Source organism: Xenopus laevis, chromosome 3L (genome assembly GCF_017654675.1).
Source record: "Xenopus laevis strain J_2021 chromosome 3L, Xenopus_laevis_v10.1, whole genome shotgun sequence".
Taxonomy (NCBI): Eukaryota; Metazoa; Chordata; class Amphibia; order Anura; family Pipidae; genus Xenopus; species Xenopus laevis.
The window spans coordinates 32,807,064-32,951,242 of NC_054375.1; the positions used below are offsets into that span (position 1 = coordinate 32,807,064).

At 40.6% G+C, this 144,179-nt stretch overlaps 4 protein-coding genes across 4 annotated transcripts; 3 read left to right on the forward strand and 1 right to left on the reverse strand.

The window, feature by feature from the left end:
• The first annotated feature begins 3,202 nt into the window (after positions 1-3,202).
• On the forward strand, positions 3,203-31,890 carry hars2.L (histidyl-tRNA synthetase 2 L homeolog). The gene is made up of 13 exons (XM_018252047.2): positions 3,203-3,360; positions 7,847-7,936; positions 8,295-8,414; positions 8,975-9,070; positions 11,303-11,428; positions 13,217-13,324; positions 17,518-17,616; positions 18,228-18,321; positions 20,774-20,901; positions 26,400-26,660; positions 27,410-27,526; positions 28,372-28,518; positions 29,739-31,890. The coding sequence occupies exons 1-13, from the start codon at positions 3,214-3,216 to the stop codon at positions 29,796-29,798; spliced, it is 1,593 nt and encodes a 530-aa protein (XP_018107536.1). The 5' UTR covers positions 3,203-3,213; the 3' UTR covers positions 29,799-31,890.
• Positions 31,891-37,119: 5,229 nt separating this feature from the next.
• Positions 37,120-53,200, forward strand: dnd1.L (DND microRNA-mediated repression inhibitor 1 L homeolog). Its single transcript, XM_018252049.2, has 5 exons — positions 37,120-37,308; positions 43,606-43,723; positions 44,104-44,565; positions 46,533-46,934; positions 52,949-53,200. The coding sequence occupies exons 1-5, from the start codon at positions 37,159-37,161 to the stop codon at positions 52,999-53,001; spliced, it is 1,185 nt and encodes a 394-aa protein (XP_018107538.1). The 5' UTR covers positions 37,120-37,158; the 3' UTR covers positions 53,002-53,200.
• A 5,898-nt stretch (positions 53,201-59,098) lies between these two features.
• Positions 59,099-87,156, reverse strand: hars1.L (histidyl-tRNA synthetase 1 L homeolog). The gene is made up of 14 exons (XM_018252050.2): positions 87,029-87,156; positions 85,146-85,375; positions 83,969-84,043; positions 83,754-83,873; positions 79,475-79,570; positions 74,919-75,038; positions 73,478-73,585; positions 71,810-71,908; positions 69,179-69,272; positions 67,953-68,080; positions 64,768-65,022; positions 62,409-62,525; positions 60,173-60,319; positions 59,099-59,251 (listed from the first exon to the last, which is right to left on the reverse strand). The coding sequence occupies exons 2-14, from the start codon at positions 85,254-85,256 to the stop codon at positions 59,192-59,194; spliced, it is 1,530 nt and encodes a 509-aa protein (XP_018107539.1). The 5' UTR covers positions 85,257-85,375; positions 87,029-87,156; the 3' UTR covers positions 59,099-59,191.
• An 82-nt stretch (positions 87,157-87,238) lies between these two features.
• Positions 87,239-106,633, forward strand: zmat2.L (zinc finger matrin-type 2 L homeolog). The gene is given in 6 exon segments (NM_001095182.1): positions 87,239-87,278; positions 91,489-91,582; positions 94,738-94,861; positions 100,894-100,967; positions 104,255-104,400; positions 105,079-106,633. Coding segments are annotated over 6 exon segments (600 nt in total). The 5' UTR covers positions 87,239-87,260; the 3' UTR covers positions 105,223-106,633.
• Positions 106,634-144,179: the final 37,546 nt, after the last annotated feature.

The window sequence follows — 144,179 nt, forward strand, 5'->3', positions numbered from 1 at the left end:
TGACCCCATCTAAAAAACAAATGCCCTGTAAGGCTACAAATGTATTGTTATCGGTCATCTTTATATTGTGGCCCTCTCCTATTCATATTCCATTCTCTTATGAAAATCAATGCATGGTTGCTTGGGTACTTTGGACCCTAGCAACCAGATTGCTGAAATTGCAAACTGGAGAGCTGCTGAATAAAAAGCTAAAAAACTTACCACAAATAATAAAAAATTAAAACCAATGGCAAATTGTCTCGGAATATCCCTCTATACGCCGTACTAAAAGTTAACTCAAAGGTGAAAAACCCCATTAAACATCCACATAAAGAATATCACAAACACGTGTTTGGGAAACACCACCGTCGTGGAGGAAAGTGCATTGAAAAGAGTGCATTTAAGCTGCATGATAGGGGTTGCAGAGGGATACCCAACACAGGTAGGGTTATTATTCCCTTTCAGACAAGTAATCAAGTGGCAGCCAAGAGAGTAGCTACCTAGGAAAGGTAAAAGGACTGTTTTACTACACTTTAGAGCTCTCAGGACAACTCATAGAGTGGGGGGAAGTGGGTGCTGCTCAGAGAGACAGAAGGGGTCTTACTGCCAGCAAGAGTGTTGCAGAGGCTGGTGAGCCTAAATCCCTGGTAGGGAAGGAAAGTTTAAGAGATTAGGGAGTCTGATATCCCTGGAGGGGAGAGTTAAAGGGGCCTGAATATTCCAGAGTGTGGAAGCCAACCTGTATGGTGAGAACCCCAGTGTGGGGAAAAGTCTTGAATGTGTGCTGTTAAAACGCCAATGAACTGTGTTCCTGTATGGCAGTGACTTTATGTAGGAAGAGTTTTCATAAATAAACCAATGTTTTGGCCTGAAGACGCTGTGTCCCTGTCTTTATGCTCCTGATCCTCTGCTTACCTGCCTACCATAGCTAATTTCCCCCAAAAAATTATATGTACAGGCAGCCAGCTTGTCACAATATATCGACCTTACCTTCCCGTCCACACACATCTATGGGCAGATTTATCAAGGGTCAAATTGAAAATTTGAATTTTCAAGGTTTTTTTATGGCCAAAACTTTCAAATTCGACTAGGGAATTGTTAAAACTTCGATTTGATTTTTTTATTTATCATACTCTGGCCCTTTAAGAAGTCGTCTTTGATTATTCGCCACCTAAAACCTGAATTGCTGTTTTAGTCAATGTGAGACGTCCTGGGATCAATTTTTTGGTTTTTTTCAGCCTTCCTGACATTCTAGTTTTTGTCGTAGAAAAAACTCGAATCGAGTTATTAAAACTCAAATCGAATTTGATTCGAGTTTTCGGGTCGATCCTATTGACCCGATTTCAGACAATTTGATTTTTTAAATGAATTTCGATTGGTTGAATTTTGAGTTCATGGGAGTTTATGGGAGTCTTTAAAAAAACTCCCATAAATAAGAAATTCGACCCTTGCTAAATCTGCTCTCTAATGTCACTATAAAATTGGGTGCTGTGTCAAAGTTGAAAAAGAAAAAGGTACCAAACACGAAGGCAAGTGTAGCAGGGAGATCCCCCCCCCCCGAAACGTTGCATTCCGTACAATAAACAAGCAGGTATATCCTGCAACCTGAATGCCTGTGTGCGCCGATCTTTTTCTGTTCCATAGCATATGTGAGGCTGTGCACCAGGCTGATCTGCATAAGGGTGTACCTATTCTGGTTGCTACTAATTTACAGCCCAGGCGCGTTTTGAAAACAACAAACTAGCCAAGGTACGGATTTGGGCTACTTTTTTTTTTTCTTGCCCTAAGGTGCCAAGCCTGTCTCCCAATGCATGTTGGCAGGGCCGGATTTACTTAGTGGGCACACCTAGGCCCACTGCTGTTCGTCGCCCCTGTATCTCCAGCGCATCCCCAGTTTTTTTAAACCAATGTGGGTGTGGTTGGGCAGCATGCCGCCCCCCTAAAATCCTGCCACCCTAGGCCCGGGCCTAGGTGGCCTTTCCACAAATCCGGGCCTGCATGTTGGGTGATGTAGTTTTTGTTTAACAATTTGCCGATTGCCAAGGTTTAATTTAAAACTACAATACCCAGCATGCAATGGGACTGACTTGTGGAGAAGTTGGGAATTCCCCCTCACTCTTAATCATTCTTGAATTTTTCTGTGGCTTTCCTCAGTTTCAGACAATTTTGGGGCGAAATCTACTGTCCACAAAAATGTCTACAGGTTGACCTGTTTTACTAAGTTTCTCTGATTTTATATATATATATTAGGGCCTTTTGGGGCCCCTATACCTCCGAGGCCCCCTCTGCAGTTACGACCCTGGTGACGACGAATCTATCCCATTATGCTTCATGGAAACATGAAAAAGGCGTATTTTCACATATAGTCTTTATTTTTTAGACTTTTTTTCACTGCACATATTCTGCTATATTTGGGCTACTTTTCAAGTGCCTCTTGACTAGTTTTGGGCTGGTTTTCTAGCTGACTTTTGGCTGGTTTGGAAAATTAGACCCGGCAACCCTGAGTCAGACAGATCAGCAGGAGAGCAGGGGGCTAGGCTTAGGGAACTCTTCCAAACCAGGAAAAATCATGAAAAGTCTGCATATTTTTTAATTGATGTATATTGCAAAGTTGCTTGGAATTAGGTTTACTTTTCAAAAAGCTTAAGTAATGTTTTTTTGTGGAGTTCTCCAAGAAGACACTGGCACACAGAGGCTAGTAACAGCAGGGTTATACCCTTGCGTGTTTATTCTGCAAACGTGCAACGTTTCGGGGTCAGACCCCTTTGTCAAGCATCACAAAGGGGTCTGACCCCGAAACGTTGCACGGGTCTGACCCCGAAACGTTGCACGTTTGCAGAATAAACACGCAAGGGTATAACCCTGCTGTTACTAGCCTCTGTGTGCCAGTGTCTTCTTGGACAATTTGCTGAGGGGGGTGCCGATCCCTCCGACACCGTGCACCAGGCGTCGAATTGCTGAAGGCCAGGGTTGTGCGAGCGGGCTACACTACATTGCTTTTTGTGGAGTTCCCCTTTAAGGGTTTATTGAAAACTTTACCAGAGAATATTACAGTACTATCAACATGAAAACTGAAAAAGCCCCATCCTTCTGCAGACATATACGCTACGTTAAGGTCAAAACGGGTATAGCATCAAGAAAATATACTCCGCTGTCATTTGAAATCGTTCTTTTGCAACAAACACACCACTTTAGTGCGCATGCGCACACAGAACTGGGAAACATTTTCGCGTCATGCTGGCCGCTGCGCATGCGCATTGTCTTTCTGCCGGCTTTCCCTTGTCACCCAAGATGGCGGACCGAGCTGAACTGGAGAAGGCTCTAACACTGCAGGGAGAGAAAGTGAGGAAGCTAAAGCAGGAGAAGGCTTCCTCTGAGGCGGTGGGTGTCGGGGAATTGTCTTGAAGCATGGGGTGGGGGGGTGATCTGAATTCTGGGGAACAATGGGGCTGCCCGAGCTGGAGAAAGAGTGGGACTGGGGGAAGACATGTGCCAGGGGACTGATTGCTGAGCTCCATAGCTACTGGGTCGTACTACTGGGAACCCGGAAGTCAAAACCCCTTTCCATATATGAATACATATTTAAACATTTAATTATCACAGAGGAAACCTGTCAGTTCTGTTGCAGCCTTGAGTTGTCGCGCTAGTGACGTTTGTATAATTGCATGAAGCCAGCTGTCAGACGCAGTGTCAGGGCTGTTGCAGATCTATTCTCCTTCAATCTGGCTGCAAATTCACACTCTTTCAGTCCTGAAACCAGCGATCAAATACATTGGAGGCCTGTCTGTATCTAGCATCTCTAATGAATTAATTCTGTGCCAGAATTTAGCATGTGGGGAATTAAAGGAGAAGTAAAGCTCCACTTTAATCATAGGTTCCCTGCTCAGTTTACCCTGCTCTTGTCCTGTGCCATATTCATTAATCATACACAAACCATCAATATCCTGTAACATGTAGCCCTGTAAATAGTGCTTCGTTTCGCCACCAGCTCTAATCAATGCTTAGTGAGGTTCACTGTGTCCCATGACCTGTATAAAAGCACTTGCAAGGGGCTTTGTGACTTAATTGGAATTTTCAAATACAATAAAGTTTTTTTTTTATAAACAAAATAGTTTGATGTATCGATGATTTGTTTTTTTTCAGAGAGCTGCTGTACTTAGAGAGCTGCTTATACTGCAGCTTATATGTTCACTCGTCATTTTAAATTTATGTAACTTATTTCTGAACAACCGTTTCAGAAACGTATTTAGATTTAGTTACGATGTGGGCATCTTTATTGCTGAGCCCTGCTTGCTGTCGAGTAGCAAAGCAAATAAGGGGGTGAAACGTCATAGTAGTTTATTGCAGTTCAGGGCTGCTATCAGGGAGGTACATGGGAACTTCAGACAAGTGCAGGTCAGTGATAGTGAAGAGGGCAGGGCTTGATGGAGTGTGGTTTGGCATGACTGGGGTGCATTGGGGCCTGGTCATGTGTGCATTGCACTTTTTTTTTTCCAGTTTCTACTTAATGGCAGGGACCACCACCTTTGGGTCCCACATAGGGTTGCTGGTTTCTGGAAAAAAAATACCGGCCTTCCTATATATTTATAATTTTTCCTATTATTAACATTGGAAACAGCTATCATTTTTACCAGCCAGGCCGGTAAAAGTACCAGCCAGGTGGCAAACCTAGTCCCAAAGGACCAGTGAGGAAAGGGCCCTGCAACCTTAGCAATGTATGGACCCATTATTGCTTATGACATTCCTGATATTGTCACTGTAGCTCATTATAACTGCGCTTGTTGCAGAGTGCCATCTAGTGTCCTGTCATCTTTACTGCGCTGCATAGTTCTGCAATAAAGAGTCTCTATTTCATCACCCTATTCATTCTGTGCAAGCCTAACCTTTAATAAATGTTATCTTGTTTGCACAGTTTCAATGACATGTAAACCCTCTCCACAAAATTTTTATCAGGGAACGGTCTCTTGAAATCTTGAGTTAACTGCCACTCTGGTTGTTAAAAGGTTAACAGGCTGCAACATCCCCTTAATCACTTAGAAAGCCTTCTACTCCTCTAACCCACTCGGCCCCTCCCTCAGAAATTTGCTTTGACTCTTGACTTGTTCTTCTCAGCTTACATCACTAAACACACCCTCCAGTCTAACAGCCAATTAAGAGTTAGCATTACTGGTTCCCATAGAAACTCTATGCTCTGTCTCTCTGATCCTATTTTTTTTTCTCCTAATCACCTCTCCTGAGCTCAGCTTAACCACTGCAGTGCTCAGCCCCAGCAGAACTTATCAAAGTATGCTGTGCCTGTGTAAACCTGCATTGCATGAACTTTACAGCACACATTACCTGTTTGTAGATGTGAATGTTACGGATTATGTGTCAGAGGGAAAATGGTCACCAGGTGAAAGCTGCTATTTGTTTTAGGAAAATGTAATGGTGATGGGGTAAATGCAGTACAAGGAAGATATACCTAACTCATATACATGGTAGGAAAATGTAGCCTTTCAATGTCCTTTAATAATTTAAGCTTGGGTGTCATACTTTATGTATGTATAACTTTGTTTCTAAAGCGCTACTAAGATACACGGCATATTTATGTGTTCTCTTTTCCATCCTGGCATGGAGCTTTGTTGCTGTGGCCACTATATATAATAAAAAAAAAAAAAAAAATCACTTATGAAAAAATCTTTTTAACCTGATTATATAAAGTAAAACTGGATAAATTAAGTATATATTTGCACAGTAATGTAACTGGCTATATTGAAAGTTTCACATTTGTTGGTTAATTGATTAATTAACCCACCCTGGGAAGGGGAGGGGTTTCACCAATATAGGGACTGTTCGCATTTGTATTCTTATCCTGATGAAGGGAGGTTTATCCCCCCGAAACGTTGATCACGAGGTGATATAATAAAGAGGGGTGTCCCCCCAACTGCTGATCATAGCGTGTGTGCGGATCCGTTTCTTGTTTGCTGTCACTATAATAATATGTTATAAAACAATTTAAAGGGCAACAAACACATGTAAACATACAAATGTACACCCTTGGAGGGGGTATGCAATTGTATAAGCATAGGCGGGTCCCATAGTAGAGAATATGAAAGTGATAGTATTATTATGCATGTATGTATGTGGCATTTGTTCATGGTTATCTGTATATTACCTGTACACTAATGTTTGCTTAATGGTATTGAGAAACTGTAGACAGTGTGTTTGATTGGGCAGTTAGATCCAGGTTGGATGAGCAGCTTTCTTAAAGGGATCCTGTCATCGGAAAACATGTTTTTTTCAAAACGCATCAGTTAATAGTGCTACTCCAGCAGAATTCTGCACTGAAATCCATTTCTCAAAAGAGCAAACAGATTTTTTTATATTCAATTTTGAAATCTGACATGGGGCTAGACATTTTGTGAATTTCCCAGCTGCCCCCAGTCATGTGACTTGTGCCTGCACTTTAGGAGAGAAATGCTTTCTGGCAGGCTGCTGTTTTTCCTTCTCAATGTAACTGAATGTGTCTCAGTGAGACATGGGTTTTTACTATTGAGTGTTGTTTTTAGATCCACCAGGCAGCTGTTATCTTGTGTTAGGGAGCTGCTATCTGGTTACCTTCCCATTGTTCTTTTGTTTGGCTGCTGGGGGTGAAGAAGGGAGGGGGTGATATCACTCCAACTTGCAGTACAGCAGTAAAGAGTGATTGAAGTTTATCAGAGCACAAGTTACATGACTTGGGACAGCTGGGAAATTGACAAAATGTCTAGCCCCATGTCAGATTTCAAAATTGAATATAAAAAAATCTGTTCGCTCTTTTGAGAAATGGATTTCAGTACAGAATTCTGCTGGAGCAGCACTATTAACTGATTCATTTTGGAAAATTTTTTTTTTCCCATGACAGTATCCCTTTAAGAATTGAATTGCTACTGAAACACACTGTTTTTTGTTAGTGTTTCCCTAGTATGAAAGCTCCTTCCTCTCCAGCTATATCCCCCTGCACAACCAGCCAAGGCTCGTTTTTTCCCTTTAGGTCTATATGTTAGAAAGTATAGACCATGTCTTAGACTGGCCTGCATCAAGAAAATATCTTCGGTCCAGGAATAGCAGCAGATAGGAGTGTATCGACTTTCTCCCTGTAGAAAAAGCAGGTGGAGAAAATCTAAAGTACAGCCCTGTGTGCAGTAGCTTACCTTTCACTATTTGTAAATGAGTGGGTTCTCTGCTGACGTTTAGGCTACATTTTGAGCTTAAATAACAATGAATATAATTGTTCATTCTCAGCACTTCTCATCATGTGACTATTCTACCTAATGCCCTTTGACATTTGTTTGCCCATTGCTCTGCCAAGGCTCAGCTTTTTGTACACCTCGTTACTGCAATTTAAGCAGTGTCTGCTATACACAGCAGTGGGTGATCATGCACTGTTCATATACAGGAATGGGATCCATTATCCAGAAACCCGTTGTCCAGAAAGCTCAGAACTACGGTGAAGCCATCTCCCATAGACTGGGATTATTTTATTCAAATAATCCAAATTTTTAAAACTGATTTCCTTTTTCCTCTGTAATAAAACAGTACCTTGTTCTTGATCCAAACTAAGATATAATGCATCCTTAATGGAAGAAAAACCAGCCTATTGGGTTTATTTAATGTTTAAATGATTTTATAGCAGATGCAAGGTATGAATATTCAAATTACGGCAAGATCCGTTATCCAGAAAACCCCAGGTCCTGAGCATTCTGGATAACAGGTTCCATACCTGTAGTAACAGGTCAGGAAGATATGATGTTATTTTGGGATATTCTTAACATTTTACCCTATCAACTTTTACAGGCATGGATTTGTTCTCAATCAAGCATAATGTTTGTTTCACTTATATTTTTAGATTGCTGAAGAAGTTGCAAAGTTACTGGAGCTAAAGGCACAGTTGGGAACAGATGATGGAAAACACAAGTTTGTACTTAAGACGCCAAAGGTAAAGCCACATACAGATTTTATCACAGCTCATTGATCCCTAAGCGTATGTACACCGAAACGTTGTTCACAAGACTAGGAATATAAACACAGCTGCCAATGATGAGGACAAAAGGAGGTGTCTGCTAAAAACATCTGCTAGGTGTATTTCTGTTATTTAACTTTCTTAATGAAACATTTCCCTCTTGACATTGAAACTATTATTTTACATATAAGATCTGTAGTCATCATCAATAGATTCCATCTTTTACTTTGGAGATTCGTGATCTATTCAGCTTGGTACATCTAATCGGGCCTACTGAACTATGCATCTTCAAAAAAAAGTATTTGTACAATTAAAATGTTTCTCCTTATTTCAGGGCACCAGGGATTATAACCCTAAACAGATGGCCATTCGAGAGAAGGTTTTCAACACAATTATCAAGTGCTTCAAGCGTCACGGTGCTGAGACTATCGATACTCCTGTGTTTGAGCTGAAGGTCAGAATCTTTTCTGTGCTGCAGGTTTCTCTTAAAAGAATTGTTCAGTGTAATAATAAAAACTGGGGAAATAGGTAGGCAGTGCAAAATAAGAAGTGTTACCAATGTAGTTAGTAAGCCAAAAATGTAATGTGTAAAGACTGGAGTGACTGGATGTCTAACATAACAGGACTCTACTTCCTGCTTTTCAGCTCTCTTGGTTTCCACTGATTGGTTACCAGGCAGTAACCAATCAGTGACTTTAGGGGGGCCACATGGGTCATAACTGTTTGCTTCTGAGCTGAATGCTGAAGATCAGTTGCAAACTCAGTGAATAGTTATGTCCCATGTGGCCCTCCTTCAATTCGCTGACTAACTCTGTTATGTTAAAAAAATCTCACTCCAGCCTTTTTATAGATTACATTTTTGCCCAACTAACTATATTAGAAACTATTTTTTATTTAGCACATTTAGTACTATCTATTTACCCAGTTTTTATTTTTACACTTTAAATGTGCTTCTGGTGAGCAGTTGTATTTCCTTATCTGTACACTAAATGCTAATAAATATTTTGTACACAGGAAACGCTTACAGGCAAATATGGAGAAGACTCCAAGCTTATTTATGACCTCAAAGATCAAGGAGGAGAGCTGCTCTCGTTGCGCTATGATCTTACTGTATCCTTAACTCTTGGACATTGTTAACTCTAAGCCTTTGACTCTTGCACACACACACACAAAAAGAGACCAGGATATGCAACCAAACTCATAAACTCCATTACTTTCCGGGAATAATCTCAACTTGGAAGTAACCTGTTTTACATGGCTTTGCCATTGGGAGAATACTAATAAATATGAACAACACACACTGCACAACTCTGTACACACATATTCTGCTCCTCACACTTTAAAGGAGAAGGAAAGGCATATTTACTTGGGGGGGTGCCAAAAGTTAGGCACCTCCAAACGATTAAATATACTTACCTGACATCCTGGGACAGTGAACCAGTCCGGTGGTTCTTCCAGCGAGCATCATGGAGCGATCGGCTAATATATTCTTTCTTCAAATTTCCTGGGCTAGACGCATGTACAGTGGAATGAAATAGCTGACTTCTTTCAAAGTTCAGCTTTTCGCTCTACTGCGCATGCACACCAGCGAAAGAAAAAAGAATCAGGAAGAGGATCGCTCCATGGTGCTCGCTAGGAAAACCCCTGGATCAGTGCAGTTTTCTGCTGATAGGAGCACCAGCAAGGGGGTGTCAGGTAAGTACTTTTTTAAAGAACTTTTGGCACCCCCAAGAAACCAATAGAATTCTTCCATCTTAAATTGTTTCTTTCCAACAGGTCAACAGAAGCAGTCTTTGTAGGAACTGAACAGAAAGGCTAAAGTTTGTGACATGATACAGAATAACAATGAAAAGGGAGAGTATATCAACATGAATTCGACTTCTACTGAACATACTTTTTGCCTATTATTTTAATTTGGAACAATCTGTTTGTTTTTTTTAACAGGGTGATTGATGCTACTTCATTTGTGTCCAAAGTAGGTAATTAGATTAACAGTGTGCAAATAAACAAAAGTGTGTTATGCAAGGGATGAGCACTGGTAATCTAATTATCTACCTTGCAAGGACCAAATATGGAGTAGCTTCATTTGCCCTGTTTAGCTCAAGAATAATAATAAAACAGATCTCTTTGTGATTAAAACACTAGGGAAAAGGTATGTTCAGTACAAACCCTATTCATTGGACTTCTGTTGAAATAGGGGTATACTGTACCTGTAAAGTTTGCAAGAAAGATTTGCTTCAAAAGTAACTTTTTTTGTATTAAAAATAAAAAAAAGAGATCAAAATAGTGAGAAATATTGTTTACCAGAACCTAGTTAATTTCCTCACTTAGCATCTATTGTTTCTGTAGCTAAAGGCTTATTTTTGCACTCCTGTAAATATTTTTTGGTGTTTTTTTTTTAAAAAAGAAGCACACTAAGAGGCATGACCAGTGCCATTTTGCACTCTCCATCATTTGTGGATCCCTGAGCAGCATACTCGTACCAAAAACCAGATGAACTGTCTATCAATACATATATAATTTTCAGGGAAACTATCACGCAAAAGAGCATTGGGATGATTTGCTATACACAGCAACTTTCAATTATTGGTAGACCCTATAACTCCCAGAAGCTAGTTGTTACCCTGATTAAAGGGGTGGTTCACTTTTAAGTTAAGTTATTACTGGTTTTTCTATTCAGGTCCTTTCCTATTCATATTCCAGTCTCTTATTCAAATCAATGCATGGTTGCTAGAGTAGTTTGGTCGAATTGAAAATTCTAATTTTCGAATTTTTTTTATGACCAAAGCTATCAAATTCCACTAGAGAATTGTTTAAATTCTATTGGATGTATGATGTTACATATGATAAATGCTCAATAAAAATTTCAGTTAAGAAAAAAAAAAAATTTGATTTGCGTTTTTTTGAAAAATTTGAATTCTATTTTAGAGATTTATCATACTCCCTTTAAGAACTCAAATTCAACTATTTGCCTCCTCAAACCTGCGAAATTGCTGTTTTAGTCAATGGGAGAAATCCTGGGATCAATTTGGAGTTGTTTGCCCCCTTCCTGACATTCAAGCTTTTTTTTGGGGGAAAAACTTGAATTGAGTTTTAAAAAAATTTGATTTGAGTTTTTGGGTCGATCCTATTCACCTGAGTTTTACAAATCCGATGCATTGTCTGTGCTTTTGAAGGATAGAACTACTTTGGCAATTTCTTTACTGCTCATGTGCCTAGTTTCAGTAAGTGAAGATGGTGATGGTGAGAGGAAAAGTGTGCCAGAAATGTGTATTTTTTTAAGACAGTGAAGGTGCAATGCTGTATATTTGTTTAAGCTAAAGACCTTAATTAAACTTAAAGGTGCCTTTTGCCCGGTACTTGGCTATGAATAAAATTACCAACATTAAGCGTTACCACATTGCTAAGGTTTACCGAAGAGACAACCCAGCCATGACCAGAGGGCGCTACCGAGAGTTCTACCAATGTGTAAGTTTTGCTGGAACTGCTGTTTTTTTGATGTGCTCGAGACTCTGAGCTGCCATAATTATTTTCCTGATTGTTTTCCAAGCTTGAACGTTTCTGGGAAAAAGCAGGCTAGATTACATTTAAATACATAAGAACTGTAAATGTATAGGGAATAATTTCCTCATAATTGTCACCGCAATTCAGCACACACATAAGAACAGTAACAGCAAGTGAACATTATAAGCCCAATCCCCAAGTAAAAGCTAATACAATAATGTGAAAAAAGGTTATCCCCACAATAAATTTAGATCCACAATGCCATTCCATTTGCATTGCCACAAAGGTCAGCAAGTTTTAACATTTCATATGTCTGCTGTTTTCTTAACTATGTTAGTGGGAACATGTTTCTCCTTCTGGTGGTGCCAGCTAATAGAGCCTGAACTCTGGCACAGGAAAACAATACTATTTACACCATAAATAAATAAGAATAATGAATAACATGTATTTTGTAACAACAGAGCCACCTGCTGGACATTTTGACCAGTAAGGAAAAAGGAAAGGAACACTAACATCAAAAAATTTAATTAATAAGAATATAATGCAGTGTTGCCTATACTGGTAAAACTGTTGTTTGCTTCAGAAACACTGCTATTGTTTATATAAATAAGCTGCTGTGTAGCAATGGGGGTTTAAGGCCCCAATACACCGGCCGATAAAAGCTGCCGACAGACAGAGTCGGCAGCTTATTGGCCCATGTGTGAAGCCATCGGCCAGGCTTTCCCGATTAAGATCGTGGCCGTATCTGCGTGTATGCGGTCCCGTGATTCAATCGCCCGTATCGGAAGCACTATGATAGGGCTATGATAGCCTTTTTCCAATTTCTGCCATTGCTTTTCAACAGCTTGTTTATATAAACTATAGTAGTGTTTCTGAAGCAAACACATCAGTTTTACCAGTGCAGGGCAACAGTACATGATATTTTTATTACATTTATTTTCATACATTTTTTGGTGTTACTGGTTTAAAAGTTACAAGAGTTATCTGATGTGTTTCAATTTAGTATTAAGCAGAGTAAAATCAGAATACCTTTATTTTATCAGAGGTAATAGTTTTTTCCAGACTGTAGACTGGCAAAATGACTGCAATTTTCATTAACTTGTTTTTGAAGTGAATGGGGATTGGCTCAGAAGATTTCAAACTTCATTTTATACGAAGAAGAGAGTTGGGGGGGGGCAGTGCTCCCTTTGTAAGGATATATAAATATGTAGACACATGAAATTAGCAATAAAATATAACCTCCAGTTCCATAGAGAGGCAATACTGTGTATCCCAACTTGAGTACAGGTCTGGGATCCATTATCTGGAAACACATTATCCAGAAAGCTCTGAATTAAGGAATGGTCATCTCCCATAGGTTCCATTTTATCCAAATAATCCACATTTTTGAAAATGATTGAATTTTTCTCTGTAATAATTAAACAGTACTTTGTACTTGATCTAAACAAAAATATAATTGATTCTTATTGGAGGCAAAACCAGCCAATTGGGTTTATTTAATGTTTATATGATTTTCTAGTAGACTTAAGGTATGAAGATTCATATTACGGAAAGATCTGTTATCTGTTAAACCCCAGGTCCTTAGCATTCTGGATAACAGGTCCCTTGAGTTTGTTACTGTGAAAAGACCTAAGTGTCATGCAACAAGCTTTCTCATGTAAGAATGATTTGTATTGGAGTTGACCCAGAGACACTGAGCAACTTAAATTTGCATTTGGCATACTGTCTGTTTAACTTTCCTTTTCACATCAGGATTTTGACATTGCCGGCCAGTTTGACCCCATGATTCCTGATGCAGAGTGTCTGAAGATTGTACATGAGATACTCAGTGAGCTGGATTTGGGGGAGTTTCTTATCAAGGTATGTCTTAACCTTTCTCATTCTCTTGAATGATTTCTACTAGTGTACTAGAGTTTCCATGCTACAGTTTTACCACCCACCAAGGAATTTGGGTCACCAGGGCTCCATTCCCAATAAGTCACAAAAGGCGATTTGGTAGCTGTGCCTTAAAGGGAAAAAATATACCTGTTTTGACATGAACTCCTTGAGTAGCATTTATGTAGAAAGGTGCACAAATCTGAACTTCCATTACAAATATGTATTTTTGTTACACAGATTGAATCTAAACTATGGTCATATAAGAACCATTTCTCAGCCCCTCTTAGGTCCACATTTTAATTCTCACCTCGTTCCATTGTGAAATGATGATTCTGGCACTTAAAGTCCCTTTGTTTTCCATAGTGGGTGGTATAAGGAAAGACCTCAAGGTCTTTCAAATGCATCACTTAATAATAAAACAAGGTGAGGGTGGTATGAGCCTAAATTAGGGGTATGGAACGGTGTGAGAAAATAGTCCCTGCCTCACTGGGTGGGATTATAATGATTTCCTTTTAATCTGTGGAATCAGATATGTCTTCCTAGAAAAAAAAAAAAATATAAATTTATTTTTCGAAGTTCAGTGTTTAAAAGCCTTGTCTACATAAGTCCGACTGAAAGACATAAACCAAGTTATATTTTTGATTTAAGGTAGTACTGCTTTAGTTTTGTGAATAAATGAGCCTATGGAACACATGAGCCAGATTTATTGAATCAACCACTCACACGAAAGGCCTGCCAGAAAAGAGATGTATAGTGACATATGGTGAAAAGTGGTTTAGAGGATCAGAAGAACCTATATGTGCTTGCCAGATTCTGGTCCAATAATATGTTTCAGACCAGTATTATGTTAGAACTACACGGGCGATTTGTGGTGCGTGTCCGACGAGAGGAAGAGCAGGTGTCACGTTGGATGCGCCAAATCTAATGTAGGTAATACAAATGTCGCACATAAAAGCTGATTGCGTACACGACTGTCGGATGAAGACGAAACATGCAGCATTCGACAGTCGTGTCGGATGCAATCAGCTTGTATGTCCGATATTTGTATAAATGACATTAGATTTGGCGCCTGCGCTTCCTCACTTCGGAACGGATGGACACGCAAGTTGAAGTAAATTTATTTTAACGCTTTTTAAAATGTATTTCTATAGCCTTCAAAATTCACAACATGGTTTCTATGCAGTGCAAACTTGCAAAAAATAGTGGGAGCACTTACCAGGTACTAGGATTCACCTGTGCATGTCACAAAACCGAAGATCCCAACGGTTGCTTCCAATGAGAAAAAATGAATTTGTAGGTGCAGCACCAAGGAATCCAGGAAGTAGAAAAATTAAAAATATAAACCTTTATTCAAACATTTTAAAATAATAGTGGGAAAAAGCATACCCCACACTGAATATTGGGCTGTTCACTCAACGCGTTTCATGGCTCTCGCCACTTCCTCAGGAGCTCCTGAGGAAGTGGCGAGAGCCATGAAACGCGTTGATGCTGCACCTACAAACTCATTTTTTCTATGCAGTGCACATTACTATTCAATCGTGTAATATTTGTAATTTATAGGTTTTGAATTTAAGTATAGTGTCAAATTTTATGAAATGCATGTTTTTAATTGGATTGGTTAGCAAACATAAAAACCGGACCCTGGTATAATGTAGTTTATGCATAGACAAATGCCTAACCGTGGCGGCATCTGTAAAATGACATTGACTAATGGGCCTATAGGGGACTGTCTGTAAAGAGACTAGAGATGCACCGAATCCACTATTTTGGATTTGGCCAAACCCCCGAATCCTTTGCGAAAGATTCAGCCGAATACCTAACCGAATCCTAATTTGCATATGCAAATTAGGGGTTGAAAGGGAATAATATTACAAAAAGGTCACACATTTTCCCTCCCCACCCCTAATTTGCATATGCAAATTAGGGTTCGGCTGGGCAGAAGGATTCGGGCGAATCCGAATCCTGCTGAAAAAGGGTGAATCCTGAACCGGTGCATCCCTAATTGAGACATTATAAAGACAGCATGTGAGCTGTTCTGGTACAGCCCATAATATACTAGGGTGAATTACTTTGTAGATGAACCTGAACTACCTTTTTGGAAGCAATCTTTATTGTACTGAGGAGGAGGCTTGCATGTCATATATCACTATAATTTATTGATAAATGCTTCCCAAAAATGAACATGCTAAAGCAGATAAGATCAGACTTTTAGACTGGCACACTTGCAAAAAAAATATATCTTTCAGGGTAGCAATAAAAAGGGTTAGCTTAATTTATAGGAGTCAGGGTTTAAAGTTCTGATCTGGCAAATATTACTTAGACCTGTTCAAGAAAGCTGGGCTGTAGTCTGATATAGGCATAATGATAAATTGTTGTAATGTTAGGGATGGACCAAATTAAGGATTTGGTTTGGGATTTCAGCAGGATTTGTATTCTGACAAATCCAAGTGCCAGGCGGAACTGAATATGATTTTAAAAAAAAGCAAAGCATGTCCACATTTTTTTTTTACCATGTACAGTTTAGAATGCAACAAGACTACATCACAGAATTATAGGGAATCTGTAAAATCCTGCTTACAAGGAAACCCTAAAAAAATCAAAGCCTCCCCTCCCAAACCATACTAACCAATACTGGTTTGGTGGCTTAGAGCTTTCTGGCTAGGCAAAGTGCTTATGGTATTGATTGAAAATATGCTTCTTTTTGTATTTAAAAAGCCTGTGTGAACACAAATGTCTTCAGTCTACTTTTATAAACATGCCTGTCAAACTGTATATGGTTTCCATACTGTGGGTGCTGTGTGACAGAAAGCACGAGATCCAAAACATTTTAGTGCTAGTCACCCCTAAGCACCTTGAGTATTGCTGAGCCTGAAGAATGAAGAGGGTTTGTTTTCTTCCAGAAAACAGGGCTTTACTTATTTAGGCGAGAAGGACGGTTGTTAAGAGAATCCTCCATTTAAATTAGGGATGCACCGAATCCACTATTTTGGATTCGGCCGAACCCCCACATCCTTTGAGAAAGATTCGGCCGAATACCGAACCGAATCCTAATTTGCATATGCAAATTAGGGGTGGTGTTTTGTGACAAAAAGTCACGTGATTTCCCTCCACACCCCTAATTTGCATATGCAAATTCGGATTCGGTTCGGCCAGGCACACGGATTCGGCCGAATCTGGATCCTGCTGAAAAAGGCCGAATCCCGAACCGAATTCTGGATTTGGTGCATCCCTAATTTAAATGGAAGCCAGTGTAGGATACACAAACATGAATTAACTTTTACATGTCCTCCGCTGGAATCAGGTGGTTTATTCATACTTGTGATGTTTTTGAGAACCTTCCCTTCACTTCCCATATGCCAGTGCTTAATTCTTGATAAAACCATTTTATTGAAGATTTCTGACATTCTTATTTAACCGGTAAAAGCTATAGTGTAGATTTGAGGGAAAAAATATGCATTTAAAGGGGGAATATACCCCTTTTTTAACATGTAGTGGATTTGTGCTGAACACATACTTTCCGATGACCTTTTTTTAAATAAGTAAGCACCACATGGACACTCATGAATATAAATGGTCAACAATACAAAAAGCTATGTGTAACTTGTATTGATGCCATGAAAGTAAAAATGAGTAAATGCAATAAGAAACCTAACTTTTATATCAATAGCACAAATGATACATAAAAGTAATGGTATTTATTTAACTCTTCATGTTTGTTCTTCATCCCCAGGGTGGTTAACCTCTTTCAAATGTGCCATCACCTTTATGAATGGTATTCGTGCCTTAGTGATCACAAAGACTAGTTTTATGGCACAGATTGTGATAAAAGAGCCCCAGCTCCAGTCCTTATCTCTTTTATTGTCTATAGAGAACATCAAGGCATTCTAATGATTTCATTAATCTTGTACAACATGTGCTGTCTGTCAGATATCCAATACATTATGGTCATGCTTTTGTACCTGATGAGACATTTATATATTACACAAAACAATTTTTTATTTCCATTATAAAGTAGGCTTTTAAACCTAATATAGACTAGTTGATAGAGCTTCTGCTAAAAAAAAAAAGGTGGTAATTTCCCTTTAAGGACATTGTATACAGCACAGTCTGTCTGCTGTACCTTTGGTGAGCTGTGTAGAGTATTTATATTTATTTATTCCACATGATATTTACAGGTGAATGACAGAAGGATATTGGATGGCATGTTTGCAGTTTGTGGTGTACCAGATAGTAAATTCCGTACAATTTGCTCTTCGGTGGACAAGCTTGACAAGGTAAAAATATCTAATAGTTTTTATGCCTTTAAAAAAAACAAAAACATATTTAGGAGTGTACTGAGGTACAGTGTGGATATACAGTATGTACATATGGTTGAAGACATGGATATAACAGAGTGTGAGAAACACAAATATGACCTTGAAGGACAACTAGGGGCAGGTTTAGCTAAATGTGAGTTTAGATTTTTATAAATACATGACCTTGAAGGACAACTAGGGGCAGGTTTAGCAAAATGTGAGTTTAGATTTTTATAAATACAAACTCACCCATGTTCTATTCATTCCTGTAGGATTTTGGGAAGCATATTTATCAGTGGGTGAAAGTTAGAACTCACCATTTGATAAATATGGTTGTAAAAATAGAACATGGGTGAGTTTTTATTTATTAATATCTAAACCTCACATTTTGCTAAATCTGCCCCCTAGTGTCCAAAATTACTTGAATTGTTTCCACAAACACATGTATATGAAGTATTTAAAGGTCAAATGATTTTTGATCAGTACTAAAGCATCAGACAGAAAAGTCTGGGCAGTAACAGCCAAAGTGTTTTACTGGGACATACAGGAAAACACGGAGACCTATTAATTATCATTTGTCTTCTTTCTAGTCTCCATGGGAGGAAGTAAAAAATGAAATGGTGGGAGAGAAGGGGCTTGCCCCTGAAGCTGCTGACCAGATTGGAGGCTACGTTCAGCGTAATGGTAAGTGGCAGCTGTAACCTACTAGGGGTGGTAAATGGGAGACATCTGTAGTGCTTGTGGAATTACTGAGACTAATTTCCTGTAGAGCAGGAACCCCCCAACCTTTTTTTACTCGTGAGCCACATTCAAATATAAGATAGTTAGAGAGCAACACAAACATGCAAAAACTTCCTGGGGCTGCCAGTTTTGGCCTATGATTGATTATTAACAGCCCCTATGTGGACTGGCAGCTTACAGGGGACTCTGTATGACAGTAAACCTGATGTTAATGCCACCAAAACTTGCCTCCAAGCCTGGAATCCATATATAAGCTTTGGAGGCCACTGGGAGCAACATCCAAGGGGTTGGTGAGCAATGTGTTGCTTGTTTGCCACTGGTTAAGGATCACTGCTTTAGAGCTTAGGTCTATACCACATGTAAATTGCCACACAATACGCTCTCTGTGTTGGTAAAATACTAAGCCAATAGATTTGTCAGATGGGGTGTAACAAACTGTATTTATATTATTTACCTTGAGTTTACTTTCCTACAGTTATTTAGTGAAACATGGGCATAGGCTGTTTGGCAAAGAGTACCACATATACAGGTGTTAAACTGCTGCCAACAGTGTTAACTCTATCTTTGAATATTTCTTAAATTGCTGTTCAGTGTTTCCTGTCCACCATATCTAAAATTAACTAAGACCAAGGCTATTTAGCAGGAGGCCATTGTCCCCTTACAGTAGAATTTTAGGGAGTACTGCCCTGGCTGAATCCCTAGACAGTTCATATTATCAGTCAGCCTTTTGGGTAGGAAACCCAAAGCATTCCTTTAGGAGCCAACAATAGTGTCTGCTTTATACTTTGAGACAGTCTCCTGTCTCCGGCATGCAGTTTATCTGGAGTCCTTGGACTCCATAAATAATCCTCAAATAGCACAGAAGCAAACCCTTTTTATGTTCAGATTATTTTTTATAATTCACTGTGTCCCCTTTAGTCTTTGAATTAAGTACTCTTCCCAGTAATTCAGTGTTCAACCCGTTCCACTTTCTGGCCTAATATCCTGACTTAAACTGTTCTGTGCAGAATTACATTACAACGGTGGCCATACAAAGTTCTCTGTAAGCTTTATATTGGTTTGATATTTTGCATTAACAGAAACTATACCGCCAAAATGAACATGTAAGCAAGAGATAGTTTATATCAAATTAAGTGGCAATAAAAAGAATCTTCTCAAACTGGTATATATATATTTATGTAAATTTTGCCCTTTTACATCTCTTGCCTTGAACCACCATTTCATGATGGTCTCTGTGCTGCCTCAGAGATCACCTGACCAGAAATACTACAACTCAACTGTAACAGGAAGAAGTGTGGAAGCAAAAGACAGAACTTTGTCTGTTAATTGGCTCATGTGACTTAACATGTATGGTTTGTTTGTGTGCACCGTGAATCCTAGGATCCCAGGGCCTTTTTTTTTTTAATATGGCAATTTTCGATTTCTGATTACCCAATGGCACATACTACTAAAAAAAAGTATATTATTATGAAAATGGTTTATTTACATGAAGCAGGGTTTTAAATATGAGCTGTTTTATGCAACATATTTTTATAGAGACAAATCTCTCACCAGTGTGGGGGATCTCCGATAGGTTCGACATCACGTGTCTATCATCTGGGTCCCTGGCAGTGGAACCTCTTCCAATATCACTTATATGGATCTCTTTGACACGTTTTTCAAAATGAATAAAATTATAACTTTATTGAATACAGATCATATTTTGTCAGCTATGGTACAGTGCATAATGCTCACCACTGACGCGTTTCGTGTCCTATGGCACTTCCTCAGAGTGTAATATTTTTTTTTTTTCCAAAACAACTATATAGCAAATTGTAATTACAGACAATACACACTTTTCTGTTTCTTAGAAAAAGAAACAGATAGGTTTGAATAAAGATTGGGAAATTAAATACTATATTAATTAGGGGATAATTAGGATGTCTATACCAGAGAACGTGGAGACAAAATTTTGGCAATAGCACTATGAAAACATCAATAATACGATATAAACTACCCCTGGATTAAAATAGCATATGTGGAAGATACTTGTTTATAGCTTGTGTTGTTTTTAAGATTTTAAAGAATATAGGTATGGAAATAAAAAGACTAGGTAAATATGGATCATATAGTGTTTATTGTCTGTAATTACAATTTGCTATAAAGTTGTGCTTTGTAAAAAAATATATTACACTCTGAGGAAGTGCCATGGGGCACGAAACGCTTTAGTGGTGAACATTATGTACTGTACTATAGCTGACACTATAGCTGACAAAATCTGTATTCAATAAAGTAATTTTATTCATTTTTCAAAAACTTCCGTATAAGTGATATTTTTATAGAGACCTACATTGTTCAGTGGATATGGTTTTCCTTTAAAATGTATAGCCTTTCTCCTGTGCTATTGCTTTTGCAGGGGGATTGGATCTCATAGAGCAGCTGATAAAGGATCCCAAACTGTCCCAAAATAAGCTGGCCATTGAAGGATTGAACGATATGAAGACCCTTTTTGAGTTCCTGGAACTATTTGGAGTTACTGATAAGGTGTGTGAAGTAAAAACACTAAAACTTAAAGGATTGATGACAGTAGCAGGTTTATAAATACAACTACTGAATCGGATATAGGGGTGTATAATATCAGTTATGGTGGTCAGTTCTTGTGTTGCAGTGTAAACATTGGTGCATGATAGATCAACCAGAAAAGGAGATTTTGTGTACTCATCGTTAAATCTCTTTCTCTTCTGTCGCTTGGGGGACACAGGGACAGTGGGGGTATAGCTGGAACCACTAGGAGGCAGGACACAATAAAAAAAATAAAATAGAAACTTGACCCCTCCTCCTCCTGCTATACCCCTCCTCTGTAGGCAGAGACACTCAGTTCGTACCAAAGGAGAAACAGGAGGTTATTAATAATCAACAGAAAATCTGCAGGTAAAACTTGAGGGCCCTAACGGGGTCGAGGGTGTGCAGTGCTGCTTCCTTTGCATTGGAAAGGGATGGGCAGAAGGTAGGAATCGTAATTTCCTGGTTGAGGTGGAAAGTGGAAACCACCTTGGCAAGAAAAGAGGGAGAAGTATGAAGTACTGCCCTGTCGTTGTGGAAGGTCAACAGAGGAGACCTACAGGAGAGGGCAGAGATCTCAGATACTCTCCATGCTGAGGCAATAGCCAGCAGAAAAAAAAAAAATGTGAGCCACTGAAGTGGAATAGAATCCATGGGTTTAAAGGGAGCGTGTTGCAGGGAACATAGGACTAGGGTTAAGTCCCAATTTGGCACCGGTGAAAGTACCAGGCGCTTTATGTGGGCCATTCCCTGAAGAAAAATCCTAACATCTGGGAACAAGGCAAGAGGTCTTTGGAACAGGATGGAAGTGCCGAAAACTGAGATTTCAGCGATCCTGTATAAGGCCAGAAGGAGTGGAGTGGAAAACCATTACATTGGCACCACCAATGGTAAGTGAACCAGACCCAATGGTAGGTCTTGGCGGAGACCGGTTTGCGGGCTGCACGCATGGTAGAATGACAGTGTCAGAGAACCCCTTCCGTCTCAGGATCGCGGTTTCAGTAGCCACGCCATCAAATTGAGGTTGGCAGGACAGTGGTGAAGGATTGGACCCTGAGAGAGAAGGTCCAGGATGAGAGGCCAAGGTTCCTCTACTGAGATATGTACTAGATCCGAGACCCAGGATCGACGGGGCCATGTTGGAGCTATGAGGATGAGAGTAAAGAGTTCTCTCTGAAGCTTCTTGATCTTTCTTGGAATGAACGCAAGATGGAAGTCCCAGGGAGAAGTGAGGGCGTCTGCCGCCAGAGGGTCCCTGGACCTTGCAAAGAAGAGAGGAACCTTACGATTGTGATGTGATCGACCTCTGGCGTCCCCCATCTTTGAGTGATCTTGTGGAAGATGTTGTCCTTTACAGGCCACACGCAGGGATCTAGGGATTGTCTACTGAGATAATCTGCTTCCCAGTTTAAGAGACCTGGAATGAAGATGGCCGACAGGCGAGACGGATTGCCCGTATCTCAAGAAGGTTGATGTGAAGACATTGTTCTGATAGAGACCAGCGACCCTGCGCTGACCGACCCTGATGCATACTGATGCACTGCTCCCCAACCGGAGAGGCTTGCATCTGTGGTGAGCAGTCACCATTGTGGATCCCCTAGGGGTCTGCCCCTGGTCAGGTGACTGGTTTGCAACAACCAGAGAAGAGAGACTCGAGTCCTGCGGGATAAACGAAATTCCAGGAGAAGGGATTTGTGCCTCCAGGCCACAAGAATATTCCACTGAAGCTCCCTGAGGTGATGCTGGGTGAAGGGAACTGATTCTATCATCAAAACCATGACTCCCAACACCTTCATGTAGAATCTCGCGGAGTGGGACTTCGGGAGGAGAGACCGCACAAGGGTCCGTAGATGCTGGACCTTGTCACTGGGACAGTTTGTGTCTGGGTGTTGAACTGCATCCAGAGGAAGACCATGGATTGGCTTGGGGTTAACGAGGACTTGTCCAGGTTGATGAACCAACCAAACTCCTGTAATCGAACCATGGTGAAGTGCAACGCCTGCTGGGCCACTGCAAATGAAGGTGCCTTGATCAGGAGATCGTCCAGATAAGGAGTTATGGAGATCCCCCTTGTGCGGATTAGAGCAGTGGCCACCGACATGATCTTGGTAAAGACACGACGGGCCGAATTCAGGCCAAGGGGAAGGTCCGTGAGTTGGAAGTGGCGATTTTGGAAGGCAAATCGCAAGAATCTCTGATGGGGACAGAAAATTGGGGCCGCGATGACAGACCTGAGGGATTCCAACTTGAACCTTCGCGATCGAATGAAAGTATGGAGTTCCTTGAGGTCCAGGATTGGCCGAACAGATCCATCCTTCTTGGGAACTACAAACAAGTTTGAGTAATAGCCTCGGAATCTCTCCTCAGTCGGAAAAGGGATGATGACCTCTGAACGGATAAGCTTGCCGCGTCGTGCAGCGCCTGAGCCTTTTGATGCCCAAGAGGATATCTGGACATGAAGAACCGGCGGGCCGGGAGAGAAACCTGCAAAGTCTCCCCCCCCCCTACGGCTGAGTCGCTGAAGGGAAGAAGGGGTGAGTAATGCAGATGTGGGCTTGCGGGACTGCCAGGATGGCCTGGACCTTCCAGTGAAGCGTCCTCTACAGGTCGTGGATTGTCGTGAGAGACTTTTTTTGAAGACAAGTCCGCAGTTTCATCCAGAGAGATCTGCGAACCAATACCGACAAGTCAAGTCGGCTGAAGTTCTGCTAATCACCTGTAGCGCATTGAGGGAGGCTTCATATAGGTAGTCAGCCTCCTTGACTTGCGAGGCCAATTGAGCGAGTTCTTCACGGGGGACCCTTGTGGCAATCGCTCAGCATAAGGTGTCTGACCAAGTTTGGACGGCTCTACTTACCAAAGCCGAGTCTAGAACCGGCCGAAGGGAGGTACCTGAAGCAGAGAAGAGGGAACTTAGAATGCCCTCAAGCTTCTTGTCCATGGAGTCCTTGAAGGAGGCTAAATCAGGAACTGGTAAAGCAGTGTCCTTAGATAGTCGAGAGACAGGCGCGTCTACTGAAGGTGGGGAGGTCCACTTTTCCATTAGATCCTGTGGAAAAGGATATTGTTTGAGAAAACGGCGGTTAGCCTGGAAACATCCCTCTGGCTTGTACCATTCCAGTTGGATAATTTGCTCGAGTTGAGCATGAGAGGGGAAAGGAAGGTGAGGACCTGCTGCGGCGCTTAAACAAGGAGGTACAGCAACTAGTTTTAGGCTCCTTTAAGTGAAGGGTCTCTAATACTGAAATGAGGGAATCAATGGCCTCAGAGGAGAGTTTGGGGGGGATTCCCCTTCCTCTGGGTCGGAACTGTGAGATAGTTCACCATCAGACAGAGCCGGATCCTCCTCGGAGTCAGGCAGCAGGGATGAAGTAGTGATGGACTCCGCCTCACACTCATCCTCGGAAGGAGAGGGGGCTCTACATTTTGGAGGCTTAGGCCGAGGCTCATCTAGCCACGCTAACAGTTTATCAAGGGAGAGAGCCAATTTAGGAATGCTGGCGGCAAGCTCAGATGCCCATTCTGGGGGAGGCTGGGGGGTCCAGGGGGGTGGAGTCCTGGGGCTGGCCTGATGGGTCCCCATGGGAGGCTTGGCTTACCTGAGGACGGAGTTCTGAAGTTTCCGAAACTGCCTCAGGTGGCTTGCACGTGGAACACAGAGGGTCCTTGTGACCAGATGCGGCATTTGGCACAAGCTAAATACTTAACCTTTTTTCCAGGCCAGCAACTACTTCATCGGTTATCACCTGTACCTTCAGACATGGTGTACACAAGCTGTTCCTGTAAGAGAGGAATTAAGTTAACAATATATATAATGTAGGTTATATATATAACTGAAAATGCCTCCCCAAGGTACTGCTGGGAGGAAAGCCTTGGAGGAGAGTAAAGCCTGATAAGGCATTAATTACAAAGCCTGCTGCCCTGTGGCAATAGCTTAAAAACCCCACTGTGTCAGTAGTAGTGCCCTGTTGTGTTCTTAGAAAAAAACAGGGGGGGGGGGGGCTACGCTGCAGAGAAGCTGGGAAAGAGCTCTGCCCAGCGTGGTGAGTCTGCTAGTAATGGAACCTCCTCCAGAATCAATGGGAAGTAGCTGCCTGGGCGCACAATGGAGAGTGCGAAGAATGGCCCCTCCCCTAGCAGTGACATATGGTGCAGACACACACCTTAGAAAAATGGTGCATAAGGCACTGGCGCGCACTTTTTGGGTTGCACACAGGGTGAGCGTACACTAAGTGCAAAATCTGCCCCAGCCGTTGCCTCCCCAGGTAGAGTGAAAGACAGCCCCAGTGAAGTCTCTTGTAAAACTGGTGTTAAGTCCACAATAACTCTCTTGCGCTGCTGACAGTGAGGACAGTAGGAAACATAAGTACCATTCCCATTCTGGACAATTTGTAGAGATGATTTGGCAGCTGTGCTCTCAATCTCAGTAAGGCACACCCGCTCCAGGTGTAGGAAATTAACCAATTAGTTAGAGTACTGAGAGAAAGCAAGTGAAAAGGCAGAACTTGCTGCTAGGTGCTCTTTATTGCACACAACATGTTTCGGCCAGAAGCCCTTTATCAAGTGCCTGTGTGTTTGGTGGAGGCTGATTAATATACTGCCTGGGTCTGAACTAGTGACCTGCAGGTTGCAACAAAGTCTCCTATACTGCTGTGCAAGGCAGATGGTTTGTGCAGAGGGGGAGGCTGCTCAGAGAGTGAATAGGCTGCTATTAAGGATATATGCTTACCTTAAATGAGCCACGGCAGGAGTTCCCAGACTGTAGTGTAGGGATCCTTGGGGCATATAAGGAGGATTGAGCAACAGGATGAACCTGGCTATACCTCAGCCCTGTGTCCCGGCCAGCGCATCCTCTCTCTGTATGTCAGAGGGAGGGAATCAATGCTGGATGGTCAGTGCAGAGCACAAGAGACCCCGGTGACATCCTCAAGTAATGGATCAGACTACTCAGTGTAGCTGTCCAGCTCCATATGATGTGAAGAATTGTAATGAAATAAAAATAAAAGAGCAAAATAAATAGTAAAATACTCCTGAATGCAGGAGACAGTCCTAACCTCCTGAGGACACAACGAAACTGGGTGTCTCTGCCTACAGAGGAGGGGTATAGCAGGAGGAGGAGGGGTCAAGTTTCTATTTTTTTTTTATTGTGTCCTGCCTCCTAGTGGTTCCAGCTATACCCCCACTGTCCCTGTGTCCCCCAAGCAGACCTAGAGAAATGTATATTCTATGGCAACAATATTATGGTCATTTTATGCAGGTTAAAGCCAAGACCATGCAAAAACAAAGTCCCTCAACAGGGCCCTGTCTGTGCTAAGGTGCTAGGTTCAGCATAACACAGCAGTGAGCTGCTAGGAGGGAGATAATGATGTGAACTCCAGTTATATTGTTGCTACCACTGTAAGGTGGCTCACAGCCATGCATCCTGGTGCTAGTGTGCGTTAAATCTTCAGAGCTTACAAGACTTTCACAATTTCATTTAGGTTTCATTTGACTTGAGCCTGGCCCGTGGATTGGACTATTACACGGGTGTCATTTATGAAGCAGTCCTGGTACAGAATCAAGGAGTGGCTCAGCAGCAGAATGACCACGTGGAGGAGTCAGTCAGTGTTGGCAGTGTTGCAGGAGGAGGCCGCTATGATGGATTAGTGGGAATGTTTGATCCCAAGGGGAGGAAAGTTCCATGTGTTGGAGTCAGTATTGGAATTGAGAGGATATTTTCCATTATGGAACAGAAAGCAGAGGTAAGTTAGCAAAGAGTAATCCATTATTTAAAACCCAACACCCAACCTCACTCACTTACTATGGTTGGCTTTACCCTCCTTTGAGTTATTCACCCCTATCATTTTAAAGAAACATTATTTTAAAGTTTTAGAACCATTCTGTAACACTTCTGAGAGCATTAAAGGGGTTGTGCACCTTTGGGTTAACTTTTAATAAAATGATGTAGTGAGTGATATTCTGAGACATTTTGCAATTGGCTTTCATTATTTATTATCTGTGGCTTTTGAGTTGTTTAGCTTTTTATTCAGTAGCTCTCCGGTTTGTAGTTTCAGGAATCTGGTTGCTAGGGTCCTAGTAACCATGCACAGATTTGAATGAGAGACTGGGATATGAATAGGGTAGAAGAGTAGCAATAACAATACATGTGTAGCCTTACAGAGCATTTGTTTCTTAGATGGGATCAATGATCCCCTTTCAAAAGCTGGAAGGATTCACCAGAAAAAGACAAATAATTCAAAAACTATAACAAATAAACAATGAAGACCAACTGAAAAGTTACGTACTAAACGTTAAATTAAAGGTGAAACACCCCTTTAAAAGTGCCAACTTCCTATTACTCACCTGAGCATTCTGAGCTGTTGCTAGCTACAGATGGGAATGGGCTTCCTCTAGCCTCAGTCTTATTTTAGTCTGTCCTTGTGTAAATACAAAAAACACACATTGACATTTATCCTCTGACACCTATAATTCAAGAGCTTTCTACCATCAGGCTTCAGAAGAGAAAATCCGGACCACAGAGACACAAGTGCTTGTTGCCGCTGCCCAGAAAAAACTCCTGGAAGAAAGAATGAAATTAATATCTGAGCTATGGAATGCTGGGATCAAGGTAAATAAACGAAGGATATCCATTTGTTGAATAGTTCTTTTTGATGGGCTTTGCTTTTAAAAAAATAAGATTGCTATATTCCTCTTCTGTGCTCTCATAAATAAGGAGATGCTTGTTACACAGGACTGGGACTGGATCGGGGTGTAAGGGTGGGCCAGGCGGTAAAGGTACCCATGAGGCCCTAATTCATACACAGTTTCAATAAATATTGGTAAAACAGGTCATCCACTAAACATTTTGGGGGCCTGAAAAATAATTTGCTGTGGGGCCCAGTAATATCTAGTTACTCCACTGGGCTGGATAGTAATTATGTCAGTTACTCTATAATGTTCACATTGTACTAATTGCAACATGGATACATTATGCACAACGCTCCATACATTTTGGGGCTCATGTTGAGAATCCATGTGTATTTCTCCCTTATGTACAACTTAAATTAAATTATTTAAATTTTGGATGCTGTATGGTGTTCTTTCTTCACACATGCCTGTAGAATTCATTCTGTCACCTTTATACTTTTGAGAGTCTGACTACCCAAACAAATAAAGTTTTTTTCCCGAACTGGAATTTTTTTGGGAAAGTATAATGATAAATAATGGGAAATAATTTGTGTGAATTTGGTCAGAGTATATTTCAGAAAATAATGGGATAGATTAGGATTTTGATGACCCCCAATAAGGTTTCCACAGTAATAGTGCCTTAGCCAAAACAAGCAACATGAAATTTCCCACTCACATGCTGAAATACTGTGCCAAAAAAGGATGTTTGAGAGCAACTTATTCCTGTAAGATGCATCAAGTAGAAGTGAATCTTGCTCATTAAACTTTGCATTGACATCCTTACAGGCAGAAATGCTGTACAAGAAAAACCCAAAGTTACTCAATCAGCTACAGTACTGTGAAGAATCAGGCATTCCACTAGTGGCAATTATTGGGGAGCAAGAGCTGAAGGATGGGGTGGTGAAGCTGAGAGTGGTTGCGACAAGAGAAGAGGTGAGCAGTCTAAATATAATCTCATTTTATTAGAAAATGGAAAATTAACTCAGACACTCAAGGGATTTTGAAAAATAATTTTAAAATTAAGAAGGATAAAGAAAAGAAACCTTGTTTAAGACTGTATAAAATTCTCCTTACTTCCTATGCCCACTTATAAGCAGACTTCTTCAAGACCTTGAGAATTGTATCTCAAAATATTACAGACCAATTAATTAATATTCAATGAATTAATTGGATACCCCTGACACTTGCAATTAATTATGGATTATTAATCACCATTAAATTAATGAACTCTGTACACCCAATCAATCAATTCACTTAAAAGGTATTTACGAAAAATAAATGTGATGTTTCTGTGAAATTAATTGTAAAGTGCCAAGTGCTTTTAAATCCCTCCTGTGTAATTCATTACTTAACTTTATCTCACTCCATATCTACGTAGGATAAGGGGGTAGGTTTTTTTTTTTAAATAAGGGGTTTGTTTCTCCTTTAAGGACAAGGTAAAAGAAAAATTGATAGTTGGTGGAGTTGCTCCCAAAGAATCTAATTGTATTGTTTGGTCTAATCCCTGGAAGCGCCACAAAGTGGGAGAAGGCAGAAGCTTCCTGTGACCCTATAACATTTATTTCCACCCTAAAGTTGTTAGCACATGTACAAATGTAGCTGTATTGGATCTAAAGCTATAGGCCATTAGTGCATTTTACAGTATCATTGATATCTTTGCAGTTTTGTCCTGCTCTGCACACTCTTTTTATGGTGTTAATGTTCCTTTAAGCTTCTAAAATCAGTGGTGACTGGCACACTTGCTTGTTGCTGGGAGGATATTAGAAGTTTATGTTTTTATTGGCCGGTTGCTGGATTCACAGATCCAGTGTCTGCCCCCATATGGAGCAGACACATAGTCCAGATAGCTCAGACACCGGATCTGTGAATCCAGCAACCGGCTGCTTTGCCTTCCAATAAAAAAAACAAGCTTCTAAAATACTCCCAGCAACAAGTAAGTGTGCCAGTCACCACTGATTTTAGAAGCTTAAAGGAATAACACCAACGTTTTGGTTGGGTGACTTTTGAAGTAGAAATTAAAGTCAACATTTGTACCTAACATCAAATTGCAGTGGCCTTTGATCATCAAAGTAGCCCCACACCAATGTGAAATTTTCTTTAGATTAACTTAAATAACTATCTATTTAAGGTTTTTGTTTTCAATTCCTTTATAGGTTGACGTTGCCAGACAGAACTTAGTAGAAGAAATTCACAAGAGAACCAAGATATTATAAGAATGGATTGTCAGGCGAAATGTAGTCCCTTCAGCACCTGACACACCCTTGTCTGTGTTATTGGTGCTACATATATTGTATTGTATGTGCTGCAAGACACTGGCTAATACAACCACAATTGCCTTAATGCAAGTTGCTCTTCAGTGACACACGTTGCTACTTTCACAGGCTGTAGGTAAATGTTTCTGTGTTTAAAAAGGATCATATGCTACTTGGCAGTGCCATGTGTTGGGTGCCAAGGTTTGGGGTACAGAGATTTTTTTACATCAGAAAATCGGAAGGTTGCAACATATTCCTGCCTATAAGAGCAAGTTGTATTTTTTTGCATCAGTGGTCACTTCAAATCCTCATATCCCAAAAATGTTTTGTTGGTAGCTGCAAAGCCATGCATGCATGGTAATACCCAAAGTAAATATTACCATGTTTCATTATTACTAGGGTATAAGGTGAAGTAGTGTTGGGGCACATGTGAACAAAATTCAGTTGGACATCCACTGTTACCAAATAGCATTTCTATCCATGAATTCTATAGTAGCCACTTAACTGTTAACTGTCATTTAAATAATAGGAAATCTTTTTCATTATATAACAGCTACTGTATATTAAATAACAGCTTAGTGAGCCCTTTCCAGTGTCTTATAAAAGTAAAATTCTATTGTAGCATATTTTGCATGGACTTTGGTCTCAACAGACTTCCATTATCACTCAAATTGGTAAAAAAAACAGCCGTTCTTAAAGGGCAAGTCAAAACTTAAAATAAAAATTTGCCTAATAAAAGAAAACTATCTAAGCAACATTCCAATATACATTCATTACAAATTTTCAGTGGTTTTAAAGATATTTGTTAAGCCAATGCTGCTTCAATATCAATTGTTTTAACTCCCAGTTGTTACTTTTTAAACAAATTTGCAAAAGTCTTGGTTCCCCAGCAAAGACAGGTCTGTTATTCAACTGCCTTGTCTTACATTGTATCAACAGTCTTAGACATCGGGACAAGGAATAGAAAGAGACAAACACTGCTTTCAATAGCAATACATATACAAATAACTTAAAAAACATAGAAAGTTTCTAATTAATGTATATTGCCAAGTTGCTTAGAATAAGGTTTTCTTTGGTTAGGATTTTTTTTTATTTTGGGGTTTACTTGCCCTTTAACCATTTTAAAAAGAAGGAAAGAAACTGGAGTTTTCATCAAACTGAACGACCCCCACTTTAACAACTTGTGGTAGAAGGTTACTGGGTAAAGGCCTATGATGATTTGACAAATAGAAGAAAAGAACTTTATTTCAACTTGTTAAAAGCAAACATCATCCTGACGAGTTTCGTAGCAGATGATACATAGGCATAGGACGTGGCGTGCTCGTCGAGATTTCTTCTATTTGCAATTCACCATCAGGTACTGGTTAGGGGCGATGCACCAGAGCTACTCATTTCATCTGGTGAGGGCTCCTTCCCCATGCTATCCTTATATATTGTTTGAATCACTGCTTATCCAAGAGTAGCATCAAAGTTAACCGCTCTTCTTTGAGATAATTCAAGTAGCGAGTCTATATTCAGTATAGAGTTAACTTCATGCAGCTATTTAAGCTGAAAGTTGAGCATACCAAACTGAGCGTTTTTCCCTATAATTTTCCTATGATGATTTTACCACTAACACTTGCACAGGCTTTAATAGCGATGATCAAATGTCTATCAGCTTGTCCCCACTTCCCAAACGAATCAATAGAAAACAGGCTGCCTAATGCAGATTTGGCAGTGGCAGGAGGATCACTTAGAAGTTCAGTATTCAGCATTCCCAAGTGTTGTCACTTCCATGTCTGCCTTTGGGCAGTGTGTTTCCCAACATATTTTGTTCATGCCAAGACTCCCCATGAGCCACTCCCCTAATAGTGGGTACAATAATACTGACTGCATGCCATACAGCAATGTCTGAATGGGAAAACATGTATCGGACCATTTGTTGTATCAAGTATGGGACTGATTGTAACATTGCCTGTGATCCCTTATTATTTATAAACAGCATTGTACATTTTGTAGTTGTCATTGAGCAAAGGGACGTGCATATAATAAAGATAATGCCATGTAAAGCTTGTATCGGAATGGAGTTCATTTATTTAACATTATTACCGGTAGTTCTTTTTGTTAACAGGGATTGCAATATGTTATGGTGATGTCATATAGGGCATTTTGATTGGTGTTACTTCAGGTCGGGAACCACGATCACTGATGTGAATGGGAAGCAACTTGCAAGATGGAGGAAACGTTTTCACGGCCAATACAACTAGTAGCAGTCAAAGCACTCTGGTTGGCATTAAGTCCAAGTTTTTTTAGCGGAAATCTTCCCCATAAGTGCTGGCATATACGATTTCTGTTATTTCTTCTACGATTTCTTTCTTTCTTCCATAAGATGATTCAAAGCTCAGTTAGCAGAGAAAAACACAATGTGTGCCATTACATAGTAATTTAGGTTGAAAAAGACACACTTCCATCAAGTACCAACTTTTTTGTCTAAGTGAAGCCTATCTAAAGCTGGCCATAGATGTTGAGATTTTTAAAAGATCAGATCCTCATCGTGAGACCACGATCTTCTCAGAACGATCGTACGAATTGTCCATCAACTAAAAAGACCAATTTGCCAGGAAAACAAAGGGGAGCTGCCTGCTTGGCCCTGCAAACATAGAGAGATTGCACTGGGACCGACAAAGATTTTTTGACCTGGCCGATCAATTTCCTGACAGATGTCGGCCGAAAAATCGTAAGATGTGCGATCATTCGAATCCCACTAACCGATTTTAGCGAAGTCCGACCAATACTTTTTCAGCCGACATCTGTCAGGAAATTGATCGGCCAGGTCAAAAAATCTTTGTCGTCCCAGTGCAATCTATCTATGTTTGCAGGGCCAAGCAGCCAGCTCCCCTTTGTTTTCCTGGTAAATTGGTCTTTTTAGTTGATGGACAATTCGTATGATCGTTCCGACCGAGATAATCGTGGTCTCGCGATGACGATCAGATCTTTTAAAAATCCCAACATCTAATGGCCAGCTTTAGCCACCCAGAGTTCCAGTTTGTCTAGATCCTGCTGCAAGGATGTTCGCTGCAAGGATGTTCGCCATAAGGCAGCAGCTGCCCCCTAGGTGCATTAGGCTTATAACCTGGCTCATTGCTGAAAGGGGTTGTTCATCTTTAAATTGGCTTTCAGTATGATATAGACGAGAGTGATTTCTGAAACAATATGCAATTGGTTTTAATTTTTTATTACAGGTATTTGTGATTTTTTTTTTTTTAGTTAGTTAGCTTTTTTTATTCAGCAGCTTGCCAGTTTGTAATTTCAGTGATCTGGTTGCTAGAGTCAAAATTACTCTAGCAACCATGCGCTGATTTTAATAAGAGACTAGAATATGAATAGGAGAGGGCCTAAACATAAAGATAAAGGAGAAATAACAATAAATATGCAGCTTTACAGAAATGACTCCCATTTGAAAGGTGAAAAGAGTCAAATGAAGAAGGCAAAAGCTATAATAAAAAGAAATAAAATGAAGGTCAATTGAAAAGATGCTTAGAATAAGCCATTCTATAACACACCAAAAGCTTCAAGGTGTACCACCCCCTTTAATGTCAGTGAAGTTTTGACGTTTTCTCTGCCAAAGTTTTTTCATTAGTGAAGAAAACACAATGTGTGCAATTAGTCTTTGGGCAAGGGCATACGCAAAATATCCTCCCCTTACATCTGCCTGCATTTTATACATAGATGGAGGAAAGTGGATCTGCTGTAAAGCACTCCTTTGTGTAGTTCCATTGACAGGCGTTGCAGACTGCTGTTTGAATCTTTGATTGACAGGTGCACAACCTATCACTATAAGGGCAAGACAGTCATGTTTTGCACACTTGAAAGACAGTTTTGTGTGCACCTAAACACATCATCTAAAATGCTATAGTGCCCTTATAGTGATAGGTTGTGCGCCTGTCAATCAAAGGCTTATTGCAAATGCTGTCTCATAGCATTCCAGAAATGCTGTACAGTTTAAATCTTGTCCTTAGTACAGTAAAGCATTGTATTTCAAAGTAAAATTGACATGTGCTTATATTCTTTGAATACCGAAGCCAGTATTGCAGGTGTCTTAATATTCTTTCAATTAGTAGTAAGGATGCACCGAATCCAGGATTCGGTTTGGGATTTGCCCTTTTTCAGCAGGATTCGGCCTAATCCAAGAGCCTGGTCGAATCAAATCTTTCCTCATTTTCATGTGAAAATTAGGGTTCTGATTAGTTTGGGATTCGGCTGAATCTTTCACAAAAATTTGGGATCTGGCCCAATCTTTCACAAAACAGGATTTGGACGAATCCTAAAACAGTGGATTCAGTGCACCGCTAACTCTTGAAAAAATGTGCCAGAAATCAGCTGATTTACAGACCTGAAGAAACATGCAATACATGAGCAGTTGAGTCTTGGATGGAGGACAGCTACTATTTATATATATATATATATATATATTTTTTTTTTTTCAAGAGTCAAAATCAGTAGTGCAGCAATGGACGGATTACATTTACAAATATCTTTATGGGAATGAATGAGTTGCATTAATTCACAGTACCATTGGCTGTTGGGTCTGCTTACAGCTGCTAAGCCATTGGTGCTGGTATCTGCACAGCTGTGCTCATACCTATCAGATGCCTTATGTTATGGCTGAAAGAGTTAAAATGGGATTCGAACTGTGCACTGAAGGTGTTAAAGGAAATTGGAACAATAAATTCCAACGCAGTGAATTGTATTGTGTGGAACTGTGCTTTTGGGAGTAGGATTAGGGTTGGAGTGTGCCCATTGGTCAGTACACACAGGTCAGCGGGTGGAGCAGGCAAACATTTCCTACCCATTAGTCTAATGTATGAATCATTTGTATTAGTATCTAAAAATTAGAGCCCGGTTGCTTCCCTATGTGCATTATTGATAGGCAATATCTACTCTCAATATACAATGGAGCACTTTTCAGGGGTTCATATCTACCATCACTTTTCTCCCAGTGCAAGATCCTCTCTCCAGCAGAGAGCAGAGTTTTTTCACATGTTTTAAAATGCACACAAATTGTGTATTTGTCCCTTTATAGCCAGAGGCACTCCAGCCATGAGGCAGCGTCTGGCAGGGTACCAGTTTAGTAACTTTAAAGGGATCCTGTCATGGGATAACATTTTTTTCAAAACTCATCCGTTAATAGTGCTTCTCCAGCAGAATTCTGAACTGAAATCCATTTTTCAAAAGAGCAAACAGATCTTGTTATATTCAATCTTGAAATCTGACATGGGCCTAGACATATTGTCAATTTCCCAGCTACCCCCAGTCAAGTAACTTGTGCTCTGATAAACTTCAATCACTCTTTACTGCTGTACTGCAAGTTGGAGTGATATCACCCCTCCCCCCACCAGCAGTCTAACAACAGAACAATGGGAAGGTAACAAGATAGCAGATCCCTAACAAAAGATAACAACTCCCTGAAAGATCTAAGAACAGCACTCAATAGTAAAAGCCAAGTCCCACTGAGACTGATTCAGTTAAATTAAGTAGGAGAAATAACAGCCTGCCAGAAAGTAGTTCCATTTTAGGGCTGGGACACACTGGGCGATTTGGGGAGATTTAGTCGTCTGGGGTCTAATCGCAGCGACTTTTCTCCTCAAATGCCTCCCCTCGCTGTGCGCCTGGATAAAATGAAAAGTCACCGGCGCTAATCAAATACAGCGATTCGTTTTCCGAAGATGCCTCACAAGGAAACTTCGGAAAGCGAATCGCCACGTGTGATTAGCGCCAGGCGCAGAGTGAGGTAAGGCATTCGGGGAAGATTGGTCACGGAAAGTCGTGGCGATTAGCCGCCAGGCGACTAAATCTCCCCAAATTACAAAATGTCTAGCTCCATGTCAGATTTCAAAATTGAATATAAAAAAAAATCTGTTTGCTCATTTGAGAAATGGATTTCAGTGCAGAAATCTGCTGGAGCAGCACTATTAATTGATGCATTTTGGAAAAAAACATGTTTTGTTTGACAATATGCCTTTAAGAGACGAAAATGCAGGATTTTTGGCTCTTCTGGTGCAAAGCGTGTAATTGCACACTCTGCACTAGTGGGGGCGTTGCTGCCATGAGGTGAGAATCCTGCCTCAGCAAGTATCGCCCCCCAGGTTGCCAGGGTTGGCAATAAGCTGCTTCTGTTAACTTTCAGAACTGAATTTCCTCTTCTTAAATATGGCACTTTTTTAACATTAAAAAGTTGTAGTAGTGCAATTTTCACCAACTCCATCTTTCCAAACTGATCATTAAAGGGGTGGTTCACCTTCAAGTTTACTTTTAGTATGTTATAGAATGGCCAATTCTAAGCGATTTTTAAATTTTCATCATTTTTTTTAGTTAATTGAGAGAATCTTCTGACTCTCTCCAGCTTTCAAATCTAAAAACAAATGCTCTGAAAGGCTACACATATATTGTTGCGGTTACTTTTTATTACTCGTCTTTCTATTCAGGCCTCCTCCTATTCATATCCCAGTCTCTCATTTAAATCAATGCGTGGTTGCTAGGATTATTTGGACCCTAGCAACCAGAAATTGCAAACTGGAGAGCTTCTGCATGAAAAAGCTAAATAACTTAAAAGCCACAAATAATAAAAAATGAAAACAAATTGCAGATTGTCATTCTCTACATCATACTAAAAGTTAATTTAAAGGTGAACAACCCTTTTAACGTGAAATGACAATAACTTTGTGATTAGCTGGAGTAATTAGCTATTCCAAAATTGACGTGGCAACGGTCATATTCACCAAATATTATACAAGGCTTTTGTCACCCCAATTCCTGACTCCATTTTTGTGTATCCCCCCCTGTATCTTCTTGTTTTAATAATGTGCTCACCATAATGTCCCCAGTCTGTTATTTATATATTACTGTGTGGAGAATCCTTCTACTTTATTTGCTTTGTATAGGCTATAGTAAAATGGTATTTTATACTGGTAAATTGAATGGACATTATATAATAATAGCTTCAATCCCACACACTGCACATAATGAGGGAATCCGGCTTCTGTTGTCTCTTTCTCACTGGACATCATGTACACAATTCCCACACTGAACATATATGAGAGAATCAGGTTGCTGTTGCCCATTTCTGACTGGAGATTTCCAGTCTGGAACTTTCCGGTGTTTAGTGCTTGTGATTTGACATCCAAATGGTTAACTTAAACCCTCACCCCACCAGTTATGAGTTTGCTTGTACCAACCCACCCCTGTACTTCCATAGGAATAGGAACGCCCATCCGTGCGCGGCTACAGGCGTAAGAACCTATCAGTGAGCGCAGAGGTGGTTTGGGGCGAGGCTGAGCAATTAATGATTTGGACTTGGAGGTGCGTCACGAGTTTCTTCCATCATAACGCGTTACATAAAGGAGGAGAGAGAATGGCCACTTCAGCTGCTTTTCTTAAGGGAGATTTCAAACGCACAGGGAAAATGGAGCTGTCAGACGAGCAGAAGAGTCAGGTAAGAGACAAACTTGTATCACTTTGCTCTTTTCATTTGTAGACCTAGTTACAGGCGACCGCCCGACCCTCTCAATTCCCGTCACGTTCCCCAGGGCCCGAGCAAGTGTGTTTCATTTTTGTTTATTCGCTTATCCAAGGGCATCACGTGACGGGGCAATGGTGCAGTGCATTTTCTATACCATTAGCGCAGTTTAAAGTCCGTGTGACGCAGCTAGGGGGGCCCAGACACGTGCTGCATGAAATAAACATTTACTTCATATCTGACTGGTTTCAATGTTTGTGCAGCTGTACTTATTTCCAGATTCCTTCTTTCTCTGTTTTATTTGTAGCAATAGGAATGTTTTTCTTCTCCCCACCCCATATTATGTGCCTGCCTATTAAGCACTTTGTATTTGAAAACGATGTGTCCTATAACATACTGGACTTTATAGCAAATCATAATACTATGAGTTTGTGCCAGCATGGTAAACGATCTTGCCAGACTAACTTAATTTCTTTTTATGAGAAGGTAAGTAGGGACCTTGATTCTGGGATGGCAGTGGATGTGATTTACTTAGACTTTGCTAAAGCATTTGATACAGTGCCACACAAAAGGTTAAATTAAGGAATGTTTGCCTGGAACTTAGTATTTGTACCTGGATAGAGAACTGGCTAAAAGATAGACTACAAAGAGTGGTGGTAAATGGAACATTTTCTAATTGGACCGGTGTTGTTAGTGGAGTACCGCAGGGCTCTGTACTAGGTCCCTTGCTTTTCAACTTGTTTATTAATGACCTGGAGGTGGGCATTGAAAGTACTGTTTCTATTTTTGCATATTATTCTAAATTGTGCAGAACTATAGGTTCCATGCATGATGCTGCCACTTTGCAGAGTGATCTGTCTAAAGGTGGCCATACAATAAAAAGCCGCCGATAAAAGCCGCCAACAGACCGAGTCGGCAGCTTATTGGCCCGTGTATGGGGCCCCCCGACTGGCTTCCCCAATTGAGATCTGCCCGAAAGTCGGCCAGATCTCGTTCGGATGGGACAAAAAATCCCGTTGGAACGTGGTCGCATCTGTTGGTTGATGCGGCCCCGCTGATCCGCCTGCCCGTTACCCATTAGGATCCAATCGTTGGGCCCTAGGACCCACGATCGGATCAGCCCGATATTGCCCACCTCAAGGTGGGCATATCAGGGAGAGATCCACTCGTTTGGCGACATCGCCACCTTAAAGAGATCCACTCGTTTGGCGACATCGCCACCTTAAGTTGGAAAACTGGGCAGCAAACTGGAAAATGAGGTTCAATGTTGATAAATGCAAGGTTATGCACTTTGGCAAAAATCATATAAATGCAAGTTATACACTAAATGGCAGTGTGTTGGGAGTTTCCTTAAATGAGAATGATCTTGGGGGGGTTTTGTAGATAACAAGTTGTCTAATTGTGGGCAGTGTCATTTTTGTGGCTACTAAAGCAAATAAAGTTCTGTCTTGCATAAAAAAAACAACATTAACTCAAGGGATGAAAACATAATTATGCCTCTTTATAGGTCCCTGGTGAGGCCTCATCTGGAGTATGCAGTGCAGTTTTGGATTCCGGTCCTTAAAGGGGTTGTTCACCTTTGAGAGAACTTTTACTATGATGTAGAGTGATATTCTGACATAATTTGGAAATATGTTTTCATTTTTTATTATTGAAGGTTTTTGAGTTATTTAGTTTTATTCAGCAGCTATTCAATTTGCATTTTAAGCAGTACTGGTAACTAGGGTCCAAATTACCCAAGTAACCATGCACTGATTTGAAGAAGAGACTGGAATAAGAGAGGCGTGATTAGAAAGATGAGCAGTACCTGGTGACAATAACAATACATTTGTAGCCTTACAGAGCATATGTTTTTTTTTAGAAGGGGACCGCTACGCCCATTTGAAAGCAAATGACTATAAAACTATATATTAAAAAAAAAAAATGAAAACCAATTAAAAAGTTGCTTAGAATTGGTCTTTCTATAACATAATAAACGTTACCTTAAAGGTGAACCACCCCTTAAAGAGGGCTATTAATGTGCTGGAGAGAGTGCAGAGACTAAGTGCAACTAAACTGGTTAGAGGGATGGAAGACTTAAATTATGACTGTCAAGGTTGGGGTTGTTTTCTCTGGAAAAAAGGCGCTTGCGAGGGGACATGATTACATTTTACAAGTACATTAGAGGACATTATAGACAAATAGCAGGGGGACCTTTTTACCCATAAAGTGGATCACCGTACCAGAGGCCACCTCTTTAGACTAGAAAAAAAGAACTTTCATTTGAAGAAATGTAGGGGGTTCTTTGCAGTGAGGTTGTGGAATGCACTGCTGGGTGATGTTGTGATGGCTGATTCAGTTAATGCCTTTAAGAATGGCTTGGATGATTTCTTGGACAGACATAATATCAAAGGCTATTGTGATACTAAACTCTATAGTTAGTATAAGTATGGGTATATAGAATTCATGTGAAAGTTGGGAGGGGTGCATGTATGGAGGCTGGGTTTTCATTTGGAGCGGTTGGACTTTGTCTTATTTTCAACCCGATTTTAACTATGTAATAAGTTATATAGTTTTGATGGAAACATTGAGTTACTAAAGGGAAAAGTTTGGCAGTGGTTCTTTTACATGGTTTTATAGTTGATGATATTCTTGCATTCAGTGGCCCACAATTTTGATGGTTTATGTTCTGGTAGAATTTAGAGTGCTAGTATTACTAGGAACGTTCCCCGCACTGCCTCAGCTGTATAGTCGAATGCATCCAATCCTCCACGGGTACACCGCTATCCCGAATAGATCTATTGCTAGTCACTTAGTAGTGGCAATTATTGCTCAAAATTACCCCCAGCAACCATGCAAGGTGAAAGATGATTCCTCTTACTGGTACTTATTTGCCTTTTAATTGAACATTAAAATGCCTGCAAAAATCCACCGGAAAAATGTCACCATTCTCTAATTGCTTGCTTGACCTGTTATCCAGAATGCTCAGGACCTGGGGTTTTCCGAAAAACTGATCTTTCTGTAATTTTGATCTTCATACTTTAAGTCTACTAGAAAATCATTAAATAAACCCAATCAACTTGTTTTGCTTCCAATTAAAACGAATTGTATCTTAGCTTGTATAAGTGCAGTTATGGGATCCGTTATCCAGAAACCCGTTATCCAGAAAGTTCAGAATTGCAACAAGGCCGTCTCCCATATCAATTCCTTTTTCTCTGTAATAATAAAATGCTACAGTGTACTTGATCCCAACTCAGATGTAATTAATCCTGACTGGAAGCAAAACCAGCCAATTGGGGTTATTTGATGTTTACATTACTTTACTTTCTAGTAGACTTAAAGTATGAAAATCCAAACTATGGAAAGATTTGTTATTCGGAAAACCCCAGGTCCCGAGCATTCTGAATAACAGGTCCCATACCTGTACAATGTATTATTTTATTATAACAGAGAAAAAGGAAATAAAAGAAAAAGAGGTCTATGGGAGATGGCTTTTCTGGAATCCGGAAATGGGTAAGGGTTTCCGGATAACGGATCCCATACCTGTATAGAGATCTTATTTGCCAAAGGATGACCACAGACCTAGTTCTCCACAATTTTTAAAAAAAATTCTTGTATGGAAAGAAATCTCCAAATTAAAGGAAAGCTATCTCCTATAGGGTCCATTTCAAACAAATGGTACTTGATGGTAACTAAGCATCATGAATCCACATTGGAGGCAAAACAATCCTATTGGGTTTGTTTAAATTACTTGGCAGATTTAAGGTCGGGAGATCCAAATTGCAGAAAGATCCCTTAACTGGAAAATCCCAGGTCCCAACCATTTTGGGTAATAGATCCTATACCTGTATCTGGAAAATGGCATCTGGGGAAAAAAAATTACATCAAAACAATAACATAATTTTGTTTTAATATCTGAATGGCTACTGCCTCTCTTCTGATAACATTGCAGCTTGTTTGTTTCTTTCTTTTTTTAATCCAGAGACCATAGGTTGGCTGTGTGTGAGAGAGAGTGTGTGAGAGACTGGTTCTACTTCTGTGAGGGTAAGAGAGGCTGGATCTGAATGTTTCTATGTGCATGCGAATGGATGTGAGAGAGGCTGTGTGTAAAAGTGGCCCTACAATACTCTGATTGGACTGATACGACTACGGGCCACATGATTGTAAAGCTGGCCATACAAATCTGCTCATTTGGTGAAATTGCCAAATGAACGGATCTCTCCCCTATATGTACACCTTGAGGTGGGAGATATTGGGCTGAGCTGTTTGTGGACCCTAGGGCCCAATGACTGAATTGCAACACGAAAAATATGGGTGGTCAGATCGAGGACCGCATTAATGAACCAAAGCTGTCCTCGAAAGTGGGCCAAATGCTGATCGGGAAAGCCTATCAGATGGCCCTACATACTGCCCAATAAGCGGCAGACAATCTGTCGACAGCTTATATCTGTCCTTAAAGGAACTGTTCAGTCTGAAAATAAAAACTGAGTAAATAAGCTGTGCAAAAAATGTTTCTAATATAGTTAGCCAAAAATGTAATGTATAAAGGCTGGAGTGACTGGATGTCTAACATAATAGCCAGAACACTACTGCCTGATTTTCAGCTCTCTAACTCGGAGTTAGTCAGCGACTTGAAGGGGGGCCATATTGGGACATAACTGTTCAGTGATTTTGTAATTGATCCTCCGCATTCAGCTCAGATTCAAAAGCCAACAGATATGACCTATGTGTGGCTATTATGTTAAACATCCAGTCACTCTAGCCTTTATACATTACATTTTTGCCTAACTAACTATATTAGAAACATTTTTTTCATATGCACAGCTTTATTTATTTTACCCAGTTTTTATTTTTACACTGAACAATTCCTTTGAAGGAGAAACACACCCTTAAGGGAAAAAAAAGCCTACCCCCCCACCTTACAAAGACCCTCCTCCTATTGAGGGTTTGTTCAGTGTAAAAATAAAAACTGGGTAAATACAGTAGAACCCCCATTGTACATCCCCTTATAGTAAAGGATCAGTAATGAAGGGGCCCATAGGGGTTAATCTGCCCCTATGGCTTTAAGGCCCCACCCTTTTCTCAGTTACCAGGCAAAATCCTGTGTAGCTCAGTGTTATTGGCCAAGAGGTGTAATGACAACTTCCTGCCACACTGCACTATAGTGTGTGTAAGGTGTGGCCTCTTCCTCTTTGGATGCTGATCCAGCTGGGTGTGCCCAGGGGAGCCTGGGTACAGCAAGGCCCACAGAAGTAAGTGATCTTGAGAGAAGTCAGGGACCAGACAACCCCATGAATGAGGTCAGCTATAGTAGGGCAGACTGGTAATAGTTCTCTAGGTGGATAGATAAGAGAGAAAGAGCAGTTGAAGCTCCAACAAGGATTTGCAGCAGGGAGTAGCTTCCCAGAGGCTCTGTGTGAATGCCTCTAATGCAGGGACCTCAGTGAAGAGGGACTGTAGGGTAGAGGCTGCTTCCTGACAACTCCCTGGAAGGAATGCGCTCCTCTTCAGAAACGGCACCAGGGCGACGATCCATTGTGCGGTGCTCAATTTCGCCTCCCTGCCTTCTATAGGAGAAAGCCAGGGAGGAGAAATTGAGTGCCGCACGATGGATCGTTGCTGTTTCTGAAGAGGAGCGCATGCAGAAAATTAGTAAGTAATTTCTTAATAAAAGCTTTGCGATTTAAAAGTTAAAACTGTATTGGTGTTTTTTTCGTTGCAAATAAACTAATTTAAAAAAATAAATAAATAAAACATTTCTGTTACTGGTCCATTAAGTTTTCCTTCATTTTACATTGTTGTTTTGTGGTCCCACCTATATATTATGCATAATACACTTCTCTGAATTTTAAATTTTCCTGGATTTTACACCATGATTTTTCTCTGGTCCCCTGAAAAATGTAAAATGGGAGTTCTACTGTAGTTAGGCTGTGCAAAATAAAAAAATGTTTTTAATAAAGTTAGCCAAAAATGTAATGTATAAAGACTGGAGTGACTGAATGTCTAACATAACAGAACACTTCTTCCTGCTTTTCAGCTCTCTAACTCTGAGTTAGCCGGCTACTTTAAGGGGGGGGGCACATGGGACATAACTGTTCAGTGAGTTTTTTTTGTTTTTGTTTTGTTATTGCACTGAAAAAGCTTATTGTATTTTCACTATTTGCTTGCTTAAAAAGTAGTGAAATAGTTGCAGATACTTTTGACGAAGTGCCCCACAACTCCTGAAGGCTTTCTGTCTTTTGCATTTAAAAAGAAGTTTTAATCTTATTTATTTGCTTCTTGATTTTCTTGCAGATGTGGATCAATTCCGTCAATAGTGAAAACAAAGAAGCCCTCCTTGCATGGGTTAAGGAAACTGGAATTGAATTGGTTCAAATTAATGGTCAGCGGAAATATGGTGGTCCACCTCCAGGTACAGCAGCCATTTGGGACACTGCAACTTTGTAATGTTTAGCTGCCCTTTAAACATTTAGTTGCAGATATTGCTGCTCAAGGGGGTCACACCAAATACTGAGCATGATTCATTACACGTTATTGGATTTTTTTTTTCTTCGATTGAATCTTTCACAAAGGTTTCGCCAAATTCGAAATAGTGTATTCAGTGAATCACTTTTTTTTTTTTTTTTTTTTTCTCCAATAAATACATGCCCAAATATAATACATTTTTGTTTAACTAGGTTTTTTTTTCATCTAATTTTGGAACTCGTTTGAAAATCAGATTATGTTTTGGGTCAAATTTGTACAAAATTTGTGTATAATTTTCCCTCTAATTGTTCTTTTTCCTTTTCTCAGGATGGATTGGTAATGCTCCAGTCAGTGGGTCAGAGGTTTTTATTGGTAAAATACCACAAGATATTTATGAAGACAAACTAATTCCGCTTTTCCAGAGTGTTGGAAAACTGTATGAGTTTCGTCTGATGATGACATTTAGTGGCCTGAATCGAGGGTTCGCTTATGCTCGCTATATAAGCAGACGGCAGGCTATCAGCGCTATTATGTCTCTTAACGGTTTTGAGATAACAAAGGGATGTTGTATTGTGGTCTGTCGGAGCACAGAAAAAAGTGAGCTTGCACTGGACGGGCTTCCTGGTACTTTTGATGAAAACCTGCTGAAAAATGTTTTGGATGAGGTGACTTCAGGAGTGTCTTCAATTTCTTTGCATCCAAGTCCCACAAAAGAGAGCCAGGTTTTGGCTGTAGTGAAGTACGACTCACACCGGGCAGCTGCAATGGCTAAAAAGACCCTTTGTGAAGGTACAGTAAAAATGATTTGTTTATTGATAAGAGGCTGGTGCCTTTCCAGACTATTGCAACTTTTAGCAGTACTTTAGTGTAGTAGTAATGAGCGCTTGTTTTTTTGTTTTTTTCCTTTTGTGTGGTATCTTTCTTTAAATACATACCTGGCTATGGCACAATATGCACCAATGAATGACAGACGTTTGACATGGAAACTCCAATGCGGAGGGGGTGGATATATGCAACAGCACATATCAAATTATTTGACCATATAGTGTGCATAAATAATATGGCTGACTTAAAGGGATACAACTATCATGGGGGAAAAAATGTTTTTTTTTTCAAAACATATATAATAGTGTTGCTCCAGCACAATACATTTCTCAAAAGAGCAAATAGATTTTTCTATATTTAATTTTGGGGCTAGACATATTGTCAGTTTCCCAGCTGCCCCAGTCATGTGACCTGTGCTCTGATAAAACTTCATTCACTCTTTACTGCTGTAATGCAAGTTGAGGAGTGATATCAACCCCTCCCTTTCCCCCCAGCAGCTTAAAGGGCACCTATCACAGCCAAAATCAAACGCCTATTAACAATCTGACTAGTAAAACCTAAACACGTTTAATCAAGCTACATGTATAGTGTTTTTTTTTTTTGTTTTTTTTAAAAACTGCAAGTTTAAAAAAAAAAAAAAAATACTTTACTTTGTCAAATGGGTTCTTTCACTGTCAGAGTCCATACTGTGACCATAACCTGCAAATTTCAGGAGCATGCTCAGATTGTAGCACTGCCTTAAGTATTATACCCAGAATGCCTTGTTTTAGTAAACTCCTCCACTAGAAGTGTCATGAGATTTCCCTATCTAGTCCCCTGCTAGTGATGTTATTATGCAAGTGAAGGGCACACACTAACTTCCAGAAGGTGGCAGCTAACACATAAGTTTGGCTGATTTGAAAATAGCTTAGAAGGGTTGCTAAGCAACCAAGGAATTTCAAATGAGCATGTGTGAGATTTCAGGGCTGCAGTTGGCTGTAAAGATACAGGTAGGAGGAGTCTGTGAAATCCAAGATGCCTGCCTCAGCTAGAACTGCAGTGGAGAAATGGGAGATATTGCAGAAGGTTTATTGAGCTGATGATTTACAAACAGTTCTAAATGTTTTAAAAATCAGATTTATTTTCATATAGTGTATTTACTTAGTAAATGATTTTAGTTATGATTGGTGCCCTTTAACAACAGAACAATGAGAAGGTAACCAGACAGCGGCTCATTAACACAAGATAACGGCACTCAATAGTAAAATCCAGGTCCCACTGAGACACATTCAGTTAAATTGAATAGGAGAAACATCAACCTGCCAGAAAGCAGTTCCATCCTAAAGTGCTGGCTCTTTCTTAAACCACATGATCAGGCAAAATGAGCTGAGATGGCTGCCTACACACCAATATTACAACTGAATAAAATACACTTTCTGGTTCTGGAATGACATTTTATATTGTAGAGTAAATTATTTGCAGTGTAAACCGTGTCATTTAGAAATAAAAACTACACCATAAAAATCATGACCGTATCCCTATAAGCATGACATAACAACATGTCTCTGACATTACAATGGTTGTTGGCTGCACCTACAGCATGAAAAATCAGAATCCGTATTCTGTTGGAGCTTGCGCCCCAGGTTCTGACACCTGTATATTTGTAGAGTAAACGGAAAGGTATACTATCATTACAGTATCACCAGACTTTTAAAGCTCCCCAGTGACTGACCACTGTTTTGTAGTGCAGAATTCCTTCCTATTGAGGGGGGCAGTATGTGCAGTTAACAAAAAGGCTTAACACATTCCAGCGGGGGTAATGTAAGATGCTATAGCTGTCCCTATTAATTGGGCTTATTAGTTGCTGTTTGGGCCTTTATGTGCATGAAATGACAGGGCCTATTTTGAATCTCAGTCCAGACATGGTAGCATCTGTATTTCTTCATTTGCAGGGTCTCCCATTCTTCCTGGGCTTCCTCTTACTGTAAATTGGCTGAAAACAGACATGCGACAGAAGCTTCGTAGCACTGATAAGCTCCAGCAGACCAAAGACCTATCTCCATTGCCTCTGCTTTATACTGACCGCCCAGATCTTCCAAAAGAGACCCTGCTAAGTGCTGTCGGCTGCCTTAATATGCTGTGCCAGGAGATGAAGCTGGGCCGTCCTGTCTTCTTAATAAAGCTTTTTAGCGTAACCTCATTTGGATGGATTCGATTTTGGTACCAAGTAGTCATACCAACGTACCCAACCCCATTTTGTGGCTATGCCTGGATGATTGGTGAAAATCTGGAGCTAAATGAAAAATATGAGCATGCAAGGCAAGTTGTTGCTATGAAGATCCTATCTGCTCTTGGTAAGTTTTGTGTGTACATAAAATATTTCAATCTGATATTTAAAGGAAAACCATGGCACTTATGTATATGTAAGAGTCGAATTGTGATTTCGCCAAGTCAGCTTGGGGGACATTGGGTATACCACTAGGAGGCAGGACACAACCATAAAACAAAACTGACTCCTCCTTCACTGGCTATACCCCCAGCAGGCGGAGCATAGGTCAGTTTGAATTGTGTTCTCAGGAGGTTGGGACGTTTGTTATTTTTTGGTCTAATATTCTAAGTCCGTTAAGCTGACACCAAGGGGAAATGCAGGTCTCTTACACAGAGTAAGGGCCCTTACTGTCATCCCCCAATTTGGGAGCCTGTCTCCGGGGTCATTTTGTGCTGTGTGCACAGACCACCCAGCCCATCTGACTTCTCCTTTCCCTTGCAGGAGCTGGCCAGCAGACAAGGAGAGTATTTGCTCCATTGGGCCTGAGGTAAGTTAAAATTTCCTGCAGCCCCACAGCCTCTATCCTTCCTCTTCCAGGCAAGGTGGCGTTCAGGCTTCCCCTGACACCCCCTCCCGCTCTTAGCGGCTGAGTATTTTATTTAAAAGTGCCGCCATTTCAGCCGCAGCACGGAAGGAGGCGCGCTAGCCCTTGTGCACCTGGCGGGGGAATTTTTTTTTCTAAGCTGCGCACACGTACACAGCACGGCCAGACGCCATCTTAGATTTATTGGCACGGATTTCACGTGCGTCTCCCTTATTCTGCCACTGCAGCAGGGACAGTGTTGCAGTGCACAGGGAATGAGTTGGTACCACTCCGTTACCAACATGACCAGACTACTCCTCCTTCCCTGCTCATATCACAGGTTAGTGTGTAGTCCGCTATCCCCTGGGGGTGGGAGAGGTTCCTTCTTAGCTTACTCACAAGCTACCTCTGGCTCTTGTTACAACACCATGTTTGACGGGCCAAGTAAGGGCCCTTTTTCCAGGGCAGCACCCACTGCGACAGTCAAGTATTTGGCCTTTGCCAAATGCCGCACACGTTTAACTGCAGGACACAAAGAACCATTATGTGCTAAGTGCAAGCCACACCAACAGGTTGCAGAACCCCCAGTACCTACTCCATGTCTGGTGAACCAGGCTAGTCAGAGGGAATCTCCAGCAGACAAGGACATTGCCCTCTTGAATGGGCTTCCCAATTGGCCACTGGAATACCAAAGCTTGCCCAGACATTGGACAAGCTGCTTTCACGTTTAGACAATCCTAGACAGAGGCCTTCCAAACACAGAGCTCCCTCTTCATCCGAGCAAGAGAGCGATACCCCTCCCAGACACCATTCTCCCATCTGACTCTGGGGATGAGGACCGCTCGGAGGGTGAACTACCATCTGGTTCAGACCATGACGAGGAGTCACCTAAACTCTCGTCAGAGTCGGTGGATTCATTGATTTCCTCTGTTCTGGAAACTCTCCACTTCCAAGAGGCAGAGACCATGGCTGAGTCCTCTAAAACCTTATTTAAAAGACACAGTAAGACATCACCGGCTTTTCCTTCTCACTCTCAGCTTGACCAGATCATCCAGCAAGAATGGGATAAACCAGAAAGACGCTTCCAAGCAAACCGTCTCTTCCTAAAGCAATATCCCTTTTCGTCTGACCTTACAGAAAGGTGGTCATCTCCCCCATCAGTTGATGTGCCTGTTTCTTGACTTTCTAAAAATACAGCCTTACCAGTCCCTGATGCCTCCTCCTTCAAGGACTCTATGGACAAGAAATTAGAGAGCCTATTGCGCTTCGTATTTTCTGCATCTGGCTCATCCCTTCGAGCCGAGCCATCCAATCCTGGTCCGCTGCTCTCATTAACGCCATTGCGGATGGAATGCCACGTCACAACTTTCCCAATTGGCCTCACAAATCAAAGAAGCAAACGACTATATCTCCGAGGCCTCGCTAGACGTAACACAGGTAATCGGCAGGTCCTCGGCCCTCGCAGTGGCAGCTCGAAGGTCCCTTTTGGTTAAGTTATGGTCTGCCGACCTTTCCTCCAAAAAAGTCCCTTCCATACCCTTCAAGGGTAAGCTTCTCTTTGGGCCGACCTTGACAAGATCATAAGCCAAGCCACATGAGGTAAGAGCACTATGTTACCTCAGCCAAAAAAATTTTTGTGGCTCCCAAACCAAAAGTTCAAGATCGTCTCCTCCAAGACATTCCTTAACGAACAGAGGTCGATTTGGAAACAAACAAAGACCTTCCTGGCAAAACCGAAAACACACCTCAAAGACCACGGCTAAGACTACCTCCGCATGACACCATGCTTCCAGGAACAACACCAGTGGGGGGGTGGAGAGATTAAAACATTTCGCAGACAAGTGGGTCACTTTCATCCAAGATTTCTGGATCCACAAGGTCGTTACTCGCGGTTAACACTTAGAGTTTTCATCTCCTCCCCCTCACCGGTTCTTTGTCAGGACTCCCTCAAGAGCCAAACAAGTGATCAGCATTCCAAGACGTTATCTCCAGCCTTCTCCTTGCAGAAGTCATTATTCCTGTACCTTCTGCGGAGCGTTTCAAGGGATACTACTCAAACCTCTTCGGTTCCCAAAAAGTACGGGTCGGTTCGCCCCATCCTAGACTTAAAGGAACTGAACAAATTTCTCATGTCCCTCGACATAAAGGATGCTTATCTGCATGTACCCATTTCCCCTCCGCATCAGAAATACTTGCGGTTTGCCTTCCAGAATCGTCATTTCCAATTCATGAGTCTGCCCTTCGGCCTCACCTCTGGCCCCCCGGATGTTCACCAAAATCATGGCGCTGGGAGTCATGGTATCCTCTATAGAAGCAGTTTGTATTGGCACTATAGAAGCAGTGCAATTTGACCAATTCCATCTCAGGGAACTCCAGTGGAACATTCTTTCCTCTTGGAAACGGAAATCCCTACTGCAGGAGATACACCTATCTCGACAAACAAGGTCCTCCCTTCTCTGGTGGTTGCAGACCACCCACCTCACCAAGGGGAAACGTCTAGGAGAACCTTGCTGGCGCATTCTGACAACAGATGCGAGTCTCTTCGGCTGGGGAGCAGATCTTGAGGGCAGGTCAGCACAGGGAAAGTGGAAACAGAACAAAAGTCAGTTGCAGATCAACTTGCTTGAGTTCCGCGCAATAAGACTAGGTATACTCCACTGGCAGCAAGACCTCATGGGTCAAGTGGTGAAGGTTCAGTCGGACAACTCGACAGCGGTGGCTTACATCAACCACCAAGGCGGTACAAGAAGTAGGGGAGCGCTAAATGAGAACTCATATTTCAATGGGCCAAAGCTCAGCAAGTCCACCTGTCATTTACATCCCAGGCTTGTTAAACTGGGAAGCAGACTTTCCTAAGCAGTCAATCCCTGGACCGGGGCAAGTGGTCACTGAAGGATGAAATCTTCCAGGAGATAACGCTAAGGTGGGGTACTCAAGAGGTAGACCTTATGGCAACCAGGCACAACAGAAAGGTGACAGCATTCCTAGCTCGTTACAGTAAATGCCGATGCAATAACTGCTCCCTGACCCTTTCAACTGGTGTACACCTTCCCACCTCTGTCCCTCATCCCCAGAACCATCAGAAAGTTACGAGAACAGACCACCCTCATTCTGATAGCACCACGGTGGCCTCGACGAGCGTGGTTCTATCTGTCAGTGGCAAAACCATGGACCCTACCTCCAAGTCCAGACCTTGTCACTCAGGGACCGATCTGTCATCCAAACCCTGCAAGCCTCAACTTAACTGCATGGCTCTTGAGATCCAAATCCTAACCCAGAAGGGTTTATCCAAGGCTGTGGCACACACTATGTGCGCAGCATGAAAGCCAGTTTAAGCCAGGGCGTACCGCAGAGTTTGGTCCACCTACCGCCAGTGGTGTTCTAGACACAAAGTGAAGTTCAGGGTATTCTCCATACTACACGTTGTGGTCTGGAGTTCCTGCAAGAAGGTCTCTCCATGGGCCTGTCCTTGGGGTCCCTGAAATCGCAGATCTCAGCCTTGTCGGTTCTCTTCCAGAAACGTCTAGCACTACTACCCCACGTCAAGACTTTTATGCAAGGGGTAGTACATGTGGCCCCCCCCCCCCCCCCCGTTAGAGCTCCAGTCCGTGTCTGGGACCTCACATTAGTGTTGCACGCATTACAGCACCCACCCTTTGAACCGTTAGCCTCTGTGCCCCTTAAGTGGCTCACCTGGAAAACTGTTTTCCTACTGAGTTCACCTTAGCAAGACGTGTCTCCGAGCTCAGTGCCTTATCCTTTAAAGCACCCTACCTCGTCTTCCACCATGACAGAGCGGTACTTCACATTATCCCATCCTTTTTGCCGAAGGTTGTCTGAATTTCACCTCAACCAAGAAATTGTTGTGCCTTCCTTCTGTCCTGCTCCAGCAAATCACAAGGAAAAAGCCTTGCACACACTGGATCCATAAGGGCTTTGAAGTTCTACCTGCATAGGGTTCAAGACATCTGCAAGTCCGATTCTCTACTGGTTCTTCCATCAGGGCCACGCCAGGGTAGCCCGGCTACCAAGCAGACCATATCCCGATGGATCAAACAAGCCATCCAGAGAGCTTACACAGCAAGGGGTAAGGATCCCCCAAGCAGAGTCACCGCCCATTCCACCAGGGGTGTGAGTACTTCCTGGGAGTCCACTCTTCTTTTTTTTTTTTTTTTTTCTTGGTGGTTTCTTCCTCATAGGCCTCATTATCAGCTTTGGTACGTCCCTGTGTCCCCCAAGCTGACTTGGAGAAAAGGAGATTTTGTTTACTCACCGTTAAATCTCTTTCTCTTCAGTCACTTGGGGGGACACAGGGCTTCCCTCCCTGGATTGAGGCCTTCACTTCCATCAGATATGATACGGTTAACAAAGTTCTTGATTGATTGATTGATCTAGTTATAATTCCTGTTGACTTTGGTACAAACTGACCTATGCTCCGCCTGCTGGGGGTATAGCCAGTGAAAGAGGAGTCTGTTTTGTTTTATGGTTCTGTCCTGCCTCCTAGTGGTACTAGCGATACCCAATGTCCCTGTGTCCCCCCCAAGTGACTGAAGAGAAAGAGATTTAAAGGTGAGTAAATCTCCTTTTCAGCTGCAGTAAAACATTTGGCTTCTTTTAATACATGGTAAACTTGAATCAAATTGCGTTTTCTATTGCTGAAAAAATAATTGTATACCTTATAAAGCTGGGGCACAAAGTAAAGGCACATAAATAAACACAAATGCACAGGCAATATAAGCAAATAATTATATATTTGTTACGGAGCCTTTCCAGCTTCTAAATTTAAGTTCTTGAGTAACTCTTGTGTGTGATTGTTTGTATGCAAGCCACTGTTTGGACACCACCTTTATTATGACCTTTTACACTGCTTATGTGAAACTATAGCCCCAAAATAAATACTTAAGCAACAGATCATTTATATCAAATTAAGTGGCATATTAAAGAATCTTTCTTTATATCAAATTAAGTGGCATATTAAAGCATATTAAAGAATCTTAATTAATTAAAATCATTCTGGTGTGTGGCTTATATCATATATACTGAACTAAACAAATTATCCCAGAACTCTCCTTTATATAACTTTAAGGAACAATTGGATTAAAAGGAAACTTGTCTGTATTTGGCAAGAAAAAAAAAAAAAAATATATCTATATCTATATCTATATCTATATCTATATCTATATCTATATCTATATCTATATCTATATCTATATCTATATCTATATCTATATCTATATCTATATCTATATCTATATCTATATATCTCTCTATCTCTATCTATATATATAGGGGGCGGTCCTTATATTTTTTAAAATGACTGTTTTCTATTTATGATTACCCAATGGCACTTACTATCGAAAAAGTATATTATGAAAATGGTTTATTTACATGAAGCAGGGTTTTACACATGAGCTGTTTTATGCAATATCTTTTTATAGAGACCTACATTGTTCAGGGGGTATAGTTTTCCTTTGACTCTCTAAACCCTAACATGTTGTTTTGTGTTTGTATTGCAGGGTACATTCCAGATTTCTCACTGGGAGACGTCACTGCAAGGAATGCCCTGTGATTGTTTTCGGGGGCAATGACCAAACCAAACTCATTTGTGCTATATGTGAAGATGTTGGTTTTTTTTTTTTTAATAGCTTTATCTCCTAATGATTTTAGTTAGTGCCACCATATGTGTGCGGTTGAGGACTCATTTCTTTCACCTGGCATTAATAAATCTGCCCTTGCATCCTACATTTTAAAGGGAGATTTTTTTTTTTATTTTTATTTTTTGCATTGGTGTAAAGCTAATTTTTGTTTCACTTTAATTTTTTTTCACTTGTTATTGCACTTTGTTATTGCACTTTTTTTGTATGTGTGTATCTTGCACTTAAGATCGGAAAATAGTGTTGCCACCTGTCTTGATTTTCACCTGGAAAGGCAGTTTTTCGGAAGGGCTTTCCTGGTGAAAACTGTCTGTCCAGAACTTTGAAGTGAGGCGATGAGCTGAAACGTCATCTGCCTGCTCCCTGCACAGACTCCACAGCTGCAAAAGGTGGCAACCATATCTGAAAACCACTTTTTTGTGTTTCTATTAAAATGTACAAGTATTTATGTCAAACGATAGTAATCATCTATGGTGTGTGACATTCAACATTTTTACACTTCACATAGGTAAAATTTATGAATGTAACACTTCATCATGGTTGTATTGTTAGTCACTGGTTGGCTGACTACTGGTTTTATAAACAATCTTTTTCATCTTGTGTATTTTTTTTTTTAAGAAAACAGGCTTAAATTATGTTTTGTATTTTGGCAGCATTTTATATTCCAGTTTCTTACAGTTTCAAAATAAAACAATAATACTCAATACCTGAGTCGGTAGTTTTATCAGGCATATCGTTGGGTGAGCTAAAGGGGTGGTTCAATTTTTTGTATGTATTTTTTAGTATGTTATAGGATGGCCAATTCGAAGCAACTTTTCAATTGGGACTTCATTTTTATTATTTTTTAATTATTTGTCCCCTTCTTCCAGCTTTCAAATGGGGGTCACTGACCCCATCTAAAAACAAATGCTCTGTAAGGCTTCACGTTGATTTTTATAGCTACTTTTATTACTTGTCTTTCTATCCAGACTTTCTCATATTCATATTCCAGTTTGGACCCTAGCAACCAGATTGCTGTAAATTGCAGTGCTGCAGAATAAAAAGCTAAATAACTAAAAACCACAAATAATAAAACATGAAAAACAATTGTAAAATGTCCAAGAATATCACAGTTCTACTAAAAGTTAACCCAAAGGTGGACAACCCATTTAAAGGGATACTGTCATGGTAAAAAAATATTTTTTCAAAATGAATCAGTTAATAGTGCTGCTCCAGCAGAATTCTGCACTTGAAATCCATTTCTCAAAAGAGCAAACAGATTTTTTTATATTCAATTTTGAAATCTGACATGGGGCTAGACATTTTGTCAATTTCCCAGCTGCCCCTGGTCATGTGACTTGTGCCTGCACTTTAGGAGAGAAATGCTTTCTGGCAGGCTGCTGTTTTTCCTTCTCAATGTAACTGAATGTGTCTCAGTGGGACATGGGTTTTTACTATTGAGTGTTGATCTACCAGGCAGCTGTTATCTTGTGTTAGGGAGCTGTTATCTGGTTACCTTTCCATTGTTCTTTTGTTTAGCTGCTGGGGGGGGAGGGAGGGGGTAGATATCACTCCGACTTGCAGTAAAGAGTGATTGAAGTTTATCAGAGCACAAGTCACATGACTTTGGGCAGCTGGGAAATTGACAATATGTCTAGCCCCATGTCGGATTTCAAAATTGAATATAAAAAAATCTGTTTGCTCTTTTGAGAAATGGATTTCAGTGCAGAATTCTGCTGGATCAGCACTATTAACTGATTCATTTTGAAATTTTTTTTTTCCCATGACAGTATCCCGTTAAGGCCACCATCACTCCATCACAATCCCCCTGTCTCTTGAGAAATTTGTATATTTGCAGTAATGTTTGAACCCATTTGAATTGTCAGTTTCTGCATAAATATGACCTAAAACCAGTTAACGAGGACTCGTTTTGAATTTGCCAGACTAGCAGATATTTCCCTGATATGCCTATTCTGAGGTGGGTGATATGGGGCTGATCATTTTGGTCCACAGGTCAAATGATCGTTTCACAACAACATTAGGCAGATAATCTGTCTAAACAGCCAAGGTAAATTTACCTTGACAGCCAAAACTATGGGTCTGATTTTAACAAAGGTTTTGCAAGTGTGTCATGGCTTGAACAAAAATTTGAGATTTCAAGTACAAATTTAAGATGCACCGAAGGGAATTCCAAAATCACTTGCTCTATGGTAGAAGGCTAAGGGGCCTGGTGATGGTTTCCCACTTGCTGCCTTCTACCAATCCCCCAAAACCCATGCAGGCAAAGGGGCACATACAGCAATAATATTGTTAAAGTTTGCTGCTTTCCTGTGTTTTAGCACCTGGGGACGGTTTAAAGTACAATATAGTGTGCACTGGGCAAATGTAAGAGCATTTGAAGGCTTGTTAAATGGATGTAAGTGTGCAACACATTTGCTATCAATCAGGCCCAGACTGGCAATCTGTGGATTCTGGCAAATGCCAGAGGGGCTGCTATAAGGTCCCATTGAAAGTCACTATTTATTGGGCTGTGTGGGCTGAAATGCCAGGACCTATTTTAATTCTCAGTCCGGACAAAACTTCAAAAAATGTAGACAAAACCTCATAAAATTGGGTCTTAAAGGACATGTAAAGTCTACATTTTCCTACCATGTATATAGGATGGGCATATCTTCCCTACCCAAGCCACATCATTTGTACTGCATATACCCCACACTTTTGCTAGCGCCGTCACATTTTCCTAAAAAAAAAAAAAAAAAAAAAAAAAAAGCCGCTTTCACCCGGTGGCCATTTTCCCTCTGACATGTGTGCAAACCGGACATGTATGATGTAAAGTTCATGTAGAATGCAGGTATACACAGACTCAACATACTTTTGATAAAAAGTTCTGCTGGGGTTGAGCACTGTAATAATTAAGCTGAGCTCAGGAGAGGTGGTTAGGAGAAAAAATAGGATCCGACAGCTTGAGCTTTTATGGGAACTAGCAATGCTCTCTCTCTTCATTGGCTGTTAGACTGGAGGGTGTGTGCCAACAGCCAATCCACCTGAGGGAGGGGGCTGAGTGAGTTAGATGAGAAGAAATTCTTGAAGGAGAACGTAACTAAAATCACCCCCCCCCCCGGGACAAATGCCCCTAAGTTGCTACTTACCCCTCGGGGCAGGTCCTGTCCATGGCGCTTGGCGGCGCATGCGCAGTAGAAGCATTTACCGGTTCAGCTCTACTGCACATGCGCCGAAAGTCACAAAGTTTCTGAAAAAAGAAATCTTAAAACTTCGTGACTTTCGGCACAGAACCGGAAAATACTCCTGCGCATTCGCCGGAAAACGCTGTGCAATCCAGGAAGAAGCCCGCACGGGAGAAGATGGCGCCTGTGAACTCCGTGGACAGGACCTGCGCCGAAGGGTAAGTAGCAACTTAGGGGAATTTGCCCAGGGGGGGGGCACAAAGGGGAGAGGGAAGGGATTTTAGCGCAAAGGGGGTTAACTTCTCCTTTAATGATTAAGAGGATGCTGCAGCCTTATTGTTAATCTTTAAACAACCAGAGTGGCAAGTGTCTAAAGATTTCAAAGAGGCTGTTCATTGATTACATTTTTGTTGGGCGCATTTACATGTCCTTTAAAGGGGGTTGTTCACCTTTAAAATAACAAGTATTTAAAAAGTGATATTCTGAGACAATTTGCATTTGGTTTTTATTATTTGTGGTTTTGAGTTATTTAGCTTTTTATTCAGCAGCTCTCCAGTTTGCAATTTCAGAAATGTCCAAATTACCCTAACAACCAGCGACTGGAATATCAAAAGGAGAGGCCTGAAAAGAAAAATGAGTAATAAAAAGTAGCAAGAACAATACATTTGTAGCTTTACAGAACATTTGCTTTTTAGATGGGGTCAGTGACCCACATTTGAAACCTGTAAAGAGTCAGAAGAAGAAGGCAAAAACTATGAAAAATAAAAATCGTTTATAATTAGCCATCCTAAAACACACTAAGGGGCCGATTCACTAAATTCGAGTGAAGGATTCGAAGTAAAAAAAACTTCGAATTTCGAAGTGTTTTTTGGGCTACTTCGACCATCGAATGGGCTACTTCGACTACGACTACGAATCGAAGGATTCGAAGTAAAAATCGTTCGACTATTCGACCATTCGATAGTCGAAGTACTGTCTCTTTAAAGAAAACTTCGACCCCCTACTTCAGCAGATAAAAGCTACCGAAGTCAATGTTAGCCTATGGGGAAGGTCCCCATAGGCTTGCCTAAGTTTTTTTGATCGAAGGATATTCCTTCGATCGTATGATCGCAGCATTTGCGCTAAATCCTTCGACTTCGATATTCGAAGTCGAAGGATTTTAGTTCCCAGTCGAATATCGAGGGTTAATTAACCCTCGATATTCGACTCTTGATGAATCGGCCCCTAAAAGTCAACTTTAAAGGTGAACCACCTTAAGTAAGGTGCTGAGAAACACCATTAGAACCAAAAAGCACTCATCCAGTGAAGATTAGGCTATTACATCAACTGCCCTGTGCTGCCATCATTTTAGAGAATACCTTCTAGAAATGGGATGGTTTGTAGGTGGTCAGTGAACAACTGAAGCAGAACATTATACAATAAGGGGCAGATTTATCAAGGGTCGAATTTCGAATTCGTGTTTTTTTTTTTTTTTTTTAAACTGCAATAAACTCCCATGAACTCTTAAATTCGACCAAGCTAAATTTATTATTAAAATCGAATTTTTTAAACTTGGATCGACCTGAAAACTCTAATCTAATTTGAATATAATTCAATTTGAGTTTTAAAAACTCGATTCGAGTTTTTTCTTCGAAAAAAACCTCAAATGTCAGGAAGGCTGCAAACAACTCAGAATTGATCCCTAGACATCTCCCATTGACTAAAATAGCAATTCGGCAGGTTTTAGGTTTAGAATAGCCTAATTTGATTTCTTAAAGGGCCAGAGTATGATAAATCTTGAAAATCTAATTCAAATTTTTTTTTTGAAAAACTAATCAAATTTGGTTAAAGGGCATGTAAAGGCAAAAACATAAATCCCATTTTTCTAAAATGAAAAAGAAACCTATCTCCAATATACTTAAAAAAAAAATGTGTACCGTTTTTATAAGAAACCTGATTGTATGCAGTGAAATTCTCCCTTCATTTACTGCTGTGGATAGGAATTGTCAGACAGTCCCTAACTGCTCTGCAGGGAAACCATCATACTTATGAACAGCAGGGGGAGCCCCCACCTTACTTCCCAGCCATGCAGAACTCAAGCAGCTTTTGTTTGTTTTCCTGTAGAGCAGTCGGCGACTGTGTTGAGATTTGTATTGGATTTTATTTTTGCCTTTACTGTTTCCAACTCCAGCTACAGGGACAAAGATCACGGAGCCAGATTTAAGCAGATAAACTGGGATTCTATTTGGAGGATTATTTTGCTGCAGCCACTGGTTCTGCAGAGTTGGAGAAAGTTTTATTAAAAAAATACAAAAACTATATAATCCACATTAGATTACATGACAACACAGGACCCAGTGCAGTCTGTAAATTCTGATTATTAATGTTTGACAAAGTTACAAGATGGTGACCCCTTGTGGCCAACTTTGAAAGAATAAATCATTTGTTTGATTAGGCTTGTGGTGCCGTAAGTTTATGTTTAGTATACAAAATACAGCATTTCTAGCCTTATTCTATTTTAGACTTTACTTCCCCTTTAACTCCCTAGTCAAAATTGCCAGTTTTGACCATAAAAAAACTCAAATTCAAATTTTCAATTCGACCCTTGATAAATGTGCCCCTAAATGTAGGCTGGCTCACCAAAAGTGTTATAACATGCTGTGATTCTAATGAATATGGAAAACAAAGTAGTTTAATGAGATCTGTCACCCCTAGGTAGCTCGGATTTCTGCGGGTGACAAATCTTTGTGCAGTGACAGGGCAAGACCAATAACGGGTGTGAGCAAGTTTTCTTCTCACTCTCAGATGTGATGTCAGTGGAAAGAGAATGCTGGCCAGATTGCCACAATTTATAAATAGACATTTAAAATCTGTTGCAAAATATTTTATTTCATAATTGTTTGTTTTATACACATATAAAAAGAAAATTGTGTGTGCAAGGAGCTGGACATTTGGAGCATTATCACTGCCGTCTTGTAAGCTTCCGGATTTCTTCTATAACATTTTCCCTGGAGATGTCCATCTGTCAAGTGATCAGAAGTTCTTTTAGGAAAAGCAAGAATGCATCTGCATATTCAATGCGAAAAAGCACAAAATCCAGACAATGAAGGTTTCTACCTTTACTGAGTAATCATGGGAAAGAAATGTAATGTCTTATGTGTCAGAGAATGTAGAATGCCATAGATTAGAAGGTTCTGAGCTTCAATTCTACCCATGCTCTTTGTTAAAGGGGAACTATCGCAAAATTGAAAATTTAATATAAGATTTATCATACTGAAACTTTTTAAATACAATTAATTACATATTCTGCATTATCTCTGAAATAATCAAGTTTATGTTCTCTATCCCGCTCTCAGCATCTGTTTCTCTTAATTCTCTCTTCATGCAGCAGTTGGGAGTCAGATGAATGGGGGGGGGGGGGGTTTCCTTTTCCTAGCAGATGTAGTAGAGCTCACTAAAATAACTGATTCCAGTACAAACAAAATCTAATAAAATAACTGCCTTTTGCACAAATTCTGCATGTAGAGAGAGAGGATTTCTGGTGAGTTTAATAGAGTGAGGTCTGATACATCTTCTAGGCAAAAGGAGCCCCCCTAAAAGATATATTGGATCTAACTGTCAATGATTATCTGACACCCAACTCCTGAATGAAGACAGAACGAAGAGAACCCGATACTGAGGAAGGGATAGTGAAGATGAACTTGATTGAACAGAAATGGGTTTTAACTGATTATATTTAGAAAACATTTTATTTCCGTGTGCTGAAGCTTATATAAAATTTTCATTTCTTCGAAAGTTCCCCTTTAAGCGCAAAGCTCAAAGGGTGTGGCATACAGAGCGGTAAGACCCAGAATATTTTGAATGTTTTAATGCATGTTTTTAATTCCATGTTTCACCATATAGCATGGTTGATTAGTATAGCTAATAAGTATTCAGCATTTACCTCTTCCCTGGTTGCTACATTTCTCAGCTTCACCACCCCAGCTTGCAGTTCCTGCTCCCCAATGATGGCCACCAACGGGATTCCTCTCTCTTCACAGTAATTTAATTGGCTCAGAAACTTTGAGTTCTCTTTGTAAAACATTTCAGCCTGGAAGGAAAACCCATTTACATAGTAACTAACAGTAACAGAGTAACTAAAACATGGCTAAATTATTCAATTAATAATAACATATAATAAACAAAAGCCATGAATATCCTGTAAATTATATCCTTATAAACGGTGAGTTCAGATGTCATCAGTTATAAACGGTGAGTTCTGATGTCATTTCTGTCACATGACTCATCGAAATTTGTGTATTATAATAAATAAAGTACCCCCAGTTGTAAAATATGAGGATATTAGAAGCTACCTCGGAGTTTCATGACCTGTATAAAAGCACTCGGCCTTCGGCCTCGTGCTTTTATATGGTCATGAAACTCCTCGGTAACTTATAATATCCTTATATTTTACAAAAGGGGGTACTTTATTCACTATATATTACACAAAGGCATTTATCTTGCTATAACATACTGTAATTTACAACCTTATAATGCACAATAATCAGTAAAATTAGTTATAATGGCTGCCAATTGAAGTTGTAAGGATTTTACAAATCACCTTGGGGTTTTGCGTTGGCGAGAACTAGTGCTGCACTGGAATGGGCATTTGGTCCCTCCACAACTACATTTGGGACCAGGGGGTAAAAATTTTGGATGGAGGGGGGGTCACCATCGGTGATGAGCGAAGCTGTTTCCATTTAGGCGAAAATTCGATAAAGATAATGAAACTGCGAAATTTCACAAAACGCACAGAAGTCAATGGACGTTTTTACGCGCATGACAATTTTTCTCGCTCCAAATTCATTTAAGTCGGTGGGTGTCTTTTCTTTTTTTTTTCTCCAAATGCATTTAAGTCAATGGGTGTTTTTCTTTTTTTCTCCAAATGCATTAAAGTCAATGGGCGTTTTTTCTTATGGCGACTTTTTTGTCCTAATGCATTAAAGTCAATGGGCGTTTTTTCTTATGGCGACTTTTTTGCCCTAATGCATTAGGCTGGTGGCACACGTAACCTATTGGGGAAATTAGTCACCCAGGGACAAATCTCCTTTTCTTGGACTAATCTCCCCGAAATGTGAATGTGAATCGCTTCGGTTTTGCAAAGTTGCCCAAAGTTTCCGAGGCAACTTCTGAAAACTGAAACGAGTGCCATCCCGCTGACGATTCACATTTTTTTTTTGCCGCAGTTTCAGAAAACATTTTGAACATGGCGAAATTCAGAATATTGCTGCAAATCCATGGCTCCCAAATAAATTCGCTCATCGCTAGTCACCATGTATTTTGGGTGGAGTAAGTTATTTGCACAATTTAAAAGTATAAAAATATATTATTTGGCGGTTTCTACTTGACTTTTTAGATTTTGCTGGCAAGTGATTGGAAGCCAGTCATGATGCAAAGGACTACGATTTAAAAAAGGCTTCAGCAAGGCAAGAGAAAAAGCCAGGCAGCCATAGAGAGAGAGGATAAAGCCTCGTCAGAGAACAGGTACTAAGGCTCCAATTTATTTTTGCCTCGTTTCACCCCCCCCCCCCTTTTACTGGTATTTGTATTTTATGCTATTCAGACTGCAGATAGCCATCCTCCTGATGAATTTAGGACTCTGTGTGTGATTTATAGATAATGGTGTCCTGGGACCTGTGGTTGATTTAGTGCTATCTAAACAGCTGATCCTACACAAGCACAGGGGCATGGCCCCATAATTATCTATTATTTCCTTCCTGCCTGCTGGTTTCTTACTTTATAATCCATTCCCTGGCAGGACACGGGTTACTCTTGGGGCGGGGGGTCACTACTTCTTGTTACATACTTCTTCCTGTTTAAACTATACACATGAAGTAAATCAAAGGAAATGACTAAAAATGTGCTATAAGTGTAAGTATATGTAAACTAGTTTTTAAAAAATCTACAGTGTATTAGTACATAACCTGTAACATGACCAGTGTCAGCACTTGATATGCCCAAGCCATGTCCTGCAGCAACTAATCACACCCAAATTCATACCTCTCTTTTATGTAAATTCACACCATTGAATTGTGGCTCAAACCAACGACTGATTTTTACAGGATAAAGTGTTATCCTATTGGCATTTTCCAAAAAGAAATGAAGACCGGTTAGTGTTTCACAAGCAAAAATGCACTCACTTTGATCCCAGAATTCCACAGGGCTGCAATAAGCTTCATCTTCTCTTCTAGGAAATATTTCTGAGCTGATGCCACCAGGACCTGAGTTTCAGTAGTTTGGACTTTCTCCTTGGAATTCTGTTGCAAAAAAGAAAGGGTCTTCACATTTTAAATACATTATCATAATGCTTTTCATTCAATGCTGATTTTAGAGTACAGAGCAGTGATCCCCAAAACCAGTGGCTTGTGAGCAACATGTTGCTTACCAACTCCTTGGCTGTTGCTCCCATTGGCGGCAAGTTTTGGTTGCATAAAAACCAGGTATACTTTCAAGTACAGCTTCTTGTAGCCTGCCAGTCTACATAGGGGCTACCAAAAAGCCAATCACAACCCTTATTTGGTACACCCAGGAACTTTTTTTCTGGGTCTTGTGTTGCTCCCCAATTCTTTTTACAATTGAATGTGGCTCATGGATAAAAAGGTTGGGGACCCCTGTACTAAAGATATATATGACAGAAAAGTCAGAGCTATCCATCATGCGAAAGACTCACATATTCTTTAGGTGTTCCAACTATCAGATTAGCCAAATTTTGCCTCAGTGTGTGGGTGACCAAATCAGGCAAAGAACTTCTCGTTTGGCAACAGATGTTAAATGTGCAGATTTATTACGGGTTGAATTTCGAATTCATGGGAGTTTTTAAAAATCAAAATTTATTGGAAATTTTTTTTTACATTTCTTTAACTTTGGAGAATAGGATTGACCTTGAAAACTCGATTAGAATTCGATTTGCATTTCAAAAACTCGATTTGACTAATTCCCGAGTCTAATTTGACAGTTTTGGCCATAAAAAACTTGGAAATTTAGAATTTTCAATTCGACCCTTGATATATCTGCCCCTTAAGCTGGCCATAGACACACAGATCCTATCATACAAATCGAGGATTCGTACGATTTTCGGATCGTGTGTGGAGAGTGCCGACATCTTTCGTCTGGCGGAGATCGGTTTGATTTTTACCCAACCGATCCCGCCGGAGCCCATTGCACATCATAATCGGATCGTTCACCTCATACGGCCAAACGTTCAGATTGCCCCCAATATAGCCATGCTCGTTAATGGCATATCTGGGAAAGATCCGCTCGTTTGGCGATGTCGCCAAACGAGCGGATCTTTGCGTCTATGGCCACATTAAGTGTATGGCCTGCTTTAGACAGTCAGTCGAGATGTGTCAATAAAGGTGAACTAAACCCCCAAAATAAAAAAGGCTACAAATTTTGTTTTTTATATACTGAACTAATTGCACCAGTCTAGAGGTTCAGCATCCTAGTAATGAGCCAGGTCTTCAAACTGTTATGGGAGCTCACCGCAGGATTGGTTGAATCCTAAAACTGGCTACACATAATAATATCTGCTTGTTTGGTGTGGTCGCCAAACAAGTGGATCTTTCATGATATGCCCAACTTCGGGTGAGCAATATTGGGCTAATCCAGTTGTCTGCTTGTTGGACCATATACAGGCCATCACATTAAGGACTGCATCAATATACAGATGCAGTTATCGATCTGACAGGAAAAATCAAACCTGTCCGGTTGATATCTTCGCAATATCTGGCAATAGACACAGGCCAATAAACTGCTCACTTCATCCAAATGGACCGACTCTGCAGTTTTTATTGGCCCTTGTGTCTCATCAAACGAGTGCATGTGCAGCACAGATATCTTCAGAAAGTCTTTAAATCCTAACTATTAATTACAATATGTGTACTATAAATTTAATTATTACTGTTTTAGTCCGATTAGTTGCATTAAAATATATGTAGTACAGGTAGGGCACCCGTTACCCGGGAAACCCATTATCCAGAAAGCTCAAATAATCCAAATTTTTAAAAATGATTTCCTTTTTCCCTGTAATAATAAAACAGCAGCTTGTACTTGATCCCAACTAAGATGTAATTAATCCTTATTGGCAGCAAAAACAGACTGTTGGGTTTATTTCATGTTTACAGGATTTTCTAGTAGACTAAAGATATGAAGAACCAAATTATAGAAAGATCTAAAGGTCCCCAGGTCCCATACCTGCTTACTCAAGCCTGGCACACACAGTACTGCAGCAGGGCTGTATTTTGTATATACGCATCTCAGGGCCCGTGTCTAGGACTAGTGGGGTGGTGCTCAGGGGTCTATATACAGTAGAAGAAAAACCAATTCCCACTGGCCTGCTGCTGGGCTATTGCAGCTAGATCTGGAGGTGTAACTTGCCGACTGACGATGGTAGAGGGTGGTCTGAGGTCTAATGCATAGAGCAGCACCTTACCCAAATACAGCACTGTACTGTGGGGTTTACTATGTAGATGTAGAGAACAAATATTAAACAAAACATACCTTGTATTTGTTTTCTAAAAGTGTGAATATTCTTTCAATCCCTATACTGAGCCCCACGCATGGTACTGCCCGGTCCTTAGGATCAAACATCCCCACCAAGCCATCATAGCGCCCCCCACCAGCAACACTGCCAAATTCTTCTGAATGCCCATTCTGCTGAACAGGGGGTCCTCCTGGATTCCGGAGCAGCACTGCTTCATATATCACTCCAGTGTAATAATCCAGACCACGGGCCAAACCCAAGTCATAGACAATCTAATAGAAGATAAAAAAATAGTTAATATCAATAGCCATGAGTAATCTTGAAATGATATCCTTATAAATAGTGATACGTGATGTCATCAGTTACTATTGGTGTTCAGTGTAATCCACAAATTTACGTACAATAAAAATATACCTTCTACTTGAAAATATGAGTATTTAAAAGTCACCTGAGAGTTCCATTACCTGTATAAAATCAAAAGACCTGCAAAATTGTGCCTTAAAGGAACAGTTCAGTGTAAAAATAAAAACTGGGTAAATAGACTGTGCAAAATAAAAAATGTTTCTCATATAGTTAGTTAGCCAAAAATGCAATGTATAAAGGCTGGAGTGACTGGATGTCTAATATAATAGCCAGAACACTACTTCCTGCTTTGCATCTCTCTAACTCTGAGTTAGTCATTGACTTTAAGGGGGGGCCATAACTGTTTAGTGAGTTTGCAATTGATCCTCAGCATGCAGCTCAGATTCAAAAGCAACATTTATGACCCATGTGCCCCCCTCAAGTCACTGATTGGTTACTGCCTAGTAACCAATCAGTGGAAACCAAGAGAGCTGCAAAGCAGTAAATAATTGGCTATTATACTACACATCCAGTCACTCCAGCCTTTATACATTACATGTTTGGCTACTTAGCTATATTGAAAACATTTTTTATTTTGCACAGCCTGTTTACCCAGATTTTATTTTAACACTGAACAATTCCTTTAACATAGTCATGGAATTCCTTGGCCATTTCTAATATTGTTTTATTTTGCAACTGGGGCATACACATTCCCATATGCATTTAATTACTTTCCAAAGAGCAAAGTCAAACAAAGCTGGGGAAAGGGAGGGGTTTACTTACTTTTAGTTTCACATTTTGCAAGAAATGCTAAAAACTATAGATATTTCTTCATTAAAAAAAAAACTTTGTTACGCCAAGCCACATTCATTGCACAAGCATTAAAAAATGGGGTTTACTGTCCCGTTAACTTACCTGTGTGTTCTTAGAGCGTCAGAGGCATCTCCAACAGAGACAGGAAGAACATATAAACTCAGGGTCGGACTGGGCTGGCAGGACACCGGAAAAAAACCGGGTGGTCTCCCGGCAGCCCAGACCCACTCCCTGCACCATGATCCTGATGCTGCTTCTGACCTCCCTACCCCGACCCCCACCGTAGCCTGAAGAAGAAAAAGGCACAAGCAGGGTCACGAAGGGGGGGGGGTTGCAGCTCGGGAGGGGCAACAGATGGGGCCTTTGTGGGTGCAGGGGCCCTGAGGTAGCTTCCCCAGTGGGCCCGGGCCCCCAATCCGACTACTTGCAGATGGTTTCTTGGCCATGATTAAATGTAGGTCCAGCTAACTACTGAGCAACACTGCTTTCCTATGATTAATGTTACTTGTAGAGGCACTTTTATCAAAGGTCAAATTTCAAATTCATGCGAGTTTTTAAAAACGCCCATTAATTCTAAATGCGACCAATCGAAATTTATTTAAAAAATCAAATTTTTAAAACTCGGATGAATGCAATCGACCAGAAATTGGATTCAATTCAAATTAGATTAAAATTTTACAAACTCGATTGTCAGGAAGGCTGCAAACAATTCAAAACTGACTCCTGGACATCCCCCCCATTGATTTAAGGTGGCCATACACGGGCCGATAAAAGCTGCCAACAGACCGAGTCGGCAGCTTATTGGCCCGTGTATGGGGGCCCCGACGGGCTTCCCCGATCGAGATCTGGCCGAAAGTCGGCCAGATCTCGATCGGATGGGATTAAAAATCCCGTTGGATCGCGGCCGCATCTGTTCGTTGATGCGGTCCCGCGATCCGACCGCCTGTCTGCATTCGCTAGGATCCGATTGTTGGGCCCTAGGGCCCATGATCGGATCAGCCCGATATTGCCCACCTGACATCGCCAAACGAGCGGATCTCTGCATGTATGGCCACCATTAGACAGCAACTCGGCAGATTTTAGGTGGCGAATAATCTAATTCAAGTTCTTAAAGAGCCAGAGTATGATAAATCTTGAAAATCTAATTCGAATTTTTTTAAAAAAAACCTCTAATAGAACTTGAACAACTCCCTAGCTGAATTTGACAGTTTTGACCATAAAAAAACTCGAAAATTTGAATTTTCAATTCGACCCTTGATAAATCTGCCCCGTAATATGGCTAATTTTTCACTACTTTTTGGGAGATATTTAGCACCATTTCTTCCGTCCTATTCTTTGCTTTCACTGTCAATCATTGGAGTGGACCCACAATATATAGTGGCTGGTTCGCTGCCTTCCACCTGCTTTACGCAGTTGCACTTTATACAGGTACACTGAGCAGATTTCAGTGCTAAAGTCACCCAGACACAAAAATCTGTATGATAAAAGTCCTTTTCAAATTAAATTTGCTATTTTTTATTAAAGTTTTCCTAGCTGTTGTAAGCTCATTTAAAAATCTCAGCTGTCAATCAAATATTTTCTGCCTTAGGCATAGTGGCGGGGCAGACAATTACTTTCACTTTCCATTCAGCACTTCCTAGATGTTACTGCTCTCCACACATTCCCCTGTTCTCTTCACCGTTTAATTGTGTAGCCAGGGCATGGGGATGGACATCAGGTCCCCCATTCTGGTGCACAAAAGATTCTGAGATGATGCAAGACTTGCCTTAATAATAGTGTCCACAAAATGGCTCCTGCCTGTTTGCTATAATTATGAATTCCCAGACTGCCCAGTGCACACACATCCCATGACTGCCAGTGCACACACATGCGGGTGGAAGGCAATAGGTCAGCTTTTCTCTGTTGGTGTATATCTGCCATCAGAAAAAAATGACCTATGTGCCATTGGCATAAGTTGGTTTTATAATAATATTTATAAATTTCCAGGCTAAGCATAAATGCACAACACTACTAGATTCAACATATTGTACAATTCTAATCCACATACCTTGTCTGTCACACCAAAGATTTCGGAGTACTTATTTAGCAGCTTCAAGTCTCGCAGCCCCTCCATTGCCAGGTTATTCTGGGAAAGCTTAGAGTCAGCCCATAGATGTTCTAGCAGAGGCAGCCCACCTACAGACGTTATATAAACACAGGCATATGTTAAATTAAAGATGTTAAACCAGAAATAGTTTTAATGTTGTGGCGCTTAATGACCAAGATAAAAATGGCACCACCAGCTGGAGATTCATGTCAGTACAGGATCCATTATCCAGAAAGCTCCCAATTACGGAAAGGCCATCTCCCATAGACTCCATTTTTATCAAACAATACAAATTTAAATTTAAAAATGACTTCCTTTTTCTCTATATAACAATACCTTGTACTTGATCCCAACTAAGATATAATTAATCCTTAGGGTCTGGCAACACGGGCAGATTCGGGGAGATTAGTCGTCAGGCGACAAATCTCCTCTTCTTCGCGGCGACTAATCTCCCCGATCTGCCTTCCACCGGCTAAAATGTAAATCGCCTGGGGGCAGGCACACGGAACGCTTCGTTTTCCGAAGTCACCCTTAACTGCCTCATTTTAGCCGACGGAAGGCAGATCGGGGAGATTAGTCACTGCGAAGAAGAGGAGATTTGTCGCCTAATGACTAAGCTCATGTGGCCAGACCCTTATTGGAAGCTAAACCAGCCTATTGGGTTTTATTTGATATTTACATGACTTTCTAGTTTACTTAAGGTATGAAGATCCAAATTATGGAAAGATCCTTTATCTGGAAAACCCCAGGTCCCTAGCATTCTGATTTACGGCTCCCAAACCTGTATATAGAAGCCCTCAGAGCTGCACAGTGTTGTTCCCAGTAAAATGCTTTTGCTAGCCGTGCTTATGTTATTAGTTAGAAATAGGATTGAGCCACTTCATTAATTATTTTAGCCTCCAGACTAACTGTGGTGGAATCTGCATTTCCTAGGTTTTATTTATCTAGCGTGTCATGCTATCTTACACAGTATAGCAACCATGTTCAACTGTTGCAGCTTTAATTTACAGTGGTGCTCTGTCATGCTGGGTTACTTTATTCCCCCCCCCCCCCCGAGGTGAACTCCATAGGCGGATCTACATTTTAATTGCCTTCCAAAAGATGAAGTCCCTATGTTTTACTAGTTCATAAAACCAATTATTTGGATTTGCAATGTAAGCAAAAAAAATGTTTTTCATGCACCCTACCGTTAAGTCTGATGTATTTGCCAATTTGCTCTACAGTCTCAGCTTTCAGCTCCTTGTCTTCAATCAGTTCCCTCCTGACGCTGTCCCAAGGAATCTGCAATTCAAAAATAATACAAAGCTTTTAATGTGACTCTGGAATAAAAGGAACAGGAAGCATAAGGGTAAGTAGTAGCTGCACCATCCACAGTTAATTGTGTCCCCTCTCACTCCTGAGAAGGGACACAGAATGAACTGATTTTTGAGCTTCTGTGTAACGTGAATCTGAAGAAATACTAATCAAGCACCAAGGTTAGTAACCACTTGCTAACCTGGGGTTGTGGCTGTTGTACTTTTAGGCTTTGATTGCCACTATCCTACCTGGTAGATCTATCTTCCAGGGAAGATGGTACCACGGAGTATCACTTGGAAACAAGGAAGTCAGCATTCCCAAAGAACATGGCCTTGGTCATTAAACATAAGTGAGCCATTAAAGGGGTGGTTTTTTTATGTATGTTATAGAATGGCCCATTCAAAGCAACTTTTTAATTGTTCTTCATTATTTTTATTTTTTTTTAATAGTTTTTTAATTATTTGCCTTCTTCTTTGGACTCTTTCCAGCTCAGCCTCCAAATGGGGATCGCTGACCCCATCTAAAACAAATTCTCTGTAAAACTATAAATGTATTGTTATTGCAACTTTTCATTCCTCGTCTTTCTATTCAGGCCTCTCCTATTCATATTCCAGTCTCTTATTCAAATCAATGCATGGTTGCTAGGGTAATTTTGACCCTAGCCACCAGATGGCTGAAATTGCAAACTGGAGAACTGCTGAATAAAAAGCAAAATAACCCAGAAACACTAAATAATAAAAAATAAAAACCAAATGCAAATTGTCTCAGAATATCTCTCTCTACATCATACTAAAATTAACAAAAACAACCCTTTTAGCCTATATATTTATAGAACCAAAAATCTTCCTGATCTCAGCATATGACAGGCTTGATCAGTTGATGGTGACACAAACTAGATTAATGAGTCTGCAAAGGGAACACAACAACACTATGACTTGCTATTCCTGCATAAAAAAAGCGCAATTCATCATTTTACAACAAACAGAATCCTGGAACTCTAGGGGCACATTTACCATTCTCGAATAAGTTATTTTATCTTGCTTGCCACTATAACAACTCATCCTATAGTATTTATTCTAAGGGTTATTGCACCAAGCTATGAGTGGTTGTGGACACTTTGACAAATCCGCTCTGAGGAATAACAATGTTCTGGCAGATAATATCAGCTCTCTGATCAATGAACCACTTGCACTTGGAAGACGGAGGAGACTGCATGGCAAATCAATGAGTTCTTTATCACAGCTCAGCCTCTTGAATATTAGGCATCATGGCAGGCCAGCACAACTGATATCCGGTAGGTGATCAGTCATGGGATAGTAGCCCGTAGTGATGATTAATGACTGCATCCCAAGCTTAGTCTATAGTTGGCAACCCAGACAATAATTTGTGACATGCCTGTTTTGAACTGATTGTACTGAGTAATGGTGCAGCCAGTTTATTGTGAATCCTTTCTGATTAATATACTACCCATGTCATCTTCCCTACCATTTGTATTGCTGAATGCATTTTAAAGTTTTAAGATGTGTGGTTACCATTACTTGACATGTCTTATTCTCTTCCTGCCAAGCTAAATAAGCATCACTGCCGCTGCAAGTCACATAATAAGGAATATGGGCAATGACATGTACATTGAATACAATGGAATGTGGTCAGATGTAATTCCATTTGTAAACAAGTATGTCTAATTCTTGTCTTTCTTGTTTATTATACAGGTATGGGATCCGTCATCCAGAAACCCATAATCAGGAAGCTCTGAATTAAGGGCGGCCATCTCCCATAGACTCCATTTAATCCAAATCTCTCTGTAATAACAGTACCTTGTACTTGATTCAAACAAAGATATAATTAATCCTTATTGGAAGAAAAAACAGCCTATTGGGTTATTTCATTTTTACCTGTATGGCCCTTATCCTATTCTCCCACGGTGATGACTCTATGTGATATTTGGGCCTTCCAATCAGAACTCAGCACTATTAACAGTCAGGTCCTGTGTCTTTCCCATTTTCACCAAAACAAGTTCTAGATCTTGCTCGTTTTCACCCCTTTCGTTTTGTAAACAGTAATTTTTATTCACCCTATTTCCACATGGTTTGGAAAGTGAGCTATACATACATATTAGCATAAAAATTCTCTTCTCTTTTCCTACATGCTTTAAAGTGTCATTTTGGGCTTGCTAATGTTGTGGAATCTCACATACTGGAGTCCACTTGAGTCAGAACCGGAACAAGGAGTTTTTTTGTAAACTTGGGGACATATGACATAAGAATTTACGGGCATAAAGATTTTGCTTCACAGCACAGAAAAACAAAACCAATGAGATGGTTCTTCCTCAAGATCAAGGTGATAATGACCAAGCCACAGTCCTGCGCAGGTCCATTTTTTGGAACTCGTACCCGACCCATACCCGCAACCCCGACCCGCAACCCAACCCACTTTGACCCGCTACCCAACCCGCAAGTACCTTATCCGCAACCCGGACCCGCAGACCATCAAGATTCAGGAAGTGCACAATAGTTACTTACCTTATCGAGCTTGTCAATTGAAGTGCACACTGTTCTGAACTTGGTCTCAGGCACACCACAGACTGTAAGTATTCCAATGAGAAGCCTCCGGTCATTCACCTGAAATAACCACACCACTCTATACATCTTGGCACTTACTAAATAACAGGAACATGCATATGTTACAAACGTTGCCGCAATAGATATCTAAATATATATGTATTTAATCCTATAGAAATTTAAGATATAGAAATAAAACTGCAAGCTGCAATATCTGAAATATGGACTGCCAGCAATAGTCAGAAGACATTTTATCAGATGTATGCAACAGCTGGAGATAAAACAGTGTTGAGATAACACGAAAGTTTTATTTGCCTTGGTGCAGGATAAAATTCTGTAGTTCAGATGGCTTCTACCTAAATAAATATGGCACACCAATTCGACAAAACTATGTTTTTGTACACAGGTGTTTTTCCAGAATCAAAACATCAGTATAGGAGCATATTGCATATTTAAAATAAGTGCGTACATCTGGCTAGAGAGAAGGGTGTATGTTGGGATGCAATTGTTAGTAGCAACAGTGAGGAAGGCCACTTCGCTTCCTGAGATTAAAAGGGTAGTGCACCTGTCAGTTTGTGACATTTTAGATGACAAAACGTAGTCTGTTCCATCAATCTTACTCTGTGTTAAAGAATGTCCTATTATTAGCAACTTTTCATCCGTTCTTCATTTTTTTAATCTTTATATTTTTTTTTAGAATTATTTTCCACCTTATCTTGCCTCTTTCCACCTATAACATGGGAGTCACCGACTGGCATTCAATAAACGAATGTTCTGTGAGGCTACAATCATATTCTTATTGTTAGTTATATTACTTATCCTTTAATTAAGGCTCTCTCCTATGCATCTTCCAGACTGTTATTCAAAACACTGCCTGGTTGCTGTGGTTAATTGGACCCTAGCAACCATATGTATGCAAACAAGTCATTCAAAGCATAGTCATAGAAAAAAGTGTAGCATTGGTACCATGCAGCGAGGGATGGAACTTTAGAAAGAGTCTAAAGCTATTTTTTTGACAAATCCGGTAGATAGTTTTCATGTTCTTAGCAGTCAGGAATAATTACAAACAAGAGAAACATTTTGTAATAGGTTCCTCATGTTGTATTTGCAAGTGAAGCTATATTTTGTTTTGGATTTGTGGTTCATCTGTGGTGGTATGTGTTTTCATTCAAGAACAAGGATTCATATAAAAGGGAGAGGCTATTAAAATAGAAGCCCCTAGATGGCACAGCTGTGCAACAGAATGTAATCAGTGACAAAAATATGCCATCAAGGTTGAATTGATACTTCTCATAAAATATTTCCAGTTTAGAAATCCAATTTAAAGGGCAAATAAAGCTTTAAGTAAATATAGTCGTGGTTATTGATATTATGGGGCTGTTGTGCTGCTTCTCAGAGACACATACCCATTTACAGTTACCAGGCGGTACAGATTTCTCCCTGGGCAAGAATAGAGAGCAACCATTTAGCTTTGAGAAGTCTACTGCAAACTAGACAGTGCAACAGACATCCGACTGTGAGTTCCAAGGTGGGAATCCAATCGCACCAGTTTGGAGGGCTCCAAGGGGCTGAGGTTTTGGTTAATCAATGAACAGATGACAAATATTAATATTTCCTGTTATAGCTTACCTTGATGCAAAAGTTCCCCAGCTGCAGTTCTGTGAGTATCTCATGCACAATTTTCAAGCACTCGGCATCAGGAATCATGGGGTCATAGTGCCCAGCAATGTCAAAGTCCTGTTATAAATGAGGCGGTGTGAATAACAGGCAAATACTATTGTAACCTAGAGGGGGTTTAGAGTAAGGAAAAACTATTATAACCACTTAAAAGCACGTATTGATCAGCATTTAATACTATACAACCTTTATATTGCACAGTTCTGAAAAATATATTGGTGCTTTATTATGTGTTATTAATATTTACCAGGATTATTTGGCTTTTGTTAGTTCTATAAAGGGCTTAGAGAGTTTGTAGCCTGTAATTCACAAGTCCTGCAGGTCAGGGACTCATGGAAGACCCACAGTGCTTGGAGCATCGATAAAGTGTGAAAGGTAGTTTAGGATGGCAGGGAACTGGGTTCAGGTATAGTTCTAACAGTAACCCCATCTTTTACTCATGTTCCATAAAGGGACCAGAAACCCTGCCCTGTTCCCTAGTTCCCTATAAGGCTGTTCTGTTGTCTTTTTTGTCTTTATAGTCATTTCTGCTAGAGGCTTGGTAACACTAAACTGGCCACTTCCTTTAAATGAGTGGTTCAACTTTTAGTATATTATAGAATGGTTAATTATAAGCACCTTTTCAATTTGCCTTCATTTTACCTTTTTCATATGACGCTTTCAAATGTGGGGGGGGGTCACTGACCCTATCTAAAAACAAATGCTCTGTAAGTCTACAAATGTATTGCTGAAACTGCAAACTGGTGAGCTGCCAAATAAAAAGCTTAATAACTAAAAAAAAAACACAAATAATAAAAAATGAAAACCAATTGCATATTGTCTCAGAACATTACTCATATACATTAAACTAAACGTTTATTTAAAGGTGAACGACCTCTTTAAAGAGACCAAATCATGAGCCCAGAAAGAATGGAATTCCATGAACTTCTGTACCGAATTGGGGAGGTAAATGGAAATACTGTGGATATATACACACATAGGGGGATACTTATCAAAATGTGAGCTTAATAATATGGGCGAATACTAGAACTCACCATTTGATAAGTATGGTTGTACAAATCCCACAGGAATGAAAAGAATGTGGTGAGTTTTTATTTATTCAGCTCTAAATTCACATTTTGATAAATCTGTCACATAATGCCAGAGTTACAAAATGTTTATTTATATACAGTAGAAGAAATCTGACGTGTACAATGTATGCCCCTTTAACCTCATGGTTTTGATGCTGGCACCCAAATTCTTTTTTTTATTAGCTAATGGCCTAAAAACACTATGTTCCTGCAGTCTCTAAAGACCTCTTTGTTATCCCCGGTAGGAATAAATCAGCATCATTATCCTGGCGACTGTACAGAATATCTCACTCATTTAGCTGATGACACAGACAATGACTCACACACTGATAGAATTCTCTGTAGCGTCCTCTGGCTGGCTTATCCCTCCGATAGACCTTGCCAATGTGATAGCGCTTTATATTGGTGATCTTGTTCATGGCCAGGAAGCGAGCAAATGGCACCTTAAAGTCACTGGGTCAAGGACTGAACAGGCTTAATAGGGAAATTACCTACCTGGCATATGGAAAGTGATGCTTTGCAGTTTTTCTTAACCTGAATAATTAGCAAAGAACCTATGCTCACAACCTATCCACTCAATTAAAGAGGGTAAAGGTGGCCATACACGCAGCAATATCTTTTGTATGACACTCTGAGCATGTGAGGTGGGAAACAAGGTGACCGAAACTTTGATCGGGCACCTTTGAAGATGCCGAACATCGTAACAATATTGTTGAATCATCAGAGCTGAAGAGTTTTTTTTTTTTGTTTTAACTACTCATTCGATGATTGAGCTCTTGAAGGAGAATTCAACCCCCGTATAATAAAACCCACTACCCCCTACCCTACATAGTCCCCTTTACCTGCTCCCGCCTGCAAAGCTCCAGTAATTGCCCCTAATCCCCTCTTTGCAGAGTAAGCGCAGTGGAGCTCATGGGCACCATTTTTTTTCTTTTCGCTAATCTTCAGAAAGTAAGCACTGTATTGGCCCATGCGCAGTTGAAGCAATCTTTTGGTTCCGGCCAATGGCGCATGCGCCAAAAGTTAAGGAAATAGCCGAAGGAAGGTAGAACCCAAAGATTACCGAAGAGAAGAAGAGGACGCCTGTGAGCTCTGCTGCGCTTATTTTGCAACAAGGGGTAATTACAGGATTAGGGGCAATTACTGGAGTTATCACCTGTGCGGGCGGGAGCAGGACTATGTAGGGTAGGGGGTAGTGGGTTTTATTATATGGGGGTTGAATTCTCCTTCAAGGTGGCCATACACATAGAGATTCGCTCGTTTCACCAACTTTAGATTGGACGAAAGATCTTTCATACGACCAATGGCCGTGGGAAAGATCATAATTGTATCGTGTATGGCCACGTGATCACAATGGATTTTGACTATTGACAGAGTAAATATACATATTTTAGGCCTTTATCTTCGTTTGTGAAACAGGTTCTGGATGCAAAAAATTATATGTAGAATTGGCAAAGGGCAGATAAAAATGACAGAAGTGAAGAAAGCTCACTGTTACCATGGATAGTAAATTAATAAAATGAATGAATATAAAACTTAACCCTTTACATGAATATTTAAGCAATATTTATATCATATTAAGTGGCACTTTAAAGAATCTTACCAAACAGGTCTATATATTTAAGTAAATACTGCCCTTACCTTGAACCACCATTTTGTGATGGTCTGTGTGCTGCCTCAGAGATCACCTGACCAGAAATACTACAACTCTAACTGTAACAGGAAGAAGTGTGGAAGCAAAAGACATGACCTAACATGTATAGTTTGTTTGTGTGTATTGTGAATCCTAGGGGATTTTTTTTTTTTTTATGTCAATTTTCTATTTAGGATTACCCAAAGGCACATACTATTAAAAAAAGTATATTATTATGAAAATGGTTTATTAAAATGAAGCAGGGTTTTACATATGAGCTGTTTTATGCATTATATTTTTATTGAGACCTAAATTGTTCGGTTTTCCTTCAAGCAGATAAAATACAGTAGGTGATTTAATATAAGTAGCTGTTAAAAGCAGTTCCTTCTGAAACATTCTTTCTCTGCATATGGGCCTATATTCTGTCCAGAAACCCATGAGCTCTTCATGAGCCTATGGAGAATGTCTCAGCAGCAGCAAGAGATCCCTTGTCACAGTTATATGAAGAGAATGCCATGGTACAAGCAAGTAACAGGAATGCAACCATGACTGAAAAATTAATGAAATTCACTTGAAAGAAACATGCTGAAGGCTCTTTCTGTACCCACATCACTGCCACATCTTCACTCTTTCTTTGCCTTCAGGCTCCAAATCCTTGTAGCCTGATAAAGGGGGGCTTATAAGAATTTACTTGAAGTTCTCTGTCTATCTTGGGATCATTCTAGGGTTTTCGATAGCTCAGGTGTCAGCAGCACATATCCAGACTATATAAATAGGTATTGAAGGACATTGCTGAGCAGATCTTATAGTGCCCTCTGTAGTTCAAGGACAAACTTACACAAGCTCTTCCTTCAATCTTTGTTCCAGTGCAATCACCATTCTACACTCCACTTTACAAGGCAACTCTAATTTGGATGATAAAAAAGAGAATTCTTCATGGCTTTCTATTGTAGGTGGCAACTAAGCAGATACATAAAGACTGGGGCAGTATCTCCTTTCTCGGCACTAGTTCAAGGAACTGGACTTGTGTTGAATATCATTTTTGCTTATCATTGTTATATGTTTTTCATTTTAATTCCTGTACAGCAGAATCGAAACAAATCAGCAGTCCACTGAGAAGTCCTCTAAATAAACAAACCCCTCCCTTCCCCCAACTGACTCTGTTAGGCTAAGAGATAAGCAGCAGCTCATTATACAGAGGGCTTCTCAGCGTATTGCTAATTTGTTTTGATTGTGCTTGCATAAGAATGTAGAAGGTGACAAATTAAATTATAAATTTTAGATTTTGCACTGTTTAGTAGAAGAAATGTATTGATCCAGTCTTGAAAAGGGGAGTATACTGTCCCTTAAAATACAGGGCTGTATACCTTTAAGTTAACTTCTAGTATGTTATAGAATAGCTATTCTAAGCAACTTTTCAATTGGCCTTAGTTTTTTCATGCAAAAAAACAGACGATGCAATAAATAAAGAAGCACAAAATTGTGTAAGTGTGCATATGTGTCTTTTATTCCCATTGAGAATAGCATATTTGCTAATGGCACTGCACAATATCCATTGTATGTTATTTTGGTAATTATATTGCAATGTTGGTGGTTTTGGTGCATTTTTAACTCTGTGTAGGTGTTGTTCACTTGTTGCTGTCCGTAAAACCTATTTGGCCAAGCTAAAATATTCAAACTGTGATTCTGACTGCTGAGTACTCTAGCGAAAAAAGCAGTGATTTTTGTGGTTTTATTGTATTTTAGTGATTTTATTTGTTACTTTGTTACTTAATTTTGCCCATGGAAAGTTTGTCTGCTATATATCCATATTGGGCATCAAAGTGTTTAGTAGACTCACGGTGTTCATATTTATGTTTTATGCTGATACTTTATGAAAAGTGGAGCATATAATGGGTAAATCCAAGCTTTGTGAAGATTTTCAGAAATTTCATAAAAACCGCTACGTTCAGCATAGCTTTGCAGCTTGGTAGTTTGCAGTAGAAAGATGTATTTTATGCATTTCGGATTGTCGGTGTGTGTACTTTTCAAAAATATATGGTTGTCTAAGGTTAGGGGTCTTATGGCACATAATACACATATCGGGTGCTTATATTTCAGTTCAGTGTCCGTTATGAAAATTTATATGCACTAGTTGCACTTGGGGGTCTCTGTACACCACATAGTTTGGTATATCTAAGCATATTGGGCATCAAAGTGTTCAGTAGACCCTTGGAGTTCATATTTAGGAAGTTTTTTCTGGGTACCTAATGCTGTGTGGGAGATAAGATGCTAGAAATTGGACGCTTTGAGACGATTTTCAGGTATTTCATAAAATCCAACAATTTTGGGAATATTGCGTCTCAGTAGTAGTTGGAGTAGAAAGACATGGCTACCCATTTTAGATTTGGGTGAATGTGTACTTTCCAAAAATGTATGGTTTTGGGGGGGTCAACATTTTTCTTTGTGTTGTTACTCCCCAAAAATGCACTAACTGAAGTGACTTCCAGGACAAGTTGTATGTGCTAACTTCATTTCGGGGTCTCTAAACACTAGATGCTTTAATACTATGCACAATGGACATCAAAGTGTTCAGCGGACCCCTGCCATTCATATTTAGGTTGTTTTTTCTTGGTACCCGGTGCTATGAGGGAGATACAAACTTGCAAAGTGAAAGTTTTGAGGTGATTTTTCCAAATGTTCATACATTTTTATAGAAACCATGAAGCTCGGAAAAGCTTTGATGATTGGTAATTAGGAGTAGAAAGACATCGTTACCCATTTTGTATTTGACAGAATCTGTATTTTTCAAAAATATGCATGGTTTCCTGGGGTAAACCTACTGTTCCAGGATTTATTGGCTTTGGAATCCAAAGTATGCCATATTCTGCTGTCGTGCTTTGAAATTCGGCAATTTGCTGCTGGGAGTATTTTTTGTTGTTGCTGGGAGTTCTTTTGTATTTAAAAATATTTACAATATTTTTTTCTGATATAAATCCCTATATGTGTGCAATTTTCCATTTTTTTGGTATTAAGAGCTCTAAATCTTGTTCCAAAAGTGGAAATACACAAAAACTCAAAACAATGTATAGTTTTCCTAGGTAAACTAAAAATCGCAAATGAAATGCAAAATTCTGCTGGCACTTAAAGGGTTAAACACAATAAATAAAGTAAACTAAAGAAAACATGATGAGTAATGGAGATGTGTTGTCTTCCTGTAATTGGAATTATGGAGCAGACAGGAAGAGAAACTTACTGAAAGGATACAGTTAGGTCATAGCGCAATGACAGCAGCTCTCCGCCCTGGTCCTTCAGATCATAGATCAGTTTCGAATCTTCTCCATATTTTCCAGTCAGTGTTTCCTGCAACAGACGCGTGATATAAACTGTACTACACAATGCAAAGAACAAATCTAAATTATTTACTAAGGAGACTGCGCCTTTTCAATTTATCGGGCGAACAAATAAGCCAAAATACGGGCCCTCTCATATACATAAGCAACATAGCTTTATCCAGGACTAACACAGCTCAGACCCTCTGAGCTACAAATACATCGTTGGCTTCACGGAATAAAATATTTGTTAATGGCAGCTTTAAAGCTTCCAAGCCAGCAATAAAATGATAAGTAGCAATATCTAGCATGCGCCAACAAGTCTGCAGGGAATAAATAAATAATAAATGATCCATGATGAATGAGATTACAAGGGTGATGGGAACCTCGAGGGACACAACACAGCAAATTAGATTCATAATTATCTATAAACCAGTCCAAGAACACTACATGCCGGCAAACTATCCTAATGTTATAGGTTTATAAATAATACATTTCAATATTAAAATGCTTCCAAACCAATTAAAATGACTCTTAGTTTCTGATTCTCAAACTGTGCCCAAAACATGAACCCTATGATATTACAAATTTGAGTTTATTTTACATATGTCGCACATAGATGTGTCATAGCAAAGCAAACCAGTAGTTTGGAATCTTGGGCAAATCATAGCGAATTTTCCTCACGCTCATCTAGGGCCTTGCTTGCTACAAATGAAAGTGATAATTTTACCTCAATGCGCCTAGGATGCGGTGCAGCTTCATAAACCAATTCAAGCATACACTATTCATGTTACTGTTATAAACAGGTGCAACACATGAGAGCAGTAGTGAATTGAAATCACCCCTGTAGCAATTCAAACTATAATAATTTTTATAGTACAGAAAACAAGCATTACTGAAAGGGGTAGTTCACCTTTAATTTAACTGTAAGTATGTTCTAGAATGGCTAATTCTAAGCAACTTTTCAATTGGCTTTCATTTTTTCTTTTTTTTTTTTTATAGTTTTTGGATTATTTGCCTTCTTGTTCTGAAGGCTACGCTTTTATTGTTATTGCTACATTTTACTACTCTTCTTTCTATTTCTGACCCTCTCCTATTCATATTCCAGTCTCTTATTTAATCAATGCTTGGTTGCTAGGGTAATTTGGACCCTAGCAACCAGGTTGCTGAAATTACAAACTGGCAAAATGCTGAATAAAAAGCTAAATAATGCAAAAAACCACAACTAATAAAAATTAAAACCAACTGCAAATTGTCTCAGGATACCACGCTCTACATACTAAAAGTTCATTTAAAGGTGAACAACCCCTTTAACTATTGTAGGGATTACAGGTAGTGGGATGTTGGTCACCTAGGGCTCACTTTTGCTCAGACACCCACAAAATGACACAAGGCCCAAAACAGTGTACAACTGGTCCACAGTCAGTCAGTTTTATTAAAAAAGGAAAAACACAAAATAACCTGGGATGAGGCTTAGTGCCCAGCCCCTACAAACAGAACACAGTTTTGTCATAAAATACTCACAGAAATTTAAGCAGGTTTTCTTACTTGTTTGCAGATCCTGCTTCCCCAGACAGAGACAGCCAGACTCCCAAACTGAAGCCCTATTTACCAGGCAGTGTCGGACTGGGCCAGCGGGACACCAGGAAAAAACCCAATGGGCCCCGACCCTCATGGGCCCCAGCCGGGCCAGACCAACTCTACGGATGTGCGTGCCACACAGCACCACACGGCGCGTCACAGTAGGGGGGCCTGTAGGGGGGCCCTGGACTGCAGTCCCGGTGGGCCCCGGGCCCCTCAGTCCAACCCTGTTACCAGGGATCAGGCCTCTCCTACACTATTGCATGCTACCTGGCTAATTAGCTTCAAACTCTGGTTGGTACATATGGGCACATTTACTAAAGGGAATAAAATATGTCAATGAAAATTCCCAGCAACTTGCCAACTTACTAAAAGGCAAAGAGGACAATTCGCTAGCGAAATAGCTCAGCGCTACAGGAGTCTCGCACCGCTTCGCCAGCGAAAATTCTCTAGCGAAGTTTCTCCAGCGAAAAGTCTGTAGCGAAAATCCAGTAATTTATCAAAGTGCGAATAGTACCCTTTTTTGCCAAAGTGTACTTTGCCAGGTTCAGGCTGGCAAACTCCCATTATAAAGATAGAGCAGACACTTTTACATCACAATCTACATTGCCCTTTCCATGCTACTTTTCTCCTTGCTAAAAAATTCTCTATAGAATTTTCCCCACTACTATTGTATGGGGAAATATACTGGTGAATTTTCACAGAGAATTTATGCCAGGCGAAAATGTACCATATTTCTCTTGAAAAATAGAATGATTTTTAGTAAATATGGAGATGTGTTGTGAATATACATCTGGCGATGTGAGGTGAACTTTGGTGAAGAGAAAATACACACTTTAGCAAATGTGCCCCATAGAATGAAAGGCCCACCCTACACTCCCTCCATTCACTCTAGGGATCCATTATCCAGCTTTCTAATGCCGGCAAACAAAATGTAACTTTTTCCTGATACAATACCACACATTTTTGAGCTAGTGCATGTAAATTTTAATAATTGATGAAATCCACACAACATCTAATATCTGCCCAGCACTTCTCTTACACTGTACATTCCGGCAGTAAGACTAAAGATGGCCATACACTGGCAAATGTAAGATGAGATTTGGCCCTTTCAGAGCCCTCCACAACATATATAAGGCACATTTGAAAATTCCAGTGTGGTGATGCACTTCCCTGCAATGGCCTCTGTTATGTTCTGAGCATTGGCACCGGGGCCATCAGTGTGATTGTTCCAACCATGTGTTTATAATCTAGAACAATTTTAGGACCACAAAGGAAGAACTGAACCCTGCCTTAACACCTGAATATCTTTGCCTTTTCACAAAACGTAATGAATATACTGTACTTCACTTCATAAAGTATTTTGTACAACTCATCTCATGTCCTGTAAAAGGATTTATTTTTAATAATAAAAATGCACCTTGTTCTTGATCCAAATTAAGATATAATTAATCCTTATTGTAGGCAAAACAATCCTATTGGGTTTGGTTAACATTTAAATAATTTTTATTAGCTTTAAGGTATGGAGATCCAAATTACAGAAAGACCCCATATCCGGAAAACCCCAGTTCCCAAGCATTCTGGATAATACCTGTACCTGGTCAGTCAGTAGTGAGAGTACTATGGCAGTACCTGCTGGTTAAAATGGGAAGTGCATTTTCTCTGCAATAGTATGAATAAAAAAATTGTCTCGCAACACAGAAGATTTTCTATCCAAAATTGTAAACTGATCACAAAGGTGCTTCAAGGTAATAAATATTCAGCAAAAAATATTTTCTGCTGAAAATAGAACCCCCCCCCCCAAAAAAACTGACAGGGTTTTCAGTCACTTTTTACTTAACCCAGCAGTTTTTTCACCAAGGGTGCAACATTTAAACATTAAGGGGCAGATTTATCAAAGGTCGAGGTGAATTTTCAAATGAATAAAATTCGAATTTCAAGCTATTTTAGTGTACTTCGACTAGGTAATAGTCCAAATTCGAAATTTATCATGTACTGTCTCTTTCGAACTCGACCATTTGACATCTAAAACCTGCCGAATTGCTGTTTTAGCCTATGGGGGACCTCCTAGAACCTATTTGGAGTCAATTGGTGAAATTTGATCCGCTATTATTTCAATTTGAACTATTCTAATTCGGCCGAATACGGACCTATTCGACCAAAAAAAAACTTTGACTTAATTTCGGTTGGTCTTTTAGAATTTGAATTTCGAAGTTTTTTCTATTCAAAATTCGACCCTTGATAAATATGCCCCTAAATGAATGCAACAGGATTGTTTTGCCTCCAATAAGGACTAATTATATCTTAGCTGGTACAAGGTACTGTTTTATTATTACAGAGAACAATTAAATAGGTTTTACATTTTTGCATTATAATGGAGACTATGGGACATTCCTCTTATTCTGAACTTTACGAATAATGGGTTTCCTGATAATGGATCCCATACCTGTACCAGCAATCTGGTTTGGTACTCCTACAACAGTAGGAATGATGGGATTTATAGTTCTACAGCGCCAAAGGTGGTCTGTCCCTAAAGATAGTTATAAATATGCCAATTCATGTGCAAACACCTACAGTATATGTTGAGGCCTGACTGTGAGCCTAGACTAATATACATACACTAATGTACTCACTTTCAGTTCAAACACAGGAGTGTCAATAGTTTCAGCTCCATGACGCTTAAAGCAATCCACAACTGTGGAGAGAATTCTCTCCCGGATTGCCATTTGTTTGGGATGAACATCATGTGTGCCCTAAAAAAGATACACTTATCATCAGAATGTACTGATCATACATATTACAAGCATTTGCAAATACACACTATATCTGTTAACTGGGGAATATTTACCTTTGGTGTTTTTAGGACAAAATTCTTCTGCACCCCCTTTTGGGCAATTACATCTTCAACAGCATCTTTTGTGGCCTGGAAATATAAATCGAATAACTATTCAATTAACTTAAAGGGGAGAATTTAATATAAGCTTCATAATACTGAAATAAGAAACTTTCTAAATACAACCAATTATAAAATTCTGTACCATTTCTGAAATCAAGTTTATCTTCACTATTCCTCTCTTCATTCTGTCTTCATTTAAAAGTTGGGTGTCAGATGAATGATCCAATATATCTTATAGGGAGGCATCCTTTCCTAGCAGATAAATTAGAGCTCACTCAAATAACTGATTCCAGTACAGTACAATCAAACTCTAACAAAATAACTGCCTGTTGCACAAATCCTGCATGTAGAGAGACATGATTTCTGGTGATTTTAATAGAGTGAGCTATAATACATCTTCTAGGCAAAAGGAGCCCCCCTATAAGATATATTGGAGCATTCATCCAACACCCAACTCTTGAATGAAGACAGAACGAAGAGAAACAGATGCTGAGAGAGGAATAGTGAAGATAAACTTGATTATTTCAGAAACAATGCAACATTTTTAATTGACTGTATTTAGAAAGTTTCTTACTTCAGTACGAGAATTTATAATTCTATACAGGACTGAAAACAAATCCGCAATATCAACTGTAATTCTGCAACTTTTTTACAGAGGTATCAATAGGTGTTTAGGTAACCTGAAACAGGGCATCTTTGCTTCAGAAACACAACTATAGTTTATATAAACAAACTGCTGTGTAGCCATGGGGGCAGCCATTCAAAGCTGAAAAAGGAGAAAAGGCACAGGATACAAAGCAGATAAGCTCTGTAATATACAATGGAATTCTTCGGAACTGTGTGTCTTGTGTTTGAATGGCTGCCCCATGGCTACACAGCAGCTTTTTTAACTATAGTAGTGTTTCTGAAGCAAACACACCCATTTTAACAGTGAAGGGCAACAGTACATTCTATTGTCATTACTACTGTCAACACTTTCATTTTTTGTGTTACTGTTCCTGTTTGATTTCTTGCCGTAAAAATCACTTTGCTCCCACAGGGAAGGTAACATCACAAAGCAACTGTTGTCACTGCCTTTCTCATTATGGCTACAATTTAGGGATGCTACTGAATAACAGAGAGCACCTACCTGATCACCGGGCTGATATAGTCTATATGGAACAGATGTAACACGAGCCAAAATCCTCCTGCCAACCAGCAGTGCCCGACATGATGACGACAATGATCTTAGTGATCCCATGACTTATATTACTCGTTGGTATTCATGCAACTATGAAATTGCCACATGCTCAAGTTCCCTAGTGTTCTGTTCTTTAATGGGAAACTGCAATCCAGCTTCCAGAGCCAACACCTCAGGTTCTGCAAACAAAAACATTTACATCAAAAGATAATTCCTGATTATCCACTGCTTACGTCAAATGTTTTCTGCTAAAGTTACTAGAAGACAAAAGACTTATAAGTATGAACTTGGAGGTGCTACAGAATTTTTGCTACCAGAATTCCCTGCGAGCAGGGCCAAAACCAGTAAACATAGGCCCTATGCAACTAAATCAGCAAGGCGCTTCCTCAGGAAGCCCAGATTATTATCCCACTGGAGACCTGGGTTCCTTGGGTGTTGGGTCCTGTCAGCAATTAAAACAGAGCTATAGCAGAACATAGTACATATTTTTCCTCTCTTTTAAGTTTTTGTGAAGGTTTTTATCTTTGTAATTTTAAATATATTGTTTTATGTCTGCACTTTGAGGGGGGGCCTGGGTGAAACGGAAATTTCAGTATACTGAAATAAACATATTAACAATAAAGATTTTTTATTTGATTTGAGTAAAAGAATAATATGCTCTTAACAAGCAAGGCCCACCCCAATGCTCGCATATTTGCCGTGGCCACTCCCCAATTATGCTCAGCTTCAGGGTTAGACTGGGGGGGCCATCGGGGCTGCTGTCTCAGGGCCCCCCTCTAGACCCCCCTGCTGCGTCGGCGCACTGCGCCGTGTGTGCGCGCAATGTTTTTGCCGCGACTGCCCAACAAAGGGAGGTTGCGGCAGGAAGAAGCCACGGATCTGGGCCGGTGTGACCCACAAGAGCTGGAGGCCACCGGGTTTTTTCCCAGTGTCCTGCCGGCCCAGTCCCACCCTGCCCAGCTCTGCCATTATCAATCAAACCCTCCACACTCACCAAAGCACCATCCCTTTCACCTTTTTCAAGTTTTTTTATATAGCAGGGCCCCCTTTGCCATAGAGTTCCTGCCTGCCCAGATGAGATAGGTTGAAGATCCCATGTCCATTTTAGCACTTTTCAGTTGTCTTTCATTTTTTATATATTTTTTTTTTTTTTTATTTACCTTCTGACTTTTTCTAACTTTCTATTGAGGGTCACTGACCCCATCTAAATAACAAATGCTCTGTAAAGTTACACATTTATTTTTTACGGTTTATTACTCAGGCCCTCTGCTCTTCATATTCCAGTCTCTTATTCATAGCAATGCATGGTTGCTAGGGCAATTTGGACCTTAGCAGCCAGATTGCTGAAATTGCTGCAAACTGAAGAGCTGCTGAATAAAAAGCTAAAAAAAAAAAAACACACATAATAAAAAATGCAAATTGTGTCAGAATGTCACTCTCTACATCACACTAAAAGTTAATTTAAAGGTGATCAACCCTTTTAAGCTTTGTATCTGTCACCAAAGGGACTACATCTCCTCCCACCAGCTGAGACTTGTACCATTTGAAGCTGACACCTCTGTTTTTGTATGGCAGTACATTTTTTCAGTGAGAAACTTTGGGGTGTGAACCCCTCTAAGAAAAAACGTGCTGTTTGGCAATATGGAGACTGCTGCTGGGTGTCCAATTGCACACACACTGATTTACAGTATATAGCACATCCCAGCCTGTTCAAATGAACATGTCACCTTCACCCCCCATTCAGCAGTGTCTGTGCTCCTTCTCTACTCTATGATCCAGATGGAGGACTGTCTGTAACAATGTACAATGATACAACGGAGAATGCAACTTGCCTTTATAATTGCCGACAACGATATGAAGTTTCACGCTGTCTCTCGTTCTTTAATAGCCATAAACCAGATTGGTTTTCAGACCATGTGCCCAAAATAAAGATGGCGCGAGACGCACGCTGACAGACGGAAGTCACTGTCATTTGATAGGCTGAGCATAGCAACTAAGGCGGCTCATTACAAGCGTCTTCCCTTTGACGTCATTCAGCGCGACAAGAGGTCTGGGCCGGGCAAGATGGCGTCGGGAAGCGGAGTGAGTATGGAGGGCTTGATCTGTATAGAACCACTGTTTATTCTCCGTTGGGGATCGCTTTCACACAAACACAAGGTTTTGGAAATTGCTTTTCCGTTTGGGGGTTCTAGCTTCTATAAAAAAAACAACATCCAGCATCCTTAGGGCGTCAGAGTGTATGTTGTCTTTATAGTGCACCAGGGACAATAACCAGCTCCCATTTGTTTCCCTTTTGCATTCATGTGTCAAAGCAGTTGTAAATAACTTTAAATGAGTTAACTTTCAGTATGATGTAGAGACTGATATTCTGAGACATTTTGCAATTGGGTTTCATTTTCTATTATTTGTGGTTTTTGAGTTATTTAGCTTTTTATTTAGAAGCTCTTTCAGCAATCTGGTTGCTTGTGTCCAAATTACCCTAGCAACCATGTATTGATTTGAACAAGAGACTGGAATATGAATAGGAGATGGCCTGAATGGAAAGATCAGTCATAAAAAGTTGTAATAATCCATTTGTAGCTTTACAGAGCATGTGATTTTAGATGGGGTCAGTGACCCCTGTTTGAAAGCCGACAAGTCAGAAGATGAAGGCAAATAATTCATAAACTATAAAAAAAAGACAAAATGAAGACCAATTGAAAAGTTGCTTAGCATTGGCCATTGTAAAACATACTAAAAGTAAACGAAAAGGTGAACCACTCCTTTAAAGGAGAAGGAAACCCCCTGGGCGCAAAAATCCCTCCCTCCTCTCCCCCCCCTGGCCTACCTGTCCCCCCAGGCAAATGCACCTTGATACTCACCCCTCTGCGCAGGTCCTGTCCACGGAGTTCACAGGCGCCATATTCTCCCGAGCGGTCTTCTTCCTGCTTTGACCGGCGTTTTTGGCGCATGCGTAGTAAGAGCATTTACCAGTACAGATGTACTGCGCCGAAAGTCACAAAGTTTTTCACTTCGTGACTTTCGGTACCGGTAAATGCTCCTACTGTGCATGCGCCAGAAGATGCCGATTAATCCAGGGAGAAGATGGCGCCTGTGAACTCCGTGGACAGGACCTGCGCAGAGGGGTGAGTAACAAGTTTGGGGCATTTGCCCGGGGGGACAGGTAGGCCAGAGGCGAGGAGGGGCAACACAGGGGAGGGGGGGAGGGATTTTTGTGCTCAGGGGGTTTCCTTCTCCTTTAAGCTGATCTACACCTCTCAGCAGCCAGTAAATTTAACGCTTCCTGTTATTTGCTGCAAATTCTTGGTCTGGTGTGTGAGTAAAGTGTGGGTGGATATGAGGAGTGACCCCTCACCCCTCCCCAATGTGTATTTGATTTCTCAGAACAGTAACAGTATAATTGGGTTATATTATACAGGTATGGGACTCATCCAGAATGCTCGGTACCTGGGATTTTCCAAATGACTGATCTTTCCAAAATTTGGATCTTCATACCTTAGTTCTAGTAGAAAATCATGTAAACATGAAATAAACCCAATAGGCTGGTTTTGCATCCAATAAGGATTAATGATATCTTAGTTTGTACAAGCTACAGTTATAGGGTACAAGTGTATCACCTTTTCAGCCATAGTCCTAACAATATCTAAGCGCAAATACGTTTTGTTTTCCACTTCTCATTTTAGCTGAATTTTTAGCTGGATTCTTACGTTTAAAAGTTTATAGTTCTGTTGCTATCAGATCTCTATAGGGAATAGTTTAACAATAAACCAAGTAAATACAGGCCTGAACCAGTACACAATACACAATGTATAAATGTAGCAAGGAGAAAGGAAAGTATATGGATTGCAATGGGTCAATAGATTTCAACTGGACTAGTTCACTATCACACCCCTTTACACTTACCAGAGGGTTAAACACATAGGATAGAAACAACATCTCATTTAAAAGCCACCACCATCCTTGTATGCCAGGGGTGTCCAAACTTTTTGCAACAAGGGCCAGATTTGGTGAGTTGAAAATGTGTGGAAGTGGAGTCTGTTTGGACTTATTTTCCACCCCTCATTTAAACAAGGAATCGCATAGCTGTAATATTTGGACACATTAGTCATTAGTGAAATGATCTGCCATTTGGTCTATATTGCTGCCTGTGTGATGAAGGTATTAGCAATATACACATACTGGCACGTATTGACGCCCAGGCCAGATTTGTGGCGAGGCCACAAAGGTGCAGGCCTAGGGTTGCCACCTTTTCCTAAAATTGGAGGCGGGAACAAAAGGGGGCAGGCCATGATGTAAGAGGGGGAGGTGCTGTGACATAAAATAGGGCGGGTTGTGTCCCGGAGATCGACAGGAGGAGCAAAAAAGTTAAGTTTCCAAGGGATTGGGGGTGGGCCAAGGGGTCTTGTTAAGGGTATTACAAATTTACCGGCAGCTACATTGCCGGTAAATTTGTAATACCGTCCTTGGCAGGTGTTTTACCTACCGGCCATGTGGCAACCCTACCCAGGCCTAGGGCGGCACTATTTTAGGGGCGGCATGCTTCCTAGCCTCAATCCAAGGGAGCACTGGGGACGCGTACTCCTGTATGCATCATCCCCACTGCTCAGACACATGCGCACGCTCACGCACGGGCGGTGCGAGCACAGGTGCTGGCACTAGGACCCAGTGGCCTTGGGGCGCCGCAGCAGCACAAAATCCGGGCCTGGTGATGCGCAGCTCTCGCATACTTCTTTCGTTTACTGTACTGGCACGTCAGTATGTCTATTGCACCTTCAGCCCTAAAGAAGTATGCGAGAGCGGCACGTAACTACGTGCCAATATGCGTCTATTGTTAACACCTTCAGCACACAGGCAGCAGTATAGACCAAGTGGCAGATCATTTTATTAATGTGCCCAAATATTACTGCTACGTGATATCTGATTGCACTGTGCTGGGGGGCATATTAGTAATTTCATGATGGAGGCTGCGGGCCGGTGTAAATTTAAAAAAGGGGCTGCAATTGACCCCCTGGCCGCACTTTGTATGCCTTTGTGATAATGTACAGTTATCCTTTAAAACTTCAACCTAGGTATAGCAGGCTGCTCCAAATAAACCGTGGCTACTTTACAAACCCCCAGTGTAAATTCCTTAGTTAGTTTTCATAAACCCACTATGTCCATACTCTTCCTGTAAGGCAGGATACTAAACGGACATAGTGGGGTTGTAAAAACTTACAAAGGAGCTAAGTAGCCACTAATGGACATAGTAGCTCTGTGAAAATGAAATAGTTGCTAAACAGACACTGCAATTTAATCTTCAGCAACTTAAAGGAGACTTAAACAGACATATGTAAAATACAAGAATGTGCCAGTGCATTCAATTCTTTTCGATATAGAAGGAATGTGCTTTAAAAAGTAGTGTTTCTGGTTACTTTATTGAAAATTAAAGCAAAAACCCTTCTGTTCCCGTCCATGTGTTCCACTTCCTGCTGCCTCCTTTCCCAGGCAATGCCAGCGGCACTCGGCACACTGCACTGTAGGATAGGAACCAATCAGCAGCTAGGCTGACCTGATAGGGAACTGAAGCCTGTCTTTGCTTGTGTAACTGCAGGGCTGTCAATGGTTGTCCACCCTCCTACTGTGCTTCTGGCAGAGACCATTAGAACACGCCAACCCTTCATTTTAAATGGGGACCAGAGAACATCTAAGCGGATCTCAAATTGAGGCTAATTTTGAAGACAATATTCATTTACAGCAGAAAGTAAAACAAGCACCATATAGTTTACATTATTGCCTACAAAATTACGGGGTTTCATTTACCCAGTATGTCTCAAAGTCAGCAAAGCTCCTATCCAATTGCTAGAGCAGGCTCATTTTTGTTTGGCTGCACCTCTGTTCAGTGGATAGGTTTAAATTCAGCATTAGATGGTATACTTATTCTTCCTAGTGGCACCCCTGAATTCAACGTGATAATGTGTCCTACACTAAAATGCATTGATCATGTGTTGATACCCTTTTATGTGAAAATAATTTATTCTCTATATTACGCTTTATAACACAGCCCTGATCTTTGTTCTTTAGTTTTTCACGGTGTACTTTGTACTCTGGTTTTTACTTATACTTTTTGTTTCATTGTAGCTTTTCCTTTCTAGTTTTTTCTGATCAAGATCTCTTTTGTAATACGCCTTCATGTGTGGGGTTTACTGTGTGATCTGATTGATGGGGGACTTCTTGGGTGCCTTCCATGTCAAGTTTGTGTTTGAAGTCTTGTCATTTTTCTGAAAGGTAATATGTATATTGTGTTCTTCCACAGTCGAAAAATGCAGACTTCCGTCGGAAGTGGGACAAAGATGACTATGAGAAACTTGCACAGAAGCGAATTACAGAAGAAAGAGAAAAGAAAGATGGTTTGTATTTTTTTTATATTGTATAAGTAAAGAAGTTGATTGAGCAGTGTTATATAATTAATTTTAAAGGGGGGTTTAACCTCCCCCCCCCCCCCCGAAAAATGAATGTGCTTGAAACTATACCATCTAAAAGGGGAACTATTGCGAAAATGAAAAATCAATATATGCTTCCCCATACTGAAATAAGAAATTCTGTACCGTTTCTGAAATGATCAAGTTTATCTTCACTATCCCTCTCAAAACCCGACCCCCCCTACCTCCTCCCCCCCCTAGACTAGCTTCCCCCCCCCCCCCACTAGCCACTAACTTTTTACTTACCCCCTCGGTGCAGTTTCTGTTCACGGCAGCCATCTTCTTTCTTCGTTAAACTTTGGAAGCAGCACAGAGTTTAGGTGCATGCGCAGTTGGAGTTATGTTATGGCCCCGAACAACTGTACATGCGCTGAAAGTCACGAAATTTTCTCGTGACTTTCGGCGCATGCGCAGTTGTTTAGGACAGGAATATTACTCCAAGTGCGCATGTGTCGTACATGCTGGTCTGCTTCCGCTTAGTGTTTAATGTTTTTTTTTAATTTATGTTTAATGGAGAAAAGAAGATGGCTGCTGTGAACTCCTGAGGACAGAATCTGCACCGAGGGTTAAGTAGAAAATTAGGGGCAGACCCCCCGGGGGGGGGGGCAGCTAGGCTGAGAGTGAGGAGATGAATTCTCCTTTAATAAATCTGCCCCTTAGTGCTTATTAACACTTCTTGTATAAGTTACGGGCTTCAATGGGCAGAAAAAATGGATGAGGTCTAAGAAGAAAATTCCTTCAAAGGAGCAGTACTGCATCCTGGTCTTGAGTCTTTTGGATAGTGTAACAATAAGGTCCAATATTAGAAGTTTTACACAGTTAATATGGTTTTCCTCCAACTAGAGCAAGAACTGTGCAGAGAGAAATGCTCAAAGTATGTTCCAGAGATGATTTAACACCAAAGGGTCCTGGGCAGCAAAATAAAGCATGATATTGACAATATAAAGAGAGCATTTGGGGGAGGAAATGTTTCGGTTTAGATAATGTTTCTAAATCAGGTAAGGATTACAGCAAACAAGCAACATTTTGATATGTACATAGCTGTTAAATATAGTAGGCCTAGGTGTCTGCAAGAGAGGTGAAATCTCCAGAGGGATCCATTGCAAGCTGAGCGGTCACATGTAATAGTGTAAGTGACAGGTTGACATTCTCTGATATGTTAGGTTGAATTATTATTATAATGGACAAAGAAAAGTGCTAATGCCACTCAATACATTGATTAGAAAGGTTAGTGGACAGAGTTCCTCCATATCAGAAAGGCCCTTTTTTCTTGTGTTTTTCCTTGGTTGCTTTCTTTATCATTATTGTTTAGGCATGTCACAGAATTCAAATGGAAATACAGCTTTGTGCTGCTCTAATGCAAATGTGTGGCCAAAGTCACTGCAGCTGTAAATCTGACCTTGCCATATACACGGCTATAGAACATTAGGGATAATCTGTGGTATCTACTCGAGTGCCGTTAATCCTTATGATGGATTCAGGTGTCAGAACAGACCATGCATATACTAAAAATCACAAGGATCCACCAAGAACATGTCCCTACTTATCTGACTGGGTCATTTTTACATTTTTATGGTTCGCCTTCTGTCAGTGATTGACTTCACCTTGTTCTGCTAGCAGAATACCAATTGCAGTACTCCTCAAATGTGCTCCTCCTTCCAAATCTAATGGTCTAGAATAAAGCCTGAAATATACTTATTTATATTTGAAAAAGTCTGCCCACAGAAATATTTTTTTCTTATTTTAAATTTCACTTACTGATGTAATGATCGACATGAGGAGGACTAGGGTGCATGTAGTGACCTCTACTGAGGTTATTGTAAATCTGAACACCTAGAGGCCCATTTATTAAAGGCTGAATTTATCTCAATATTTTATGAAAAGAACTCTGACTAAATCTGCACGGGTTTTTCTCCTTATTTATTAATACACTTTCCCGAAAATTTTGTTTGTGGGGGGAAAAACCTGAAGAAATCTCAAAAAGAAATTAATGTACGAATTTTTCGGAATATATATTATATAATATTATATAATATTTGGGACTTTTCCCATTGATTTATATGCAACCTCAAAAGGTCTGATTCGGATTCTGACTTTTTTCCATCCTCGGGGTATAATAAATCACGATTTTTTTTTTCTTTCCCACTAAAAATTCAGATTTTATAGTAAAAAAAAAACAAAACACCATTTGGAGTTAGTAAATAACCCCTTAGTCTTATGTACCTAGCTGCTATACTGTACATTTCATTGGTCTTTAGGTGACTACTTCACATCTTAAAACCGGGCCTGAGGGGTGTGATAATTTGATAGGCTGGGCATCTCATGTAAGCAGCCTATCAGAGTGTTTTACTCAGACAAGGCCATGACAGAGCAGGACGTCATCCGTCTCATGGGTGATAAAACACCCCAAAATATCTACCCCTCTGCATTCATTAGAATCACTTCATGTAAAATACTTTACATGCAGCGATTCTGCGTAGTCATGCAAAAATACAGAAGGAGGCGGTTTTGCACGGTTACCCAGGATTTCATTGGGAAATTTAAAGCACAACTACAAGTATTTTCTGAGTGGCAGTCTGGTACATAGCAGTGCCCCTGACCTGCAGAGAGAAAGAGAGGACATAGTATTTAGTTCTAAACTGTGTTTCTATGCAGCATTTTTACAATTATTAGTGCTGTCAGTCTGTAGAATCATAGGTTTCAGTGAGCAGTCTTTACTGTTTGCACACGTGTGTCCTCATTTCCGCACTGTTGAGACATGCCAGAACACAAAAACATCTGTGTTCATGCACCCTAAGCTCAATGTGAAGGAGGCAGAAAAGGCTCTATAACTGCAAATTGAAATATTCTTAAATTCAATTTCATTCAGGCCCTTACTGCTTGAAAATGTTGAGTTTTAGGAAATCTCTGCACTGGGCAATTTAAAACACACCATTGTGCTGGTCTTTTTTATTTTTTTTATCTCCTCACTTTTTGCACAGCCCTTGCATATGGTGGCACATGATTCACGAAAGCCAGATCACATTGTTTATATACAGTGAAAATCATGCATCTGTATTAACACACCATGTATTGTTTTCTAGGCAAACCTGTACAACCCATTAAAAGAGAATTACTCCGACACAGAGACTATAAGGTGGACCTGGAGTCCAAGCTGGGAAAGACCATTGTCATTACAAAGACCACTCCACAGTCTGATATGGGAGGGTAAGTAGTATATAACGTGGCAAGGAATATGATCATTCAGCGAATCGGCATTTAAAAGTGCAGGTAGGTGTTGCTATGTGTCATTGGTGATGGTGGAAAAGGGAGGCCTAATTTTTTGGTGAGCCAGGTGGTATGGACCATAATAGGATGGGAAAGGTATGGTTACGGAGACATCCACCCCTCCCCAAACACATTAGTTAACCGAGCTCCTGCAGCAGAATTCTGTACTGGAATCCATTTTTCAAACAGACAGACATATATTTGACATGAGGCAGAAAATGTTCTTACTTTCCCAAATTGTCTTAGCCTAGGGAAACAGTACTTCCTCCTGTTGAGTTTAAGGGCAATGGCAGACATCACTTTGTTGCCCTCAAGAGATCTCGCTCCCTGCAGTACCTGAAGATACCATTGCTCCCTATGTAAATCACTGCAGGTAAAACCGATATTTTCATGCAGTTTTGCTGCTTTGCCTGTATGAAGAGTGGGTTACAAAGTGCGGTAGGCCATTTCCCTAAGGCATTTTCATTTTCCTCTGCTTGCTTTTTCTCTGTAGTTGGAGAGAAGTCTATGCACAGTCCTATGCTCTACAGTCTCTCTCTGCGCTGCACAGGCCTGTGTACAGACACGAGCAGATATCCAAACTATGCATTTTCTTGCCCACAACCCTTCTGTTTGCCTACAGGCCAACATCAGAGAGAAAGAAGCGAAGGATGTGACATTGGTCTAAGGCAGGAGTGCCCATACTTTACTAATGCTAGGTCTACTTTTAGTTGTCCCATTATGATCTACATCCATAAAACCATTGTTAGATTTTGTTTGTACTGGAATCGGTTATTTAAGTGAGCTCTACTAGGAAAGGGAGCCCCATCAGTACTTCAGTACCAACATGTCGATAAGACACATTTTAAGACATATTTGTAATGTCCACAGTTCACTAACACAGAACTCATTCTTCCCACAACAATATAAGGGGATATCGGTAGTTCTCAAAGTGAGAGCAGCATAAAGTAATACTCAATTCCACTAAGCAATAAGACTGCTGAATGTGCTGCCCCCTGCTCTTGTTCCGTGTTGATCTTGTTGAAAATCAGGCTAATTCCCTTTATAATAATGAAATTGCCTGTGGTTACCCCTTTATATAAAATGTTTCCTTATATTGAAGATTCCATAAACGAACACCAATGTATGTGCTATAAAACCAATATAATGGCTCGTTCTCTGACATTTCTGTTGATTTATGAGCCTCTGTTGGACAGCCGTTATAGATTGATTGTTTATTATGTACCGTATCATTAAATATCGATTTGTCAGGCACTGAGTTTTGACAAGCCTTATGCAGACTTCAGCTCAATAAGTGGCATTCCGCTAGTAAAATAGTGTTAAATGACTGTAAAATGGAAATAAATAGAAAAGGGAACTTACAGTTAAAGACCATAAAGGCTTGCATTGGAGAGTCTCACTTTCAGTCCTGGTCAATAAAATACAATGTGATTTATGATTATTCTGACCTTAAAGGGGTGGTTCACCTTCGAGTTAACTTTTAGTATGTTATAGAACGACAGATTCTAAGCATCTTTTCAATTGGTCTTCATTATTTTTTACAGTTTTTTAATTACTTGCATTTTTCATCTGAATCTTTCCAGCTTTCAAATGAGGTTCACTGACGCCATCTAAAAACAAACGCTCTGTAAGGCTTCACATTTATTGTTATTGCTTTTTATTACTCATCTTTCTATTCAGGCCTCTCTTGTTCATATTCCAGTCTCTTATTCAAATCAATCAAAAATTAGAGCAGGAACTCTGGTGCAAAACTAGCAACACACTTCAGTGGTTCTATAAAATCAGTATCTGCAGCATTTCTCTATCATTTTTAAGCCCAAAACATATTGTTGTATATATCCACTAATTATTAATGGACACATATTTGAATGCATATAGAAATATACAGTATAATATTACCACACTCATCAAATACAGTTGTATATCTTTAAATATAAGGGGAATCAAGTTAAATATGGCCATATACTCATAGCAGTGCACACATTCAGGCAATAAATACTATTTCCCTTGATTTTTGGTTCGATTGGGGCCAGCTGAGGGACATTCCAGGCATTTGGCCTTCTCACCCCAAAAATCTGCCCTTGTTTCATTGTGTTTGGTCTGAGCAGATTTCAGTATGTCTAAAGATATTGCTTTGTTCTTTAGCTGCTGTTGTCTATAAATGCTTTGTTGAAAGTACTGTTTATAATACAAAGCAACCTGAGCTTCAGCAGTATATCGCTGATATTTTCCCTTTAAAAGGATTCTGTCATGATTTTTATCTAAATTACACTTAGGGGCAGATTCACTAAGGGTCGAATTTCGAAGTAAAAAATACTTCGAAATTCGACCCTCGAATTGAAATCCTTCGACTTCGAATATCGAAGTCGAAGGATTTAGCGATAATCCTGCGATCGAACGATCGAAGGATTTTTCGTTCGATCGAACGATTAAATCCTTCGAATCGAACGATTCGAAGGATTTTAATCCAACGATCGAACGAAAATCCTTCGATCAAAAAAAGGTTAGCAAGCCTATGGGGACCTTCCCCATAGGCTAACATTGACTTCGGTAGCTTTTAGGGGGTCGAAGTAGGGGGTCGAAGTTTTTTTTAAAGGGCAAGTACTTCGACTATCGAATGGTCGAATAGTCGAACGATTTTTACTTCGAATCGTTCGATTTTGTTCGATTTCGATCGAATTCGAACGAATTTAACCAATTCGATGGTCGAAGTACCCAAAAAATACTTCGAAATTCGAAGTATTTTTCATTCGAATCCTTCACTCGAGCTTAGTGAATCTGCCCCTTAGACTGCAAATAATTTACTCTACGATATAAAATTGAATTCCTGAACCAGCAAGTGTATTTTTTTTTTTAGTTGTAATATTGGTGTGTATGCAGCCATCTCAGGTCATTTTACCTGGTCATGTGCTTTCTGAGAGCCAGCACTTTAGGATGGAACTGCTTTCTGGCAGTCTGTTGTTTCTCCTACTCAATGTAACTGAATGTGTCTCAGTGGGACCTGGATTTTACTATTGAGTGCTGTTCTTAGATCTACGAGGAAACTGTTATCTTGTGTTAAGGAGCCGTTGTCTGGTTACCTTCCCATTGTTCTGTTAGGCTGCTCGGGGGAAAGTATGGGGTGATATCACTCCAACTTGCAGTACAGCAGTAAAGAGTGACTGAGCTTTATCAGAGCACAAGTCACATGACTGGGGCAGCTGGGAAACCAACAGTATGTCTAGCTCCATGTCAGATTTCAAAATTAAATATAAAAAAAATCTGTTTGCTCTTTTGAGAAACGGATTTCAGTGCAGAAGTCTGCTGGAGCAGCACTATTAACTGATGTGTTTTGGAAAAAATTCCCATGACAGTATCCCTTTAAAGTTTTCATTTACACAAGTGTTTACTCAGCACTGGGGTTTGCATGTAAAACCGAGTAATTAGGAGCTATTGAATAATTGAATTGCTCTTTTCTACATCTGTGTATTCATCGTGTACAATAAAAGCAGCACAGTAAATGATGAGAACAGAACATATTCTTGTATCATAGATATAGCTTTCGTGTAGAGACTTGTAGCTCTCCTCATATGAGTCTATCCATTAGAATTTTAGATAGGGATGCACCAAATCCAGGATTCTTTTTGGGATTTGGCCTTTTTCCGCAGAATTTGGATTCAGCCGAATCCAAGTGCCTGGCCGAACTAAATCCAAAAAAAAACACGTGACTTTTCATCACACAAACATGGAAATCAAAAAAAAATTGAATTGAGTTCTACTCACGCAGTTCTCTTTTCCCCTCTTTCCTTTAATTAACACCTACAAGTTAGGGTTTGGATTCAGTTAGGTATCCGGCTGCATCTTCTACAAAGATTTCAGGTGCATTCCTAATTGTAGAGAAAACTTCATATCTAAAGGGGGGAGGAAGAAGAGAAATTAGTAGATCATACCAAAATGCAATTCCAGTACAGTAGAAACGCCTAGTCCGTGTGTGTGTCTCTGTGGTTATGGCTGAATTACAAAAAAAGAGAAAAGAATCCCCCAATATAAGGAGCTACAAAATACCAACATATCAAATAGAACATTAATATATTTTAAAAACATCCACACCTTAAAATAAGCCACATGCTGGGCAGATAATAGACTCAATGGCAAGTCAAATATGACCACATCACAAAACTGTAATAACACCTACACTGAAAATGTTAATTGGTACCCGGGTACTGGGTTGTTGGATATGCCCAAGGCTATACATATGCGTATGCTGGCTTATCAAAAACTTATTGCAGAGGACACATCCAACTTCACAAAACCATATCCCATATTCTGGTGGTCAAAAAAAAGGAAAGAATAGCTAATAAACCCAGTCAACCCTTCTCGAACAAATTGTATGAAAACTGATCAGGCTGAACAACACCTCCAAGATAAGTCTCACTGCCAGTGGGGTAAGGTAAAAATGAAGGTAAGCTTTGAGTCTGTAAGTTCCAGATGTCAATGCCCAATGTGCATTTTGTCCTAATGGGCTTTTCTTCTTTGAATATGGGATATGGGTTTGTGAAGTTGGATGTGTCATCTGCTATATGTTTTTGAAGGAAGAAGCAGAAAGAGGATCACTCTGTGGTGCTTGTTGGAAGAACCCTAGGCTGGAGCTTTTTTCTGCTGATGGGGTATCCGGTAAAGTGAATGCAATCACTGCTGGGGGCGGGGTAGCCTCATTCTTGGCAACCCCGGTGATTGGTGACGCTCCTTCTCCTTTAACACAAGTTCCACTTAAGTGGCTTTCAAAAATATTTAGGTATGCACCGAATTCACTATTTGGGATTTGACTGAATCCTTCTTGAAGGATTCAGCCAAACCGAATCCGAATCTTAATTTACATATGAAAATTGGGGGTGGAAATAATTTTTTTACTTCCTTGTTTTGTGATGAAAAGTCACCTGTTTTCCCTTCCAGACCTTAATTTACATATGCAAATTAGGATTCTGTTCAGTCAGGCATAAGGATTCGGCTGAAGAAAAAGGCAGAATCTCAAACTGAATCCTGCATTCAGCGCATCCCTAAAAGTATTTTTCTGTTCGACCTTGAGCTCCCTTTATGTTTAATTGGAAGAGGAGGTTATAGCATGTCAAACATGTGCAATAAGTTTTAGGAATTTATTACATTTTCTCATTGTTCACCATTTTTCATATGCAACGTGCATTTCCTGAAAAGATCTCTTTATTACAAGTAACCAAATAACAAATCTATACATTTAGGTAATATTTAGGCATATTAATTTTTTTTATTCAGTACATAGTGTGCACATGCCCAGTTCTAGATTAAGCATCTATATTGTAGCATTTGGTTTCCTTTACTCATAGAAGACGGGGCTATGATCCTATTGCTTATTGTATGCAGTACATTCTTAATCAGGATATTTACATTGTCACTGCTTGCCTTGGATGTGACATACTTCATAAACATTGAAGGGCCTCTAGACCCATTTATCAGAAATAACTGCCGGTAACACTCGCACAGCTTTCAGCAGCCACTAAAATTTAAGATTCTACTTGTGTTGAGTTAGATAAGAGGGGTCATTTAGGAACCATTTTCCCCAGCATTTCTGTCAGTCTTCTTGTGCTCTGTGGCTTTATTTACAACTGTCTCCATTGGTTCTGTATGTGGTGCTGGGCCAATAGACAGAGCCTTTTAATGATCACGCATGGGCCCAATGGTAGCTTTAATGTCCTATGTATGGAGCCTGCAGATATGCGCTGTGAGACAGGTTTGGAAACCCCACTGTTCAAGGGCCCAGTCACAAACACTTTTATAACTTTAGCCACAAAAACTGGAGTCAACACACATGGTAGTTTTGCACATAAAAACTGAGCCTTAGTGTCACTGATTCTCTCTTCCTGAATGACCCCAAATGAACATTGCCCACTATGTAAACTGCATGTAGCTAAACTGAAACCTAGAACACAATTAAAACACTTGTCACTTTCTCTCCACAGCTACTATTGCAATGTTTGTGACTGTGTGGTGAAAGATTCAATCAACTTCTTGGACCATATCAATGGCAAAAAACGTAAGTGTGTTTTACATTTAAAGAAAGCGGCGGAGAAATCAGCGGCAGTTGTATACACTGTATGATCCTTTCACAAGTATACATGTGGATAGAATGAAACACCTACAGTACACAAGCCCATGCTGCATCAATAAGCAACTCTGATGTGTGTTGCTGGCTGCACTTACTTCGATACAGTCATGCAATCTGCATCTGAATTAAGTTCAGGATTGAAACATAGATTTTAATCTAATTTACCTACGCAAGCACTGCATAGGATTCAAATAAGCCAATTACCCTGTATAATTATAAACCCAATATGGAAATTGTTGTCGGTAGACTGATTAGGAACATAGTTGGTAAAGGAGGATCAGTATGTTGTGAACAAAAATTAACCAGCTGATGATTTTATATAGTGAATAAAATACCCCCTATTGTAAAATATAAGTCACCGAGGAGTTTCATGACCATATAAAAGCACAAAACCGAGTTCTTTTTATACAGGTCATGGAACTCCGAGGTTACTTCTAATATCCTCATATTTTCCAACAATGGGTCACTAGTGACGTCCGGGTCGGTGCGTCCTCCCACAACCAGTCAGGGAGACCTATAGAAGAGCTTAACCCGCACCTGCCCGCCACCCGCGAAAAGGAGTGCGAGGTCGGCCCGAACTCACCTGACCAATGGGTATCGGGCCGGCCCGCACATCACTACTATTCACCGTTTATAAGGATATAATTTACAAGATATTCATGGCTTTTGTGTATTATATCCTAATATGTGACCTGGCTTATAAATATCAATAAATCTTTTAAATCAATTTTAATTTTTTTTTTACAGAGAGAGCCTGAAATACTGCTATTCTGTCCATAAGTTTAGTCATTATTTCGAGTTAGGTTGCACTTCGTACCTCAGTAAAAACAGCTGCAATCTCCTTTAGAGCCCTCTATTCATTGTGGCTGTTGAGATACGTATATGTAAAACATTTTTGTTTAGGAATGTAAATCATAATTCTGAAAACTGCTAAATCCCCGGGTACGCCTGAGTGTTCCGCATGTAATTAATTGGTGATTGTTCAGCAGTGAAGGGCGTACGAGAAAAAGACATTTTGACATTTGCTTTGAAGGCTGTGCATTTGAACAAATGCAATGCGCTTTATCTGAAAGAACAGGTGCCGGTGACTCCTGTCTAATCAATTTGCTTTTATTTAAGAGCATTTGCTTTTAGTTACTTGCAAAGTTTCAGCTGCATTGAATAACTGACAGTGCTAGCTGGACTGTGTAATACAGTGAGCATGCTACGTTGAATTATTCAGAAGTTCTGCTGCCCACTATTTCTATTGTGCCTGGTGCAGGAGCCCTAAAACCTGGTCTTCATATCAAATTAGTTGTCCATGGTTTGGACGATGGCAGAAAAGGAATTAGCTCTGGGCCTCTTTGAGAGAAGTGGTGTAAAATCTCTTTAAAGTGGTGCTGTATAAATGACATGTCCAACTTGACTTGCAGCCAGCAGCTGACCTACTGCAACTCCCACTGTCTCACTGCTGAAAGGTTCCAGAGGGTTGCTGTGAACTGTAACGAGCTGGAGGGCTTCAGGTTGGACAAAGATATGTCCCTAGCTGTCTTGCTTGTTCAGGGGCCTCCCTCTTCTCTACTGTAATGGGCTCATAATTGGCTAACCAAGTTGTTCTTGAGAAACTGCCTGTGATTTTGTCAGCTTTTATAGTTGAAAACTGATATGAGGTCCCACATTTTTGACATGCACCAAATCAACCATTCTTAGGTTTGGCAACTACTGCATCTATTGACAGCAAATCCTAATTTGCTGCTTTAAATGTGGACAGATTTACTATCCCCACCACGAACAACCTGAATTCTCCTGCAGTGGTTATCTTAAGGGTCAGGGCACACAGGCAGATTCAGAGAGATTAATCTCCTCTTTTCAGGGCGACTAATCTCCCCAAACACCTCCCCTGCTTTCCCGCCGGCTTAAATGTAAATTGCCGGCAGGGTGGCACTCGGCGCAATTCGTTTTCCGGAGTCGCCCAAAGTTGCTTGACGAGGAAACTTCGGAAAACAAATTGCGTCGACTGCCATCCCACCGGCTATTTACATTTTACCCGGCGGGAAGGCAGGCGACACATTTCGCCCCAAAGAAGAGATTTGTCGCTGGACAACTAATCTCCCTGAATCTGCCTGTGTGCCCTGACCCTAAAAGATTCCTAAACTCATGCTGTATCGTATATGTTGACAAGAAGATAATGAATGTCCTTGACATAGAATGAGCCCATGCATATTGTAGCAGCAATGTTACAGTAGAACAAACTAGTCCTGAGACAGAGAAAATGTCCTGCCGATCCCATATGCTGGGAAATGTCATTTCTAGTGCGAAGTTGCACTGTAGGTTGATAGCAGATTTTACTGTGAGTGTCCCGCTATCTTTTTACCCAACTTACTTACTGTAAATGAACAGAAGGACCAGAAAACAGTTTTACACACACAACGTGCACTTAATGTCCCAATAAAAGCTGCCGACTTAGTCTTTCTTTATTGGCTTCTCTCCAGAGGGCTTGTCCAACTATCAACTGGCCTCAAAGTGGGCATATCACTTGGACCTCGGCAAACATGCAGATCTTTAAGTGTATGTCCAGCATTATTCTGCATCTCTAGAAATAAAAATATTTTTTATGTTTGTATATGTGAGAAACCCAGGGAGTTGTCTGCTTCTGAAAGTTACATTTCTGGCACTGTTTGAGTGGCTTGGTCCCCTAATATGTCCTTCCACCCGCTTTGCAGTTGAGCAGCGACCAAATGGTTTCCAATAGTGGAAAAATAAACATTCTGTGTCTATGACTATGGGGACAGGCAACTTTTCGCTCTAGCGAAAGCTCGTTACTCCGCAAATTCAGTAAAGCGTGAATTTTCAGAACGTTACTTCTTTCGCCAAAGTTTACTTCGCCACCTCAGACCAGGCGAACTGACAAAACAAAGCTACATCCTCCTCAATCTTATGTCAGTGACATCATATCCGGTATGCGGGAAATGCATTAAAGTTGTCAAAAACACTGGACTTTTGAAGGCAATCCTGCTTTAAAAAAAAGAAAAGTCACCAAACTATTAAAGATTTATGTATGAGGAAGTTTTTAAAACTAATTTGAGCAGCATGCAACATTTATATAAGGGCTTTATCAGAGTTCATTGAAATGTGCAGCCCATAGACATATGTTCTTGTGTGTATTATAAATAATAGAAATAAATAAAAGGGTGTGTGGTAGTTCTCATTTTAATTTCAAACTAACTCTATATCAGATCAAAGGAACTTGGGAATGTCCATGAGAGTAGAACGCTCAACGCTGGATCAAGTCAAGAAACGATTTGAGGTTAATAAGAAAAAAATGGAAGAAAAGCAGAAGGACTACGACTTCGAAGAGCGCATGAAAGAGCTCCGGGAAGAGGTATGCTTATTAAGCCTGGAATTCCACAAGCAAATATTAATTAGAAGCATCAGTGGTCAGATGCCCTCAGTGATACTGCGAGTAAAGAACCCCGAGTGCTTGTGGCCTAATCATTTTACAGGAATTCTGCAGACAAGAGAAATAGTCTCTCTTTACATCCAGTAATTTATGGAACATGAAGATTTTATTATCACATATTTCTATATGAAGGTGTAAAGACTTATTTTCTGTATGATGGGAGGTTCATAAGTCACAGTCTTAATGAACTAAATATAACTAATTGTAAACCCCTTTCCATGCTGGACTCTTTTAATCTTAAAGCATTCTGTTGCCAGTAAATACTGGAAAGACCAGAAATGTAGGATCTATAGATCCTGGAATTTACATAGTGATCTAGTGTATACATGAGTAGGTAATGATGAAATCCAAACATATCTTCTCTAAATAAGGACTTTCAACCGGGGCAGGATTGAGGCAAAAATTAGGCCCTTGGGACCAGCCAAGGTGAATGTAGATAAAAGTACAGAGGGACATATTTTATTGTGTAAAGCTAATGCCATTCATAGAGTATTCTCTCTTGAACACCTATAAAGGCTTCCGACATTTCGCCAAAGAGGCGCTTCCTAAAAGTCCACTCGATTACTTACCATTCTTGAACTGTTCTCTCTGCTCCTTTAGGAAGAAAAAGCACGAGCATATAAGAAAGAGAAGCAGAGGGAGAAAAAGCGAAAAGCAGAAGAAGATCTGGGATTTGAAGAGGATGATGAAATGGCTGCTGTCATGGGTTTCTCAGGCTTTGGGTCATCAAAAAAGGGTCACTAGTGTGACTCACCCCCAACCTGCAGAACCACGTGGGAAACTTTTTTTTTTTTTTTGGTTTTATATATATTTTTTTCATAGGGAGGGAGGCAAAGAAACAACCTTAAATTAGTTGGAAATGACCCGTGTCCTCAGCATCTTTGCCCCTGCAAACAGACTTTTAAATAAATCCATTGCCACTCTCACGCCTGCTGATTTTCATTATTGCCATCCATTGTGAGGAGGCTGGAGCCTAACACTTTTTTTAAATTGTTTTTTTTTTTTACAAGAAACAATGTCCCCCTGCCATGTAAATCTCCGAGCCGGCCCATAATATTTTTCAGTGTGTGTTCCGGTGGCCTTCTGCTCGGTATGTTTTTTTTTTTTTCTTTTTTTTGTGGTAATAAACATGAATAAAATCTTTGACTATTTTAGTAATGAGCAATGATAGCAATTTGCCTGTGACATAAGACAGTCTCAGTGTTAACTGTGCACAGTAGGGCAGCATGAAGTAGAGTCCTGCAGCGGGTCGGTTACCCGCAAAAACCTGTGGTACGTTGCGGTTAGAAGTTCCAGGTGCGGGTATAGACACGGGTCAGGCTGCGGGTCTTCTCAATAGTGGGTTTTACTCCTTTTTTCTGATCACGACTACTTCCGATGACGTCACTTCCTGTTTTCAATGACAGCACTTCCTGATTCTTGATGGTCAGTGGGTCTGGGTTGTGGATGAGGTACTTGCGGGTCCAATCGGGTAAGAATGTGGGTCCAGGTTGCAGGTACGGGTTCCAAAAATGGACCTGCGTAGGACTCTAGCATGAAGCACCTAGGTGGAAAAAAAAATAAATTTTTTGTCTGTTTATGATTCTTCAAGGTTCCTGAAATATTGACAGGCTTTTCAGTTGAACATGTTTGCCTAGTATCTCTAATGGATTCAATATATACACATATATATATACTGTATATATATCCTGTTTACATTTGCTCTAGCACCGTGGGGAACTGAGAAGCCTTAAATGCAGTCTGTTGGGTTTCTAATGCATTAAAAGGAAATGACAAGTCAGAATGGAAAGATGTTTATTTCTTCCCAACAAGAGAAACGCACACGGCCCACTGGAACGTTCTTACCTCCGGTGCATCGAGAGGGAAGTAATAGGAATTAACTCCAGTGCTACCGGCCAGCAAATATCAACCAGAGCTTCACAACTAAAGGCCTCACTCACTTTGTTGTATATTTTAGTGATTAAAGGGGTCCTCCACCCAAAAAACAGCAATTTGTTTGCCAAATGAAAGAAATGTGCACAAATACGTTTTCAGTGTTTTTAAAGTATCTCTAAGTGTAATTGCAGGTGAAAGCAGGGTTTGTTTAGCTTTTCTGTGCTGCGGGCCGTACTCTGTAAGGGGATTTAACCCCAAAAAATAAATACATGAATGTAAACTTAATCTAAGTGTTTTTCTTGAGTACTTTTGTAATGTGCATACCCTTTTAATTATTTATAATGGTTTACCAGCTATTAGCAGTTTCAACACTGCACTTTCTGGTTTCTGTTGGACATAACTGGAAAAAGATTTGCTTTTGCCACCTTAAGACTGAATATATCCACAAAAAAAAAATGAATTGCAAGCATGAGCTCTTAAAGGGGAAGGAAACCTCCTCGGCGCTAACCCCCCCCCTCCCGTGTATTGCCCCCCCTCCCTCCTCCCCCCTGGCCTACCCCTCCCGCTGGGCAAATGCCCCTAACTTGTTACTTACCCTTCTGCGCAGGTCCAGTCCAGGGAGTTCACAGGCGACATCTTCTTCCACGCGATCTTCTTCCTCCTTTGACCGGCGTTTTGGCGCATGCGCAGTAGGAGCAGTTCACCGGTACGGATCTACTGCGCATGCGCCAAAAGTCATGCGCATGCGCAGTAGATCGTACCGGCGAAATGATCCTACTGCGCATGCGCCGGTCAAAGGAGGAAGAAGATCGCGTGGAAGAAGATGTCGCCTGAGAACTCCCTGGACTGGACCTGTGCAGAAGGGTAAGTAACAAGTTAGGGGCATTTGCCCAGCGGGAGGGGTAGGCCAGGGGGGAGGAGGGAGGGGGGGCAATACACGGGAGGGGGGGTGGGGGGTTAGCGCCGAGGAGGTTTCCTTCCCCTTTAAGTTAGCATCAAATTAATTTTTAGGTATAGTTCCCCATTAAAGGGGGGTTTCACCTTCCAAACTCAGTTTGTTTTTAGACTGGAGAAGAGGCGCTTAAAGGGCACCAATCATGACCAAAATCATTTCCTAAGTAAATACACTATGTGAAAGTTCAAGAAATCCGATTTTTAAAACAGAATTGTTTGTATAATGTAAATGATCAGCTCACTATACCTTCTGCAAGATCTCCCCTATCTCCCCTGCAGTTCTATCTGAGGCAGGCATCTTGGATTTCACTGGCTCCTCCTACCTATAATCTTCCCAGCCAACTGTAGCTCTGAAATCTCGCACATGCTCAGTTCAAATTCCTTGCTTGCTGATCAACCCTTCTAAGCTATTTTTAAATCAGCCAAACCTGTGTGTTAGGGCTAGTCCACACGGGGAGATAGCGACGCGTTTGCGGCTCGCCAGGCTTTTTCAGGCGACTGTTGAAAAGCGCATCACCTCGTGTGGTTAGCACAGGCGTTTTTACATAGGCGCCCATACAAAACTGTCGCCTGCGCCGGTCGCGGCGCTTTGTCGCCGCGACCGCAAACGCGTCGCTATCTCCCCGTGTGGAATAGCCCTTAGCTGCTGTACAGTAGTGCTGCCACCTGCTGGAAGCAGGTGGCAGCACTTCTAGTGGATACTTCTAGTGGAAGAGTTAACTAAAACAAGGCATTCTGGGTAGAATACTCAAAGCAGTGTTACAATCTGAGCATGCTCCTGAAATTTGCACATTAGAGTCTCTGTTAGAGTCTCAATATGGCCTCCCTCAGTGAAAGAACCCATTTGACAAAGTAAGGGATTTTTTTAAAACCTGCAGTTTTTTCAAAAAACTATATATGTAGTTTGATTAAACGTGTTTAGCTTGTACTGGTCAGATTGTTAATATGTGTTTGATTTTGGCTGTAATGACTATGTATAAATATATAAGGGGATCATATAATAATCTCTCTAATGTTTTATTTACCAGTAGGTCCTTCCAGCTGACAGAAGGTCACCCATTCCGATTAGAAGAAAAGAGGTTCCGCCTAAATATTCGGAAGGGGTTTTTTACAGTGAGAGCTGTGAAGATGTGGAATTCTCTCCTTGAATCAGTTGTACAGGCTGATACATTAGATAGCTTTAAGAAGGGGTTGGATGGCTTTTTAGCAAGTAAGGGAATACAGGGTTATGGGAAATATCTCATAGTCCAGGGACTAGTCCGATTGCCATTTTGGAGTCAGGAAGGAATTTTTCCCCCTCTAAGGCAAATTGGAGAGGCTTCAGATGGGTTTTTTGCCTTCCTCTGGATCAGTGATCCCCAACCTACTGAGTAGCTCGTGAGCAACATGTTGCTCTCCAACCCCTTGGATGTTGCTCCCAGTGGCCTCAAAGCAGGTGCTTATTTTTGAATTCCAGACTTGGAGGCAAGTTTTAGTTGCATAAAAACCAGGTGTACTGCCAAACAGAGTCTCAATGTAGGTTGATATTCCACATAGGGGCTACCAAATGGCCAATCACAGCCCTTATTTAGCATCCAGGAACATTTTTCATGCTAGTGTTGCTCCCCAACTCCTTTTACTCCTGAATGTTGCTCACGGGTTCTAAAGGTTGGGGATCCCTGCTCTGGATCAACTGGCAGATAGGTAGTAATAAAAAAAAAAAGTTGAACTCGATGGACGTGTCTTTTTTCAACCTTGCTTACTATGTTACTGTGTTACTATGTTACTGTTCACCAAATATAGACTTTTTTCAATTTCTTTCCATCTTTTCTTTTTTTATCAGTTTTCCAAAATGTTGTGTTTTTCCAAAATATACTGTTCCTGCCTGTGGTGTTTCAGTCTGGCAGCTCAGTGATTCAGGTGCAGATTCAGAACTGTTACAATTTTGCTCCATTAGTTGATACATTTCTCAGGAGTATCAGTGGAATATTAGTAACTATTGTATCAATTCTAACAGCTGCCTTTAATGAAACTCAGGGATTCTGTAAAAAAAATGAAATTTTACACTTCAATATTAGAAAAACGATCACAAATAGAAAATTGAAAGAAATTGGAAAAAGTCTTTATTTCTGATGAACTATCTTAAACCAACTGAAAAAAGTGTTGGCAGGTGAGACTACAAACAATGAGGTTGAATTCGGTTAGCCTTGCAACATTGTTTCAGGAGGCAGAGCCTGAAGTGCAGAAAAAAATAGATGCTGCTTTTAATATCTTTATATATACTATATATACTTTAATTATGTGAATGCTGTTTTTGGAGGACCCCTTTAAAGGAGAACAAACCCCTTCTGACAACACAGGCCTCTCTCCACAGACCTTCTACTCCCAAACCACCAATGTCTCATTTAACAGAAGATATTGCTTTTCTGTTGACAAGAACAGTAAGGAGCCATATGAGATGGTTCCTGCTGCACTACTCTGCAATTTTTAGTTGGGAAAAGAAATCCCTTGTGAGTTCCCAGTAGTGTGGTTTATGGGATGGCTTGTCCAAAGGGGTTTATTAAATACAATGTGTAAGACTAGCAGGTTGACAACCTGTTGGGCGGGTTTGGGTTCAAATTTGCCCAACCATTGCTGGTTAGGGTTGAGTGCATTCAAAACCTGGAAAAATTGAATGTGGTCCGGATCCAAACAATTGTAGAGGTGCCAAAAGCAATTCTTACAGTGTAAAATAAATGGTGTTATTTTTACATGTCTCAAATAATCATATATAATAGCCTTACGCGTTTCATGCCACATATGGGCACTTCAGGGTTTGAGAACAGGTGAGGTTGGAGAAGTACACTCTTGCACCGCTTCCAAAAATTCCCTGGCTTAAAACCAGAAGTGAACACAGAAGTAAACTCCCATGAACTCGAAATTCGGCCATTCGAAATTTATTATAAAATTAGAATTTTTTAAACTCGGGTGAATAGGATCGACCCGAAAACTCGAATTAAATTCTAATCGAATTTTAAAAACTCGAATGTCAGGAAGGCTGCAAAACAAGTCCCCAAGATCCCTGAGTGACTTAAACAGCAATTTGGTAGGTTTTAGGTGGCGAATAGTTGAAATTTGATTTCTTAAAGGGCTACAGTATGATAAGTATTGAAAATCAAATTAAAATTTTTTAAAAAACTCGAATCGAATTTGAATAACTCCCTAGTCTAATTTGATAGTTTTGACCGTAAAAACTCAAAAATTCTAATTTTCAATTCGACCCTTGATAAATCTGCCCCTAATTTGCTGGTGCCTCCCTTCCATAAGTATTGGGGAATTAGAGACTACCCCAACTAACTGCCTGAATCAGTGCCGGGCCACGCTGGGCAGGGCGCCCTAGGCAGGCCGGGCAGTCGCGGCGCCTGTTTGGTGTGCGCAGGCGCGAATTTTTGCTCGTGTGCGCATGCGTGAAGTTCACGCGCATGCGCAGAAGCAGAAAAAGCGTGAGGGAACAGGCAGAGAAGGGAACAGGCAGAGAAGGGAACCGGACTTGGGGTAGGCGACAGAGGAGGTACGTGCCTGGCGCCTTCCCAGCTTTGCGCCCTAGGCACGTTCCTACTCTACCTACCCTTAATTCCGGACCTGGCCTGAATAGGGACTGCTCTTTTCTCCTAGCCAAGTGCTCTGTGTGTCATTGCTCTGAAATTACATGCTTACTGTATGTTTCTGTATAATGCAGACAATGGCATCAAAAGACAATGTGCAGTTCCTTAGGTTTCATTGAATAGTATAACAAATTTTTATGTTCAGTGCATAGTTAATCAGGCAGTTGCTATGCTTAGGGACCCTATCAACCAGGTAGATTTTATGACGTAAACATGGATGATTGACAAGAGAAAAAAAAGTAATAGAAACAAAGTTGCACTTGTGACACAATCACAAATCTGAAAAGAAATACATTTGCACTTACTTTTTGGCTCTGCACCCATGAGCCTTTCAGTGTGTATCTGTTGTGTAGTGCATGGCATTGTGTGCCCCAGTCTGTACACACAGCAGAAGAAACCTGCAAACATGATAATGAAAAAGGTAATTAAAAGTGGCACATGAGATCTAAATAGAAGATATTGAATTGCAGCAAAGAATTATTTAGTCATGAAAATATTTTATACAGGTATGGGACTGGTTATTCAGAATGCTCGAGACCTGAGGTTTTCTGGATAAGGGATCTTTCCATAATTTGTATCTTCATACCTTAAGTCTACTAGAAAATCATGTAAGCATTAAATATACCCAATAGGCTGGTTTTGCTTCCAATAAGGATTAATTATATTTTAGCTACTGTTTTATTATTACAGAGAAAATTGAATACTTTCTCCAAATTTTTGGATAAAATTGGGTCCATGGGAGATGGCCCTTCCAGTATTAGTAGCTTTCTGGATAACAAATCCAATACCTGTTCTTGCTATATAAAAGCAGCTATATATTTGCTGTATACATGCATGCTCTTAGATAGGTCCAGCCTAATACATCTGTTTCAATGTCCCCTTAACATTGGTGCATTTTACATTTTCCTGTTATGTACACTGTCTTTTTTTTTTTTTAGTCCAATAAACCCAGAACTAATTTAGCTTCTCCCCGATTTCACACCTTGCTGCTGTTTCCATCACATTTATCCCGGTCCCTGGAGAAGCGTGAAATGGAGGTTCTGCTGGAAAAGGAATCACTATGAACTGGATTATGTGTCTCGGTTTAGGTTATTCATCCTGTTTTCAGGTTGGTTATAAATCACCTTTCTTTAAAGGGAAAGCAGGTGGTGCTGTTGTTTCAGATTTATTATATCAGCAGTTTAACAAATGATATAATCTTGAAACCTAATAAAATGAGATAAGTTATGGAAATTGCAAAAGGGACATTTTACATTTCCTTTAACCTCTGGTTAAAGGAGAATTTTGGAATTGAGTGGAGCTTAGATAAATCATTTATTAAATGATGGGGAAATGCAAATAATAAGCATAGGTCGGTATGCATTTTACCCACCATGCAACATTCTTTTTCAGATTTCCAGGATAATTGTTGCTGTCCAGTGCAGTCGGTTGGGATACAGGAGGCACAAATATTTGGGCACAATTTAGCTTTCTACGTGAGGCCTATGGATAAATGACCCTATGCTTAAAGGGATACTATCATGTTCCAAAACACATCAGTTAATAGTGCTGCTCCAGCAGAATTCTGCTTTGAAATCCATTTCTCAAAACAGCAAACAGATTTTTTTTTTATATTCAATTTTTAAATCTGACATGGGGCTAGACATGTTGTCAGTTTCCAAGCTGCCCCAGTCATGTGACTTGTGCCTGCACTTTAGGATGGAACTACTTTCTGGCAGGCTGTTATTTCTCCTACTTAATGTAACTGAATCAGTCTCAGTGGGACTTGACTTTTACTATTAAGTGCTGTTCTTAGATCTTCCAGGGAGCTATCTTGTGTTAGGGAGCTACTATCTTGTTACCTTCCCATTGTTCTGTTGTGAGGCTGCTGGGGGGGGGGGGAGGGAGGGGGTGATATCACTCCAACTTGCAGGACAGTGACTGAAGTTTATCAGAGCACAAGTCACATGACTGGGGGCATCTGGGAAATTAACAATATGTCTAACCCCATGTCAGATTTCAAAACTGAATATAACAAAATCTGTTTGCTCTTTTGAAAAATGAGTTTCAGTGCAGAATTCTGCTGGAGCAGCACTATTAACTGATGTATCTGACAAAACATGTTTTCCCACGACAGTATCCCATTAAATCATTTGAATTAGAGACTGAAATATGAATAAGCGATGCCTGAATAAAAGTTTCTTAGAATTATAAGTTTCTTAGAATTGGTCATACTATACTAAACGTTAACTTGCTCGTGCAAGCAGGAACATGTACTTTGTGTATGGGTGCAATTATGTGTCCCGTTTTGTGCCTAGTTCTTCATCTGCTAATTGGAAATGTGCAGCTTCTCCCTAGTTAATCAGGATTAATTGTTGATACAGTAGAACCCCCATTTTACGGTTTTCAGGGGGCCCACAATAAAAATTATGTAAAATCAGGGAAATGTATTATGCATAATATATAGGAGGGATCACAAAACAACAATGTAAAATGAGGCAAAACTTAAAATCGGATGTAAAATTGAGGTTTCATTGTATATTACACAGTGCTATACAGAGATTATTCATCAGTCTTTGGCCCGGTAAATCTTACAATCTAAGGTCCCTATCACACTGTGGTGTGTGGCAGCCATAGGCTGGGAGCTGGAAATTATATAAAATATATATATAGATATCCTAATGTCAGTTCTCTAGTGGAAATGTTACTACGTTTCATCTGCTTTTCATCCAATTCTACAGTTTCTGTTAATAGGGCGGGGGGGGGAGAGACAAATCCTGTTACATGCATTTCTGTTGGGGATAATTAGGCCAGACATTCCCTGTACATTTCCACATGTTTCAAATATTCAGGAGGCTGTAAGTTAAAAAACAGTGAGAAAAGAGTTAAGAAAACAGAATAACTTGAATAGCAGCCACTCTTTATACCTACCTCTCTTATCCAACCCTGAATTCCAGAATGGGCGGGCTTTGACAATTTATCAGAATTGGGACAAAGAAGGGGTGACGACAATTCGCCAATTAACAATGAGGGACACACGTAAGCCATTAACGTTTGTACAATTACAAAACACTTTTCCCTTCCTACAACATAATGTGTTTGCTGTTCTACAAGCTCAAACATATACCAGCAGGACTATACGGCTCCTAACAGATGAGGATTGGGACAATGCATTGGACAGGTTCCTTTTACGAACTAACTCCACGAGGGGCACCATATCGCTGAATTATAAGTTCCTACACAACTCTATAGACTATGACAGTGTACCTAAAGGACCTAGACAGTGGACAGTAGACATACCAGAGTTGACCACGGAAGAGGTATTTAAACTGTATATGTACTCATGGCGCACCCTGCCATCTAGCATCTATAGGGAAATGTTTTTGAACCTGCTGCACCGAACTTATCTGACCCCGGAAATCCTTCATGTAATGCAGAGAAGGGATAGTAGTAGCTGCCCTAAATGTGAACAAACTGGAGCTAATCTCATACATTGCCTGTGGTCCTGTCCATACATTAGACGGTTTTGGACTCAGGTACGAGATTATGCAACCAGGCATCTAGTGAATTTCGTCCCATTGTCAGCTGCCTGGGCAATCTGGGGTAAAATTCCGACTGATCATTGTAGAATTACGCAGGGTGCTAGGAGGCTTTTATTGATAATATCAGCGGTAGCAAGGAAGACGATATTACAAGTATGGATAACGACTACCCCCCCCACCATTAAACTATTCTTGGAAAAGTTAGTCAGAGTTTTTCACATGGACTGGACAGAAGCCTCTTTAAATAAGAATACAATTGTCAAACGGTTCTTTGAAACTTGGGAAACATTTATTGACATATGTCCACATGCGGTAAAGACAAGGCTACATGACTGTTTTCACTATACAGAATGGTATATCACTAGGACGGTGAGTGGTGACCCTCCTATCAATCTGTAGCTTGGTGTGTCCGGCATATTGGATGGGGCTTCTGGCATCGCAGCTTTGGAGACATGGTGAGACCTGTACGGAGATAGACAGTGTTCTTTAAATGATCATCATCTTTTTCTTCTTTTTTCTTCTTCTTTCTTTCTTTGTTTGTTGCAGAACATAGTGGTTTTTATGTTATCCACATTTACATACTGTGTTGAGTTGTTTTTTTCTTTTTTTTTTTTTCTTTTTTTTTTATATGTATCTGGCATTCACTAATGCAATTCACCCTCCATCTTTGCACACGTGGATTCTGAATGTAACCTTGGCCGCACAGACCCAACCTGAACTGGCCGCGGCATGTTGAGTATATGCTTTGCTTGTTGGTAATCTTTGCGACTGTTCGGCACGGTCGTTGTTATACCTCTACTGTAAAATTGTACTTGGTTTCTGTGCAGGACAGTATGTATGTAATAATGGATAACTGATCTTACAACTGTTGCTCAAATAAAAAATGTTGTTTGAAAAAAAAAAAAAAACAGTGAGACTTGTGCGTTGTGCCTTGGGAGACATTGGCTCTGATCCTGAGCGGTTATGTAGAAATGACCTGCCATAAAGCAAGACAGGGCTGCTGTTTTGTCACCAGAAAGTAAACACGGTTTTCTGAATCAGTGACTACGCCATCAGTCAAGGAAAAGTTAAATTTGAGTAGATCCACAGTAACTCTGTAACCTTGACTGCCAATTTGAATTTAGGTTTTATATAAGGAAATCTATGAATGTCAGGGTTTTATTCATTCTCTAGTATATAATTCCTTGACCTGTTTTTTTGTCATGCAGATGTTGATGTTTGAGTTGTTTGTGTTTGTTCTTCCCTTGCTAAACAGTTATACCTCCTATGCCTCTCCGCTTCAGTGATAATCCTTTCTTTGCTGACCTCGTTTGACAGCTGTCTTGCCAAAGTCATCCGTTCTTCAAGTCTCATCTTAATCCCTGTAAGGGAAGACATGGAAACGATTCAGCCAGTGGCACTGCCATCTGATACGATGTGTCCTTTACCGTCTGACCTCTGTGTTGCCACATTCCCAAAGTCCTTCTCCCTCTTCGGTAGGCGACATCTGTCATTCCTTTCTTCCCTCCCATTAACTGTCTAGGCGCTCGAAACGCATAATAGACCGCTTGAATCCCATGTGTGTTACTAATCGCTTTTTAATGCATTTTCTGTATTGTTTCCAGCAGAGTCCCCATTATCTCTTATAATGAGGTACCCCTCATTAATAAAACAAGGAGTTGTGGGAGCTGTCACTTTATTAAACGTTATCCCTGAGCTTTTGGCATGATTTTTCTTCGCCACTGACTTGCAGGCGGCTTTGAGAAGTCACATTTCCCTGCCTTATTTAAAGTGCTCATTAAGCACCATATTCAATAAGGCTGTGTGCCACAGGCACTGAATGGAAGACAATCTTAAGTGAATAAGGTCCCAAGTGATTAGTTACAGACTGTACTAATTAAGATAAATTGGGCCTGCCTTTGCTTCTGATGTCACAGTACTCACTCCATTAATCTTCTGCTCTGTTTCCTTCCACGGCAAGATATATTAAAACTTTTTTTTTAACAGTTTAACCATTTGCATTCTGCCGCCTGGATACGATTCTAACGGTTAAATCGGAAGCAGAAAGCCTGATGCCTCCCGCGCAGGTGAATGTGACAGCCTATCTATTCTGCCCTTGTTATGCAGTGTACAAACACTGTGTTATGATGTTTTGTGACAGCCCAGCTTGTGAAGACAGATCTGCACTTAACGACAGCAAGCAATGGCATAACAATGAGAGGCGTCTTCATGTCTTGAAATAGAAAGTTCTACTGGAAAAAAAAACAAGGTTTCTGTGTCCTGAAATACAAATGCAGGTTACAGGTATGCAACCTGTTTTCCAGTATGCTTGGGGCCTGGGGTTTTCCTGATAAGGGATCTTTATGTAATTTGGAACCTTAAGTTTACTAGAAAAGTTTTGCTTTCAATAAGGAGTAATTATATCTTATTTGGGATTAGGGTTGCCACCACACCCATTTGAGGGTTGGACTACACGGACGTTTTCGGTGCGATCGTATGCCCTGCGACAAAACGTCTGTGTCAAATCGGATGCGATGGAATTAAGGTAAGAGATAGAAATGTCGGATGAAGTCGCAGCACTGATCCGACACGACTGTTGGATGCAGACGCAGCGCGCAGCGTCTGCATCCGACTGTCGTGTCGAAAGATGCGACACAATCCGACAATGCATTCACTTACCTTATTTCCGTTGCATGCGACTTGACACTGGCATTTTGTCGCAGCGCGTCGGATTGCGCCTAAAACGTCCGTGTAGTCCTACCCTCAAACCTCGCATTAGTAAAGTATGGCCACTCATGATCTAAATGAATTGCTAATTAGCCATGCAGGCTGTGGATTCCATATGTGTTCCGTTTTAAAGCTATATATCTATATACACTAATGGGCTAATATAATAGTTTGGGGATATAGTCTAATCTGGTATAGTACAATATCTTTCATGTTTACACTTGTATTTAGCCCAAGGCAGGTGTTTGGTTTAGAATCACCAATGCAGAATGGCACGTAATGCTCACTGATCCTTCATCCAGTATTGGTAGGAAAGCTACTACTGACCCAGCTTAATGTGAACTTAATAGGGAATTACTGAGATAGAACATACCCCTGACTTAAACCCATGGTTCACAGACTAAGCCTCGTTCTAGAGAGATTCTCTGCACAGAACTATAGTGTCCTATTCTTCTTAGTGGAGCAGGTCCACTTACCCCTCGGCACAATTGAAGTTTTCCTGGCATCCTAGTGGGCCAGTCTCACTCTAACCTTATATCAACAGCCTGTCCTCCAAAAAAACATTGAGGGGAGAGGCAGGACCTGCAGGCAGAAACTAGACAAATATGGGACGTGGTTAGATGTCTTGGTTAAGAAAATGTTCTGCCCTTACCTCAATGGCTTAGGAACAGAATATGTAGCTGGGTTTACTGATCTATGGGGTGGGCCTTAAAAAGCATCATAAAAAAGCCCTACTGAGCCTTTGCAGCATAAGGGTCAAATAGATCCATGAGAGGCACGAAGGTTTGTAGTAGAGTTACAGCCAAAGCCATTTCACATCAGCATTAGACAGGTATAAAAGGAATCATTACAAGTATTATTACAAGCATAATATCCAAGGCTATGGATATATCTATAGATATTTGTATATATCGTTTATATGAGTGTGTGTGTATGTATGGATGCTGGGTTTCATTTGGAGGGGTTGATCTTCATGGACTTTGGTCTTTTTTCAACCCAAATTTAACTATGTAGCTATGAATCTATACATACTGTATGTCATTCTGGGCTCTCTGGTAGTATAATGTGTCTGTTATGTTCCATGAACCCTGGAGACTATCAACTGGTATTAATGAGAATGCGCCATTCACCTCAACAGTTCAAGAACCAAAACTGTAATAGAAATATAAATCTGTATAATGCAAATAAGGAATTTCAGTCAGATGTGATCTATGCAGCTAGACAGAGACAGATCTAAGTCTGCAGCTAAAGCTTCCTTTGTTGTTCCCCATCTCAAACTACAGACCATTCCATAAAATACCCATGGAACCTTCTTTTCAGCCTTTGGGAACCTGGTGTTGCTCAGTGATGGTGACCTACAAACATTGCTTCACTGCTGTAGGTTGGTGCTTGTAAGAGTTGAGCTGAAACCTGGAATTAGAGTAAAGCTGTGCATGCAAATTGGCTCAGCACCCAGTGGGACAATTCTTCTACCTCATTTCTACTAGTGCTTTGTGCTGTCCCATTTCAGATGAATGTGAGGTTAAAATGTTGGGGCTTCTCACACTTTCCCCATATGACTTTGACATTCTGCCATATTCCATTAATTGTACTGCACCCAATGCCCCACTGGCATCCAGAAACACCATAACTCTAGTCAAGGTCAAAGCCGTCTTATGGGGTGTTAGACCAGTGTGGTTGCACCATGTGCCATAAAGTAAAAATAATGCTTGACTGGCAAATTTTCCTTTTAAATCAACATTTAGTTTGATGCATTTAGTTTATTATTTGTGGTTTTTGAGTTATTACGCTTTTTTATTCAACAGCTTTCCAGTTTGCAATTTCAGCAATCTGGTTGCTAGGGTCCATTTTACCCTTGCAACCATGCATTGATTTGAACGAGAGACTGAAATATCAATAGGAGAGGCCTGAATAGAAAGATGAGTAATAAAAAAGTAGCAGAAACAATTAACTTGTAGCCTTACGGAGCATTTGTTTTTTGGGTCAATGATTCCCTTTGAAAAGCTGGAACCAGTCAGAAGAAGGAGGAAAACACTTAAAAAACTATTAAAAATAAATTATGAAGACCAATTGAAACGTTGCTTAGAATTAACCATTCTATGACATATTAATTTTTTTTTTAATTTATAGTGAACCACTCCTTTAACACTTGAAACTCACAGATTGCAGTAAAGTGTGTATATCATTTTTATCGCCCCTATAGTATGCCCAAGGTAAGGAATTTTAACCAGTTTTGGCCTCTGTTTCAAGCAGAAACCTTGCTTTTCAAGTTGTTTAGGGTCCACTGTAGGATTTTGCACTTGATAAACAATTTAATACAAGGCAGCCCTAGATACAATGTTTATTCAGGCTTGGAGTGAAGATTGGGACAGTCTATATTGTACTTGCCTGTGGCATTGATCCATGCTGCAATGTCAGTTGGGCCAAACACTCGGCTATTTTATTGGGAGATGTGCAAGGTTGTTACCCCAATGGCTTTGAACTTATGAATGTGATCTGATTTAGTTGAAGAATATGAGATGGGCTCAGTTTGCTGGATCATAGACACACTCAATAATGTGTGAGAACCAATTTGTAGACCAGATTTGTTCTGTCCTGCAATTTAATAGTGTAGATCACCTCTTTAAAGACTTGTACACCAATATAAGTCACACTCTACACCCTCCCACCCTGCCCATTTCTTAGTAACCCTTGCACCTGGTCAGCTGAATCATCTGGTAGTGCCACACGGAGATGTGACATCTAGAAACTATTCCAATGGACTCAAAAGTGGTACTAACCATTTCCATCACCCCAACCCCAATCAGAATTGAAATCCCTGCTATACATGTCAACCTCGTTAGTGTTTATATAGTTCTGCACAAGTGGCTACCTTTCTGGTTTTTACTCACCTCCACCAATATCAATACTTTAAAGAGACACCAGAAAATAAAAATTTTTATATCTATCATAACATTGTCTTTGAATGCTATTTATAATTTTGCCATAAAGTATTTGCCTGATGCTTTTACATTACCTGTCTGATCAGGGATGCTTTGCCAATGAGGCGACTTGAGACTGTCGCCTCAGGCGGCAGCGCCCCACTAGATACCAGGGGCGGCAAAAATGCTGCTCCTGGTACTTTAAGAGCCGAATTTCTGGTTTTCAAACCGTAAATTCTACTCTTCTAGTGTAGAGAGTGCAGTAAGGCTCTCTGCGCTAGTGTACTGGCCCTCTCTGCTGCCCTGGTGGACCCCAACCCGGACCCCCTCAGGCACAAAAAGGTAAGTGCACGGGGGAGGGAGGGTGCGGCAGCAACTGATGCTGCCTCGGGCGGCGGAGGGGCCAGGATCACCCCTGTGTCTGATGCCCCATGTTCCTGTATGAGGGGGCTGCCATATTTGTGCAGCAGGAGTCCATAAGCATTAGAAACTCTAACTGACAGACTGAGCTGGGACAGTCAGGTTGGCAAAACAGTCAGGTTTAGGAACTTCAACTAACAATTACTTACAAAAGCAGAACTATCAGCAAAAAACAATCAATGTGACCTATAGGTAACTTTTAATATAATATTTTGAAAAGAAAATTTTTAGGGGCATATTTATCAAGGGTCGAATTTCGAATTAAAAAAACTTTGAAATTAGAATTCAAACATACCAACCGCACATATGCACACTCGTCTGCCCCAGTATGCACGTGTATGCGTGGGGGGGGCAGCGTGGCCAGCCGGGTTGCCTGGGGCACCCTTCTGGCCTGGTCCTGCACTGTAAGGCTACAAATAAATTGTTATTGCTACTTTTTAGTACTCATCCTTTCTATGCAGTCCCTCTCCTATTCATATTCCAGTCTCTTATTCAAATCAATGCATGGTTGCCAGGGTAATTTGGACCCTAGCAACCAGATGGCCGACATTGCAAACTGGAGAGCTGCTGAATAAAAAGCTAAATAACTCAAAAATCACAAATACTTAAAGATGAAAACTAACTGCAAATTGTCTCAGAATATCACTCCCTACATCTAGGGTTGCCATCTGGCCGGTATTTACCGGCCTGGCTTGTAAAAATGATGCTTGATGCCAATGTTATTATTAGGAAAAATGGCAAGAGTATAGGAAAGCCAGTATTTATTTCGAGAAAAGGTGGCAACCCTACCTACATCATACTAAACGTTAACTGAAACCCTTAACCAACCTAATAACTGATTTAACTTCAGCATCTTGCATATAACCTGTACCAAAGACATTGGAATTGGGGGAGGTGAGATTGGGGGTCTGTTGCTTTATAGAAACAACTAAAGCGTGCTCATTTGATCAAGTGTGCTCAATTGTTATTATGCCTGCAGTACAAAGATTTTATAGGTATCGGGCAGGTTCAGGCCACAAAAGATCTTTGAGGCAGGTTCGGGTTGCGCACTCCCTTCCACTCTCCTCGCCCGTGACCTCACCCTGCCGGCTTCCGGCCCCTGAATTTATAAACTAGTGGTTGCCTGACCCCACGTCTTTTGTGATGTCACCACATGCAGGTCTATAAATAGAGGGAATAGACACCAGGAAAATGTTTTTTTTATGCAGTTCCAAAGGGAAATAGATTGCTCGGCACTGGCAAAGGGCCAACTAAATATATGGTCTCCCTTATCACTGGTGCAGTAAAATATATGCACAATTTACATTATGAATCCTTTTTTCTGATTTTTGCTGTTTTATAACTATAGTGACAAAAGCTATACCAGTAATACCAGTGAATTTACAAGGAACATAAAATCCGATGCTTTGCACAGTTCCAGCTTCCCATTGTCTCCAGCAAGAATGCTATCGTGATTTTTCTGTGCCTTGAGAGAGGAGCTGTACCATCATTCTTAAATATTATATCCTCCCTCAGACACAGAAAGGATATTCCAGCACAGAAATAAATTCAGGAGCCCATGACTCTCATTGCATAGAAGCAGGTTTCACCAGTTTGTGCAGCAAATTAAATATATAATGGATGATCTTACCTAGAAGGAGAATTTATTTGATGTCCCTTTCCTCCCAGTTAACTCCTTATTTCGTATCTCGGCATGGTAAGCCATTTTCCTGTGCCCAGTGGTCTTTGAACATGCTCAGGGGTTTGTGATTGCTGTATGCGCTGCTGGCCAAGGGATGACACAAATGTCACGCTGAGCAGAAAATGAGTATGAGAATTAGTATCAATTAAATCTATTTGATATTTAACCCAGTTAAGTAAATCTATATGGACTTTGGCTCTGTGTTTGAAGGTTTATCGCAGGTTTCTGGTTACTAATCAGACTTGCAGCATGGGCATTTTAAAGGGGTGGTTTAGTTAAGCTTTAGTATACTATACAATGTCCTATCCTTAGCAACTTTGCAATTGGTCTACATTATTTGTTTGTCTTCCTCTTCCATGTCTTTCCAGCTTTCACTGACTTCAGCAGCCAAAAAACTTTTCTATTCAGTCCCTTTCCTATTCATATGCCTGGCGACTAATCGCCTCTTCTTCGGGGCAACAATCTCCCCGAACTGCCTTCCGCCTGGTAAAATGAAAAATCGCCAGCGGCGAAGCACTCGCCGCGATTCAATTTCCGAAGTCGCCCGAAGTTGCCTCATGAGGAGCAGGAGGAAGGCAGGAGGGGAGATTGTTGCCCCGAAGAAGAGGAGATTAGTCGCCAGGCGACTAAATCTCCCCGAATCTGCCTGTGTGCTAAAGCTCTCAAACCACTAAGGTAAACAAGACCCTAGCAACTAGATAGCTGCTGAAATTCCAAAAGCTGAATAACAGAAAAACCATAAAAAATTAAAACCGACTGGAAATTGTCATATTAATTTAATCAAATTAATTTAAAGGGGAACAAGCCCTTTAAAGGTGATTGATTTAACAAAATAAGGTTGTACAGATGATTAGTGGAACGCCAGTTCAGTCAACATGATTCTTCAGAACACATTAATAATTAACATTCATTTATAAAACCAGAGGTTGACACCAAGGGGTCATACAATAACACTGAGGGAAAGGCTGATTATGTCATGGGGCAGTAGAATGACATTTAGGGCAGAGACACACGCTCAGATTAGGGGAGATTTAGTTGCCCGGTGATAAATCGCCTCTCTTTCGGGGCCACTGCCTCCCGCCGACTAGAATCTTAATTGCCAGCGGGATGGCCTCAGAGTGCTTTGTTTTCCAAAGCTACCTGAAATGTCCTTGTGAGGCAACTTCCGGCGACTTCGGAAAACGAAGCACAACGATTGCCATCCCGCTGAAGATGTACATTCTAGCCGGCAGGAGGCAGTTCGGGCAGATTAGTCACCCCGAAGATGAGATTTGTCGCTGGGCGACTAATCTCCCCCTGAATCTGAGCGTTTGTCTGCCCTAAGGAGGGGTGGATTTACATTAGGGTAGTGTGACAATGATGTAAGTGGGTCAGAACTTGGCAGATCAGGCCAGATTTTAGATATCTGAACCCCAGGCAGCCAATTGTGAGCTTGACAACTGAACAGGTGGTCTGTGGCAAATTAGATTAAGCCTTTATAGAGTTTTTATGGCCTTGAAACTCAAATCGTTCAAACTGATTGAGATTTCGGGCAAAACCCTCTGAAAAAAACCTCGAACATTATGAAGGCTATTAACATTTTCAAATGGTTCAAGGGACCTCTGCCATTGGATTGACAGGTTTTAGATGGTGCATTTTCTGATTCAAGCTATTTCCATCGTTGGGGTATAATAAATCTTGGAGAAATTTGAGGGGTTTTTATCCTGGAAATGGGAATTTTGACAAAAAAAATAAACTCGAAACCTTGAATTTTCGTGGAAAACACAACTTGATCCTTTATAAATAACCCCTAAGTCAGAGCTAGGGTCTAGAGCAGTGATCTCCAACCAGTGGCTCGTGAGTAACATGTTGCTCACCAACCCCTTGGATGTTGCTCCCAGTGGCCTCAAAGTAGGTGCACATTTTTGAATTCCTGGTTTGAATTCCTGGTTTGGAGGCAAGTTTTGGTTTCATAAAAACCAGATGTACTGCCAAACAGATACTCCTTACACTGCCTGACTACATAGTGGCTACTAAACAGTCAACCATAGAACTTATTTGGCACCTCCATGATTGTGTTGCTCCCCAACTCTTTCTACATCTGAATGTGGTTTATGGGTAAAAGGTTGGGGACCTGTGGTCTAGAGAGACACCACTGGGGCTCCAGCTCCACTTAGGGCAAAGGCTGAAGGCTGGGAGTCTCTCTCTCTCTCTCTCTCTCTCTCTCTCACACTCTCTCCCCCCCCCCCCGGTGGGGATATATACTGACTATTGGTGCTGTGATTATATTCCTATCCATGAATGTTCCTTGTTCCTGTATTACCTCATTGATTATAAGTTATAAGAACAGCTGGCACCCATTCTTGTGCCTCACACACCAGTGCAAGTGCCCACATCTGAGTGTCTTGAGCAAATATTGGGTAAAGCTGATAGTTCTGAGTAAAAGTGCCCCTCCATTTTACTATAGCCTTACACTAGTAAAGAAAGGATATTTACAACTGGGCAGAATTGCTTACTTTGTATGTTTCTTACCCTATGGAACAATGGTTGTTGAACTTTTTCAGTTCAAGCCCATCTTAAGAGTTCAACCTTTAGTCAGGGCTCCCCCTTATAACAAGGTAACATATAGAGGGAAACATTGATGTTTCAGCCATAATCATTGACTATATTTCCAATAATACCTAGGATATCATTCACCCCTAACACCACCCAAACCCAAATGACCTTCAACCTGGGCTTTCAGGTGCATCTATAAGAGATTTCTATGTTTCTTTGACTGAACCCCTCTTGCCTCTGCTCCAAGCCAACTTAAAGGGAATAGCCCCACATTTTGGGAACTACTGCAACAGAACCTAGCGTACAAGGAGCAGCTGATACTGTCATATTTTAACTCACCTAAACATGCATGCTCAAGTGAGTAAGCAGTGACCTACACTATTGCATACATTTACAATATACTTAGTGCCTTGTAGATCAATTTGCCAGAGAAAGAACAAGGAGGAGCAATGGTCATGTTCCCGCAAAGCACATGCCTAAAAATTCTATGTAATTAAAGTGCATTTCATCTTCCTTCAACTGGTATACGAGATGAAAGCAAAATTTGCGCCTTTGACAGATAGATCACATGTCAGAATGCTGTCAAAACAGGAACAGGGAGACAAGTATAATAAAAATACATTATGCTTCCCCACAATATGATTTTAAAAGTGATACATCTGCTATCAGTTATTTTTTACTGAAACAGTAACAGGAATAAATACTTTTATTAAAACTGTCACCGTTTGGAGGCCAAGCTGTATACGAATGAATGTGTACATCTGTCTAATGCTGATTTCTGAATATCTTCTTCTTTTTTTTTTTTCTTGCTCTCCCTCCCTCCGATGCAGTCATTTAAAATCCTGTAATTTATGTTTTTCAGCCACAGTAGTGGAGATGAGCAGCTGGAATCCATTAGATGGAGAAAGCGGTGGCCTTATCACATAAATGAAGGACACTATGTTCACAAGCATCCTACAAATTGTTTTCATTTATACTCTCTCTTAACTAAATCCATATCCTCAGCCTCCTATTTGCCCAAGGTCAAAACAGGACATTTGAAATTAAATTTCCTTTGTTCTGACAGCCTCAAATGCAATTGTGTTTTCCCCCTTTTATTCCCCCCCACTTCTCTCTCAGTATAAACAAATATATCTCCTAAAGAAAAACTGTGTTTGTGACATGTTCATGGGTAGCACATTTTTTTGGAATCTGCCTTTGGTGGAACACATCCACAGGCAAGAATACATCAGCCACCCATCCTTCTTGGAATAATGTTTGTTGGAAACATGACAAACACTGTTGTGAATGAACCGCTTTGCCGTCTAGATATCTAAACTGTCATCTTGGGATTTTATTATTTTTTTTTTTTTGCAATATTTATAATAGCTTTTTTCATTCTTCTGCTATAATGGATATAATTTCTCTCTAGAGGTTATTTCCCCCCCCCTCCCTTTGACATAGCAACATCACTGGCTTCTCTTTCACGGGTCTCGTCATTGCTGGAAGCAACTAGATTTTAATGGCAGGAAAGGTAGTTATTGCAGAAACGCTTCCCAATTCCCATCAGAAACAAAATAGCTATTGGATATCTGAATATACTGTAAGAGCAGTGAAGGAAAGACAGAATTGTGCCTTAAGATGGCACACAATAAACACCCAAGTGGACGCTTTCTGACTGATATCTTCTATTGAAGCCAGGAGAGAAGCCGTCCTTGATTATATCCTGATAGCTCAGCTCAGAGAGCAGCCGGATCAGTCTTAGCAACATATAGTCAAGTTAACCCCTTCCACCACGTAGCCAGCTTTACTGCAATCGCTAATGTAATCTGTTATTTTAAACTGGTGGAAACAGCTTTGCCTGTAAATAAGCCGCTGGTTTTCTTGGATTTACAAACACGGCTTACCGTTGGCTCAAAGCCTCCATTCCTCCATTATCAATACAGTTTATCAACTATTTATTTAGCCTTAAATTGAAAGAAAAGTATGAAGAGCACAGATGAGATTGTACCAAGAGCAATTATACATAAGGAAAGGTGATGCCATATTGCTTACCTATAATAAGGCATTCACCATACATTACTGTAGAGCGCAGTATTGACCAGGGCCATTTACAATATATATAGGTACCCGTGAGCCTATTCTTAGGGAGGCAGCTTTAGGAGATGGTGCGTATATGGTAAATACAAAAATCACTCGAAAAACAAATTTCCACCAATTGGAGACTTGCTGCTAAATTGGCTGGCAGAGCTGAGAGGGAGGGGTGTCTGTCTCTTCTCTGATCTGTGTATGTACCAAACACCTAGAGCAGCTCTGGACCTGAATACAACCCAAGCAGTGACTTAAAGGGGTTGTTCACCTTTGAGTTAACTTTAAGTATGATGTAGAGAGTGATATTCTGAGAAAACTTGCAATTGGTTTTTATTTTTTATTATTTGTTTTTTTTTAAATTATTTAGCTTTTTATTCAGCTCTCCAGTTTCAGCTATCTGGTTGCTAGGGCCCAAAAAGTAGGAATAGCAGAAGACCAGAATGGAAAGTTGATTAATAAGTAGCTATAGCAATACATTTGTAGCTTTAGGGCTCTTACACACGGCCGTTCCGACCTGCGCTCCCCTGCGTTCCGTTTGTTGGCGTTCAGCCGTAGGGGAGCGCAGGAATAGACGCAAGTAATGATTTGAAATGGGGCTGTACTCACTCAGGCGCGTGTAGGCGCCGAACGCAGGTTCAGACGCAACATGCTGCATTTTTCCTGCGTTCGGCGCCTACACGCGCCTGAGTGAGTACAGCCCCATTTCAAATCATTACTTGCGTCTATTCCTGCGCTCCCCTGCGGCTGAACGCCAACAAACGGAACGCAGGGGAGCGCAGGTCGGAACGGCCGTGTGTAAGAGCCCTTACACAGAATTGGTTTTTATATGGGGTCAGTGACACCTGTTTGAAAGCTGGAAAGAGTCAGAACAATTAGAAAATGGCAAATCATTAAAAAAAATGTAAAAAATAAATAATTAGTTGCTTAGAAATGGTCATTCTATAACATAACAAAAGTTAACTTAAAGGAGAAGGAAACCCTAAAAATGACTAGAACTACAAATGCCAAATTGAACTTATTGCACCAGCCAAAAGTTTCAGCTTGTATCAATAGCAGCAATGATCCAGGACTTCAAACTTGTCACAGGGAGTCGCCATCTTGGAAAGTGTCGGTGACACTCACATGCTCAGTGGGCTCTGAGCAGCTGTTGAGAAGCTAAGCTTAGGGGTCATCACAAACTATCAAGATGAAAATAAGGTTGGCTTGTCATACAAGCTAATGCTACAGGGCTGATCATTAAATTCTGATGCTAGTTGCACTGGTTTCTGTGCTGCAATGTAGTAATTATCCATATTAAGTACTAATCAGCCTTATATTGTGACCTTTCTATTCTATGTGTATTGTATATTGTGAGTGGGTCCCTAAGCTCAGTAAGTGACAGCAGCACAGAGCATGTGAATTAGCAGAAACGAACATGGGGAGCTACTGGGGCATCTTTGGAGACACAGATCTTTACTGCTAAAGGGCTGTGTTGCCTGGGGTTGGTACAGAAGCCCAAAACATAATGTACAACATTTCTAGCTACTTCTTTAGTTTAACTTTCCTTGTCCTTTAAAGGCAGTGGTGTAACTAAATAGTACTGGGCCCCACAGCAAATAATGTTTAGATGTTTAGATGTTTTACCAATATTTATTGAAACTGTATATGAATTAGGGCCGTATGGGGCCGCTATACCTCCTAGGACCCCCAGCTGCAGGGTCTGCTTCGTCTATAGTTACGCCCCTGCTTAAAGGTGAACTACCTGACGGTGGGGTGGGTTGGTGTTCTTTCCAAAAAAAAAGGCAGCTTTATTCCTCATGTACTTTCTATGTTGATGTGCAGATTTGACCTTTCCTTGCCTGCTGGCCAGCTGCCAGACCAACATCAATGGCTAATTCCTCGCCCCAACGTACGGAAATAATATTCCATTACCTTGGTAGAATGTAGAATATATTAGAAAAAACATCACACACTGGATCAATCAATATTTCTCTGTACTGTTAGAAGTGGAGAAAGTGTTCATGGAATCCTCAGGAGGAGAAGGACAAGGGCAATTTATGATGGCCACTGCAAAGTTCACTCAATTCAGAGGGGTTAAGGAGAGATGTAACATCAGTTAATGTTTTCAGTGTGTTGTTTTAGTTGTTATCATTTTTTTTCAAATTCTCTTTTATCCCTTCCCTTTGCTTGGTAGCGGCTCCCTGTGAAGCATGTATACAGGTTAAACCAATCATAAGCCTTAATGATTGCTTAATAGGAACAGCAGCCCTGTTCTGCCTTTAAAGCTGTCACTGCTCCCTGCTTTTATCTCTACTGCAGGACTGCTACTGTATGCCTTTTCTATCATTAATATTCTTATATTTTTACTTGAAAAGAGCTGAAACTGTTCATCATCTTTCCTGTTAGCACAAATGTGAATGCATGGGTAAATGGCAGGCGGCTACACTGCAAACATTGGACAGGTTTCTTAAACTAGCTGTGATCATGTGATTCCGTTATGCATGTTCCTATTTCATTCTTTAAATGCCAGAACTGTCTCTGAGGTACTTCTTGTTTGAAAAGAGATGGGGCTACGTTGAATTATATCGAACCATACAATACAATAGACATAGTACAGACACACACTACAGTCAGGCTAATCAGAAGCCAGTTAACCCTCCAACATGTGGAATGTGGGAGATGATGAGAAGACAACCAGCCACACATACTCCATGCAAAAGTGTGCTTATGAGCTCCAAACCTCAGTCCCTCCATGCAAGAGTTACAAGAGAATAATATATAGTCACAAACAGTGGAGTAACTAGATGCTACTGGGCCCCACAGCAAATTAATTTTAGGGCCCTCAACATTTCCAGAGGTTGTCCTGTTTTACCAATATATATTGACATTTCTTAGTAATTAGGGCCTCATAGGCCCCCTATACCTCCTGGCCCCCCCTGCAGCCGCAGGGTCTGCTTCCTCTGTAGTTACGCCCCTGGTCACAAAATCTTGGATATGCAATTTTCTAGAGGTCAGATGCAAAAGGTCTAATCAAAGCAAATATGTTGGTGTGGGATGCTGTATTGGGGCAAGATTATGTGGACTGGACCATGGCTGCGGGATAGCAGGTATAGTAGGGAGAGATGGTGTCTATAGTAACAGTGGGATAATAGTCTCTGGGAAGGGAGTGTGACTGTGGGATAGCAGGTATAGTAAGGAGAGATTGTGCCTATAGTAGCAGTGGGTTACGGGTATAATAGTTTCTGGGAAGGGAGTGTGACTGTGGGATAGCAGGTATAGTAGGGAGAGATGGTGCCTATAGTAACATTGGGATAATAGTCTCTGGGAAGGGAGTGTGACTGTGGGATAGCAGGTATAGTAAGGAGAGATTATGGCTATAGTAGCAGTGGGTTACAGGTAAAATAGTTTCTGGGAAGGGAGTGTGACTGTGGGATAGCAGGTATAGAAGGGAGAGATGGTGCCTATAGTAACAGTGGGATAATAGTCTCTGGGAAGGGACTGTGACTGTGGGATAGCTGGTATAGTAAGGAGAGATTGTGCCTATAGTAGCAGTGGGTTACGGGTATAATAGTTTCTGGGAAGGGAGTCTGGCTGTGGGATAGCAAGTATAGTAGGGAGAGATGGTGCCTATAGTAGCAGTAGGATAATAGTCTTTGGGAAGGGACTGTGGCTGTGGGATAGTAGGGATAGATTGTGCCTATGGTAGCAGTGGGATAATAGTCTCTGGGAAGGGACTGTGACTGTTGGATAGCAGGTATAGTAGGGAAGTCGGATGTAGTCGCAAGGGTCAAAATAAAAGGTAGTGAAAAAATGTGAAAACTGCATGGAGTTTTTTTCATCCAACACAACATATTTTCTACAACAAAGACTTTTCCTTATCACTGCAATACATGTAGGATACAGGCACATAATGAAAAGACACTATGAGACTTTATCTGATCCGACTTGCTGCAGGATCAGATTTTGTAGGATCCTACATAATCTAGCAATGTTTCATGAAAAGATAAAATCCAACATAATCTCCCATGTAGTTTAGCCCTACAGCTGGCCATACACAGATAGATAACTTGATTGTCAATTTGGCTTTGTCTGGAGCTGTTGGAATAATAGTTCTTGAGGAACTGTATAGTTTTAGAGACTGTAGCTGAACATTTAAGTTCAATTTCCATCACCACTGCTGGAAGCTGAAATTCAACAACGCCTGACAGGCCACAGATTGGACAGTCCTACTTTATAAATATAATGGGGCCTGCATATGGCAAATCATCATTGACATAAAGACATTCTCCCTTTGTCAGTGTTCATACCCCAGTCCTGAATCCCGCGCTACAAATTCATTCCAGCAATCTGCTCAGATCCTGTGAAAAAGAAAAGACGATTACCTCTGGAATGTTTTTTACTCGCTGCAAAGCAGTAACACAGAATAGCTACGGTTTAATTTCTGTTCAGCGCACTGTGGATAATTACAATGCTTTACTTTATGCTCAGTGCAGCTAATTCCAGCATAGGTATGGGAGTGGGAGCGTGTGATTGCACAGAGCAATCATGAATGAGAAGGACCGTGCAATACTATTTTTCTCCAATGGCATTAATTCTATTTTAGTGCTGTGTATTTTTAGTTGGATTGCAGCAAAGCGCTGAACAATGGGCTGTTGTTGTGCCAGTTGGATCTAAAGCAGAATAGTAGTATGGGTGCTTGTATTTCTACAAGTCACCCAGCACCCTTCAGCTAGGGTGCATGACGAATACAATCACCCATCTCTGCTGACTCTTATCATCCACCCCATGTATTTTGTATCCTACTCTCTCCCTGGCGTAGGGAGTCATCTCATTACAATCCAAGCGAAGACAATGAAAAAAAAAAAAAAATGCTGAGTTTTCTTCATTTCTTTCCACCGTCTAATTAGAACTTTTCAAATGATGGCCAGAAGGACATGGAAGGCAAAACTGCATTTTTACATAATTGCCATGAAAACCCCACATTATTTTGATCATATCAACGTAGCTGCAAGTGACAGATTCTCCTCTCTCTTCGTAGTTAATTAAATAAATGAATGAACGTGTTTATTAAAATGTATTAAATGACTTTCTCCGTTTCTAATTGTCGGTTCTGTGATAGAGCCGGTAATGTGTTGTATTACAGATCTGGCCTTTTAGAGAGGTGTTAATTGCACATGTAGCGCTGTACGTAAAATCATTTGCAGCCCTTAATAATGAGCTAATTGGCAATTTAATATTTGTGTCTAGGGTGCAAATGATTAATGGTACGGTTCAACATCACAAGCGAGTTATGCCCTCATGTAACTACTTATAGGGGCGTGCCAAGGGGCTAAATCGACTGTTTTGTAAGGGTACATTTGTGTGCCAAACCTTTTGCATGGTTACTGTTTGATTGATGATCCAGTTATATACATGTTACTAATAAGACCACTTGAGCCTTTCTATCTGTGCCGCTATTTTTGCCAGTGAATCATACACAGGGAGCAGCACACATATCTCATATGTTCTTTTTATCCTAATTACTATTAATATGTGTTCAAGAGAGTCAAACACAAATCCATGATTATAACTCATTCACTGGACCCAGTTGAGCTTACTATCTAGGCCAGGGGTAGGCAACCCGTGGCTCCGGAGCCTCATGTGGCTCTTCATCCTGCTTGCTGTGGCTCGGTCTTGCAGCTTTGCCTGTCACGTTGTCTATATAGCCCTCTCACCTGCTGGCGGCGGCTTCTTGAGTTCAGTTGCGAGGGCTGTAAAGACATCCCAGGAGTGACAGGCAAGACCGAGCCACAGCAAGATGATTCATCATGGTCCTTACCGAGGTCACACACGCAAGACGAGAGAAGAGGGAAGATCAGCATGGAGCTTCAGAAACAGAAGTCACATTAAACTAGGGTTGCCACCTGGCTGGTATTTTACCGGCCTGGTCGGTAAAAATTATGGTTGATCCCAATGTTATTAATAGGGAAAAATGTAAATATATAGGAAGGCCGGTATTTTTTTCCGGAAAAGGTGACAACCTTAAATTAAGCACTAGCATTTAATAAGGCTATTAAGTGTTTAATTTATTTCAAAGTAGGCCTACACATACACACTGCACTTCTGTTTGTTGTATTCTGTTGTTGTAACAGTTAAAATTAAAAAAAGGTTAAAACTTTTAAAAGTTTATAAGCTGTGTTATGTTTTGCGGCTCCAGACTATTTTTCTCTAGTGGAAGAGGGGGCAAAATGGCTATTTTGATAGTAAAGGTTGCTGACCCCTGATCTAGGCGTTGTTGGACTTGGGTGTCTGGTGCCACCTGGTGGATCCCCCACCCCAATCAAGATCTCCAGCTCCTCCAAAATACACTCACTCCCCCATAGGGTTGCCATCCGGCCGATATCGGCCTGGCCGGTAAAAATTATGGTTTATCCCAATGTTATTGATAGGGAAAAAAGATAAAAATATAGGAAGGCCGGTAATTGTTTCCGGAAAAGGTGGCAACCCTAATCCCCCAGTGTCAGCTATGGGTGCTCGGGGCACACATGGGCTGATGCCTCCCAGATACAAAGCTCCCTCTGGCCCCCTGCCTGAACCAAACCCCCCTCCACCCCCCTGCTCCTACCTTCTTCCTCCACACGCACACAAATTTCGAGGCCACTGAAAACACAAAATTTTGTATTATTTCTGACCCAAGCACACAGTTTTTAAAAACTGCCACACAATATACAAATGAGTGCACAAAAGAATTTTTCGCACACACAGCCCGGAAGTAATTAGAGGGAACATTGAAGGAGACCTTTTTCGGAGGGAGCAGGCCTGGGTTGGGTCCACAATGGCTGGGCATCTGTTTTTTTCCAGTGTTCTTCTGGCCCAGTCTGACCCTGAATCTATGGTCCGTTTTATCAGGAACCAGTCAAACCAGTCTGTATGTTTTTGTGATTGGGAGGAAACCCATACAGATATAGGGAAAGCCATTCAGCTATCCAGTATTTAGCAGTGGTGCAAACAGGGAGTTTGTGTTGAGGACACAACCTGTGAGTGTTGATGATACTAAGTATAGAGCACTCAGCTATATAACTAGTGCCCTGGGTGAAGCAAAGGAGGTAACACTGGTAACGGTGGCATTTGCTGCCTTGAAGGCATCAGAAGTAAGTTAGGCAGTGGGTCCTGAGGTGGCTAGGCCGCCTTGGGCAGAAACATGGAATGGCCTTTATGCCCCTGACATGAGTAACCTGTACGGTAAGAGGAGGGTAAACAACAAAAGCACTGAAAGTGTTTAAAAGTAACTAAATTATAATGTACTGTTACTCTGCACTGGCAAAACTGGAGTGTTTGCTTCAGAAAGACTACTTTCATTTATATAAATAAGCTGCTGTGTAGCCATCGGGCAGTCATTCAAACTGTAAAAAAGGAGCACAGTTTACATAGCAGTTAACAGAGGTGTTGGTTGAAATCCATTGCATTTTACAGAGCTTATCTGTTATGTGCTAGGTAACCTGTGCCTTTTCTCTTTTTTTATTTCTGGAATGGCTTCCCCCATGGCTACAAAGCAGCTTATTTATATAAATGATACCAGTCTTTCTGAAGCCAGTGCTGGGCAACAGTACATCATAATATAATTACTTACTAAATTTAATTTTTTGGTGTTATGGTTCCTGTTTAGGGTTGCTATACATTGGAAGTGGTACAGCAGGACTTTGCTATACTAAAAATAAGTGATACCTTTGATAGATCTTAAGTGGTCCTTAAAGGTAGTGTTTTTTAGGCCATCTTTGTGGTCCAGAATTGTATCAAGTCCTTCCTTAGCTCATAACTAGCATTACCTGTAATCAATGTCCGTTGAACGCTGTTTTTTCACTGAGGGCTAAATCCTCCCCAGCCAGCAATCAGGCTTTTAAAGGATTATATTATTTTATAAGCTCATTTCACTACCACTATTCAGCTCACCCCAAATCTGAACTTTATCCTGGACTTCCAGGAATATGTAGGAGACTAAATAGGCACTCTCCCCAGATCTGACCCTACGTGGCCTTCAGCTCCCCCAATCTACTGCTCCAGGCCCCCCTAGGGTCCCCACAGATTGAAAACCACTGCTCTAAAGGTGGCACTGAGTTTAGAAGATTTGTGTCATGGTGACTAAAACCCACTGCCAATAGAATTGTCAAAAGCTGAGATTATAACTCTATCAATATGTTTCATTTTGTTTGTTGGTTTATCCTTTTTCCTTTAAGGGTAAGGGCACACGCTAAGATTTGGGGAGATTTACTCACCCGCCGACAAATCTCCCCAAAAAGCCTTCCCATCGGCTAAAATCGCCGGTGGGATGGCACTCAGATCGCTTTGTTTTCCGAAGTCGCCCAAAGTTGCCTCACGAGGAAACTTTGGGTGACTTTGGAAAATGAAGCCCTCCAAGTGCCATCCTGCGTCTTCGGAAAACAAAGCTTTCCTAGTGCCCAGTGTCGGACTGGCCCCCCGGGATACCAGGAAAACTCCCGGTGGGCCCAGGTGTCAGTGGGCCCTCATGCTGCTAAACATTTGGCCTATTTCATGGTCATTCCCTATTTCTATAAGAAAAAGAGGCTAAATAGATGGAATAATAGATACTAGGAGAATAGAGGTTGAGTGAGGAAAGGAAGAATAATAGTACTGAGAGTAGGCCCCTGGTCTAAGGTTTTTTTTGGTGGGCCCCTGGTGCCCCAGTCCACCACTGCGAGTGCCATACCGTGTCAATTTTGATTCTAGCCAGTGGGAAGGCTTTTCGGGGAGATTAGTCACCCGAAGAAGAGGTGCTTTGTTGCCAGGTGACTAAATCTTCCGGAATCTTAGCGCGTGCCCTTACCCTAAAAGTCACCAAGCCTGAGTTTTCATAATTCCCACAATAGAGTGATTTGTGGTGCACATAAATACATTGGGCAAACAAACATTCTGGCTTTATTGTGGCTGGTGCATTAAGCCATTAGTGCAGTAAACACATAAAGCAGGGAATGAGAGGGGTTTATGCTCCAGTTTTATGGGGTATTAAACATAACAACCGCAGGATCGGCGTATAAGACGTCACTTTTGTCAGCAGTCGCTACTTCCAAATGTATTGAGATTAATGTTTGTCACAGAGGGCTGTTGACTTGCAAATGTATGTTCTGCGTCTTTGAGATACAAGAGCACTTTCTTGCCTTTTTGGAAACAATTCAACAAATTGTAGAAATATTGGGTATCCAGGAAGACTTTCATGGGCACTATAAGAAATACATAAGCATGCTTAATACAGAATACAATCTATTAAACTGATGTGAACAGAGTGTTCTTTTAAAAAAAATGCAATTTCTTTTACACACAAAGAGGCACACAATTGCTCACATACAGTATGGAAGCCTTTTAACTCGGGAGCCTTTGTGCTTTATTGCTATTCAGTGTAGTCTAATGTCTGCCTGACAGAAGAGCAGTCAATAAGCATAAATTAGATCCCAGTCATACTACATCAATGGTTGATGTAAATTAGAGCCTTTTTCAAACCTTTAGTGATTTTGTGTTTGTTCCCATAGTTCCATCTTCATGCATTTGCTTGGGAACAACAGCGAGTGATTACCTTGTGTTTCCTGAACTATTCGGCACTTGGAGGAGAATGTAACAGAAGCACACAATGCAGAGATCTGATCGCTGATTAAAATACAATATAAATAAAAATGTAGTGGCCCCGTCTTGTCTATTCAGCCTCCTGCAGGAAAATTCTTCTCGGCAGACATGGCTTTTTCAAGGGCACAAAGCAGCTTAAAATCAGTTTCCCAGTAGTTCTTTGATCCTTCTGCTTTATTTGCTATTATACTGTATATACTATGCAGCCAGCTTTTATGGTCATTAATCTTGAACACCTACTATCCTACACCAATTAAATCCCTGAACACTTTATACCAATAAACCTTTGGACCCTTTGGCATTCCTTATACATGCTTATCACTTTTTCATCTGGCAATGAAATGTGCTGGTGTAACATGAATAGAATAATAATAAAGCTGGAGGAAAGGGCTGGCTAATGCCTACAGGTAGGGTTGCCACCTGCCTCCAATGTAGCTGCCAGTAAATTTGCAATGATTGGTTGTTCTGCCTCAATCCCCCTCCATCCCACCCATAACCTTCCTCCTTACAGTTCTTTAAAACACTTCAACCAGGAATGCCACAGCTCTGCCGCCAATTGTATGTCACTTACTTGCCCCCTCCTGGTCCTACCCCCTGCCCCATTATCATTGGCCGGTTGATAAAAAGGTGGTAACCCTACTTACAGGTCTGAATTCTGCTTGTTTTGTTTTGAGTGTTTTGTTACCCCACAGTGGCAGAGGGTTCATGATCCCATTTAGATTAGTGCTACTAAGCAGAAGTGATGGGCGAATAAATTCGCCTGGCACAAATTGGCGGTGAATTTCCACGTTTTGCCACTGGCAAATAAATTCACGAATCTCCCGGGAAAATTTGCTGGCGACAATTTCCGGTTTTCACAATTTTTTTCGTGAAAATGTTCAAATTTCATGTTTCTTTAGTGAAAACGTTAGAATTTGACGATGTTTTTATATAAACGTTTGCATTTCACGGTTTTTTTTGTGAAAATGTTTGAATTTCACATTTTTTTTTGCAAATTTTTTGCCATTTTGCAAATTTTGCAAATGTTGCAGGAAAATCGTGAATTTTTCAGCAAAGCGAAACGGGAGAAATTCGATCATCGCTACTGTCAAGTGATGTCAAGTGAAGCGTTGCTCAAGCACCAGCAATAAGAGCCTGTTACCTGACAGCCCAATGCACTTGGTGGAAATTCCTTTTCGTTATAGGGAATTTTAAGTGTTTTGACCCCTCTTTCATGGAAAAAAGGTTTGGGTAACAAAACTCTCAAAATCACCTTGTCTGCTTCAAACCTTAGGATATAATATAAGGTATGGATCCCCAACCTTTTTTACTCAGGAGTAGTGGCGGCCCTTTAGAGAAAGCAGACCCCACAGGTGAGAGTGGAACAGGGGGTTCGGCAGCGGGGTCTGCTTTGTCTAAAGTCATGTGGAACCCCCCTCCCCTGCTCTCTTACCTTAGGCCAGGGAAGGAGGATACCGGTGGCTGGGAGACTCTGGCGTGGGGAGTGTATGTGGTTTGGGCGGGCATGGGGGCAGGGAGTGGGCAGGTGGGAGACCAGTTGGCGCTTGCTGTGAACTCTTTGAAGATTTTTTTTGTCAGGGGTCCCAGTGACTAGTTACACCACTGCTTGTGAGACACATTTATATGTAAAAAAAAAAGTTTGTTAGCAATGCAAGCATGAAAATTGCTGTGATTGGCTACTGGTAGCCCCTATGTGGACTGGCAGCCAAAAGAGGCTCTGTTTGATGATAAACCTGGTTTTTATGCAATTAAAACTTGCATACAAGCCTGGAATTCAAAATTAAGCACCTACTTTGAGGCCACTGGGACTGGTTGGGGATCACTGTTATGAGGTATAAATTATACAGAAGAGAGGGGATTAATCAGTGCATATAACCATATTTAACACATAAAGGTAAACCCCCATAAAGTGGTGTTAACTATCATTCTGGACATATTTCATAGGCTGAAACTTCCATACGTGGTTGCATTTCTTGGGAAAAGGTCTCCTGACCAAAACATTGGTCTTGCTCACAAGGTTGATCATTAGCTTTTATAGGCGAGAGATTGTCAAGACCAAAGTATTGGTCTTAAAGGCTTCCTCCTCCTCCCCTTGAGGCTTATAAAATAGAGATATTACACAGATCAGCATCCATTTTTTAAGGCATAAGAGCAAAATTGAGAATTTTGGTTGGGACATGACTCAAATCACCCCCAGTATGATGATGTAGCAGAATCCAGTATCTACACAATCAGGACAGCATTCCAGCCTAGGAAATGATTGTGCAGCTGGAAAACACACAGCAGAAATTCTTGATCTCTGAAAAGTTGCAGAGATTCGGTAAAAATAAACACAAAATACAACACATAGTTTATTGGGTAATAAAGGCACTAAGTTTGCTCGCGGCAGTAACTTATGGCAACCAATCAGCAGGTTCACTTATTGGTTGCTATAGGTTTCTGCTCCTGGGCAAACTTAGTGGATATGTCTAATAAATCAGATGAAAAAGGAACTGCTTCATGTTGAATATGATCCCATGCCAGCAATGCCCTTCCCCCCGAATACATGTGTAGTACAGGTATATGATCCATTATACAGAGACCCTTTATCCAGAAAGCTCAGGATTATGGCAAAGGCCATCTCCCATAGACTAAGATATAATTAATTCATACTGGAGGCAAAACCAGCCTATTGAGTTTATTTAATGTTTAAATGATTTTTTTTTAGCAGACAAGGTGTAGAGATTCAAATTACAGAAAGATCCCTTATCCGGAAAACCCTAGGTCCCGAGCATTCTGCATAATAGGTCCCATACCTGAAAAGCAGCAGGAATTGTATGTACTAAATAATCATACTTCTACGTCATTCTGCTTACCTCTGTTTTAGCTCATATTAGGTGAAATACAATCGAACTACCTAAAATGGAAACTAAGTAGATCAAAGAAAAGAAGGGAAAGGTAGGACAAAAGGAGGGGTAAATGAGCGAGAGGAATCTAGAAAAGGTATGGGAACAGAAAGTGGATGAATAAATTGGGGGGGAATGAAACAAAAGAAACTGAGATGCAAAAGAGACAGTATGGGAAAAGAGTGAAGAAAAAGATGAAGAGCATAATTGAAAAGGTAAGGGTAAAACATAGGAGTGAATAGTAGATAGAGAGGAAAGAGACAGCACCATATTAATTATAAATGACCAGCTGCAGAGATGCTCAGATTGCTTTGGCTAAAAACTCATAGCAGGGCTTTCTGTTTACAGGAACTTCGTCCAAACATAATTCTGACAGTAGGATATGACTGAGTGGCCCAGATCCACTAAACAGTGGTAAAAATGACCACTTGTAAAACACTTACGGGGGAATGGAATAAAAGTCGCAAAGAGCCAAACAATTCGCACCAATAAGAATAAAAATTCACATCTCGCAAGGTAATATTGTTTTAATTGCGCACTCTTAAGAAGTGCTTGAAGGTGTCGTAATCTTTTGGAGCAAACATAACGACTTTTTCAGTAAGTAAGTTTTATTACAATGACTGCGCACTGGCGCTAACTGGCGTCTGCATCTGACAGTCGTGTCGCGTCGGATCAATGCTGCGACTTCATCCGACAATGCATTCCCTTACCTTACTTCTGTCGCATGCGATTTGCCGCAGTGCGTCGGATCTCTCCTAAAACGTGTAGTCCTACCCTAAGGCTACATAAGCATTTCCATTTAATCAACAGGAACACGTGACTGTTTGGCACTCTCCTTGATATCCTGCAGAAATGACTGCTACCTTGATTCCTTTAACATGAATTTCTGTGGGTCATTGATAGCACAACTCTATTCTTTTAGGTTTCATTAGGTTTTATTGAATCAAAATAAAAAAAAGTGTGTTTTATTTGACATTGCATTAGAGGCCCATTAAATTACTGTTTTACAAGGCCTCATCATTTTATATTATATTTTGGAAAACAAGGATTTAAATGCATGGGTCTGTTTTTTCTTTTCAGCAACTGTCATTTGAGCTTTTACAGATTATCTATTGGGTGGGCTGAGGGTATTGTGCGGGCCTCTCTCCATGGGGTCCAGGAGTGGTAGTGAGTGGCCTGTAGTGAGTGGAGTAGTTCCACTCAATAAGCCTTCAGTTGTAGAACCCAATTCTGGATGATCCAGAGGAAGGCATCTGCTTACCCAAGCATGAAAAGAAATAAAGATTTAGTCTGAACATATATGTATTAATGGACATGATTTTGTATTAAAGGGTTTTTTGAGTTATTTAGCTTTTTATCCAGCAACTCTCCAGTTTGCAGTTTCAGCGTTCTGGTTGCTATGGCCCTGATACCATAGCAACCATGCATTGATTTGAATAAGAATAGGAGAGGGCCTGGATCGGAAGATGAGTAATAAAAAGTTGGACCTTTTACAGCATGACATGGCACAACTATATGGACAGAAATTACTGGCTCTGTGCATTTGTCATGGCAGACTAGAAACCTTTTTTTTTTATAGTTTTTAAGTGTTCTAACCCCTAAAGGCCAAATTCCACAGAGGAGTACAAGGGATACCAATACTGAAATGGATTGTTCACCTTTTAAAAAAAATTCAGTTACGCTGTTTTTTTTTCAGATACTTCCCCTGAGTATCAGTAAAGGCAGCTGTTATAATTGATACAAATAGTTGCTAATATTCCCACAGAACGTGCTGAGAAATGCATCAACTGCTGGGGCAAATTGTAACAGTTCTGAATCTGCATCTGAATTTCTGAACTACCAGACTGAAACCAACAGACACACGAACATTCAACTGTAAACTTCAATTTTGGAAAAACTGTCAAAATTAAAAAATGGAAAGTAATGGAAAAAAAGTCTTTGTTTCTGGTTGTTTTCTGAGAACAACTTAACCGAAGGTGTTTGGAAGGTGAACAACTCCTTGAATAGCATCTCCCTCGAGGAGCAAGTCCTTTTGATCAGAATCAAATCAGTATTCAGTGATAAGAGCACTGCCTGTACTGGATCCATTTATAACCCAGATAGAGAATATTCTGGGGATGCAGGTGGTCTGGCAACATAGAGCAGAAGTTCCTTCTTCAGATCTTTGATCTGTCAGACGAACCCTCTTAGGGGTTCAAGCGGTGTGGACACAATAAAGCCCATATCTTTACTGAGACAGGGTTAGTTTATTTATCAAAGCTAGGAACCCCTCTAATTTCTTCCTTGTACCCCAGGCCTCTGCTTCTCTTCTTTATAAAGAGCACAGTCCTTGGGTACTCTCCTGCAGAATCGCCTGCCTCCATCTTTCCTCAAGCTCCCAACGCAGAAACATTCTTAACTCTGCATGTTCCAAGTCTGAACTCACTCGGGGGATACTTGGGAGCTTGGGGCAAGATGGAGGCGGCCCACTCTGCAGAATATTCCCTTGGTAGATGCACTTTTTCAAGGAACCAGGGGTAGGAGGCAAGTGATAAGAGTCACTGGGATGATTACATTTTTTTTTTCAAATCTCATTTACTCAAATAAATTCACATAAGATTTATTGCCTGGCCGTACTGAGAAATGGATTTCTAATACACTTCCTCATAGTCATGGCAGGACCGAGGTTTTACTAAGCTAACACTGTATCAGTAAAAAATGTGGAATTACACAATTTTATAAGGAAAAACTAAAAAGCCTTCCATTTCACTTTGCTTGACTCTGATATAGCACTGCTGCCAACGGGGCCACAAACAAACTGCAGGAGGGAATCGAAGAATCAAACCCAGACTAAAGCAAAAACAGCGGCCATTCCTACACTTTTAGTTGTACCTATTGCCAAAGGTCACTTTACATATGGTGCCTTATTTACCTGCATATTTCTTTTTATTCTAGTGAGATGGAACTGCCATACTGGTGTCTAGGAATCACTCGGGAAGATGCATGTTTCTGCACTGTGAGCTGGTAACGCTTCCCCAGTTACAGTCATTTAACATTGCCAATAGATTTAAAGTTTAGAGCGGTGGTTCACCTTTAAGTTAACTTTTAGCATGTTATAGAATGGCCAATTCTAAGCAAATTTCAATGGGTCTTCAATATTTATTTTTTATAGGTTTTGAATGATTTGCTTCCCTCTTCTTGACTCTTTCCAGCTTGCAAATGGGGGTCACTGACCCCATCTAAGAAAAAATGCTCTGTAAGGCTACAAATGTATTGTTATTGCTACTTTTTATCACTCAACTTTCTATTCAGGCCTCTTCTATTCTTATTCCAGTACCTTTAATTAGTACTGTCTGTATCAGTAGAAATGCAGATTTACAAAATGGAATTGGGAGAATTTTAAAAAGGCTGGGTAGCGCCCGCAGGTTTTGAACCCCCGAGAGGGTTAGTCTGATAAATCAGAGGGCACGCGAAGGAACTGCTGAGCTATATTGCCAGCCTGCTAGCTGTGCCAGGATATTCTCTATCTGAATCATTACAGGATCCGGTACAGGCAGTGAGTGTGGTTGGGCTCATTGTGAGTAACAGAGGCTGCCTGTGTGCTGGGAATTACATTCAGACTAGTGCTGCTGCCAGCGTGAACTGCAGGAAGGAAGAATCAACAAAGCAAAATTCCTAAATCTAGGGGTTTTTTATTAAAGGTCGAGTTGTGTTTTCGAGGGTAGTTTCACTAAAAAAAAATACAATTAACCACAATTAATAAAAAAATGAAAATCAATTGGAGTTTGTCTCAGAATTTCCCTCTCTACATCACACTAAAAGTTAATTTGAAAGTTACTAAAAGCCATTTAAACGTTAATTAACCCAAATAGGATTGTTTTGCCATCAATATGGATCCACGCATCTTAGTTGCTGAGGGTATTTATCTCTGGTGAAAAGAGAGAGCGTGCTCTTTGGTTTGTAAGAAGTACATCGGTTTTATTAACATACACTTTATTCAGAATTGTAGTGGCCTTTAGCTGGCAATTTAATCAGCCAAATAAATAGATCTTGAACAGAACAGAGTAACTCCATGCCCTAATACTAATTAAACAAGGCTATAGTTAACCTGGAATTTACTTGCCCTTTACGTCTAAATGTTCTTTTTATTAACCTGTGAAATTCAGACCAAAGGGCAAGTACTTAAAGAAAAATTGTAGCTCACAATATGCAGAGCAAAGCCTGTGACAACCCATAGCAGCCAATCTGATTTCATTATTTCATCTGCATTTATACACATGTATTCAATGATTTAGTAACAAACAAGGTGAAGAGCAATGTGGTGCATTTTTCATATATTTTTTTTTTAAATTTAACTTAACAACAAACCCTTTAATAAATTAGTACTGTCTGTATCAGTAGAAATGCAGATTTACAAAATGTAATTGGGAGAATTTTAAAAAGGCTGGGTAGCACCCGCAAGTCTTGAACCCCCGAGAGGGTTAGTCTGATAAATCAGAGAGCCTGAATAGAAACTGCTGAGCTATATTGCCAGCCTGCTAGCTGTGCCAGGATATTCTCTATCTGAGTCATTACAGGATCCGGTACAGGCAGTGAGTGTGGTCGGGCTGCCTGTGTGCTGAGAATTAGATTCAGACTAGTGCGGCTGCCAGCGTGATAACAAACAAACTGCAGGAAGGAGGCAAAGAATCAACAAAGCAAATTTATTAAAGGTTGAGTTATGTTTTCTTGAAAAAATCGAGTTTTTACAAAAAAATTAGATTTTTTCAAGGGAAAAAAACTTGAATTTTTTGACATTTATTATGCCCTGAAGCTGCTAAAAGCCGGAATATGAAAATACTCCAGCTAAAACCTGTTGGGTTCATGTAGAAGTCAATTGCAGAGGTCCCTAACCATTTGAAGATGTTTTTGCCTTCATGATTTTCATTTTTTTTCGGGGG

Excerpts from the sequence above, each read along its gene's own strand:
- hars2.L (XM_018252047.2), top strand. The coding sequence starts at position 3,214 with ATGCTGGCCGCTGCGCATGCGCATTGTCTTTCTGCCGGCTTTCCCTTG. Across the intron at positions 3,361-7,846 it reads AGAAGGCTTCCTCTGAGGCG|ATTGCTGAAGAAGTTGCAAA; the intron begins GTGGGTGTCGGG and ends TTATATTTTTAG. Across the intron at positions 20,902-26,399 it reads TATTTGGAGTTACTGATAAG|GTTTCATTTGACTTGAGCCT; the intron begins GTGTGTGAAGTA and ends AATTTCATTTAG.
- dnd1.L (XM_018252049.2), top strand. The coding sequence starts at position 37,159 with ATGATTTGGACTTGGAGGTGCGTCACGAGTTTCTTCCATCATAACGCG. Across the intron at positions 37,309-43,605 it reads CAGACGAGCAGAAGAGTCAG|ATGTGGATCAATTCCGTCAA; the intron begins GTAAGAGACAAA and ends ATTTTCTTGCAG. Across the intron at positions 46,935-52,948 it reads GAAGATCCTATCTGCTCTTG|GGTACATTCCAGATTTCTCA; the intron begins GTAAGTTTTGTG and ends TTTGTATTGCAG.
- hars1.L (XM_018252050.2), bottom strand. The coding sequence starts at position 85,256 with ATGGGATCACTAAGATCATTGTCGTCATCATGTCGGGCACTGCTGGTT. Across the intron at positions 84,044-85,145 it reads TATATCAGCCCGGTGATCAG|GCCACAAAAGATGCTGTTGA; the intron begins GTAGGTGCTCTC and ends TTATATTTCCAG. Across the intron at positions 73,586-74,918 it reads ACAGAGAATTCTATCAGTGT|GACTTTGACATTGCTGGGCA; the intron begins GTGAGTCATTGT and ends CATTTATAACAG.